At 43.9% G+C, this 144,179-nt stretch overlaps 1 protein-coding gene across 6 annotated transcripts; it reads left to right on the top strand.

The window, feature by feature from the left end:
• Positions 1-57,424: 57,424 nt before the first annotated feature.
• Positions 57,425-142,457, top strand: ZMYND11 (zinc finger MYND-type containing 11). Of its 6 annotated transcripts, none has more exons than XM_083188986.1 (17): positions 57,426-57,575; positions 65,373-65,440; positions 73,193-73,330; positions 78,560-78,719; positions 85,199-85,252; positions 86,365-86,526; positions 93,031-93,108; positions 104,422-104,514; positions 105,162-105,249; positions 106,298-106,353; positions 109,189-109,266; positions 111,618-111,736; positions 115,594-115,801; positions 125,173-125,238; positions 131,916-132,194; positions 134,392-134,577; positions 139,125-142,457. In XM_083188986.1, exons 3-17 carry the CDS (start codon positions 73,197-73,199, stop codon positions 139,245-139,247), a joined length of 1,884 nt encoding a protein of 627 aa, XP_083045112.1. In that variant the 5' UTR covers positions 57,426-57,575; positions 65,373-65,440; positions 73,193-73,196; the 3' UTR covers positions 139,248-142,457. The 6 variants fall into 6 exon arrangements, with proteins under 6 accessions (XP_083045115.1, XP_083045112.1, XP_083045116.1 ...); XM_083188987.1 differs by lacking the exon at positions 57,426-57,575 and adding an exon at positions 57,608-57,737; XM_083188988.1 differs by lacking the exon at positions 57,426-57,575 and adding an exon at positions 57,844-57,862.
• Positions 142,458-144,179: the final 1,722 nt, after the last annotated feature.

The raw sequence follows: 144,179 nt of genomic DNA, 5'->3' as shown, positions 1-144,179 counted from the left end.
TGCACTACTACAGTGTTGCCTGTGTAACCATGACAACAACATAAACAATGCACAACTACAGAGGTGACTGTGTAACCTGGCAACAACATAAACAATACACTGTGCACTACTACAGAGGTGACTGTGTAACCATGGCAACAACATAAACAATGCACTTCTACAGAGTTGACTGTGTAACCATGGCAACAATGTAAACAATGCACTACTACAGTGGTGACTGTGTAACCATGTCAACAACATAAACAATGCACTAGCACAGAGGTGACTGTTTAACCATGGCAACAACATAAACAATGCACTATGCACTAGTACAGAGGTGACTGTGTAACCATGGTAACAACATAAACAATGCACTACTACAGAGGTGACTGTGTAACCATGGCAACAACATAAACAATGCACTGAACACTACTACAGTGGTGACTGTGTAACCATGGCAACAACATAAACAATGCAATGAACACTACTACAGTGGTGACTGTGTAACCATGGCAACAACATATACAATGCACTGTGCACTACTACAGTGGGGACTGTGTAACCATGGCAACAACAATACCCAAAGCAGTGTGCACTACTACAAAGGTGACTGTGTAACCATGGCAACAGCATAAACAATACACTACTAAAGAAGTGACTGTGTAACCGTGGCAACAACATAAACAATACACTAGCACAGAGGTGACTGTGTAACCATGGCAACAACATAAACAATACACTGGGCACTACTACAGTGGTGACTGTGTAACCATGGCAACAACATAAACAATGCACTACTACAGAGGTGACTGTGTAACCATGGCAACAACATAAACAATGCACTTCTACAGAGTTGACTGTGTAACCATGGCAACAACATAAACAATGCACTACTACAGTGGTGACTGTGTAACCATGGCGACAACATAAACAATGCAGTACTACAGAGGTGAGCGTGTAACCATGGCAACAACATAAACAATGCACTGAACACTACTACAGTGGTGACTGTGTAACCATGGCAACAACATAAAAATGCACTACTACAGTGGAGTCTGAGTAACCATGGCAACAACATAAACAATGCACTACTAAAGAAGTGACTGTGTAACCGTGGCAACAACATAAACAATACACTAGCACAGAGGTAACTATGTAACCATGGCAACAACATAAACAATACACTGGGCACTTCTACAGTGGTGACTGTGTAACCATGGCAACAACATCATCAATGCACTACTACAGAGGTGACTGTGTAACCATGGCAACAACATAAACAATGCACTTCTACAGAGTTGACTGTGTAACCATGGCAATAAAGTAAACAATGCACTACTACAAAGGTGACTGTGTAACCATGGCAACAACATAAACAATGCACTACTACAGAGTTGACTGTGTAACCATGGCAACAACATAAACAATGCACTTCTACAAAGTTGACTGTGTAACCATGGCAACAACATAAACAATGCACTACTACAGTGGTGACTGTGTAACCATGGCAACAACATAAACAATGCAGTACTACAGAGGTGAGCGTGTAACCATGGCAACAACATAAACAATGCACTGAACACTACTACAGTGGTGACTGTGTAACCATGGCAACAACATAATAAATTCACTACTACAGAGGGGAATCTGTAACCATGGCAACAACATAAACAATAACTGTGCACTACTACAGTGGTGACTGTGAAACCATGGCAACAATATAAACAATGCACTGTGCCATACTACAGTGATGACTGTGTAACCATGGAAAAAACATAAACAATGCACTACTAAAGTGGTGACTGTGTAACTATGGCAACAACATAAACAATGCGCTACTACAGAGGTGACTGTGTAACCCTGGCAACAACATAAACAATGCACTTTTACAGAGTTGACTGTGTAACCATGCCAACAACATAAACAATGCACTACTACAGTGGTGACTGTGTAACCATGGCAACAACATAAACAATGCACTACTACAGAGGTGAGCGTGTAACCATGGCAACAACATAAACAATGCACTGAACACTACTACAGTGGTGACTGTGTAACCATGGCAACAACATAAACAATGCACTGTGCACTACTACAGAAGTTACTGCGTAACCATGGCAACAACATAAACAATGCACTACTACAGTGGAGTCTGTGTAACCATGACAACAACATAAATAATGCGATATTACAGAGATGACTGTGTAACCATGGCAACACCACAAACAATGCATTACTATGGTGGTGACTGTGTAACCATGGCAACAACATAAACAATGCATTGAACACTTTAACAGTGGTGACTGTGTAACCATGGCAACAACATAAACAATGCACTGTGCACTACTACAGAGGTGAATGTGTAACCATAGCAACAACATAAACAATGCACTACTACAGAGGTGACTGTGTAACCATAGCAACAACATAAACAATAAACTGTGCACTACTACAATGGTGACTGTGCAACCATGGCAACAACATAAACAATGCACTGTGCACTACTACAGTGTTGCCTGTGTAACCATGGCAACAACATAATCAATGCACTACTACAGAGGTGACTGTGTAACCATGGCAACAACATAAACAATGCACTTCTACAGAGTTGACTGTGGAACCTTGGCAACAACGTAAACAATGCACTACTACAGTGGTGACTGTGTAACCAAGTCAACAACATAAACAATGCTCTAGCACAGAGGTGACTGTTTAACCATGGTAACAACATAAACAATGCACTACTACAGAGATGACTGTGTAACCATGGCAACAACATAAACAATGCACTGAACACTACTACAGTGGTGACTGTGTAACCATGGCAACAACATAAACAATGCACTTCTACAAAGTTGACTGTGTAACCATGGCAACAACATAAACAATGCACTACTACAGTGGTGACTGTGTAACCATGGCAACAACATAAACAATGCAGTACTACAGAGGTGAGCGTGTAACCATGGCAACAACATAAACAATGCACTGAACACTACTACAGTGGTGACTGTGTAACCATGGCAACAACATAAACAATGCACTGTGCACTACTACAGAAGTTACTGCGTAACCATGGCAACAACATAAACAATGCACTACTACAGTGGAGTCTGTGTAACCATGGCAACAACATAAATAATGCACTACTACAGTGGTGACTGTGTAACCATGGCAACAACATAATAAATTCACTACTACAGAGGGGAATCTGTAACCATGGCAACAACATAAACAATAACTGTGCACTATTACAGTGGTGACTGTGCAACCATGGCAACAATATAAACAATGCATTTGCACTACTACAGTGATGACTGTGTAACCATGGCAACAACATAAACAATGCACTACTAAAGTGGTGACTGTGTAACCATGGCAACAACATAAACAATGCAGTACTACAGAGGTGAGCGTGTAACCATGGCAACAACATAAACAATGCAATGAACACTACTACAGTGGTGACTGTGTAACCATGGCAACAACATAAACAATGCACTGTGCACTACTACAGAAGTTACTGCGTAACCATGGCAACAACATAAACAATGCACTACTACAGTGGAGTCTGTGTAACCATGGAAACAACATAAATAATGCAACACTACAGAGGTGACTGTGTAACCATGGCAACACCATAAACAATGCATTACTATGGTGGTGACTGTGTAACCATGGCAACAACATAAACAATGCATTGAACACTACTACAGTGGTGACTGTGTAACCATGGCAACAACATAAACAATGCACTGTGCACTACTACAGAGGTGAATGTGTAACCATAGCAACAACATAAACAATGCACTACTACAGAGGTGACTGTGTAACCATAGCAACAACATAAACAATAAAGGTACTTCTTTACTTTTACGGCGCCAGCATGGCGCCGCGCGTCAGAGTCCTCTTGCGGGGCTCGCTTCGCTCGACCATGCTGCGGGCTCGGTGGCTCGCTACGCTCGCCACGCTAATTAAAATCAACTCCATGCCAACATGGATAGTGGAGGTATGAACTATCCATGTTGGCATGGCGTTAACTTCGTTTATTTTACTTAGTTTGTGGCGAGCGTAACCCGGAAGTAGCGCGGCGCCATGCTGGCGCCGTGAAAGTAAAGACGTACCCAATAAACTGTGCACTACTACAATGGTGACTGTGCAACCATGGCAACAACATAAACAATGCACTGTGCACTACTACAGTGTTGCCTGTGTAACCATGACAACAACATAAACAATGCACAACTACAGAGGTGACTGTGTAACCTGGCAACAACATAAGCAATACACTGTGCACTACTACAGTGGTGACTGTGTAACCATGGCAACAACATAATCAATGCACTACTACAGAGGTGACTATGTAACTATGGCAACAACATAAACAATGCACTTCTACAGAGTTGACTGTGTAACCATGGCAACAACGTAAACAATGCACTACTACAGTGGTGACTGTGTAACCATGTCAACAACATAAACAATGCTCTAGCACAGAGGTGACTGTTTAACCATGGCAACAACATAAACAATGCACTATGCACTAGTACAGAGGTGACTGTGTAACCATGGTAACAACATAAACAATGCACTACTACAGAGGTGACTGTGTAACCATGGCAACAACATAAACAATGCACTGAACACTACTACAGTGGTGACTGTGTAACCATGGCAACAACATAAACAATGCACTGAACACTACTACAGTGGTGACTGTGTAACCATGGCAACAACATAAACAATGCAATGAACACTACTACAGTGGTGAATGAGTAACCATAGCAACAACATAAACAATAAACTGTGCACTACTACAATGGTGACTGTGCAACCATGGCAACAACATAAACAATGCACTGTGCACTACTACAGTGTTGCCTGTGTAACCATGACAACAACATAAACAATGCACAACTACAGAGGTGACTGTGTAACCTGGCAACAACATAAGCAAAACACTGTGCACTACTACAGTGGTGACTGTGTAACCATGACAACAACATTATCAATGCACTACTACAGAGGTGACTGTGTAACCATGGCAACAACATAAACAATGCACTTTTACAGAGTTGACTGTGTAACCATGTCAACAACGTAAACAATGCACTACTACAGTGGTGACTGTGTAACCATGTCAACAACATAAACAATGCTCTAGCACAGAGGTGACTTTTTAACCATGGCAACAACATAAACAATGCACTATGCACTAGTACAGAGGTGACTGTGTAACCATGGTAACAACATAAACAATGCATTACTACAGAGGTGACTGTGTAACCATGGCAACAACATAAACAATGCACTGAACACTACTACAGTGGTGACTGTGTAACCATGGCAACAACATAAACAATGCACTGAACACTACTACAGTGGTGACTGTGTAACCATGGCAACAACATAAACAATGCAATGAACAATAATACAGTGGTGACTGTGTAACCATGGCAACAACATATACAATAAAGTGTGCACTACTACAGTGGTGACTGTGCAACCATGGCAACAACATAAACAATGCACTGTGTTCTACGACAGTGGGGACTGTATAACCATGGCAACAACAATACCCAAAGCACTGTGAACTACTACAAAGGTGACTGTGTAACCATGGCAACAACATAAACAATGCACTACTAAAGAAGTGACTGTGTAACCGTGGCAACAACATAAACAATACACTAACACAGAGGTGACTGTTTAACCATGGCAACAACATAAACAATGCACTTCTACAGAGTTGACTGTGTAACCATGGCAACAACATAAACAATGCACTACTACAGTGGTGACTGTGTAACCATGGCAACAACATAAACAATGCAGTACTACAGAGGTGAGCGTGTAACCATGGCAACAACATAAACAATGCACTGAACACGACTACAGTGGTGACAGTGTAACCATGGCAACAACATAAACAATGCACTGTGCACTACTTCAGAAGTTACTGCGTAACCATGGCAACAACATAAACAATGCACTACTACAGTGGAGTCTGTGTAACCATGGCAACAACATTAACAATGCACTACTAAAGAAGTGACTGTGTAACAATGGCAACAACATAAACAATGCAATGAACACTACTACAGCGGTGACTGTGTAACCATGTCAACAACATATACAATAAATTGTGCACTACTACAGTGGTGACTGTGCAACCATGGCAACAACATAAACAATGCACTGTGTTCTACTACAGTGGGGACTGTATAACCATGGCAACAACAATACCCAAAGCACTGTGAACTACTACAAAGGTGGCTGTGTAACCATGGCAACATAAACAATGCACTACTAAAGAAGTGACTGTGTAACCGTGGCAACAACATAAACAATACACTAGCACAGAGGTGACTGTGTAACCATGGCAACAACATAAACAATGCACTTCTACAGAGTTGACTGTGTAACCATGGCAACAACATAAACAATGCACTACTACAGTGGTGACTGTGTAACCATGGCAACAACATAAACAATGCAGTACTACAGAGGTGAGCGTGTAACCATGGCAATGCACTGAACACTACTACAGTGGTGACTGTGTAACCATGGCAACAACATAAACAATGCACTGTGCACTACTTCAGAAGTTACTGCGTCACCATGGCAACAACATAAACAATGCACCACTACAGTGGAGTCTGTGTAACCATGGCAACAACATTAACAATGCACTACTAAAGAAGTGACTGTGTAACCGTGGCAACAACATAAACAATACACTAGCACAGAGGTGACTATGAAACCATGGCAACAACATAAACAATACACTGGGCACTTCTACAGTGGTGACTGTGTAACCATGGCAACAACATAAACAATGCACTTCTACAGAGTTGACTGTGTAACCATGGCAACAAAGTAAACAATGCACTACTACAAAGGTGACTGTGTAACCATGGCAACAACATAAACAATGCACTCTTACAGAATTGACTGTGTAACCATGGCAACAACATAAACAATGCACTTCTACAGAATTGACTGTGTAACCATGGCAAGAACATAAACAATGCACTACTACAGTGGTGACTGTGTAACCATGGCAACAACATAAACAATGCAGTACTACAGAGGCGAGCGTGTAACCATGGCAACAACATAAACAATGCACTACTACAGTGTAGTCTGTGTAACCATGGCAACAACATTAACAATGCACTACTAAAGAAGTGACTGTGTAACCGTGGCAACAACATAAACAATACACTAGCACAGAGGTGACTATGTAACCATGGCAACAACATAAACAATACACTGGGAACTTCTACAGTGGTGACTGTGTAACCATGGCAACAACATAAACAATGCACTATTACAGAGGTGACTGTGTCACCATGGCAACAACATAAACAATGCACTTCTACAGAGTTGACTGTGTAACCATGGCAACAACATAAACAATGCACTACTAAAGAGGTGAGCGTGTAACCATGGCAACAACGTAAACAATGCACTGAACACTACTACAGTGGTGACTGTGTAACCATGGCAACAACATAAACAATGCACTGTGCACTACTACAGAAGTGACTGTGTAACCATGGCAACAACTTAAACAATGCACTACTACAGAGGTGACTGTGACTATGTAACCATAGCAACAACATAAACAATAAACTGTGCACTACTACAGTGGTGACTGTGCAACCATGGCAACAACATAAACAATGCATTGTGCACTACTACAGTGGTGACTCTGTAACCATGGCAACAACAATAAACAATGCACTTCACACTACTACAGTGGTGACTGTGTAACCATGGCAACAACATAAACAATGCACTACTACAGTGGTGACTGTGTAACCATGGCAACAACATAAATAGTGCACTACTACAGAGGTGACTTTGTAACCATGGCAACAACATAAATAATACACTGTGCACTACTACAGAGGTGACTGTGTAATCCTGGCAACAACATAATCAATTCACTACTACAAAGGGGACTGTGTAACCATGGCAACAACATAAACAATAACTGTGCACTACTACAGTGGTGACTGTGCAACCATGGCAACAATATAAACAATGCACTGTGCACTACTACAGTGGTGACTGTGTAACCATGGAAGCAACATAAACAATGCACTACTACAGTGGTGACTGTGTAACCATGGCAATAACATAAACAATGCGCTACTACAGAGGTGACTGTGTAACCCTGGCAACAACAATAAACAATACACTGTGCACTACTACAGTGGTGGCTGTGTAACCACGACAACAACATAATCAATGCACTACTACAGAGGTGACTGTGTAACCCTGGCAACAACATAAACAATGCACTACTACTGATGGGACTGTGTAACTATGGCAACAACATAAACAATGCACTAGAACAGAGGTGACTGTGTAACCATGGCAACAACATAAACAATACACTGTGCACTACTACAGTTGTGACTGTGTAACCATGGCAACAACATAATCAATGCACTACGAAAGAGGTGACTGTGTAACCATGGCAAACAAATAAACAATGCACTACTACAAAGGCGACTGTGTAACCTTGGCAACAACATGAACAATGCACTACTACAAAGGTGACTGTGTAACCATGGCAACAACATAATAAATGCACTACTACAGAGGTGACTGTGTAACCATGGCAACAACATAAACAATGCACTTCTACAGAGTTGACTGTGTAACCATGGTAACAAAATATACAATGCCTTACAACAGAGGTGATTGTGTAACAATGGCAACAACATAAACAATGCACTACTACAAAGGTGACTGTGTAACCATGGCAACAACATAAACAATGCACTATTACAGAGGTGACTGTGTCACCATGGCAACAACATAAACAATGCACTTCTACAGAGTTGACTGTGTAACCATGGCAACAACATAAACAATGCACTACTACAGAGGTGAGCGTGTAACCATGGCAGCAACATAAACAATGCACTGAACACTACTACAGTGGTGACTGTGTAACCATGGCAACAACATAAACAATGCACTGTGCACTACTACAGAGGTGACTGTGTAACCATGGCAACAACTTAAACAATGCACTACTACAGAGGTGACTATGACTATGTAACCATAGCAACAACATAAACAATAAACTGTGCACTACTACAGTGGTGTCTGTGCAACCATGGCAACAACATAAACAATGCACTGTGCACTACTACAGTGGTGACTGTGTAACCATGGCAACAACATAAACAATGCACTACTACAGTGGTGACTGTGTAACCATGGCAACAACATAAACAGTGCACTACTACAAAGGTGACTTTGTAACCATGGCAACAACATAAATAATACACTGTGCACTACTACAGTGGTGACTGTGTAACCATGGCAACAACATAATCAATGCACGGTACTTGTGTAGTTTCACGGCGCCAGCATGGCACGTGCGTCTGAGTCCCCTTGCGGGGCTCGCTTCGCTCGCCCATGCTGTGGGCTCGGTAGCTCGCTACGCTTGCCACGCTATCTAAAATCAACTCCATGCCAACATGGATAGTATGAACTATCCATGTTGGCATGGAGTTAAGTTAGTTTATTTTAGATAGTTGTGGCGAGCGTAAAACCCGGAAGTACCTGGCGCCGTGAAACTACACAAGTGCCCAATGCACTACTAAAGAGGTGACTGTGTAACCATGGCAACAACATAAACAGTGCACTACTAAAGAGTTGACTGTGTTACCATGGCAACAAAATAAACAATGCACTACAACAGAGGTGACTGTGTAACCATGGTAACAACATAAACAATGCACTACTACATAGGTGACTGTGTATCCATGGCAACGACATAAACAATGCAGTAGCACAGAGGTGACTGTTTAACCATGGCAACAACATAAACAATGCACTGTGCACTAGTACAGAGGTGACTGTGTAACCATGGTAACAACATAAACAATGCACTACTACAGAGGTGACTGTGTAACCATGGCAACAACAATGCACTACTACAGAGGTGACTGTGTAACCATGGCAACAACATAAACCATGCACTGAACACTACTACAGTGGTGACTGTGTAACCATGGCAACAACATAAACAAGGAAAAGGAGGGGGCTCAGGGGCAGCATCTAGCAGGGGTGCACTGCACAGCAGTGCTGTTATACAGCAGGCAAGGGGACTCGGAGTGTATTTATGGAGAGGAGGCAGGGCCAAACTGTCTCGACACACAGGGACTTTGGATAACATACCAGAGGAGGAGGAGGTGAGGCGGCCGAGGTCAGGGGCACAGAGACTCTCTATGTCATAGCCACAATACTGTATGCTTCGCCTCCTCTGTATATATTATCCAAAGGCCCTGTGTGGTTCCGCCTCCTCCTCCTCTCCATAAATACACACCCCGAGACCAAGGCCGGTGCAAGGTTTTTAGACGCCCTAGGCAAAGCTATGCAATACCGCCCCTGCATCCTCAAATACCCTCCGCCCAGCTACTCACATGCATAAGTCACTTCTTTAAATATTTCTATATACATATTTAGATTTCTGAGCATAAATGTAAAAATAATAAAAACAGTTATACTTTCTGCAGGACCACTATGTAATACTAAGAGCATTTTATTGCTCACCAAACAATACGTAGAGCGTTTTACAAAACAGAGAGAATTACTGGGACCACCATACAATATTGACAGCATATTAGCCATTACTCCACGCTAAGAGCATTTTTTTGGCCACCGGACGATGCAAAAAAAATTTGACCACTAGGAAATACAGAATGTTTTGACCACCAGACAATATGGATAGAATTTAAGTGAACCCCAAACAATACATAGAGCAATACCGTGTCCACCAAACAAGCTTGACAGCATTTACAATGATTTTTGTGACCCTCAAGCATATCATCTCATCATTCAATCACCTTCTTAAAAAACATTCTTCAGCAACAACCTCATTTAGTTTGTTGCAGTTACCATCCTGGTGGATGGGATGTCAGCAATCAGAATGCCAATGTCATCCTGACTTGAGGCCACAAGACTGGTGCGGAATACCATAATTGACGAGGATGCAGACACCGGAATCCTGAACATAAGTAAGCGGGGCCAGTTGGCTTTAGGCTAAAGGGGGCTGGTAAAGTATTGGCAGTAGCTGGGGGTGAGGTTAAAGGGGGAGTGTTAGGGTTAGGCTGTGGGGAAGGAGGGTTAGGTTTAGGGTGTGGGTAGATAGGTTAGGCACTAGTGGGAAGCTTAGACTGCAGTGGATAGGGGTTAAGGTCAAAATGTGGGTAAGGAGGGTTGGGGAGCAGGAGTAAGGTAAGTACACTTACTAGACTACTGTCAGGATTCCCTCTATTGGAATGATGACGTCTGCAGTCTACCCACAGGCCGGCATCCTACCCGATAGTTATCAATGTGTATTGCCATTCAACATAATTAGCCAATAATGATAAATAAGTAGGGAGAGGGGTATGGGGAATAGTTGTAATATGTGAGATGCGATTTCATTGAGGGATGTAACATGTGGGGTGAGTTCACAAGTGTGAATATGCAGGGTAGCAATATGTTGGGTGCTATTGGGGAATGAGGTTAGGATTGCAGAGAGAAGAGCAGCAATATGAATACATATGAATAGAGCCAAAATAAAGATAGTTAAGATTCGGTAACTACTTCCTCCTTTTGGTGTGCCCATAATATCATGGAAGCTGTTAGAATGAGCTACAATATGTGACTGGCAGATAAGCAGCAAACACTGGTTAGGTACTGGTCACTTTCATCTGTAGCAATATTATCCAGCCATTTATGGCCCATAATCTGACACTGTACACAGGGGTTACTGGGGCGGCCCAATGAGCCAGTCTGAGTCTGACACTGGCTGGAAGAATGCTCCGTTTCCAGGGGCTGGCTGTCAAAATCTAACTTGGGGCATGCACACAAAGCACCGGTTCATGAGTGGCAGGAGAAGGCAAATAAGAACCACCTGTCCCATCTAGACTGCCCTAAACACATACACACTCACTAGCAGTGGCGGTTTTTACCTATGGGCTGCAGCCCCCATCCCCCCCCCCCAGGTAAAATCTGCCACTGTCTCTGCCTAAAGTGAAGCCAGACGCAGTCTGTGAGACTGTTCTGGCTTCAATATGACTAAGAGTGACTTCCTATTGGAAGTCCGACCTGCCAGTCACTCAAGGCATCCCATTGGGGGGTGTTCCCTACCTCTGGGATGCCTCTCTGTGCGCAAATGGGTTCTGTGCATGCTCAGTACCGCGGACGATACTGCGTACCGTGCAGGGGACCGGCAGGTGCGGGCAGTGTAGCAGGGGCAGTGGAGGGGGGCTTGCATTGTGGCAGCCCCCCTCCTCCAAAAGGGTAAGAGCCGCCACTGCACACTAGGGTTCATTTTAGATTGTGGGTGGAAACCCATTGAAATAACCATTTCAACAACTACTGTATACTGCCATTCATGTAGGTCTTTTTCCCACGGCTTTGCCTTCACAGCCATTGGCAAGATCTGGGGCTGTTTGATGCCAAATAGAAAAATGCAATGCAAAAAAGCTGACTTAAAAGAATTATAATTAACATAAAAAAAGGTAACATTAAATAAAAAATTTCAGGTGACAGCTGCAATAGCATCTCCATCAATATGTTTTGATCTCACCAGGGATTTTGAATTAAGACACACAATATAACAAACATAATGTATAATTAATAGAGAATATCATTTAGTAATGTATTATATTAGCTGTATAACAAACATAGATATACAGTACTGTGAGCCACCTACCATCTCTGAAGATGAAAGGATGCCCAGAACAGTGAATAGACATACTGTGTGTGCAGGTGCTGCTGTCACAGCAGGGCAGTATTTGGGGAAGTAGTATAGGTGTGCCGACATAGGGGGCAGCGAAAGTAGTTTTGCACACTGGAGACAGCTGGCGAAAGCTAGGCCCGAGAGGCCAGGGGAGCAATAGTACAGCAGGCAGACATATGGTTTATGTCATTGTCACCTCCAAAGGGAGCAATTCAGGGGTGCTGTAACCCCCGGTGCTCTTGGTTCCCTGGCAGGCAGTGGCAGCTGGATTTTCACTCCACAACAAGTCAGTCAGGTAGCCGGACCCGGAGAGAGTGCGGTGCTGAAAGGGGAGGAGCCACACAAGCACTGCACTGTGACTGGCACGGTGACGGGGGCATCTGACACCCTGCTCTCCCCCCCCCCCCCCCCTGCCCTGGAAATGAGACAGTAGGGTCACATAACAAGATGTGAAAGCAGCACAGGAAAAGGGCGCTCTTCACAGCAATTGAACAGTCGCCTGCTGCTGTAAGATGCCAGGAGCATGCCCGTGTTTCGCTGCGTCCTCGCACCCAGTGCATAGAGAGAGCCCATATGGCTCTGCCTCCTCCCCCATAGTTACACTCACCGAGTCCCCTTCACCCGCGCCTTGGATCAGCGCCGCTGCGCAGAGTAGTGACCTACTGCTGGAGGCTGCCAAGAACAGGTCCGTGTGGCCCCGCCTCCTCTGACTGCACATAGAGTCTATGTGCAGTCAGAGGAGGTGAGGCCACACGGATCTGTTCTATGCAGCGAGCGGGAGGAGGTGGGGCCATACGGGAGGAGGAGAGGCGGCTGAGGCCAATGAATATGAGAATTTGGAGGGGCTGGGCCAGGGCAGGCAACAGGGGGGGTCAAGGGGGACACCTGTACCGGGCCCCAAGCTTGTGAGGGGCCCCAAAGTTCTGACGGGCTGTAAGCATAGCTGCGGCAGTGCAGTGCCTAGAAATGGTTTATAAAGGCACCCACCTGGATTCCTGTAAGGGTACTTACCCAGACCCCCCTCCAGTATTAGTGATTTTTTAATTGTGTCTTTTGTAATAATAAAAAACACATTCAATAAGCGGTATACAAAAAAATTTCTGCTCAAGGGGGTGTTGTTAGAAGGCCCCAGACATATCAGTGTACCGGGCCCCAAGATTTCGGTTGCCAGCCCTGGGCTGGGCCGCCACTCAGGGGCATGGGCTGCGGCTGAGCCATATATTGGGCGGCGCCGGCTTAAAGTTACTACACATGCCCCACATCTTTTGGCCTCACTGATGTCGGCCTCCCAGGAAATCTCCTGGTTAATATAATGGCCAATCCGCCAACTCCTTGAAGTGTCTTGTGTACCCTGCTTTGCATTATGGACTCTGTTTATAACCAAATGACTGAGGTATCCCCAAAGTTGCTACTGTTATTGAGAGTGCATTAGAGCTATATTTGAAGTTAAAGTGAGTAAAACCCCACCCAAGTAAAAGTGAGTAAAACCCCACCCAAATCTAACTCTCTCTGCACAAGTAACATCTACCCTACCTGCAGTGCACATGGTTTTGTCCATTTGAGAAGAAAATTGGCCAGAAGGAGTGAACCAGAAGAACCCCCAGAGACACAGAGAAAGAACAAGATACAGGTAGCATAATCTGATCAGTAGCATTAACAACTTGCCATACTTACCCAGCATAGTTATAGCAACAGAAGGGAGGTGATTGGCTGGGTAATTAGCGCTACAGAGAGGATCACAGGATAGGCTGAGCACTCACATGTGATTAGGAAGAACATGGCAGCTCCTATGCTCAGGGAAAGTGGGAAATGTTGTTTGTACAGCAAATGGAGTTTGGCCTATAACAATTTCAGCCACGTGGAGGCCACAGGAGACAGGAACTGACAGACAGCAATGGACTGGTGTTCATCTGCGGCAACTGCCGCGCTGGGAGACTGCTGGATCGCTGTGGACACAGGCACACTAGGAGAGTGCTGGATCCCTGCGATGCGGGCTGAACGCACACACAGCACTGATGGAAGCATGTTCTGGAGTTCAGTGACAGTCTTGCTAAACATCTAGATGGTAAATATACCTGTGCTAATACTTTCGCCATGACATGTAGGGCGATACTTTCGCCATGACTTGTATTTATCATTATATGTTATCTTAACTTTTTAAAATATTTAAATTATTATTATTAGCAGCAGCTGTGGTATTTTTTGTGGACACTTTATTAGTATTGTTTTTATTTTCTCCAGATATCAAGAGCATCTAGCAAGAGTGTTTGGCAAAGAGTTGTATAACATACACATGGGTGAGTGGTTGTCATGGATCAGTGGGGCAGCTGTATTAAGCTTTAACAAGAGATAAATTCAAGGGTGAAATAGGAGAGATAAATGTCCAGCCAATCACCTGCTAACTGCCATGTTACAGCCTGTGTTTGAAAAAAGTCAATAAGGAGCTGATTGGCTGGACGTTTATCTCTCCTTATCACCCTTGCATTTATCTCTTGTTAAGGCTTAATACATCTGCCCCAAAGTGTATTGATGACCCACACAAATGCAAAACCAGGAGATGGTACATTTCGGTACTTTTTTACTTTCTTCATGTGACTTGAGTGATTGCATGGCTGTCCAATGGAATTCCTTTATTCAATGACAAAAAAGTGTTGAATTTTAAACCATCTATTGCTCAAACATTGATCAATGCTGCCTCTATGAAGCTACACTGAAGAAGACCAAGTGAAAAATCACCCCCACTAAAGCACTGGGTTGTGTCAAAAGTACCAATTGAAATAAAGTTCAGTGTGGGAAATCACTGGACAAAGCTTATGGGCTGTTTCACACGCTCCGGCTGACACCGGGCGGTGAAACCCCGCAAGGCCAAGAAGCCGTGCCGTGCACAGAAGTTTACAATGGTCGGGATGGCCACAGCCCGGCGGCTGTGCTTTCCAGTGTTGACATCCGGCTGCAACCGAGCGGCCGGGCCGTGACCGTCCCGTGTGAATGGACACAATCCTGTCTATTATTAACTACTGTGTACGACACGGCTTTTGGCCGTGCGTGGTTTCGCGCTCAGTGTCAGGCGTCACAAGTACAACTAAGTATATCTGCATGCAGATCCAGAATTCTGCTCCAACTTCCCTGTCAATCATTAAAAATCAGTCAAATTCACTTTACAAAAAAAAATAACTTTCTAATTATGAAGCAAACTCAGAATAAAATGACAATATTTGTGTTATAAATATTGAGGACATTTTTGTTTTTGGTTGACTATATCCAAAAATACATATATAAAATGTATTGTTTTCAACTTAGAGAATTTTTTTATTTATGGAGAAAAATAATAGAGTAAGCAACATGATAAGTGCAAATTGGAACTATTCAAATATGATTTATTTTCATTTGCATCTTACATTTTTTGCAAATATAAATTCTAAAATTTTTACACTAAGCATACTGTACGATTACAGTAGGGCAGGGGTCCTCAAAGTATTTTGCTCTGGGACCCCATCGGACAATAAAAATTAATTACAGGACTCCAGCGACGTCATGCAGAAGGTCATCACATCACATGTGTAGTCAGCAGACAGCACATACATGGCAGCATTGTGGAGGCACAGAGTGATGGGAGGAGTCTAAAATAACAGACAATTCTGTAGAAAAGTCATCAGCCTGATGGTCAGCTATATAATACTTATACTTCTATAATAAATAAAGACACGGAGACTTGAATTTGGCAGAACAGTTGTTAGCTGAATTTTATTTCAAAGAATTTTTTATGCTAATTTTTGTTTATTATTTTTTGTTTGCTTATTTATATTTAAATTTTTTAAATTTTTTATTTAATTTTTATTTTATTTTATATTTTAATTTTAAAGGTGGCCCAGAAAAGAGCGGCTTTTAACTAAGCTCCACCCAACACCCATGTATAATCGGTCTAACATATAAAAGCGGTATCCACTCAACCTACAGCACTGGCTGCCCACCCTCTGAGTGGGTTCGCCATCCCCGGTCGGGTAATCTAGCGAAGGCCTAAGCCAAATGAGAGGCGAGCGCACCGCAACATGACCGAATACGCAATAACATAACTTGATAAACCTCTTGAATCAATAACTTGCCGCTCTTTCCCGCCAACGCGGGGTCTCTAGCAAGAGGCACCCGGCGTGTAAGGGGCTGTGTGTACTGATCAAAGGTTAGTAAATGTAAACGGCTGCGATCAAGTGAGCTAAGATGGAGTGCATATGACATGCCAGGCTTGCTGGTGATGTTCTAAAGACACTTTCAAAAAATGATAGAGAGAATTATATGGTGTAATCTATGGCATGGGTGAGCTGTGCTCCTTTTGTTATTCTTGGACACCACAGCACTACTAGTCCCTTTTAGAGTAAAGTCTGGGGTTCCGTTTGTTAGGTAAACAGTCAATAGGTCAACCGCTATTGGTTAACATGATCAAAAGGTCGACATGCACTAGGTCAACTTCGGCAATAGGTTGACATGGTTATGGTCAACACATAAAGAGGTCACCATGGCCCTTATTCTGATCGGTGCGGCTGGATCCGATTATGCGGCCAGGACCGTGCGTGCGAAACCCCGCCTTCCATACGGATCGCCAACTCTGTCCGTACGCGGTAAGAAGCTGGCCGAACAGACCGCACGTGTATTTTTCACGGAATACACCTCCTCCATCTCAGGGAACCTCCCCCATCATTCGATGGTCGCAGACCATCGAATGCAGGACCGAGTGCTTTACCAGCTCCCGCAACCTCAGACCACACGGACATTTTTCCGTGCAAAAGCAGGGATCTGGGTGGGCAGCTGACATCCGGCGATGTCATATGTCAGCCCCCTACACGTGCGTCACGGCCGCATTACCATACGTACGCCCAGCGTTTGCATGGGAACGCCCATGAAACGCGGGGCGTATGCATATGGTAATGAGCCCAAATAGCCCTTCACGCCCCTCTCCACCTCCTGTTCAGAGTGTTCACATTTCATGCGGAATTTGGCCGTACGCCCCGCTCGCACATGCGCAGAGACGCCTCTGCACATGCGCAGACACAAAACATCGGCGGCACGAACGCACGCGGATATTACCGCACCGATCAGAATAAGGGCCCATGAGTTTTTCCCGATTTTTGTTATTCAGAAAACTTGTTCATACTTTACGATCCATGTGGACTACAACTGGGAACGGTAAACCGCCCAAAGCATGGAAGAGCGAAGCCATCCATGTGAGAGTATGCGTTACACTAATTGGAGGTCCATGTCATCAGAAGTCAACATAGACATAACAATATCTGAATAACTCAAGTAGAGACAGGATTATATGCAACATAAAAAGCTTGAAATATGCATGCAAATATGCATAAAAAATACTTAAAATATGCATGGAAAGAGTTAAAATATGCTACATTAAATAATTTTAAAAAGTCATTTTTAACTTATTTATTTAAGCATACAATTAGTAAGCAGTAGAATAACATATTGATAATTAACAATTATTTAACATTTTGTTACTCTTGAAAATGCAAACAATCAGATACTGTTCCAAATGTTCGGAAGTAAGATTGTGTGAACTACACAGACCCTCATCTCCAGCGCCTATAGATCAAAAGTCAGCATAGCATGTGAGGGCGGCACAGTGGAAGGCTTCCTCTCTGCGCTGCATACTCACTGTGACCCGGTGTTTCCTCCGCGCCACATGATGTTATAACCCTTCTGCACACCTCCTCTGCTGCAGAAGTCTCTCTCTTGGCGCAAAGTCCCAGTCCAGGGGCAGGTAAAGGTTCAGGAGCTTCGTGACGTCATCCGGCATTACTGACTTTTATTAAAATGGATTGGCAGCCTAGAGCAGTGTCAGACGAAGCATACATCCAAGGTCCCCCACACTGCGCACATATTGGCCCGGCCTGCACACTCTACCACTATCTGGCCAGCAGTAGCAGGACAAAGCAGTGCCGTGATTTGCGGGTGGAAAGGAAGCTGGGCCTAATACGTGAAGTGCCCCCTTTGGAAAAATATGCACCACCACTAGGTTTTAGGTAAAATATGCAATAACCAGTGAGAATGGGCAAAATATGCAAAGACATATGCAAATATGCAAATGCATACAACCCTGTCTCTATTTATCAGGGTAGATCAGCTTTGGCTTTTTTAAAATGTAAAACAATTGTAAAATGTATTATAGAGTATTAAACTAATTGTGTTTATTTGATAATGCAAGAATTTTGTTGTGGTGCTCTACTTTGTATATCAATTATAGAGAGCCATGGTGGTTCCTGCTATTGCGTGCTACCTCCAGAGCTCTGGTGCTGGAGGTCTGTCTCTCTCCTCTCACCAGGCTGCATATGTCTCCTGTCTATCTTCTCACCAGGCTCCATGTTTAACCTCCTCTCCTGTGGGGAGGAGTTCAATATGTAGTAGCTTCCTATTGGAAGCTGCTACTGCTCATCATACATATGACTGAAAACTCCTCCCTATCTTGGACTGCCAGTACATGAAGCAATGACAGCAATTAGCTTCCAACAGGAAGCCATTCTGTGCAAATTGCCAGAGCTAGGGGGAGATTCTCTAAGAATCTCCGCCCCCCTTCGCCGCCCATCGCATTTATAATTATCGCATATGTTCTAACATATGCGATAATTATAGCAAAGGACAGCTCTTGCGTTAAGAGCTGTCCTTTGCGGTGAGAGTCGCCGGGTCCCAGCAGGTCCCGGCGGCTCCCCCCTCCCTCACACACCCGGCGCTGCTGCTGCTGCGCCGGGCTCTCCTCCTCCCTGCACCCGGAAGAGGATCAGTGCAGGGAGGAGGTCACAGGTCCGGGCAGCACAGAGCTGTGCTGCCCGGACACAGGTGAGGGGGGAGGGGGCGATGCAGGGCAGCGGGGGTCCCTGCGGAGTGGCGGGGGGTCGGAGCGGGGCGGCGGTGGGATGCGGTAGAAGCCCATTGGCTTCTATGGGGCATCGCCAGATTTTTCTGGCGATGCCCCTCACCGCGTTAACCCGGCGGGGGATGCTTACAGCATCCCAAAATGCGGTAAAAACCCCGATAACGGGGTTTTTACCGCATTTCTTGCTTAGAAAATCTCCCCCCTAGAGTGCTTCTATAGGCTGCTGCTTGTGCAGACCAGAAGCAATTCCTCTGCGGTGAACATGCTCAGACTTCATTGAGTCACTCAGTGTGATGCAGCTGAAGGAAGGTATGAATTGCAGAGGTGAATAGGTAATACCGTCAGGCGCTCAGGTGTACACAAAGAAACAAATAGTAAAATAACACTTTATTATAGCAGTTCGTATATATCTAGCTACATTAAATACATAAATTTAGGTACTTGTGTATTTTGGCGGCGCCCCCGATGTCCGTCGTACGACGAACAGATCGCATCGCATCGCATGCCATGCATCCGATGGCATACGATGCGACGCGATTTTGACCCCTATATGACCAAAAATCGTATAAGCACCCTAAAGGGTGCTTTTGAGCACCCAAATGGGTGCTTACAATGTTAAATGCACCCCCCACGCCACCCCCCCACTATAAACGTGAACCCGAAGCGTGGCGAGCGCAGCGAGCCCGCGAGGGGCGGCGGTACGCGTCCTACGACCTTTTCATACCCCCACTATCCACGTCGGCGTGGAGTTGAGAATAGAATAGTGTGGCGAGCGCAGCGAGCCACCGAGCCCGAAGCGTGGCGAGCGCAGCGAGCGCAGCGAGCCCCGCGAGGGGACGCGGATACCTTCAAAGGTAAACGCGTCCCTTCGCGGGCTTCACAGGTATCCGCGTGCGCTCGCCACGCTTCGGGCTCAGTGGCTCGCTGCGCTCGCCACACTATTCTATTCTCAACTCCACGCCGACGTGGATAGTGGGGGTATGAAAAGGTCGTAGGACGCGTACCGCCGCCCCTCGCGGGCTCGCTGCGCTCGCCACGCTTCGGGTTCACGTTTATAGTGGGGGGTGGCGTGGGGGTGCATTTAACATTGTAAGCACCCATTTGGGTGCTTAGCATTGTATAAGCACCCATTAGGGTGCTTATACAATGTTTAATTGCATCGCATCGTATGGCATTGTATGCCATGTACAATGGCATACAATTTCAAAATTGTATGCCATCGTGCACTATCGTACGATATCGCGTCGCATCGCATACCATCGTATGTGTTATGGTATGCGATGCGATGGGCGCCGCCAAAATACACAAGTACCTAAATTTATATTAAAAGTAGACAATATAGCCTGGAATAAATGGTGTGGTTTAATGCACCCGGGGTTGGATATTCAAGTCTGATAGAGAGTATATAACACAGATATCAATACCTAAAATACTGGACAGATCTATTCTAAAACTTCAGTCATTTCAAGTGCATAGTAGTTGTAATGTACATACACAAACCACTGTAAAAGCAGTACCTGACTAGATCCAGTTACTGCATTTAATCTGATTGTACAGTAATTACAAATTACAGTAAGTACAGTAAATAAAAGTAATTACTGAAGCCAACATAATATGTTAAATGGCTGTAAATGCACAAAATTGTGGCAAATTTGGTAAAATAGTATTGATAAAACCAATTAGTCTAAATAAATGCATGAATATTGATGAAAATTTATGAAAATGCTGGAAATTACTTATTTTGAAAAAAAATTGTAACATCTGTTTCTGCAGGTAATAAACAAATAAAAGAGTTCTAGCAGGGAGACATTATGCCGTAAAGTTAAAAGAGGATTTTACCATAGGCGTGCGCACATTGGGCCTTATTCTGATTGCATCACTCACCCGCGCATTCGCACGAGGGAACAATGTTTTGCATCTGCGCATGTGCATTTATGCGCATTTATGCGCATGTGCAGACGCTGGGTGTGAGCGGGCACAATAAACTGCTGGTTCCCTGTTCCGTTGGCACCTAGCAGTGCAGACAGGGGGTGGGGTGGTGATGACAGGTGCATGGAGTCTGGGGGGATGCAAGAGACCTACCCGCCTTTCTGGATGCCTCCTGGCTATTCTGGGAGAGTAGGCAAGTCATTTTTATAGTTACATAGTTACATAGTAGGTAAGGCTGAAAAAAGACTTGCGTCCATCTAGTTCAACCTGGTATAGATATCCATTGCTGATTTGGTAGGTTCTGATATTTTACAGACAGATTATATTTCTTATTTGTACCCATGGATGTTTTTATCCAGTAAATGCTTGTCCAACTTTGCCTTGAACGCATTAATGAGCCAGCAGTTACCACCTCTCTGGGAAGAGAGTTCCAGAGTTTGACTGTTCTGACCGTATAGTGCACAATTACAATTGTGATTATGCAGACTACAGAGCTGCTAATGTTATCAAGTAAAGCAACTGAACATTAAAGCTATGGGTTGACCTGTGGCTATGCAGACTCACCACAGCAGAATGTACTCAGACAGCTACAGTATCAGAAGATACACACACAAAAACAGCCATGGCATGCCTGCGTTTTCCCAAACATTTCCTTTAACCTCCCCGATACCACCTCCAAACAGCCACTTCCTGTTAATCACAATCAGTGCTCGTTGGAGCGACACCCATTGCATGTGTTTGATAATCAGCCATTGAATCAAAAATGAATTAGGCACATAGGGCACAAGGGGCGGCGGTACGCGTCCTCCGACCTTTTCATACCCCCACTATCCACGTCGGCGTGGAGTCGAGAATAGAAAGTGTGGCGAGCGCAGCGAGCCACCGAGCCCGAAGCGTGGCGAGGGGACGCGGATACCTGTGAAGCCCGCGAGGGGACGCGGATACCTGTGAAGGTATCCGCGTCCCCTCACGGGGCTCGCTGCGCTCGCCACGCTTCGGGCTCGGTTGCTCGCTGCGCTCGCCACACTATTCTATTCTCAACTCCACGCCGACGTGGATAGTGGGGGTATGAAAAGGTCGGAGGACGCGTACAGCTGCGCTTGCCACGCTTCGGGTTGACATTGATCGTGGGGTGGCGTTAACAATTGGGGGGGCCATTTCACACTTCAGGGTGGCTATTTGGGGTCTGTGGGCCATTTAACATTGTTCCCTATGTAAAATCGGGTCAATTGGACCATTTAACATTGTTCCCTATGTAAAATCGCAGTAATCGCGTTGGTCGCATCGCATGCATTTTTTTGGCCGCATGCGATGCGACGGACGCAATTTTTTTCCTTGAGATGCCTAGGATCAAAATCGACGGCGCCAATCTAGGTAACAAGTACCAATCTTTGTTATGTGGTAATAGTTGTTATGCAGAATTGATAATTGGGTATTCCCATTTGGTACCTAAATCGATTCATACCCTTCACATTTACAGCACAAAAATAGCAGTAATTCAAGTGATCTTTTGGCTCACACCAGATCATAGGTATGCTGAAATCATCTTTAGTCCAATTGCGGAGTGATTCCATGCAGGATTTACAAACTTTGTGAGGACCCCAATTTTTGTCTTGCTGGTTTATGTTCAAAATAAGCCTGATATGCTTATTTTACAAATATTGTAATAATAACAAAAAACATCAGGGTTGTTAGTACACCATGACCAAGAATAACTAATTTTTACAGCAAAAAATGTTTTGTTTCACACATTCAGTGCTAAAAGAATATACTGAATAAAACAAACCCAACTGGCGGGATATTGGTTGTGGTGACAGAGAGGGTGCTGAACAAATGAACAGGAGGTGTGCTAACTGCGTCACTGGGTCCTCTTTGTTGCTCCTCTCCTCTGTATGCTGGGATGAGGCATGGCTGTGGTCTGAGGATGTCCCAGCAGACTCAGCAGTGCACTGCTAAGCCTCCTACCAGCGTTAGTGAGTAGTTATGAATGTTATGTGTCTTAAATGTCTCTACCAGCTACGTTATCACAAATAAAACATTCTTGTTATTGTTGAAAGAAGGCAATTGTTAATTTAAAAAAATCAATTCTGTTAAGTAAAGCAGCCTAGACTACTAAGGTACTTTAAATAGAGAAAATAATTGAATTTTAAAAATTTTCATAAATTTGAAAACTGGAGCCAATTCAGCTAATTTGAAGATCTAATAGATCCCAAGTGTAATTTTTAACAATATGCATGTTAATGATATTATTGTGCATATCGTTAAGTGTGTAAACACTATATTGTTAACAATGCATGCTCCCGTGGGCCATTAACGACACCCCCCATGTCTAAACATACAGTGTGTACACAGTGTGTATACAGTGTGAACGACAACGACGAATGAATAACATTTAATTTTCATAAAACAAGATGGTCACTTGCAAAGCAAATGATTTGTCGTGATCTTCTTGTTTGTAAAAATCATTCAGTGTGTATGCACTACTGTATATCCTTGACTGCGAATAGCGCATAGTGTGTACCCATTAGACACATCTGAAAGGATAGCAATGGACGTGTTGTTACTTTATTCTGTATGATCATCAGAAGAGAGCAAGAGACTATCCAATAACAGCTCCTATCAGCTAGGTTACTCTACAAACCTTGTCTCCAGAGTATAAAAGCTTGTTTCTTCGTGCTGTGGTCTATCCTCAGTGGTAGTTAAATATGGGATGTTTTCAGGTTACTGGCAGAGTTTTACTAGTCTGTCTTTACTAGAAGGGGCTGAACTTATAGCTCATGTATTAATAGAAAGAAATACACTGAGTCCAGATGGAAATATGGAGTGACTATATTAACAGGACATTAAAGTCTGTAAACTATAAACCTCTAACACTTTTCCTGGTTATATAAAACTATTCCTGTGTACACTGTGAAACTGCAGTGTAATTAAAGTGCACAGTACTGAAGGTAATTATATACACTAAGCAAATGCAGAATTTATGTATTGTTGTAGTGAGCAGTGGTACCTGCCCATTGATCTAAATGGAGTTTTCCACTAACTGTTCTCATAAGCTGGGGATGTCTGTGTGTCTCTCTCTCACAGTTGTTCAGCACGCAAGTGGTTACTTTCTCCAGTAATAGCCTCCATCTTCCTAATGAGGCACTTCCTCTTTATGTCCCATAGCAGGATGAGGCTGCCTCCTGGCCAGGGGTGTAGGGAGGACAGCTCCACCACCACCACCACCCCACTCTCCTACCTCCTCTGCTGCCCTGAATGAGGACAGGAGCTGGGAATCACTGGTGGGGAGGAGTGGCCAGGGCAGCCCAGGGGGGGGGGGGTGTGGGTACTAATTACCCAGGTCCGGGCTTGCTGGAGGGGCCCAGCGGGGGCCCTGGTCCGACCTCTCCCTTCCCCCTCCGTCCCTCCCGAGCATCAACAGCAGCACACACTTCTACAGCATGTGCTGTGCTGACAGCAGGATCAGCGGGTGCCGGACAGTTTCCCGACAGTCGGGATCCCAACAGTCGGGATCCCGACAGTCAAAACCCGACACTCGGGGTCCTAACGGCCACCGCCTATTCTCCCTCATGGGGGTCCACGACCCCCATATAGGGAGAACAGAATAGGTGGCGAGCGTAGCAAGCCCCGTGCCCGCAAGGGGCTTTGTGGCGCTCGCCCCGCTGTCTGAGTCCAGGCAGTTGGGATCCCGATGTCGGGCTAATGACTGTCGGGATCCCGACTGTCGGGACCATATACCACACCCATTCCAGCATGAGCATCTCACTCACAGCAAGAGAGCTCATGCTGAGCCTGCTGTCAGCATAGCACATGCTGTAGGTGTGTACTGCTGCTGCTGCTGAGTTTAGAGTTTTCTTTCTTCGCCCTCTAAACACACCTCCCAAACTTTTCCAGGGGCCCAGCATTTCTCTCGGCTGCCCTGGGAGTGGCAACACAGGGGCGCAGAGTCTCTGACCACATACAAACAGAGACCCTGCTCCCCTCCAAAATGTCCACCACCTTAGAGGAGAGACAGATGCTAGAAATCCGGCTGCACCTCTAGCATCCTTAAGGAGAGTGCAGTTCACCCAGAGCTACCTGGAAGTGCAGATTTTTGGAGCGCTGATGCATTGTGCACCTACCCATGGGCAATGAGCATGTAATTCTCCCTGGCAATGAGCATGTAACCCCCCCTGGCAATGAGTATGTAAACCCCCATGGCAACAAGCATGAAACCCCTGGCAATGAGCATGAAACCACTGGCAACAAGCATGTAACCAACTGGCAACAAACATGTAGCCTACTGGCAATGAACATGTAACCCCTGGCAACGAGCATGTAACCCCTGGCAACAAGCATGTAGGTGACCAGCACATCTCTTATATATTTGTCTACATCTGTCACTCAAAGTGTGTGAGTCTGTCTGTAACGCTGGGTGGAGCCTCTGACTCACATGACTGACTCACATGACAGAGAACCAGCCCAGTGAGCCCACAGACAGTGCCAGACACCCTATGCCTCTCCATGTTGCCCAGCAAAGACTGCTACTCCACAGCCACCAGGTGAGCGCCCCCCGCCGCACCCCCCAACCCCCCATGATTCCCCCCCCTCCCGCGACCTCCCACGATTCGCGGCAACCCCCCCCAGCGCCCCCCCGCGATTCGCAGCAAACCCCCCCTCCCACGATTCGCGCCCCCCACCCCTGCGCGACCCCCCCTCCCGCAATTCAACACACCACCACCACCCCCCCCCCCGCGCGATTCGCGGCACCACCCCCCGCGACCCCCCCTCCCGCAATTCGCTGCAACCCCCTGCGTCACCTCTCGTGATTCGCGGCACCCCCCCCAGCCCCTGAGTCCCAGCCTCCCGCAATTTGCGGCACCCCCCACGACCCCCCATCCCACGATTCGCGGACACTGAACACCTCCCCCCGCGATCCGCGGACACCGCCCACCTCCCCCCTTGCGATTCACGGCAACCCCAGGATTAAATGGCACATGCAAAACACTGACATGGCTATGGTCGACAATGGAAAAGGTTGACATGAGTTTTTGAAGATTTATTTTTAATTTTTTGAATGTTTTCATATTCATTCTCATGTGTCAACATGGACACCAATGAAGTGCCACACTTATGTCAACACCTACATGTGTTGACCTTTCTGTGTTGATTTTTTCATGTGGCGATTCGCGGCACCCCCCCCCCCCCCCAGCGCCCCCCCTCCCCCTCCCGCGATTCGCGCCCCCCCCCTCCCGTGATTCGCAGCAAAACCCCGCCCCCGTGTCCCCCCTCCCGCGATTCGCTGCTGTGCCCCCCCCTCCCGTGATTCGTGGCACCCACCCCCCACGACCCCCCCTCCCGCAAATTCACGCCCCCCCCCCCCCCTCCCGCGATTCGCCAATAACTCAAGTTTCAATAAAGGCCATCTGTTATACAATTCTAACCATAAATTAAGGGGGCGCAGCCCCTTACGACGGTGTGAAGAGCGCCCGCGTAGGGCGCGATGAATCACCTAGTCAGTATATAAATATACCCTATGAATTTAAAGTAAAAAGAAAGAGCAACCTATGCTAACAATAAAGCATTCTGGGGTATGGTATAACTTACTGACACTCGGGATCCCAACCGTGGGTGACTTATCCGGCACCCAGTATTTTGTACCGGTGTTACTGCAAATAATGTTCAGGCTATTTGAATTTGTTAAAAGAAAAAATATATAATTGTATTGTGCTATATTATACAATTAACTGTAAAATGTTACTTTCAGATAATTTAATAACTAAGGGGGTTATATACAGATGGAGCCGGGCTTGTCTTTGCAGGGGATGGCGATGGCGACGCCAGCCGCCATTCCCCACCACCCGCCATCTGTATCTGCGAAAGGGGACGGGTGCGCACGAGATGCGCGCGCGTCCCCTTCCGACGGCTTCCCCCGGGTCCCCGCCAGCTTGTCGGCGGTCACCCGGGGTCCCCACCGCCTCCCCGCACCCCCCCAACCCTGTCCGTCTCCATGAAGCGGAGACGGATAGGTTCCCATCGCCCCGCCACACGGAAACTGAGACAGATGGAGAGCCGGGCTGCTGGCGGATCGCCAGCGGTGACAGTCTGGCGATTCGCCAGCAAGAGGGAGCCCGGCTCCATCTGTAGACCTGATCCTTGCCCTGCGATATCACAAGGCAGACAATTATTGATCAACTGTGCATGCGCATGGGTCGTTAGACGCATGCGCGAGGCCATTCCGCAAATAAAATTAGCCTCTTTTCTGATCCTACGCCATTCACAAGTTGATTGACAGGAAGCTGACATTTGGGGGTGAACACTTGCCATTTTCAAGGAGCGTCAGGGAAAATGAGGGTGTGTGACATCAGCTCCAGCCATCGATCGGCCGGTCTCTATCACACAGGCAGAGTAGGTCCTGGGTTACGCACAGACTGCACACACTACAAATATCATTAGCTGGGGAGGGAATTGCGAATGGATTGGCAGCTTTTCACCGATTGCTGTAATTTTCGCAAGCCATTTGCAGCCTTGGACCTGGCGAGTTTTCACCCTGGCGTGACATTGGCTACCTGAACGCAGGCTCTGCAATTTCACAGAGCAGCAATCAGGTCTGAATAACCCCATTAGTTTTAAGCTTAAGGAAGAAAGGGTATGGGTCAGTGGGTTGACCAATATGAGGTCTAAATATTAGGTAGAAATATGCCTAAGGTCGTCATGGTTAAGATGTCGACACAAGCATTAGGCCGACAATGGCTAGGTCGACAGTCAAAAGGTACCAACGCAAAGTAAACAACCCATGTCGACCTTTTGACTGTCGAACTAGCCATTGTCAACCTATTGCTTGTGTCAACATTTTTCATGTGTCGTCTTAAGCCATGTCGACCTTTAGTGGTTGACCCAATGCATGATGACCTTATATGTGTCAACCCAACAACTGTATACTGGAAGAAATGCCTCTCAATTATCCCCTTAGTTGATATAGGTTTATTTAATAAAGAATCCGTCGTACAGGAAACTTGCTACATAATTGCCACCTTATAGGGCCCATCCAATTTAGCTGGATTGCCCCTATTCCCCATACTGCCAACACAATGGTATTGATTGAAATTAATGAGATTGGTAATTCAGGGATTTTTTATATACAGAATTTGCCAATCTGCATTTTGATTGGAAGATAAGTCAGATCAGGGAATTGCAGCGCTGATGTATGACCCGCATAAGGTGTTTTGTCCTTTTATCTATTGTCTATCACATACTGTACTTTCGAGTTTTCCCCTCAATTCCTTACTTTATAATTATGACGCTGCACATATCTATTCTCAGCATCATTTTTCAATAATGAATACTGTCACATGTGCATACCTCCCAACATGTGAGGGACAGTAATTGGGACCTTGAGTGCGCATTTTGGGGGTGTGGTATAGCGAAAAGGGGACATGGTATATACTTGCGGTGCTCCCGCAAGGCCACACCCTGTTTTCACCCCTGTGGCCTCTGTCTCTTGGTAATAGAGGCTGTGTGGAACCGGGGTGGCACCGTGAACATTGGGACAGTTGGGAGGTATGCATGTGTACTGTGTCATTTATTCTTTTTATGCTATTTTTTTTATCTTACCAATTGCCTTTCCCAATGTAATAAGAGGCTACAAATACACAAAAGCGATGCATGGAATAAATGTTCCTTCATTCTCATTATAAGCTGATCAGTGCAGCATTTCAAGAGTAAACTGCAAAAAAAATTCTAAAGTGGTAGTAGCATAGTCTTTGATGATTTTTCTTTTTTTACATCTGAACGATATTTTTTTTATTTATGAACAGTTTATAATATAGCCCAGCAAATTCCATATGCTGTTAGGTGAATGCTAATTTGCAGAAGTAGAAGTAAATTACATTTACAGTATTATTTCCATGGACCACATTCGCCTTAATAATGCTAGACAGACAGGCAAGTGTGGTACACTTTATTTTTACTTTTCAAAGCAGATGGTAGTGTAATGATGGGCTAATAGTGCCATCTAGTGGCACATAAATACAAATACAAGAATGAAAAATTTTGATCAAGTATTATTATTATTATTATTATTATTATTATTATTATTATCAACAACAGTGTATTATTATTATTTATTATTTATACATACTATACTATTTGAACCATACTATATTATTTGAAATTTCACACCAATCCCTGTCCCAGTGGAGCTTACAATTTAAATTCTGTATCACATGTACACGCACACATTAATTCTAGGATTACTTTTGTTGGGAGGAAATTAGCCTACCAGTATATAGTAGGAAACCCACGCAAGCACAGGGAGAATATACAAACTCCACACAGTTAGGGCAAGAGTCGGAATTGAACCCATGACCTCAGTGCTCTGAGGAACTGTGAGGCATAAATTGTTCCAAACTGTACAAGACTATGAGGGAAGGGGAGGTGGTGGGGTGTATTCAATTGTCCCTGATACATTTTTTGCACAAAAATTATACCCTGTTTTCATTTGAAAACACATAAAACCTGAGATTATTTCCTGGACCTGTGTGTTTTTTTGGCCATCCTCGGCACGTGAAACTGATAACTGCCGTCATTGGGGAGAATTTAATAGCCCTTAGCAGGGCCACCACCAGGGGGGTGCTATGGGGACACGTTCCAGGCCCTGCCGCTCTGAAGAGAGGTTGCTGCCCATTGCCCCCACCGCTTGCAGGACACAGACGTCCGCGGGTCCCCTGCTGCCACCAACCCCTGCTCAAAGCTGCAGGTATCCTGCTGCTGCAACCAGCGATGGGTTCCCTGCCCCCTGCTGCCGCCAATCCACGCTCCCAGAACACAGCTGCGGCCCGCAGCTCCACTGACACAAAGACAGAAGGAAGCGCAAAGAGAGCACTGGTGTGCAGTGCACCACCCCACCCCCCGGCAGGCACTGAGCATGTTTTCCCCCATGGCAACACGCATGTAACTCCCCCACGCAATGAGCATTTAAACCCCCTCTCTCCCAGTGGCAAAGAGCATGAAATCCCTGGCAAGGACCATGTAACCCCCAGGCAATGATATGTAACCCCTGGGAACAAGCAAGGAACTCCTGGCAATAAGCATGTAACTCCAGGTAACAAGCATGTTGGTAAGCGACAGCGATTATGCCACATATTATGTAATCATTATGGAGTGCAGCATATGTAATAGGCATAATGGTGTGTGGCTTAATGAGCAATAGTAATTACGTATTACGGTGTGTGGCATAATACAGTATGTAATAGTAATTACGGTGTGTGGCATAATATGTAATGGGCATTATGTTGGTTGGCTTAATATGTAATAGTAATTACGGTGCGTGGCATAATATGTAATAGTCATTACGTGTGTGGCATATGTTGGTGCTAGGGTGTTCCCCCCTGCAAACTATAAATGTGCGCCCTCCCATACTTTACAAAGGAACAGCATGTATAGAAAGAAAGAGGTGTGGTTTCACAAAGAAGGTGTGCGGCCACACATTTCAAATAATACCACAATCCTATCCCCATTACACCGCAAGTAGTGCCCTTGATTAATAAAGTAGTGACAATATTTCATGTAATACTACACAGTAGTGCTCCTTACGTATAATGCCCACAATAGTAGTGTCTTATCTTATACCAGTGACGTAACTAGACATTTTGGTGCCCTGTGCCAGAATGTGAATTGCTGCCCACTAAACAAACAAAACCACAATAGTGTGCATCCAAAATGTAGGGGTGTGGCTTTATGATGAAGGGGTGTGGCCACATAATAGTATCAATAACACCATTATGCCCATTACACATTATGCCACACACCGTAATGCCCCTTACACAATATGCTTCACAACTTAATGCCCACTACACATTATGCTGCACACCATAATGCCCACTACACATTATGCCACACACTGTAATGCCCCTTACATAATATGGCATCGACTGTCAATCCCATTACACATTATGCCACACGCGGTAACACCCCTTACACAATATGCTGCACACTGTAATGCCCATTACACATTATGCTGTACACCGTAATAACCCTTACACAATATGCCGCAGACTGTCATGACCATTACACATTATGCCGCACGCTGTAATGCCCCATGCAAAATAAGCCGCAGACCATAATGTCTATTACATATTATGCCATGAACCTTAATGCCCCTTACATACCACACACTGTAATGCCCATTACATATTATCAGGCTGCCACACTAGGTAATGCCCTTTACAAAATATGCCACACACCGTAATTTACCATATAAAATTATGCCACACATTATGCTACACCTAATGCCACACATAATGCCCCCAGTACTTCTGCTTATACATATCATGTCCACAGTTGTAGCAACTCTTACACACATTATGCCCGCAGAAGTAGCGCTGCTTACACACAATGACAGACAGAGGGTGTTCCTGGGTGGACATCCAGCTTTTCATGGGCATGCCCACAAAAATGGTGGGTGCACCCATAGAAATGCTAGGCGGGTCCCAGGGAATGCAGGCGTTCCTCTGCCTGCTGGGGGTGAGCGGATGACATCACATGATGTCAGTGCCTGCCCGCAATCCGGAGAAGACCGTGCAGCCAAAAAGTAAGTCCTGGGTTATCCTCCAGCTGCATGCAGAGGAAAAGTAATTCGATGGCAAGTAACCATCAAATGATTTTTCCTCTGTCCAGGCACTTGCAAGTGGATGTGTAAGTGTAATGGGCATTACGGTGTGGCGTAATATGTCATGGGCATTACGTTGTGCAGTTTAATATGTAATGGGCATTATGGTGTGTGGCTTAATATATAATAGACATTACGGTGTGCTGTATAATATGTAATGGGCAGAACGGTGTGCAGCATAATATGTGATGGCCATTACGGTGTGGCGTAATATGTAATGGGAATTACGGTGTGCTGTATAATATGTAATGGGCATTACAGTGTGCTGTATAATAAATAATGGGCATTATGGTGTGCTGTATAATATGTAATGGGCATTATGGTGTGCAGGATAATATATAATGGGCATTACGGTGTGGCGTAATATGTAATGGGCATTACGGTGTGACGTAATGGGGGGGGACGGAGACATAGACAAAGCCCTGGGACATAACAAGGGTATAATCGGGGGTAACTCTCAGGGTGCATCAGGAATGTCATGTAATAAAATGTTATGTTGTAACAGTCACGTTACCCCATTACAGTTCTTAGGTACGGATGATCTTAGTATACGGGAAGGAGGGAATGACAGAGTAAGAATTCCCGGAACTATGGAGAGGGCAGGCAGTGTGCATGGTGGGGAGGCCTGTAGAGAGTCTATTGAAGGGGAGAGGGGAAAGAGGAAGCTAGTAAAGAATTCAAATGGGTCCTGGGGTGAAACTAATCACAATATTAGAGCCATATCTAAAAGGAAACATAAATTAAAATGCTTACTGGCTAATGCAAGAAGCTTAGTGAGTAAAATCGGGGAACTTGAAACAGTGATCAGTAGGGATGACTACGACATCATTGGTATTACAGAAACATGGTGTAATGAGTCCCATGACTGGGCATTAAACATGGAGGGATATACACTCTACAGGAAAGACAGGGAAAATAGAAGGGGCGGGGGTGTGTGCCTATATGTAAATAATAACTTAACATCATGTGAGAAAAATATGAGCACAGACCTGGAAGACGACAACTCGGAGACAGTGTGGGCAGAGATAACCGACAATAATAAGAAACCAAAAAACAAATTTATAATAGGGGTATGCTATAGACCACCAAATACAAATGAAATGGAAGAGTCTCTTCTTTTAAACCAAATCAAACAAGCATCAAATCAGGGTCAGGTAATAATTATGGGGGATTTTAATTTACCCGACATTGATTGGGAAAACGAATCAGGTAAATCAGCAAGAAGCAATGGGTTCTTAAGCTTACTTAAAGACCAGTTTATTACACAAACGGTAGAAACTCCAACTCGTGATGAGGCGCTCTTGGACTTAGTATTAACAAATAACACAGACTTAGTTTCAAACACAAAAGTAATTGAACAATTAGGGAATAGTGATCACAATATGGTTTCACTGGAAATCAACTTCAGTAAATTACATCAAAAAGGATCTGCAAAAATACTAAACTTCAGAAAAGCGAACTTTGAATTATTCAGGGAAGCCCTAACAGGAATTGGGTGGTAAACGGTTATGGAGGGAAAAAATGCAGAGGAAATGTGGGATACTCTAAAAAAGGTGCTTGATTCACTAACTATTGAATACATTCCTAAAGAAACTAAAGGTAAATTCAACAAAAAAAAGCCACAATGGTTGGACAAAGAAGTAAGGTCAGCTATCAACAATAAAACCGGAGCCTTTAAATTCTATAAAAATAACTCGAATGAGGAGGCGTTCGCAAAATACAAAGAATCAAACAAAACTTGTAAAGGGGTAATCAAAGCAGCTAAAATATTATATGAAGAGTGCATAGCCACTGAAAGCAAAACCAACCCAAAGAAGTTTTTTAAATACATAAATAGTAAACGTTTAATTAAGGAAAACATAGGCCCACTAACTGATACTAGTGGAAAAAGTGTTACTGAGGACAAGGGAAAAGCAAAACTGTTAAATGAGTTCTTCTCATCAGTATTTACTAAGGGAGAGCAGACTGTGGAACGAACATTTACCACAAACGGGACAAATAAGCCAGATCTCATTGTGGATTTCACGCCGAAGGAAATAATACTGAGGCTAAGCAAACTCAAAACAAACAAGTCACCAGGGCTGTGAGGTTATCAAACTGACCGTAAGACTGTAATTATGATATTTTATTAGGTGTAGTAATTAATGTACTATTTTAGTCCGTCTGTACCCTCTTATTCTCCATAGATGTTTCTATCCCCCAAATCTGTGTGTATTTCCAGATCAGATCACTCTTGCCCAAATATGGTCTGACAGGAAATACCCAGGAAAGAATTCACCAAAAGGTTATGTCCAATTACCATACTTTTGTTCCTGCTATCACAGGAGGGTGGTAGCTGAGGGACAGTCTTCACAGGGGGTGATCCAATTCCCCTGCTATCAACAGGAAATGTTCACAGGGGGTAATCAGGACATAATGTAATCAGACTGTGTTTTGTATCTTGTGTTGACACTGCTCTGCATATCTCTGGCCCCTTCCAGACTTTCTGGGGCCTGACCCAGCAGGGGGGGGCAGCAGCAGTACCTGGGAGGGGGGATAAACCTGACTTGAATCCACCAATAGAGATTGAGTGCAAGCCCACTGATGGTATGGAGACGCGTGGGAATTTAGAAGTTTTTAAAATGACTGGCACACAAGCCAGGGGAGAATTGATGGACTGTCCTGGACTAAGAGGTTATGCTCTGTCTAGGTATCGTGTGGACTTATCTGCTATCACTGCTGTGTGGAATAAGTGATAGTTTTGTGCTTTGGACTGTGATGCTACAAGGACTTTGCTACCCGGATGTTTTTATGCTACATTTGCCTCTTTTTCCTGTCTTCATCTACATGTGTGTGCTGTGATAAAAATAAACCATATTTTGGTTTCATCCGCTCGGTGTCTGAGTGATTGAAGAACCCCGTATCTTCACAAGGGCCAGATGGGATTCATCCGAGGGTATTAATGGAATTAAGGGATGAACTAGCTACCCCCCTACATTATATCTTTAGCAAGTCACTATCGTCAGGTATAGTACCAAAAGATTGGAGAATAGCAGAGGTAGTGCCAATATTCAAAAAAGGAAGATCCCGCTAATTACAGACCCGTTAGTTTAACATCAATTGTGGGTAAACTATTTGAAGGATTTTTAAGGGATGGTATCCAGGAATATTTAGATCATCACCGTCTACTCAGTACTAACCAACATGGGTTCGTGAAAAATCGTTCATGCCAAACTAATGTACTAGGGTTCTATGAAGAGGTTAGCAAAAACCTCGATAATGGAAATGCTGTAGATGTGATTTTCCTAGATTTCGCTAAAGCATTTGATACTGTCCCACACAAGAGATTGATTAATAAAATGGAGAACCTAGGATTGGGTGAAAATATCTGCAGATGGGTAGGGAATTGGCTATGTAATAGAGAACAAAGAGTGGTTGTGAATGGTGCCGTATCAGATATGATACCGGTACTAAGTGGAGTGCCCCAGGGTTCGGTTTTGGGGCCCATTTTGTTTAACATTTTTATTAACGATATTGGGATAGGGTTACTCAGCAATGTATCCATCTTTGCGGACGATACAAAACTTAGCAAAGTCATCAAATCACCAGAAGATGTCACTATGCTTCAAAATGATCTTGCAATTCTAGATGAGTGGGCAAAAAAATGGAAGATGAGGTTCAATGTAGATAAATGTAAGGTTATGCACCTTGGGAGACACAACCAGTGTGCAAGTTACAACCTTAGCGGAGAGGAACTGGGTAATTCCATACTTGAAAAGGATCTAGGAGTCCAAATAGACAGCAATCTAGGATGTAGTGCCCATTGTAATGTAGCTACAAAAAAGGCCAACAAAATTCTGGCATGTATTAAGAGGGGAATGGAAACTAGGGACTCAAGGGTAATTATGCCACTATATAAAGCATTGGTGAGACCTCACCTAGAGTACGGAGTACAGTTCTGGGCCCCACACTATAAAAAGGACATCATAGAATTAGAAAAAGTCCAAAGGCGAGCAACAAAGCTTATTAGGGGAATGGAGAATTTAAGCTACGCGGAGAGATTAAGCAATTTGGGACTATTTACATTAGAAAAGAGACGTTTAAGGGGGGACATGCTCAACATGTACAAGTATATCAAGGGCCAATATAAGGAACTGTCACACACCCTATTTTCTACTAGAAAGGAATCTAGGACGCAAGGGCATGAGTATAGATTAGAAGAAAAAAGATTTCATTCAGCTAGTAGAAAGAATTTCTTTACGGTCAGAACAGTCAAACTCTGGAACTCTCTTCCCAGAGAGGTGGTAACGGCTGGCTCATTAAATGCGTTCAAGGCAAAGTTGGACAAACATTTACTGGAGAAAAACATCCATGGGTACAAATAAGAAATATAATTTGTCTGTAAAATACCAGAACCTACCAAATCAGCAATGGATATCTATACCAGGTTGAACTAGATGGACGCAAGTCTTTTTTCAGCCTTACCTACTATGTAACTATGTAACTATGTAATAGGTAATGGGCATTACGATGTTCAGTGTAATATGTAATGGGCATTATGGTGTGTGGCTTAATATATAATGTGCATTACGGTGTGTTGTATAATATTTAATGGGCATTACGTTGTGTAACAATGTATAATGGCCATTACAGTGTGCGTAATTCTGGCACCGTGTATCTAAGGGGCTGTACTTGGCATTTTGTGGTGTAATGTGAATTGGTACTGATATGTGGCAATGCTTTTAGCACACTGTCACCAAAATATTCAGTTACCTAACTGCTATTACTGGGCACATTATGTGTATGTATGTATTTATGTATGAAGAGTAGCCATGGACAGCCTGTACAATAAAGTAAATTGTACGGGATGACGTGACGTAATAACGTCACACTGTGCAAGAACCAATAGCGGAGGAATCTGAGGTGGGAGAAAAGAGAGACAGAAGGGGTGAGGTGATGGACTACGGGCGCCACTGGCTGAGCTGACAGGCGACCTAGGCAGCAGTGAGCACTGAACTGGTCCCGCTCACTTAAGGGTCTCGGTCATTACATATGCATGGAGCAGGGACCCGCTCATTCAATATGCACTGCACTGGGTCCCCGCTCATTAGATATGTTCAGGGTGGGACCAGCTCAGCGCTCACTGCTGCCTGGGACGCCTACCAGTTCAGCCAGCGGCGTCCACCACAGACCCCACTGGAGCCGCTCCCCCAAGCCTTCGCAGTGTCTGCCACATATGTAGCTGCGCCACTGCTAATGACACCTTGTGGTAATTCCAGGCAAAAATGTACGATTATATAATGAATTTGATTTAACATACAGAACTGCAGACATTTGGCCATAGCTGTATACAGATGACCCTTATTTATTTATTAACAGTTTCTTATATAGCGCATACATATTACACAGCGCTTTACAGAGAATATTTGAACATTCACATCCCTTAAACATGCTCAGCAATCATGCCTTCTGCATAGTGATGCCACTGGATTCATGGGTAGCCAGTGAAGCATTTTGCAGCATGTGGGAAACGCAGGGAAAAAAAGCAGCTTTAGAAGTAAAAAAGACAGGCGCAGTGTTAAGAATAGACTGAAGTTTTGAGAAGAAATCCAGGTACAGACACTCAGGATCACTAGAACAATGTGAGTCATGATCTCTATGCATGTTACATGTGATAAAATAATCAATTGAAAACTTCAATTTCTAGAAAGCACCACATGTACTTAAAAAAATGGCTGCAATTAACACCTACTTGCCTACCCTCCCGGAATGGCCAGGAGGGTCCTGCAAATCAGGTCCCCCTCTCGGCCCCCCGGGAAGGGGGGCAAGTCTCCCGCATTTTTCCCACATCCCTGGTTCCCCCCTTCCCCGTGGTGTAAACCACCAAATTTCACGGGTCCGCAGGGAGGGGAAGGGGCTAAAATTACGCAATTTGCATCATTTCGCCTCATTTTAGCCCCTCCCACCATCCACGGACCTGCAAATTGTTGAAGCTGTCAGTCATGGGGGCGGGGCTTCGTGACATCAGCCTCGCCCCGCCCCCAAAACGTAGCCTCTTCCCGCCCCCCTCTCACTCCTCTCTGGGCTTCTCCCAGAGAGGAGTTTGAAGAAGTCGGCAAGTATGAATTAACATCTGCATTTATTCTCTGTAGCATAAAATTTAAAACCCTTGAGCCATGAAAGAGGAAGTGCCTGAAATCCTTCCTACTTATTGCATCACAGGCAATATGATGAAATGTTTCTGTTCACAGTGCAGTAGACAATATACCTGAGGGAGTTTACGCATAGTGTATAATTTAAGACTCTCCCTGTGGAAGTGATTCATCTATCAAGGGATTATCCTATTTTAAAACAAATCAACTAATCTCATGGAAAGTGGAATGGTGAGACATGAGCTGTCAGTGTCAAGGCTTCAACTGACAGAACCTTCATATGTACCCTGTGCGCAAAGAAATCAAAGGAGCTGCTAAAAACACAGCATTTGTAACATTTTAAAATACCTGGTCACCGCCAGTTTTGCGGTCTGAAAGCAGCATAATGTGCACATCCGCGAAATGCCATTTCTCTGTTGTTGCAGAAAGGTTGTACCACTTTTCTAGAAAATGCCACATGGTAGAAGTGAATGAAAAAGTGGGAAAACCATTCAGTGCCAATTTAATTTACGGTGAGCAGTAGAAATTGGAAAACGATCTTCTACTATAGTATATTACTACTACTGTACTCTTCTTATTTATTTAGCTTCTTATATAGCACAGCATATTCATTTGCGCTTTACAATCGGAGGCAGTGATATAACAAACTGGGTATTTACAGATAGTCCAAAAGGTAGGAGGGCCCTGCTCGCAAGCTTACAATCTATAGGGAGATAATTCTTTAATCAACACTGAGTTTGTGTACCTTCCAACTTTTGGTGTTTCTCCAAATAATTATCTACTGCAGCTATAACGTTAAGGAATTTACACTTCAATCAAATCTGGTTCATTGCCATCTATAGTACACGAGGACCAAACTGGCTTTATTTGGGGAAGTAATGCAGTGTCTAACATACGTAGGGTCTTTTGCAGCATCTAGATAATATCCACGAAGACACTTTGCAAGTCCTTATTTCACTGGATGCTGAAAAGGCCTTCGACCTTGTGATCTGGGATCATTTATATGAAACACTCACCAGATTTGGATTCCGCCCGAATTTGTAAATCTCATTCGTACCCTTAATACCACTTCCGTGTCTATGATAGCTACCAACAATTACCTTTCCTCCCCTATATCAATACAAAGAGGAACCCGACAGGGATGTCCTCTCTCACCTTTACTTTTGGCCTTAGTATTGGAACCCTTAGCCATAGCTCTGCGTAATCACAAGCAATTTGTCAGTAGACACGTAGGCCCTATAGAGTTAAAACTCTCTTTACTTGCGGATGATTTATTATTGTTCATTTCACACCCTGGCACTTCAATTCCACACATTTTACAACTGATTTCCGCTTTCAGCACATTTGCTGGGTACAAAATTAATACTTCTAAATCTGAAGTTCTACCTTTAACCAAACCGGATCTTGCCCCTTTTTGCTCACCTTTAGTGAATACATTCCCTACTACAGTATCTCTATTTAGGTATCTATATTACCCCACAAATCTCTAAAATCTATGAAGCAAATTTTCCACCTTTAATAACCAAAACTGAGCAGAACATCCTTCAGTGGATAAATCTTTCACTGTCTTTGCTTGGAAGAGTTATTGTGATTAAAAGCATCCTTTTTCCAAATTTAGCATACCCATTACAAATGATTCCTTTTTTTCATACCCAAATCGGCCTCAGAGAAATGTATGTCACTTTTTGTCGATTTATTTGGAGGACTAAGAAATCCAGTATTCAAAAACTCTGCCAACCAAAATCAAAAGGAGGTCTAGGTTTACCTGACATTTTTACTTCTTTCTGTGTGGCAGTATTTCGGTATATATCAGATTGGTGCTTGGGCCTCTCTCAATTTACTAATAAAACTCTTGAAGAAGCCCTATTTGCCCCATATGCACTGGCAGCTCTCCTACCAACTGCCGAGGGATTCACCAAAAATGTATTTTTTAAAGGGGTATATACTGTATGGCATGGTCTGTCATTCCCAAACGATTTAGTTTAAATCCAGGTGTGACCAAATTCATCCCATTATGGGGTAACCCTGATTTTCCCTCATCCTTATCCATTTCATTTAACCTCTGCTGGAAACAAAAAAGGGCTATCCTCCATACGACAAGTTGGAGACCCTGAGGGCAATCTGTACTCATTCCAACAATTGAAAGATAAAGTCAGTATACCCAATTCTCACTTTTTTGTCCAACATTATCTACATAGCAAAGTCTAGGATGGACTTTTACACCATATTACCCCTTCAGCCTTAAATTCTTTGTTCCAGTTAGCAGACACGACTAAAGGGCCCCACACACAGGGCAATAGGAAGCCATTTTCTGAGCGATTTTACATATTTTAAATTAATCGCTCAGAAAATGGCAGAGAATTGCTGTGTGTGTAGCACACACAGCAATTCAAAAGCGCATCCCCGCAGCCCCGCGATTAATAACAGCCCCGCTGGTTAATTCAGAGCACTCAGAACATCGCCTGCATGAGAAGCTGCAGGCTCCATCCACGGCCGGTCTCTGCTACAACCTCGCCCGGTGCCCAGTTGCCTCCTGTCTCTAGGAAGCCCCGGCACTGCCCTTGCTAGTGGCAAAACTACCGGCTCCATCAGCTTACCATCCAGTGCCGGCAGAGTCTGTGGATGGAGGCGTCAGGATAATGCTGCACTGACATTTGATTGGGTGCTTCCTGGCTGTATCATCATGGGGGCGTAGCTGTGCTCCCTCTGGTCGCTGGTCCCGTCTGCCAACATGTGCTTACTACAACAGACAAAAGACATGTGTGCCTCTAAATAACAAATTAGATTTGTGTGAAATTCTGACACAAAACAACAACACTGCCATGTGCAATCTTCCCCAGCTGCACTACCCATGTCTGTACTAATCTTTAAGGTAATGTGGCTTCTCACTGCTTTAGCTGGGCCTGGGTGGGATTTTAATTTATAACACACTGTATAATGATTTCTGTTGCAACACCGTGACACCGCTGTATACGCATATGGGAGAACCGGCGGGTTCCCCCGGGGCAGCTTGGCACCCTCTGGGAGCCTGCAGGAGGGCACACAGTGGCTAGGGAGCTGGGGACAGCGCAGCATGAAGGATCCACCCGGAGGGAGGGGGAGAGCTTCACCTTTCTCCCCAGCAGCCAGTTCTCCACCTCGGCTCCAGCAGATGCACCCTCCTCCTGGCAGCAGTGTGTGTGGATCTACTAGATGAGGTCAATGCATACCTTCCTTCAGCTGCATCACACTGACTCACTGAAATCTGAGCATGCTCACTGCAGAGGATTTGCTTCTGCTGGGCTGCACAGACAGCAGCCCATAGAAGCACTGTAGCTCTGGAGATTTGCACAGAATGGCTTCCTGCTGGAAAACTATTGCTGTCATCGCTCCATGTACTGACATCTAAAGAAGGGGAGTAGTTTACAGCTCTGAGGCTCTGTGTATGTAATAGTAGGAATCTACTACATACTGAACTCCTCCCCACAGGGTTGGGCTGTTGCTGTGTCTGCACTGCTGCTTCATGGAGCCTGGTGAGAGGAGGTTACCAGCATGTCAGAGACACAGCCAGCTCTGGTGCTGTCTGTGTCTCTGTGTCTCTATTGTTGGGATTTTGACTGGAGGGGCTGCAGCCCTATAGCAGGAGCCTCCTCTGAATCTCTGGCACAAATCTCTGCGTATGTAGGGCCCTTAAGTTTAAAATCCGCTACATTTATTCTGACCTCTTACCTTCAAACACAGATAAACTCTGGAGTAGGTTGTGGTCATCATGGCAATATGACTTCTCAGATTCAGATCCGACAACATTTTTAAACAACTTCCTAATGTGCTGAAATGGCTGAAGTTGGTTAAATTACAAGAAATTTACATTCAATTTCTTAACAGAGCTTATATTTATCAAGCTCAGTGGAGTCACCTTCATAGTTCTGCTTCTTCTGCCTGCCCTAAATGCCCTGTATCCTCGGCTACCTTTATGCATAATATATGGCATTGATCCAAGATTAACGCTTCTGGAACAAGGTCCATAATTTGATACAAACCATTACAAAGACCAAACTTCGTTTTTCATGGAAACCATTGTTATTGGCCGACTTCACGACATGGCTTCCGGACATGATTCATGTCAAGTCACTGTCCTTCTTAACTACACCCACTACCTTGGCCAGATCATTGGTACTGAGACAATGGCTAGAGAAAGTGACTCCATCTATTGAAATGCTTAAAAATGAATTAATGATATATCTACACTACGATGGACGTACTGCATGCTATGATATTGAAAAGGGGGTGAACATTTTTTGACCATAAGTGGGAACAATACTTAGCATATTTACAAGAGGAAACCTCTAGATCTGTTATGAAAATATTTGAAAACAGCAACTGGTTACTTATAAAAAGTCTATCTAAAAAACTGTTGGATATAATGCATATGCTATAATGGTAAACTACCCCTATTGTCTTTATTATTATCATTAATGTTTTACGTATGGGTCCCCCTCCCCCCTCCACCCCCTCCCCTTTATAACTCCCTGTTTATTTTAATTCATCTTTACCCTTCCCAAAAGTTTGTAAAAATTACAATAATTACAAACACTCGCTATATTGTCAAGATGGTGTATTTTATTGTTATTTTTACTGTAACAAATGTATGACATGTACATCATTTTTACTTTTTCATTCTCAATAAAACTGCTATACAGAAAAAAAAATTTGGTTCATTTTATATATGAGTTTGTGACTGTAGTCCCTGGTATTTAATGGTTTGTATTGTCGCCAAACAAGAGCATCACATTTGGATTGTTTATTTTATCCATTCACATTTAAGAACTCTATGGGGGTATTCAATTGTCACTTTTTTGTCATTTTTAGATCGAGTTTACATTTGACCTATTCAGTTACTGTAAAGTATATATTTCCATGCGTTTTTGTTGCATCCGTTTGACAGTTGTTTTGATATTTAAAAACAAAAAGTAAAAAAAAACTGTAATTGAAAAGTAAAGTCCATTTTGTTCAGCTAGTCAAAAAAGTTGACTTAATTGAATACCCCCTTATATTTTTTTTAGTCTTTTATTTGTTAAACTCTGGAGTAGGTTGGGAGCATGGTGACATGCACATGTCAATAAAAGTTGTTTTAGAATTGTTATTCATTTTCAACAAGTAGAGTCCTCTATTTATTTTTTTACTTGATGTGAGATAATTGAGATATTCTTTGCAGGAATATAATTTTTTTAGAATGTTGTTCAAATCAATTTCTTGTCCTCCAGAAGTTTTAAAATTAATATTATTGCAAGGTTAAAGAAATGTATTGACTATATTTAAAAATGGTCATCATTCACATGTAAGAGAAATTAATCCAATGTAACGGTATTCTGGAAACAAGTGATAATTACACATTTTATAAACATTCTCAAAGAAACTTTTACTAATTAGGAATGCTCATATTTTTCACTATAGGGATCTTGTAACTGAAAAAGACAAAGCTGGAACATCAAAATATTATATTCATCTTTTGTTAATTAAAAAATAAACATTACAATTTTTTATTTTTGTTTTATTTAGTGCAGGTCACCTTATGGATATGTGCAGTCCATCAGATTACACGTGTAATAAGACAAGTTTACTATTCCTTGTTTCTGGACTAACAAATTCTTAAATGTAAGAAAAAATGACTTTAGATATGATGGGGTTATTTCTGAAGTAGATTGTTGATAGTGGCTATCCACTGCATATTACAAGAATATGATTTTTTTATGCAGAAGATCATTGAATAATTGCTAGTGGATATACACTACCATTCAAAAGTTTGGGGTCACGTAGAAATGTCCTTATTTTTTAAAGAAAAGCACTGTTTTTTTCAAAGAAGATAACATTAAATTAATCAGAAATACACATGAATGACTATACTAGCGGCAAACATCTGGCTTTTAAAGGAATATCTACATAGATGCACAGATGGGGCCCTCATCTGAGCAGCTCCCATCGCGACTACCGCCGTTCGCCACCCTGCGTTATCCATCTGTCGAGACGCCCATGCGCCCCATTCTCGGCAATGAAAAGTCAGAATTAAAGTCTCTAGTTTGAGAAATAGATGCCTCACAGGTCCTCAACTGGCAACTTCATTAAATGGTCCCTGCAAAATGCCAGTGTCAACATCTACAATGAAGTGGCGACTCTGGGAGTGGCAAAGAAAAAGCTATATCTGAGACTGGTCAATAAAAGGAAAATATGTATATGGGAAAAGAACACAGACATTGGACAGACTCTCTGGGTTTTATTTATTAAGATGGGAGTTCTATTTAAGATAGGATGTTGCTATGGGCAACCAGATTCTGTTTTTTATCTACTAGAAGGTGCTAAATAAAGTAGATTCTGATTAGTTGCTATGGGCAACATCCCATCTTAAATAGAACTCCCATCTTAGTAAAAAAAAACATCTGTTGGGGTTCTCTGTTGGACAACTCCTCACAAAACATTTTAGCAATGTTATCCTTGTTCATGGCTTTCTGGGTCTGCAAGAGACAAAGGGGCTGATTCAGACATGTTTGCTAGGTCAGCAATTCATTTTAATCCAGTTTCACCTGTTGGCCACTCTTTTGCACTAGGCATCAACCATATATTGGTATCTGAACCTTTCCGCATTTAGGATTTGATTACAGTATATGCACTCGTTATCAGTTAATGTTACGAATATCATTCCACTTACAGATGGAATCGCCCTCATAATCATCTAGGCAAACACAAAAAAACCTGTTTTCATAAAACCCTTTTTGTGCGTCTCCATGCTCAGGAACCACAGAGCATGCTGTGTAATGTTTAGTACTACAGTACGCATTACCCATGGTGTCTGTATAGCGCCTTCCGCCATCCAGATAGATTGAATGCTGCAGCAGCCTCTTCCATTGCATTCATGCCAACCTCCTTCTCTATGAAAAGTCTCCCAGGGAAGGGGGAAGGAAGGCAGGTGGGTGGGGTGGACTGAATACTTTGAACACTAATCCACATTGGGAGGCTCTTGTGTCTGAGACACTGGAGCGTTTCATGTTTGGCGAAAGGTGCTACGGATGCATCTGAATAGGAGCACTCTTTACATAGACTCATGAGCACTGGCTGCTATCACCAGGTGGCGTAGTTGCGCATGTGACATTTCTGACCGACGGAATGCCAATTTCATTACACTGAACATTTGCAAATTTAAAGGAGTTTCACAAAGTGCTCATCCATGTGTGATGTGAAGGGAATATGAGTCTGTATGGGGCAGTTATATTATGCAATCAATTAGTCCTAACCTTTTACCATTACCATTTATTATGACATGTAAAATGCTTTATTGAAGTAATAGGGCATCCTTGAAAAAGACTGCAGTGTCTTCCAAAATGTGTAGGACAAACCACGGTCATATATAGCCATATACCTCATTCCTATGGAGAAATACTCCGCAACATAGCTTCTGCGTACGAGAGTCTGCTAAGGGGTAAACCGGTGGCTATCTCATTTGACCACTGAATGTACTCTGTGGCAAACAGTGGCATACCCACGGCTTCCATAGCTTCAACAAAACGTGGCCAGTCATGTCCTGCTGATAACCACTGAACCCTCACTGCCACTACGGCAGCAAGATCAGCTAGGCCAGGGGAGCATCAGACGTATGTCTGGGGCTGGTTATGGTTTGGACAAGGAGGGTCCACACATTTTTTTTCCATTATTGCATTTTTATGGCAAATTTTTTGGCTAGCACTTCACTCACTTCCAAGTCTATTTTTCTTTACTATTTCACTGTGATATATCTGCATGTGACATCAGCCACCCGCCCCCAGCAGGCATCACCACACCTGCTTCTGCGGGGGGGACACCCAGCATTTTTATGGAAATGGCCATAAAATGCTGGGCATCTATTTCCATGCACTCGCAGCCCTTCCTGGAGCGAACGGCTTGGCAAGCGTGAAACTCGCCAAAGCCAGTACAGGGTCAGTACGGATGGTGTAATGGTTAGAATTACTGCCTCACACCGCTGAGGTCATGGTTTCGATCCCCACCATGGCCTTAACTGTGCGGAGTTTGTATATTCTCCCCATACTTGCGTGGGTTTCCTCCGGGTACTTCAGTTTCCTCCCACAATCCAAAAATATACTTGTAGGTTAATTGGCTCACAACAAATTAACCCTAGAATGTCTGTGTGCGTGTACATGTGGTAGGGAATGTAGATTGTAAGCTCCACTGGGGCAGGGACAGATGTGAATGCTCAAATATTCTCTGTAAAGTGCTGCAGAATATGTGTGCGCTATATCAGAAACTGTTAATAATTAAAAAAAGCCGTTTGCTCCCGGGGTTTGCACGTGCACATAATCGCGCATGCGCAAACCCAAACAATGGGCATATGGACTAATTCAGACCTGATCGATCAGGTCTAAATCGACCCCATAGATTGTAATCTCCACTGAGGTAGGGACTGATGTGAATGGCCAAATATTCTCTATAAAGTGCTCTAGTGTTCTATATAAATAACTGGTATTAAATAAATATTAGTGGCCCATTTAATGAGCATGCATTTTTGACTAAATGTGCTAAAAACCTTATTTATATATACTCTGTGTTAAATTGTAGAGTTTATTATAATGTTTTATAATTATTAGGGCAGCATTAAATGCTACTGACGAGCTATGACAGCAAGAAGGCTCAGTATTCAACTGACCCCCTGCATACGCCGATTCCCCCTCTCTCCATTTTTGGTGTATACGGGCCGCTAAAACAGCAAGACTCATGGCTAAATGCAGCGGGCTCCCTGCATTAGCCGCAAGCCTCGCTTTTTGGGGGACTCCTCGCTGTCAGAGGAACACTGATTATGGTCAGCAGTCGGCGCGGGGGTTAAACAGCGAGGATCTCTTGTTTTCGTTGATCCCCGCCTTTTAACCCCCTCGCCAGCCGCATTGAATACACCCCATAGTATTCTTAGTGTTTAGAGTGTGTACCAGCATGGCACTGCAAGCATTGGCATGATAGCACTTGTTATTATGAGGGTGTATTGTCCACCACTCCCCCAATTTCTTCTGTAGTGGTGTTATATTTGGCTAAGCTTTTTTTAAATCTCTTTTCTGTTCTTCAGCTGAATTACATTTTTCTGCATCTGATGCTGCACTTGGGGTGGGATTGTAACGCTGAGCTTAAATGCCAGTTAGCAAGAGCATAGCTAATATACTGTAGGTGAATGCAGCTGCTATGAGGCCCAGAGCCAGTGCAATATACATTTTTGCATAGGGGCCCTTACATTATTTTGCCTTGAGGCCGACAGTATATCTAGATGTGCCCCTGAACCTGCACACTGTAATATGGAATAAAATGAACTGTAGTATATATTTTTAGGGGGTTACTGTGACATGCAGCGGTGTAGCTAGGTGCCATGGTGCCCGGAGCAAGGGCATATTTCGCCCCCCCCGGTAATGAATTGGGGGCGTGGCTAACGGAATCTGCTGCGCTATATAAGCACCTGTAACGGAATCTGCTACGCTATATAAGACGCTGTTACGGAATCTGCTGCGCTATATAAGACGCTGTAACTGAATCTGCCGCGCTATACAAGACGCTGTAACGGAATCTGCTGCGCTATATAAGACGCTGTAACGGAATCTGCTGCGCTATATAAGACACTGTAACGGAACCTGCTGGGCTATATAAGATGCTGACAGCTGTACGTAAATAAATATATATAGAGATAAAGATATATACTGTACAGCACAGCAGGGCGGCAGCAGAAGCCAAAGAGATTCACTTCCCCCCTCCCCCCCTCCCTCCTCCCCTGGGCCCCACGAATCCTTCAAACCCCAAGCTTATTAACATCATTAATTAGCTTAAAATGCTCTGTCTGCAGGAGCCTATAATGAGTTGCAACTCACCATTAGGATCAGAATTAGGATGCTGCCACTGCTCTCCGTGAAAGGGGGGACTTCTACATCAAGGGTACATGTCATCAAGCGCAGGGCGGGCAGCAGTAACGGGACCCGGGCACAGCAGTGAGCCTCACTCATGGGGCAGCAGTGTCTGGAGTTTTTGGTGCTCCCTGCAGACCCTGCTGGTGGTGGCTCCTCCACGGGGTCTCTGCCATACAACCACTGCTCCAGAGTTCCGGCCCCAGAGACGTGATGACGTCCACCCGCAGGCGCTGCGTATTTCCTGTGCCCCCTGCACAGTGAGTGACAGGTGCGTGCGGGGCAGCAAGCCGGGCTTTCATTGGTGGCAGCGGTGATTGCTGGAGCCTGGCCAGCAGGGGGTGGGGGGCGAGTCCACGCAGCAGCCGGAGGTGGGGTGCGGTGTGAGTGTGGCTAATTGCCGCACCCAACGCACCCACATTGTGATGCCATTGAGTCCCTGTATAGTACGATATATGGTACTCTTTACTTAGAAGGGCGCCCATCTCGGGCATCTCGGGGATTGAATGCACTAAAAAATCGGGTGCGATCAACCGACGAGATGCCCGAGATTTCCCATAGGGAACAATGTTAAATGTCTCAATTGACCCGATTTTCCTGTTCAATGCCTCAATTGACCCAATTTTTCCATAGGAAACAATGTTAAATGGGCCACAGAGGCCAAATAGGCACCCTGAAGTGAATAATGGCCACCCGAATTGTTAACGCCACCCCACGATCAACGTCAACCCGAAGCGTGGCGAGCGCAGCGAGCCCGCGAGGGGCGGCGGTACGCGTCCTACGACCTTTTCATACCCCCACTATCCACGTCGGCGTGGAGTTGAGAATAGAAAGTGTGGCGAGCGCAGCGAGCCACCGAGCCCGAAGCGTGGCGAGCGCAGCGAGCCCCGCGAGGGGACGCGGATACCTTCACAGGTATCCGCGTCCCCTCGCGGGCTTCACAGCTGTCCGCGTACCCTCGCGGGGCTCGCTGCGCTCGCCACGCTTCGGGCTCGGTGGCTCGCTGCGCTCGCCACACTTTCTATTCTCAACTCCACGCCGACGTGGATAGTGGGGGTATGAAAAGGTCGTAGGACGCGTACCGCCGCCCCTCGCGGGCTCGCTGCGCTCGCCACGCATCGGGTTGACGTTGATCGTGGGGTGGCGTTAACAATTTGGGTGGCCATTATACACTTCAGGGTGCCTATTTGGCCTCTGTGGCCCATTTAACATTGTTTCCTATGGAAAAATCGGGTCAATTGAGGCATTGAACAGGAAAATTGGGTCAATTGAGACATTTAACATTGTTCCCTATGGGAAATCTCGGGCATCTCGTCGGTTGATCGCACCCGATTTTTTAGTGCATTCAAAATCGTGGGCGCCCTTCTAAGTAAAGAGTACCCGATATATATATACTCCGCCCTCCCTACACCTCTGGTGACATGGCATAATGTGAACTGGAGGGCACTCTAATGTGGCATAGTATGACCAGCAGGCAGTGTAGTGTGGCATAATATGAACTGAGGACACTGTATGATATTATGCGAATTTGGGAAACTGTGTGGCATAATGTGTACTGGCAGCTCTATAATGTGACATCAAGTAAATTAGGGAACTAAGATGGGGGAAATATATTGAACAGGGCACTACTATGGTTCAGAAAATGGACTAGGGCAATATTATGGGCCATAAAATAAAAAACTTCTGCAGGGAGGTGTCTCTTAATATGTTACACATTGGGGTGGGGGGTGTTAAAAAAGATGAACTTGCGCTATAAGGTGCCACTCTCTCATGTGGGCAATGCTCAGTGCAAGAAATGCAGAGGTGGCTGGAAGTATAAAAACTCCAATTTGCAAATACATCTTTTGAACCTTTGTACCATACCAAGGGTTAGTCTGGTGCATGTGGGTACTAATCATGATGATGGGTATAAAACCAAATGTGCAGCTAGAGGCATTATAGGTACTAGTCCACATTCAGGTGAAATATACATCTATATCTTTATGAAATGCATGTATCCATATACTATAAATACATATTTTTGCCAGTGTGTCAGAACTCCTAATACATGTACTTAGTTTAATGACCACCATATGAGCCACATTGGCGATGATGATGTCCCACCCTATATTGGGTGCAGTAAGCATGCCTGGAAAGATTCTTATGCATATTTGCTTCCATACACTCAGCACAGTTGCATTGACACTTGTGCATGGAACATTGAATGAGGCTCCTTGTTGTTGTTATAGCCCAGATGCAGCAACTCAGTTGTAAGTGGAAATGCTGCTGCAATGCATCTTTGGTACCTGTGTTGTACAGTATTTGCAGTGTGAGAATATGCAATATTCGCACCACAGTCGTACATCCTGCTCTACCTCAGCCCTCTGTGCGTCATCAATCTAAAGGACATATCTGCTAAAAGGAAGAGGCAGCTTGTCTCATTAGTCAGATGCTCAGTGATGGAGCTAATCTCACTGGGAGTTATTAACAGTTACTGCTGGATGGCTCTCTTCCATATCAGCGAGGAGAATCACAAGGCAAATAAAACCACTGAATGACATACGAGTTTGTTTGTGTCATTAATTCAGTGTTTTAGGTGCCCCCTAAGCCATGGCACTGTGGATGGCCCACTCAGCTTGACACCTGGGTGCAGTCCATAGCCTATTTTGAAAACCTTTTTGATACCGATGTCCCTGTTTTATCCATATAACTGTGTCTGTTTCATTCTCCATATTCTGTCACTGAATGAGTCAGATCACTGTGTCAAAATATCTGTTGGCTTCTGCATCTCTCATTGGGCCTTATTTTGGTTCACTCTTTCTGACAAAATACTTCTTAGATGGACAAAACCATATGCACTGCAGGGGGGCAGATGTAACATGTGCAGAGAGAATTAGATTTGGGTGAGTAATTTTGTTTCTGTGCAGGGAAAATACTGGCTGCTTTATTTTTACACTTCAATATAGATCTCACTTTGAAGTAAAACCCCACCCAAATCTAACTCTCTCTGCACATTTTGCATATGCTCCCCTGCAGTGCACATGGTTTTGTCCATCTAAGAAGGATTTTGTCAGAAAGAGTGAACCAAAATAAGGCCCATTATTTTGCATGACCTGCTCGCAAATCCCATTTCCCATTACACGTAAACCTATATTAATATTATTGTCCCATTTACAGCTGTAAGCTCCCTATTTAGCACAGTCTTCATAAAAAATGCTGATATTTTTCCTAAATTTGTGATGTGAAAATTAATGTTATGCCATGTTAGCATTATAATCTTGCCTGGACTACAAGCAGCCGCCGAGTGACCCCTGGGTCACACGTCAGCTGCGAGCACCAGACAGAGAAGGAGAAATCCTTTGATGATAGGTAACCATCAAAGGATTTCTCCTCTCTTCGGGTGCTAGCGAATGGATGTGTACCCGTACACATCCGGTCGCAGCCCTGCACAGGGATTTGTACGGCGGGGGGTGTACATTCGGCAGGGTGGCGATAACCTGCTTGTTAGGCTCCGAACACAAGCAGCCTAGCAAGCCTGTTAAAATCTGCCCAATGTCCAGTTAAAGAAAAGCACAGTGATTGAGTAACACTAACAAACTGCTTTGTAATGCAGTGCATGTATCATTAAGGGCAGCCACAGATGGAGCCGCTCTCATCAGAGCAGCTGCGGGCGCGCTATGCACCATGCCCTGTCTGCCAGAATGGGGCGCGCGCCTCATTCTCAGCAATGGGATGCGCAAGTGTGTGAGATGTTCCATAAAGAAATCCAGAGAATAATACAGAAAGAATATGGGTAGCCACAAAGGAATCTGGAAGATCACAATCAGATAGAATATACATGACGCTATGACACTGCTTTTTAGTCATGCAGTGTGCATTTAACATCGGGGGCAGCCAGAGAAAAATCCGGAGGATCACACTCCGATACTATATACATCCACATGAATTACTCACTCCCATTCCCGATTGCAGGACTTTCGTCGGGATGCACCCACTCTGTGGAAAGCTCTCCCACGCACAATACTCTCCTCCAGTCTCCAAACCTGAAAGCGTTCCCTGAAAACTCCCCTCTTCAGGTACGCTTATCACATTCCAGAACCAGACACTTCATATACCTTTCCTGTTCAATCGCATCCCCACTGTACACACATATCCTCTATCTTTCTTTTTCACACTTTCCATCACCCTGACCCCTGTCCAAACTGCCATGTCACACAGCCCACCAGGAACCTTTGTAAACCAGTTGTAAAGCGCTGTACTATATAAGAAACTGTTAATAAATATTAAAATACTCAAAACACTATTACAGTTCTTCCTGGTCTTGTACTGTTCTTGTATCAATGGGGACAGCCAGAGGGGAATCCAGAGGATCACACCCCCAAAGAATATATATAACACTATCATAGTGCTTCTTGGTCATGTACTGTGCATGTATCATTGGGGGCAGCCAGAGAAAAATCTGATGGATCACACTCAAAAAGAATATGCATGAGGCTATCACACTGTTTCCTGGTCATGTACTGTACATGTATCATTGGCAGCAAGCAAAGAGGAACCAAAGAAAAGAATATGCGTTACAATAGCTCAAGGGCTACTGTAGGCAGGCCTGGAGACAGGGGGGTTCAAGGGGGACAGCAGTCCCGCCGATATGAGGGTGATAAAGCTCAGGCCGCATGGTGAGGGTTTTAGTCAATGTTATAGAGTGTAGGCCAAGGGGTGAGGTAGAGCGTCAGTGTGATAGAGTGCAAGGTGAGGGAGCATGGAAGTTTGATAGAGCACAGGCTGCAGAAATAGGGCTGCTTCCCGAAATTTCCCAGGCTAGTTTTCCATCACAATCTAACCCTCCCTCCCTACTCCGCAGCAATCCAGTAATGGGCACAGGGGGCTTCCAGTTTATGTTCCAGCATAGGGGGTGGGGGCTCGCAGAGATATCAGTGTAAGAATTATTTTGCCAGCCCTGACTGTAGGCCAACCACATCTTCAGAAAACTGTGGAAGCTGCTTGGCATTTGGAAATAGTGGGACCATAGCAGATATTGGAGATACTTAAGCCTCATACACACTGGGCATTTTTGCTTCAATCTTAAATTCAGGAACTGGACCGTTGGCGATCCTTCCAGCATATGCAGAGGGCATGCTGCAAATGGTGGAAGGAGCCACCTCTTTCCGTACAGTGATGGGAAGGTCAGGCATCGCAAACACCAACTCACTTGAACTCTCCTTGGAGATTTGTGATGCCATGTTTTTAGAAGGAAGAGGGAAAGAAAAGTACGCTCTTTTTCTGGGGCACTCTTTAATGTATAAAAACTTTTATTCGATATACGTTAAAAAAGCTGGAAAGGTGTTCCAGACAGTAGGATACACGTATAAATTAATAAACATAACATAAACCGTATGGGAGAAAGGTCGGTTTTTATATATATATATATATATATATATGACACTTTCCCCTCAATTAGTAATGGCAATTAAATTACATGCCAACATCATTGAAAGCCTGCGAAAATATGAGTATGCAGTAAGCACGTCAATAAATCAAATACAGGATTTACTAAGGATATGAATCCAACATTGTATCTCGTGATGTTTGACGTGCAGTTGTTCACCCTCTATTAAATTCCTACAATCAATTTCTAGAAGAAAATTGGGGATGGGGATGCCGGCTAATAGAGAGCCGGCGAGGGGTAGCAGGGGGAGTTCTCAGCCAATCAATGGCTTCCTAGTCATCTGTATGGGCATTTTTTTATTTTTTTCAAGTTATCTGCTTCTCCCGGCTCCCGCCGTTGCCAGGCAGCCAGCGTCTTCTCCCTGCCCTGCTCCCGCGCTGTCACCGGAACACCTTCAAGTTCCTCCTGCCCGGCTCCCTATGCAGAAAAGGGAGATTTAGGTGGGGTGCCTGTTGCGCAATTTAGCAGCAGGTAATGGTGAGGGCTTGGAGGAGACACCACACCTCCACTGGGAAACAATAGAAAAGGGTAAAGATGCCCTACACCAAAGAATAGCGCTAAATAAAGAAAGATGTAACTTCCCTGTTTATGGGCTTATGTCTGAGTCGACATCTGTTGTAGATACTATTGAGAAGTTAATGCAGCATATCACAGTGAGATCAAACGACCCTCTTAATCTGTATAGATATTAAATAGAATCGGGGATTCCCCCTTTCAGATTACTCACTCTCTTTTAACTTGAAAGAAGCGTATCAGATGGTCTTTTCTCTGGAAAATGAAGCCAAGACTCCGTCAAAAAATAAAATATATTGATCCTTTATTGAATAATTGTAAACCTAAAAACATGAGCTCAATAACTAATCTCAGGCTGGCTGACGCTCCAGGGGTCCAGATGGTAAATTCAATGGGGCCCCGTGAATGGTCCCTCTGGTAGCTGTCAGTTCACCCAGAAAAGAAATGCTGCTCCTAAAAAAGTCACTACCAATGAGTTTCAACCTCCAGTGTGAGGTCTTTTTCAAGCTCCCTATGCAGCCTGCCCCTGCTACCCCTGCCTGGCTCTCTATTAGCCGGCATCCCCCACCCGCTGACGTCCCCCGCACGGCTCCCTCCTCCTGCAGCTCCCCGGTGACTGCATATGATAAATCCATGCGATTTATCATTTGCAAACCTTGGCACATCAAGTGCCTAATCGTGTGTCCCCCTCCCGGGGAGCTGCAGGGGGAAATCAGGTCCATGTATGGGGGCCTTAAGTCTGGATCTTGCAAGATCCGATGCGGGATGACATTTTGCCGCATTTTGAGCTTCGAGTCTGGGTGGGAATCACAGAACAGTGTTTGGGTTCGGATTGGGGGTGTCCGGGTGTATTCGGATTCCCGCAATCCGAACCCGTTCACCGCTAGTGATTAGGCTGGTGCAACAATGCACAGGGAGGTAATGAGAATAATCAATAGTAGATATGCCAGGAATACAACTGTCAGGTCTTGGGTGATACCCGGCTTTAGCAGCAGCAGCGGGCCAGTGAAGGATTTGGGGAATGTGAAATTGGATGGTTTGATGTAATGACGGTGCATATATCAACACTGGAGACTGAGGACATAGCTAGGGAGAGATTTGGCGTAGACAAAAGTGCGGAGTCTAACACCACTGGTGGACCAGGAATCCCAGTAAGGAAATATTGATTTCGCTGCAGCCATTGGGCAGGTCACGCCCCTCTTTCAGAGTCCTCTGCACCTACACTGTTTAGTGGATCAGGTACTGGTAGGTATTAATAATGTCCATATGAGAGTTGATGGTTCAAGGATAGTTCTGGAATCCGATGCTGCAGGATTGTCTGGGAACCAATGGCACAAGGTGGGCCTGAGAACCGATGGTGCAGGGTCAGTCTGGGAACCGGTGGTGCAGGGTCAGTCTGGGAACTGGTAGTACAGGGTCAGTCTAGGAACTATTGGTACAGGTTCCTTCTGGGAGCCAATGGTACAGGGGCAGTCTGGGAATCTCAGCTCACTACAGCGCTTCAGGTATTCTATTATTTAGGTAGCAGAAAAGCATTTAAAAATAAATCCTTACAGACTTAACTTACATAAAGCTGAAATTGGCATTATATGAGGAAAATCCATATATTAGGCTAAAAGTACAAGGACAGATGAATCTCATAATCAGTGGTGGTTTTTACCTATGGGCTACAGCCCCCCCAAGGTAAAATCCGCCTATGTAGTAAAGCCAGATGCAGCATGTGAGACTGTTTTGGCTTCACTATGACAGGCTGTGAATTCCTATTGGTAGTTCGACCTGCCAATCACCAAGGAAGTCCTTTTGGGAGGTGTTCCTTTCCTCCTGGATGCCTCTCTATGGGCTGCTGTTGAAGGTTTATGGTCGATGTAGAATACTTTTGCCATCGATGGGAGAGAACCAGATGGTTTCCCTCCATTGATGGCACAGCAAAAAAAAATTTTTCTTCAAAGTGCCGGCTTTAAGGGGAAGGGGCGTGGCCACAAAATAATACCAATACGCAGCACAGTTGTCTCCAATATTCATATTATTTTTACACGTAACTTGTGGACCTGCAGCTGTTTCTCTATGATAAACGTACGTACCCCCATGCACAGGAATGCCGAGAAGATGCTTCTGTCAGCTCTGTTAATGGTGCTGGGCAGCATCTTTTATGCAGCAGCCGCCGGGTCACTAAAGAGCGGACTGAATACACTCTTCCCGGCATACTGTTTGGCAGGCGGCAGGTCTGGCGATGCGGGTGCTGCAGCTCCAAATTAGCAAGTTGATATGGCGGCCCAGCAGCGCGACTCGGGCCCATGGGTGCTTATAAATTCCGTGGGTGCTCGGGTCCTTGAGCACACACAGAATCGGCACCTATGAAGCTAGCGGTGGCTGCAGCTGTGCACCACTGGCGCAGTCACCTGTCCAGGCACCCCCCAGTGGCCACTCTCCTCTTCCCTCCCTTCGCTTCCCCTCACCTCTCCGGTGATTGCACGCCGGAGCTCCCCCGCCCCGATTAGTTCTAGTAAGCAGGCGGCAGGCTCGGGGATGTTTAGCGTGGCTCGGGGGACTCGGAATTTCGGGCGCCTGAGACCTCCCGAGCCATACGATCGCCGGAGCAGAGATGAGGGGGGAGGAAGAGTAACAGGAGGGTGGCCCACAGCTCTGTGGTGGGTTTTGCTGGGGCAGGAGTAACCTGCCCTGTTAGGTTTCTCCTGCCCCAGCAAAACCCACCACTCAAGGGGTTAATAGAGCTGTATGTGATGTAATTTGTCAGGTCCTGCTTCTAGTAATGGCCATCGGTGCAGTCGATATTATATTGCAAACTGCCATTGATGGCAGCATACTATGCAATGGATGACCATCGATGGTTTCACAAATCAATGAAAGGTCCTTGACTCCTTTCTTCAACTTCGATTTAGCAACTATTCTGCGTTTTCCGACAACTAAGAAGCCTTTCTCCTCGGCATTACAGTGACAGCCTTACCGACGAAGGCAAACTAAGGCACAATTAGTAAACCCCCTTATTTCATGTCAACTTAATTAAGTGTCTTGCTGCTTCTTGCACTGTCCCCTCCTCCAATCAGTCCCCTTCCCTATGTTTACATGCATGTGCCGGCTATTGCTATGTGTAACCCCCAGGTCGCAGTGGGGGCTGTGAGTGTGAGCTGCAGTGGTGCACGGTCCCCGTGACCCAGCACGCCGCCTGCAGTGCCCCGCACCAGCTGTCTGCCTCTCACACGGAAATGGCGGCAGCAGGGAGCAGCGCAGACACTACGGCCTTGCACCAAGCCGGTTCTGCGCATGCGTGTGACGTCACGGCTACGTCCGCGATCTACCAGCGAGTGATCGGCCTATCGGTGGGCGCCGATAGAGCAGGCCGGAGCGGCCCCATTGGTGGGATCCGGGAACCAGTCATCGTCCGATCCAGCCTAGGTAAGTGAGCGGACCGGCGCTGCGTTGTTGCGGCCCCGTTTCCGTTTCCCCGTCCGCTTCCCCCCACTCCAACCCCAATGTGTCTGGGTGGGCCTTTGCGCGGTCTGGGCCGGCCGAGGCCCCCCCGCGGCTACGCCCCGTAGACCTGACATAGAGTCCATGGTATCTCTGTTGTTATGTTCTTGTGACCCAGTTCTATCAGGCTGGTGCACTGCTGGGCTATGGGGGAGCTCAGCTGTAGTGTTCCCTAGGGTGCTTTTGGGTATGGGTGATGCCACCGCTCTTGGGTAATGTCCATTGGGTGTTGATTCATGTGTCTTCCTAGTTGGTATTATCCCAGTTGGATCTGTCATTGTGTATTGGAGACATAAGCAGGGTCACGGGGAGAAGTAAATGGGATAAGGGGACAATTTAAACTCACAAAAATGATATGCAATTATTTTCCAATGGTGGTATAGACACTGTGTGTGTGTGTGTGTGTGTGTGTGTGTGTGTGTGTGTTGTAGATAGATAGTACTTTTGTGCTGCAGTAAAGACAATCCATACATCCTGCACAGGGACTTGTATTCCAATATAATGGGATAGAGGAACCTGCAGCCATTGACATAAAGATCATGTATAGACATTATTATTATATACTCATTTTGGATACTTTTGAAAGTGACAGCATTTATTATTCTCACCAATGGCCAGTTACTGTGATATGACTCTTGCAGTATTATTGCTGTAGCTGTCATGTTTCATGCCATGTTACGTTCCTGTACATCTTACTGTAAGTGCGATTTCAGTATAGTAGAGATGACAGAAGCGTTACCAGTACTAAGCATTACAGTAGGGACTTGTCTTTCCATCGTAACATATTCTCTGCTTGTATTGTGTGGTTAGTACTTATGTATGTACATGTATCACACAGCTTTGCAGGCAGAACTGCAGCTCCCATCAGTCACTGGCTTGTTAGTCCCAGATCTCCCCTCTCACATAACAAGGACTTCCCTGTGTCTCACATTACATCAGCTGTCAACAGAGGTCCCTGTTTTATTCAGGATGCACTCCCTGTGCTACTATTCAGTATTAAATGTAAGGTCTGGCCACACATCTGTACACACAAAACAGGTGGTGCCATATAACCCTGCAAAGCTTGTGGTCATTACCTTTTTCCCTTTCACAAGGTTGTTCGTATAAAATTATTGAGTCACTACAGTAGGTGGTAAAAATAAACGTTTACATTGCGAATCTCATCAACTAGTTACTTGTGTAATGTAAACTGGATGATTTTAGTAAAATGTCTTTGTCGCTAGAAGTTTCAATTATTCCATACTGGGCATACCGCACTTTTTAAAAATGTAAGCTACAGTGCAGGATAAATAATAGCACTGTTAGTAACGTTATGGACATAGTGTACATAATATGTGTATGGAAAGGAAGTTGGGAACACAGCCCCAAGGAGTTTTCAGTTTAATACACAATCATTTTAAATTTTTTAGAACAAATTGTGATATAAACTATTGTATATTGGAAAAATAGTTTAAATGTTCAGCAGACATCTAAAAGGGCATACACAGGGGGAGGTCTTCACCCCCTTTCTAAGCGATCTGACAAGTTTGCTTAGAAATGGAGCACTGATTTTGTATAGTGGTCCCGCGAGTCACCTTTGCCTGCAGGGAATGACTGCTTGCACTATCTCTCCTGCTAGATTGCGGGGTTTGCCTATGAACAATAAATAGGCAAAGTCCCACTCCACAGATCGCTCAGCACACATCGCGGTGTGCATCGCGGTTGTACCACAATGTGTGCTGAGTGATCGTGCTTAGGCCCGTTGCTCAGCGCGGAGGCAGCAGTTCCCCCCTGTGGACAGGGCTTTAGATTTCTGAGACTTATAGGGCAGTGATGGCTAACCTTGACACTCCAGCTGTTGTTGAACTACACATCCCAGCATGCCCTGCATCAGTTTTAGCATGGATGACTAGTAAAGCTGATGCTGGGATGTGTTGTCCAACAACAGCTGGAGTGTCAAGGTTAGCCATCACTGTTATAGTGTAACAAAAATGGATACTTGTTTCCTAGCACGGCGCCCAAGATTTCCATCTTATGCCATCGCATTCCATATAGATGCATGCTATGCGATGCGATTTTTTATTGTCTAAGCACCCTAGTGGTGCTTACAACGTTAATTGCACCCCCAATACGATTTTTAATTGTATAAGCACCCTAATGGGTGCTTACAATGTTAAATGCACCCCCACGCCACCCCCACGCCACCCCCACTATCAATGTGAACCTGAAGCGTGGCGAGCGCAGCGTATTTCTTTACATGTATTGCGGGTGCCTTCGCGGGGCTTGCAACACTATCTAAAATCAACTCCACGCTGACGTAGATAGTGGGGTATGAAAAGGTTGGAGGACGCGTACTGCTATACTCGCCACGCTTCGGGTTGGCGTTAATAGTGTGGGGGGGGGGGGGGCATTTAACATTGTAAGGACCCATCAGGGTGCTTGTACAATAAAAAAATCGTATACCATCGCATTGTATGGCATACGATGCCATACAATTTTTTATTGTACAACCACGTCGCATACCATCGTCTGCCTTATTTAGTCTTATGGTATACGATGCGATGGGCGCCGTGCTAGGAAACAATTACCCAAAAATGGTGTGGATGGATATAGTGGGCGATACTGGTTGGTATGCAAAAGCAAACTCCTTTAATGGAGAAAACCATGGGGCAGATGTAACACGTGCAGTGAGCGTTACATTTGGGTGGGGTGTATTCAAACTGATATCTAAATTGCAGTGTAAGAATAAAGCAGCCATTATTTACCCTGCACAAAAATAAAGTAACTCACCCAAATGTGACTCTCTGCTCATGTTATATCTGGCCCACCTGCAGAGCAGCATGGTTTTGTCCATTAAAGAAGTAGTTTGCTTTTTTAAACCAACCAGAATCACTCCCATAGTTTGCACTCCAGTTCAGTGTATTTCTACCACCCAGCAAACCTGAGTGCATTTCCAGGCTACGGAGTCATCTCCATAGAGAGAAGAGATGATGTGCTAATCATGCAGGCCAGCTAGAGGCACACATACAAAACTAGTGTGCCACCTAATGCTTTTAGGACCTAGTTCAGATCAGTACATGTGTGTTCTCCTACATCTAGCCTCAATATGCTATGTACCAAGAAATGCCTGTTGTGAGTGAGCCAACAGTTCCCATGAAACTACTAGCATCGGGTGTGTGTGTTTTTTTTTAAATGTTGCCAAAAATGCATTTTATTCGCATCGCCATGCAAATACGGTAAGATGCAAAAGCAGACTCTGCAGTTTATAATGATATGCGGCATGATTCTGTGTGTGATTGGCTGTATCTGCATACAAAATGCTACATTACTGTACACTGTTTTCCAGAGGGACACTGTAATGTACCATTTCATATGCAGCTATGGTTGCAGTCGCACACAGAATAAAGTCCTGCTGCAATTGATTTTGATTATCTTTTGTGATATTCACATATTAAGGGCACTTCCCTTTTTTAGGCTGACAATACTCAAAAAGATGTCCGACATTAGTAAATGTGCTCAGTAGTAAATAGGCGCAAATAGGCGTAAATAGGCGCAGCATGGATGGCTGTTTAATGTGTCTGCTGCATGGATGAAGGAGGACATACGGTATCTGTACATATACCACATTGTATATCCCAGATGTTTCCAAACGTGGTCCTCAAAGCACCCCAACTGTCCAGGTGTTAAAGATATGCATTACTCAGCAACGGCAATATCCGGTCCCTGGGCCGACAATGTTTAGTTCGACACCTAAAAATGGTCAACGTTCTGTCGACAATGACCGAAGGTCGACACGTTTTTCATTTTTTTTTGTGTAGAACAACTTGGTTCATACTTTACTATCCAAGTGGACACAGAGCGAGCATATAATAGTGTGTCTAGTGCAGTGAGGCACCATGACCGAGCCATGGCGAGTGAACGCGGCACACTTATACGTGTCCATGTCGACATAGACACCAAAAAAAGCAAAAACCTCATGTCGACCTTTTGAGTGTCATCCATGTTGACCTTAAGCTTGTGTCAACCTTCTGTCAATGTCAACCTCTGGTATGTCGACCATTTTTAGGTGTCGACCTAGTCACTGTCGCACATTAGTGTGTCGACCGCCTATAGCATAACCCAGCACAGATGCTTAAGTCAAATTGACAGATGTGCTAAGTAATTTACCTGTGGCCAAGCATGGATATACTTACACAAAGTGGTTGCCTTGACAACCGTATTTGGTATATCAGATGTTAGGCGATCTGCGCACACGCACATGGCCCGTTTTGCACATGCGCAGAACGGGTCCTGTGATCAAGCTCGCAGTGCCGCCCTTATGTCGAGGAGGGCTGAGGCCAGGGTCTGTGTCTGCCAATGCAGATCTGATCTCCTAACCTCATTTACAGAGCTTCAGCGGCCACTCTGCGTAACCTGTAGGTTACTCATTTGCTGAAGATCCTGCAGAGTAATACCCCTTTTACACCAAAACGCCGGGTCGCACCCGGCTTTTTTAGACCCAGGTTCAAGCCGGGTGCGACCCGGCGTTTAGTGCCATTTACACCGGGCGGACAGCCCCCCCCCCCCGGAGCTTGGAGATGACAGCGCGAGGTCATCTCCAAGCGCCAATCACCGCCGCGTGCCGCCACCGGAACGCTGCTGGGGGCAGCCCAGCACTAAGGTAAGCTGCTAGGCTGCCCCCAGTCCCCGCGCACACTCCCCCCGCCGTCGCACAGGAGGTGAACGGATGCCGCACACAGGCATCCGTTCACCTCCCTCCCCCGCCGCCGCTGCTGCTGTCTGCAGGGTATAGCAGACAGCAGCGCCGGCTGTCAGTGACTGTCAGGCTGACAACCCGTCCAACCTGCGGACGCTGCGGTCCGCAGGTTGGACGTTCCCCATTCATGTAAATGGGAGCCGGGTCATCCGACCCGGTGTTTCCATTTACACCGCCCTCTACCCAGGTCCTAGCCGTGTTCTACCCAGGTCAGGACCTGGGTAGAAGTCCCGTTTAAAGGGACACGGCGTTAGGGATTTACACCGCCGAAGATCCGGGTCTGACCCGCCGCTGACCCGGATTTTTCGGTGGTGTAAAAGGGGTATAATTTGATGCTGTGATCTTGGATGTAGCATTAGATCACACATGCACACAGAAGGTGTTCATTTATACCAGACGCCTCCTGCAGGTATGCAATAGCAAACTTGAAATATGCTTTGCTTGATCTCTTGTAAATTAAGTATTTAATTAATACAGGTGTTTTGCACATCTGCACTGTTAAGGTGCATACACACTGGGTGATTTTGCCCAGCATGTATGGACAGCGACGATGGTGAAAATCGCTCAGTGCATAGACACTGAGTGATTTTTGCGCCCGTAGCAGATGAGCAGCTTTCCTAGTGTTGATGCGGGAGCGCGCAGCAGCGCACATCGCCGGGGCATACACACTGGGCGGCTTTGAGCTGAAAGCTGCTCAAACCTGCTGTTTTGAGCGACTTTCAGCTGATAGTTGCCCAGTGTGTATGGGTCTTTACACTGTCGCCTATTCTATCATCTTCCTTACATCCGCTGCTCTGCTCAGCTCTGAAGCAGAGCAATTAACACATAGGGCATGCTGCATTACAGGACATCTCCCCAGTGAATGTAAGGGCTTGTCTTCTCTAATTTTTGGAGCACAAGGTGCTGGATAATAAATAGATGAAAACTGACCTCCCCCACCTCCTTCCATTCCTGAGTTTTTATATTGTGCTGTCAATCCTGTCCATCAGAGATTGGGTCTAATTCTGATTTGGATAAAGGAAATAAAGGCAGGTGCATTGTGGGGCATGTGTAATAGGGTGTGAGATGCCGGCTGATCCCAGAAGAGCAGAACAAGCCATGTTGCAATGCAAGGGGAGTGAATACATTTATATTGTTTTGTGCAGTGTAAATACTGCCTGCATTTGCATGTATCCCACAAGTGTTAGCCCACTTTTTATTTACACTGCAATTTAGTTTGGACACACCCCACTCAAATCTGTGAGATAAATTTACTAAAGCTTCTAAAAGTGAAAAGATTTGATTTTGTCCATAGCAACCAGATGCATTTCTCTATTGCATCCTAGGAAATGGTACACAGGATCTTATTGGTTGCTGCACACATTACTTTTGCACCACCTGCACTGCAATGTGGTTTTACACAGGTGCCCAGTTACTGGCTTTTCTATTTTATTTTTTGCTTTACTTCCAAATCAGAATCAGGCCTATGGTTCAGAAGGCAGAGCCTTTATAATTGTTTGAGGGTTTCCTAGAAAAGATAATACTTAGGGTTCAGCTGTACCTGCTCTCATGCCGGTGATTGTGTCACATGCAGACAGAACACAGCTGTAAAGTGCCAGCTCTGTTGTAACAGCTGGTTTTCCACAAGAGCAGTAACTTTCTTCTGACTGTCAGACTATCCTGCAGCATTCGGAGACACCTGTAATCAGTCTTCTACAGGCACCATCCCAATTTGTACACGTGATGGTGCCCAGCCAAGCATTCATTACAACCTCGGGACTTTATTGCAAGCACAGCCTTTGTTTATAGAACACAGATTGTTGGAGTTGTGTACCGGCACTTTTTTGTAATGTAACATTACATCATAACATCAATATATTATAATTTGAGCTTCATCCTATATCTGCTGTGTTATTCTATTAGGCTTGAGCCACAGAAAATATTTACTAACTGATCATTTGGGAACCACTGGTCTAGATTGTAAGCTCCTTGGAGCAGGGCCCTCTTCCCTCCTGGGTCGCACCCGGCTTTTTGGACCCTGGTTGAAGCCGGGTGCGACCCAGCGTTTAGGGGCATTTACACCGGACGGGCTTAAACGCCCGCACCCCCCTCCCGCCCCTTCCCGGCGCTTGAAGATGACAGCGCAATGTCATCTTCAAGCGCCGATCGCCGCCGCCGTACCCGGAACGCAGGCATCCGTTCACCCCCCGCCGCCGCCGCTGTCTGCAGAGTATAGCAGACAGCAGCGCCGGCTGTCAGTGTCAGACTGACAATCCGTCCAACCTGCGGACGCTGCGGTCTGCAGGTTGGACGTTCCCCATTCATGTAAATGGGAGCCGGGTCATCCGACCCGGCGTTCCCATTTACACCGCCCTCTACCCAGGTCCTAGCCGTGTTCTACCCAGGTCAGGACCTGGGTAGAAGTCCCGTGTAATGGGACACGACGTTAGGGATTTACACCGCCGAAGATCCGGGTCTGACCCGCCGCTGACCCGGATTTTTCGGCGGTGTAAAAGGGGTATAACTACCATCTGTACCCACATCTCTTCTCACTTGTATTCATTCATCTCTACTACTAACAACTTACCCCTGGTTACAGGCAGACATCACCTCTGCTTCCTTACATCTCAGATGTATTGTGTACTAAGAATGGTGCTGCTAATTGTTACCTGTGCTCTGGTTCTGTTCTTCAGTTACTCTAATTTTTAGTCTGGTGTACCCTGTATTGTTCTAATTATGTGTCCTGTGTATGGCGCTGCATAACGATTGTGGTGCCTTATATATAAAATTTAATATTTAATAATAGATTGTACATTTTTAACCTATATTGTACAATGGGTTAAATGGTCCCCAGTGACAATTTTTTTTTTTTTTTTCCTTCATATACTGTAGCTGTCATGGGAGTAAATCCCAGTTGTTCTTACACAGATGTAATAGTAAAGAGTATTAATTTTTTTTATTCAACGTTGTCATGCTACCATTTACACCAGCTTCTTCTTCATGCACAGCACCATCTGCTCCCAGTCGGTTCCTCGGTCTTGTCCCCAGATTGTCCTTTATGAGCCATTAAGAAACGGTAATTATTCATTTTACTATGTTGTTGGTAAAAGTTCACCAGTAACTGTGATATTGTTTCCTAGTACCTTACATTTTTTAATCTTTAATTTATAATTCAAAGTAACGTAACCCAATTTTTTATTTTTACCATTTATTTAGTAAAAGTTATTTTATTACTTATTTAATATCTATGTGAATCCTTGGATTGCATGTTTAAGGTAATGTTTGGTCTCATACAATAAATGCAAAATAAACAATATGGCTGTAACACAATATGGGTAGGTCTAAAGCGCCATACACACTTGAAGACCCGATTGATATGGGCGGCCGATAATGTGCACAGTGAACGATATCGGCCACCGATATTGTTCAGTGATGTCATCTGGACCCGCTAAACATGTTATATCACCTGGACCCGCTGTTTGGCTATATAGTCAAATTGATCTGCATGTTCTGCAGACATCAATCATATTTAACGACGCGTGGAAGCGTGCATCATTAACGATATTGAGTGTACCCACTAGATGATACTGTGAAAACCCCTTTCTGAGTGATATATTTCACAATATCCTCTAGTGTGTGTGTGTGGCTTTATAGCTTAGCTCCCCCTTATTTTTGCTGCATACACTAGCAATGTCTATTATGGTTGTGTGTATGATTGCAATATACAGTATTTATAATAGCATGGTATATATGATCCATAAAGTTTGTTCTGTGTACATATTCTACACCTGTGTCATCAGTTGGGATGTGCACACTTGTGAGTTGAAGCATATCATATAACTAGGTGATTTATCGCGCTCTTCACACCGTTGGAAGGGGCTTCTCCCTTTGAATCTGTGAACACCTTTATTGTGTGAGATGTGGTTATTATTACATGGAGGATTTTTAGTTGTGGGGTGGTGTGGGTGGGGAAGGGATGGGTGCTTATATCGTGTGGGTGGGTGTGGTGTTGTCGTGGCTTGGTGCATGAGTACTGCGGATTGAGGAGGGTTGTTGGGGTGGGTGGGTGCATTAGTACCATGGGTGGGGGAGTGGCAGGTGCGTGATTGCCACTTGTGGGAGAGGGTGTTTGCTGGGGGTTAGTTATTTTAGATCTACAGTATATAGGTCTACAATCAAAAGGTCAACAACTAATGTTTGACAGGGTCAATAGGTCGTTGGTCAAGAGGTCGACATTGAAAAGTTTGACATGGTCAAAAGGTCGATGTTGAATATGTCGACATGAATTTTTCATGAGGTTTTTTTTTTTCACCAAAGGTCAATGTGAGTTTTTCATAGGTCGGCATGGAAACCGTATAAGTGTACCACATCCCCTCATATGGCTCGCTGTGCTCAGCATACTACTGTACTAACTATTCGTCTGTTTTTTTTTGTACCTTTGTTTACCTTAAAAAAAAAAACCTCATGTCCATCTTTTTACCATGTCAACCAATAGTTGCTGACTTTTTGATTGTCTACCTAGACAATCCTAAATATCCTAAAGCCTGGATACCTACCTGGGGGCAGTCCTGATATTCTCAGCTGGAAGGATGGTGGGCCTGGTCCTGGTGTTCTCATGGTAGATTAGAGGCCACATAATGATCCTAAGTTTTGTGGTTGTAATGCTTTCATTCTTCAGTAATGTTAGAATACCCCTTCTACATTGTAAATGCCGGGTCACACATGGGATTTGGACTCTGCTCTGTCCTGGGAGTGACCCGGCATTTGCAGTGTTTGCTGCTTCCATCGACCTGGCCTATTGCCGGGTCGCTGATGTCACCTGGGGGAGGTGGAGCAGCGGCGCATTAGGTGAACTGCTGCCTCCTACATAGAAGTGAACGGGACCCCGGTTGCTCGACCCATGTTACCCGGTCGCAATGCCCAGCAAATCGGGTCCGACCCAGGAATAACACTTCTTTTATACCGTTTGCTGAACCCGGGATATCCTGAATGGCCCTTTAAGGCAGCACGGTGACCCGGTAACAACCCGGGATCGACCCGGGTTATTTGTGCGGTGCGGGTTAAAAGTTGTTTTCCTTCAGTTTGATGCTGCTATTCATTTTAAACTGGCCCTTTATAACTAGATCCCCTTTTGTCCTTTTCTGTACTAAAGAAATTAGGCTACAGAAACAGGTGTTTATGCTGATTACTACCCCACCCAGCATACCACCCCCTCTAGCAAACGTTGCTAGTCAAATTTAACAAATGTAAGGTCAGTAAATCTCACTATAATTTTAGTTCTTGACATAGCACATATAAAAGAAAAAGCTGATCATCCAGCATGTACAGTCCTTTACACATAGAAAGCAATCAAGCAGTGCTGCTAAAGGCCCATACACGCTGGGCGATTTTGAGCTGATAGGGGCTCAAAACACCAAGTTTGAGCGGCTTTCAGCTCAAAGCCGCCCAGTGTGTATGGCCCGGAGATTAGTGGTGATGCGCTCATCTCCGGGCTCATCAAATTTGTACTGCGATCAGATCTGAATAAGCGCCTAAGTGTATGTTTAACTATTGTAAAAAAAAAACAAGAAAATCATACGAAAACATTGTTTGTAATATGTTTATGTACCACATTGTGTTAAATTGGGAATAAGTTTAAAAAAATTGGTATATCAATACTTGTTGAGACTAAAAATTGTTAACGTACAGTATATGTTCAATTTAAAGATAGCCAACCCTTTGTACAGTATCTATTAATGCATCCTTTTGTTAGACACAAGGGCATTGGTTTGTAGATTATATACATATCAAACTCCTATTTCATTCTTTGTCTATTTTGGTATGTTGCATGCTAAATGCCTAGTTTTGTGTACTTGATAGGTTGCTTTATTGATACAGTAATGCCGCCCATACACGTCCCGATGCGGGCATGCGTTCTGTGCTTAACTAGCACGCATCGCATTGCATTGCATGCGTTGTGCATGCGATGCGATGAAAACTAAGTACAAAAAGTATGTGCAGCACATACTTTTTGTACTGTGCGATGAGGTGCCGCGGGAGCGCGTACCTCAAAGCACACATCGCACAGCCCGCATCGGGACGTGTATGGTCACCTTTAGTCTTATTTACAAAGCTCAAACTTGTAGTGGTGCTGTGTAGAATCCTGTACTTAGTGATGTCACTTCCTTATTTGCCCTTGTTCACCTAGATTTCTTCCATGGTGGATTGGTTTGCATAGTATCATGATGGTGCTTGCCCAAGCTAATGGCAAAATGGAGGTGCTCCTTGCCAAGGTGCATAAGCAAGATTTCATTTTGTGGTCCTGGATTATTATTATAATTCTGAGGTGGCAGTGATCAAATTTTGCAAAGGGGACGTGGCTGGGAAAAACGGCTGTGGATTGGTGATCTGCGGCCAGGGTTGCAACAATCCACGGCCGTTATTGGCAGAACGGGCCCGACAGCTTCTAAAGTCGGGCCTGTTCTGCCGTGATCCCACTTCAATGCTGTCACTAAAGACAGCATTGAATAGGGAGCCGACGTTGGGAAATAGCGGCGGCAGATTGCATACCCCCCCAAATTTCTCTTGTTTGTGCAGTAATCGACCTGTCTAGGTTTTCCCTGTACAAACAAGGAAGTTTTCAAACTCTCCTTCACTAAAGCATAAGCGGCTAAACTGGACACTTTTATCAACACGAAAACAACGCAAAGCAAACGGAGCCTTTTCGCTCATTTAGCTCTACTCCCCCGGGGGCACTTTATGGACAATGTAGTGGTTTATTCTGATGAGAGAATTGTGCAGATTACATTGTGGCAGTTGCTTGCATGTGGTGTACACACCTACCATGTTTCTGGTCTAGGCCAGTGGCTGTGCATTCTTTATTATGTCATGAAATAATTATGCAAATAAACACACATCACACCTAGACTGCATTCTGCTGCTTGGGCAGTAAGGATCAGTATTTACATTGCTGCGCTATTCACATATTTCACAGAAAGCATTTTGATTGTTTTTTAACAGGTGACTGATCCGGTTTCATATAAAATGCTGAACAAATTTTCTTTTTTCACATGCACAAACAATCTATGTGCATGTGACGTTGTTATCAAGCGTTATCTCAAGAGAATAGAAAAAACAGACAAAAAACAGACAAACCTAAAATATGAGAGGTTTTCAATAAAGGATTTCTTAAAGGAGTTTGTGATTGTGTGAAAATGTGCCGTGGCCCAGAATGTTTTAGCTGTTTACTGTCTCTGAATGCAAATATACCGTCCTGTTCTTGTCTAGTTTTGAAGTAAACGAAGACTGATAGGAAGGTTCATTGTGCCTATAGAAACTCCATGCATATGGTTGGACAGAGTGGACAAACCACTCGGGGGTCAGTTAGTGTGGTCCGTATGTGACGGTACATTTAGTATATGCTAGCAGTGGTTATCAGCAACCCACTCAGGGGTCAGTTAGTGTGGTCGGTATGTGACTGTACATTCAGTACATGCTAGCAGTGGTTATCAGCAACCCACTCGGGGGTCAGTTAGTGTGGTTGGTATGTGACTGTACATACAGTACATGTTAGCAATGGTTATCAGCAACCCACTTGGGGGTCAGTTAGTGTGGTCGGTATGTGACTGTACATTCAGTACATGTTAGCAATGGTTATCAGCAACCCACCCACTCGGGGGTCAGTTAGTGTGGTCGGTATGTGACTGTACATACAGTATATGCTAGCAGTGGTTATCAGCAACCCACTCGGGGGTCGGTATGTGACTGTACATTCATTACATGCTAGCAGTGGTTATCAGCAACCATTCAGGGGTCAGTTAGTGTGGTCTTTATGTGACTGTACATACAGTACATGCTAGCATTGGTTATCCGCAACCACTCAGGGGTCAGTTAGTGTGGTCGGTATGTGACTGTACATACATGTTAGCAGTGGTTATCAGCAAACCACAACTTTGGGTCAGTTGAGTTACTGTCAAAAGGCAGCTACATAGGATATGCTTTCAAAGGCTGTTTTCTGTAGCCCATGTGTACAGCCAAATACGCTGGGCCGTATTCAATGCGGCCAGTAAGGGGCTTAAACGGCCTCGTCATGTAACCCCCGCGCCGGCCGCTCACCCTATTCTACGTTCTGGGGCAATCCTCGATGTCGGAGGGCGACGAGGATTCACTCAAACAGCGAGGCTCGCGGCTAATGCAGGGAGCCCACTGCATTTAGCCACGAGCCTCGCTGTTTAGCGGCCGCATACGGCATTTCCCCCTCCCTACAAAAACCTAGCGAGGGGGAACGGCATGTGCAGGGGGTCAGTTGAATACTGACCCTGCGATCTGTGACAGCGAGCACGCAGCTCTGCTCACTGTCACAGCTCGCAAAAATCATTGAATACATCCCACTGTGTGCGGTGACTAGTCAAAATTTGACTTGCCTGCACAGTCTATTTGGCCTGGTGATAGCAGGGCAGCGCATCACTTTCTCCCCGCAGTGTACACACGGGGTGATTCTGGCTAACCTTCTAGGCGATATTGACTGTCTAGTAGCCAAATCTCCCCATGTGTACACCGCTTTACTTCTTGTAATAATCAGTGTAATAAACAATAAGTAGTGTTTGAGGGTGTGATACTGACTACTACCTTTCTATATATTTAAATTTGTGCACCCTGATCCATAACTTGCCAGACTGGTACATAGGTTTGACTCTGTACTGTAGCTCCTGAACTACATTTGTCTTGAATTTTATTCCAGTCTTCCTGCAGTGTTTTGAGTAGAGCTTTGCCTCACTACTGGTGCTTCTGTATGTGTATAGATGCTCTGATTGGGTAGTAATTAGGGAAGCCAATCCCGGGGCATTTTTTCAATCCCGGGATTCGGGATTGAAAAATGCTCAATCCCGGGATTCCCGGGATCCCGGGATTGGTTTTCCTAATAAAAAAACTGCCCCACAATTACTGCCCCATTATAATTACAATGTAATTACTTACATTTGATGGTTGCCTGGTGGGGGGACGGGTCGTCCATGCCGCTGGCATGCTGGCTTCGCGCTGGCTGGGTGAGCGGGTGGGCGCGCTGGCTGGCTGGGCGCTTGGGCTGGGCAATTGGGCTGGGCACACTGGCTGGGCGAGCGGGCGGCTGGGCACGCTGGCTGGGCGGGCAGGCGGCTGGGCACGCTGGCAGGGCGGGCACGCTGGCTGAACGGGAGGGCGCGCTGGCTGGGCGGGTGGCGCGGCATTACAATGCCGGGCGCGACCTCTGCCTGCGCAGCATGACCTCATCTCACGCTGAGAGGTCACGCTGCACATAGTGCTGCCGGGAGAAGTCGGGCAGCGTTTGAGAGATGCTCAGACGCTGCCCGGCATTAGACTGCGCGCCAGCGCAGTCTAATCCCGAAATCCCCGGGATTGGAAACTCCAATCCCGGGATTGAAATCCCGGCGTTTTGGGGGCCAAATCCCGGGATCCCGCCGATCCCGATCCCGGGATTGGCCACCCTAGTAGTAATGTATTACTGGGCCTTCCCCATTACAAGCTTACCTACTTATGGGGCAGTATTCAATGAGAAAAATTTGCCCTGTTTTATGGCGAATTTGTGCTTTTTTCGCCTTGGACTGAGCATTTTGCTCTCCAAAAGCGAGCAACCCTATTCAATGTGAAATATTCGCTGTCTTTCTAAGTGATTTTTGCCGTGTCTCTCCGTGTAGCAATTCTCCATCTTTTCATGGAGAGCTGGAATGTCAACTTTTAAACTAAAAGGTTTTTTTTTTTAATTTTGGTGTCAAAAAATCAGGATTTTTTTTCTGTGAAGGGGCATGTTATTTTTATTCATGTGCTTATAGCACATGAATATATATTGAATTTAAAAAAAAAAAAAAATTATTATTTTTTTTTTTTACACAGAGCAGCCAGCAGGGGGCCGGAGCACTTGAGCCGCTCATTAGATATTCATATATTCACTGCATCTGATCATTACATATGCACGATCGGGTGCAGTGAATACTGGGTCCCCCGCTGGCTATAGGGGGGGACAGCTTGTGCTGCCAGGGTCCCGGGGAGCCCACCTCCCCTCCACATATGTTCTGGGGCATCCAGGGAGACTTTAATCTCCCTGGCTGCCACCGTCCCACGGCTCCCTGCTGCGGACGCTCGTCTGCTGCAGGGGTTAAGACTCGCCGCGAGTGGCGGCGAGTCTTAACCACATTGAATAGAGGGAGCAGGAGAGGCAGTGAGCCCTCCGGAACAGGGCGAGTGCATGGCGAGAGAAAAAATCTCTCGCCATGCACGGCAAATTTTTTTCATTGAATACTGCCCATGGACTTGCAGGAGTTGCCTGGAGCTATAGCACAGAGAACTTATGATGTCTGTCACACCCTGACAAGCCTGAGGACTCCTCTCCTAGGGAATTCAGCAGTACATAACACTGGCTAGTGCCGGCTTAGCACAACCCAATATAGATTACTCTACATGCCTGTTAACACTATAATCCTCTGATTGACTGCAAGGTGTTCTGTTCCTCACATCCACCGCCAATCCATTGCAAAACTGATTAAGCAGTATTTGTAGAAATTAAATTAGTCATTTATATCATTACTGTTATATTATCCTTAACAATAAGAATGATATAACAGTAATTATATAAATGGCTAATTTAATGTGTATACAGGTATTGACTTTTTATCCAGAAAGGTCAACAGATCAAATATGAAAATGCCGGAAACATGCTGTATACGTGGTAAGGGAGAAAGGTGATAACTGCTTCTGTGTGCATTTATATAGGTGTACATGATGACAATGCTTCTGCAATGCTACTGTCACATACTTGGACATCTAACAACTTGCTCTTGGTTGCAATGTTTTACAGTTAAATGAAACCTGATAAGACCATGGCACGTCTAACAAAGAGACGACTGGCAGATACGAAAGTCATTCAGTACTTATGGACAGCCATAGAAGTGATCCGAAACCAGAAACAGATCGCAAATATTGATCGTATTACTAAGTAAGTCCTTGGATCAAGTTCTAAGAATTCCTTATTACGGTCTGGCAGATATGGTTATCTTAGGGCGCCGACAGGAGCTATTTAATTGTTTTGCCAATGGGAGAAAGTGCAGCAGTCACCCATTATTCCTGCTTGCACCCTCTGGAGGTAAATCTGCCCATAGTTAGGACTTTAGGCAGGTGCCCAGACTGTGGTTTTGGCAGTGAGCCCAATACTTGGGATGGCTTTCACTGCTTTTTGCGGCCAAACCCGATGCATTTGCTCACAGTAATACTGTACTTGACAAGTATTTGGCATTTGCTACACTTGTGCCCATGGCAAAACAATTGACTCACCTGATGGGCACCCAAAAGTAAATGAATTCCCTCTATGGTGTATTACTGCTGCTTTGTTTGAAAACTATTGTATACAAGAGAAGTTCAATTCTGAGTACTTCTGTATGCTAAACCATTCTGGGTACTAGAGAAATAGGCTTCTGGGCAATGCCCTTTACATGCCAGCCATTTCATTCCGTGCTTTAGAGCCCACTCTGACCACCATACATTTAGCATACATACAATTAGCAACAAAAACACCTGTGACATTATTATTATTATTATCATTTATTTATATGGCGTCACAAAGGTTCCGCAGCGCCTAAAAATACACAAATGAGGGAAAAACAGGAACCAATGGTTATATAGTTATACAGTGCACCCAGCTCTGGCCCACTTCAGTACATTGGTAGAGAAGGCAGCTGCCAGTCCCTGAGAGTTAAGATAGTGATTGGTTACCACCATTACCGACACCCCATCCCCTGCAAACTCCCTTACCTGAAGTTGATCACTGGTCTTGCGTTCCGGGATGGCTGTATGTTGCTCCCAGCCTTCCACAGCCAGAGCAGAGGAAGCAGGTCCTGCTGCCATGTGTATGAGGGGGAGGAACCAACAGGAAACGCTTCAGGCACTCCACCTTGTTTCACCCCCTACTACCTGGGGTTCATTGAATTTATACCAGTATGTTAATATTTGCTTATAGTAAAACAGCACATCTTCACAATTAAATGTTAAATTGTTCTTATTTTTTTGGAGTAAGCTTATCCATTTCTGCATATAATATGAACAGTGTTTTAGATATATTTCCCCTTTGAACACATGAGCTTTTCTGTATTCAGTACCTCATGGTACCAGTGAACTAATTAATACAATTTAATGTATATTTAGTCCACTAAATGGCTATCTGCTCTATGTTCAGGTGACTGATGCAGTACACTTTAACCCTAAGTTAGGACTGAAGTGAAAAACAAATTGTAGTGCAAAATGTTCTTTACTAGGCCCATTCCATTTAGTTCCTGGTGATTTTAGCATTGCCATAAGCAATTGGTAATAATTTTAGCCTACCCAGGGTCGCATCTGGAGATTATTGTAGTAGATACATATGGTCTAGCTGCAGTATTGGTGGACAGTGGAGTAGTGACACGGGCTGGTATGTAATCATGTTGGGGTGGTTATGGGCTTTTATAATCTTCTTGTGTACAAGACACTGGGTTATGCATTATTCTATTCATCCCAAATAGGCATTCACCTGCTTGGAGTTGTCAGCGGTTTGTCCCATCTGACATCATGTGGTTGGACACCACTGATGACACCAGATTAAGTCTATAGACACTGCAATACGGACAATACATCGTAACATATTGCATCGGAACTATATATTGTCCAATACATCACCTAAAATGTGTACAATGCGTAACACTGTCTCTGGGTGTCACTAAACAGATTAATAGATGGCGAAAGAGATAAAATTAAGAAGTTTCCCATAGCAGCCAATCAGATACGATGTATAATTTATCTAGTGTCTTCTATAAATTGACAAAATATGATTGGCTCCTATGGGCAACTTGGCAAACCTTTAAAAGGTTTGATACATGTTCCCCTACCGGAGAACTGACATTTGTTGTCATAATCTGGCATCAGACCAGCATACTTACAAATTACAGTCATCCAGTGCCATTATCCCCAAATACTTTACTCTGGAAATTAGCTAAAGAATATGTAAATTAGCCAGTTTGTTTACTGATGATGATTCAGTGATTACATTTTGAAACCAACTTATAATAGAAATATTAATTAGGGAAGTTCATTATAGTGAACTTCTATTTAGTGGAAGCTGCTTAGAAGCCAGTTTTGTCCGCATGTTCTAAAACTCTCTTGAGTCCTATAACACACCTCTCCAATACTAAAAGTATATAGCATCATCGATTTCATACTCATGTCCAGAGGCCAGATGCACTAAGCTTCAAAGGTGATAAAATCGAGAGTGATAATCAACCAACCAATCAGCTCCTAACTGACATTTTTCAAACACAGTCTGTGGCATGGCAGGTAGGAGCTGATTGGCTGGCTGTTTTATCACTCACCATTTTATTACTTTTGAAGCTTAGTGCATCTAGCCCCAGGTCTTTCACCAAAAGGATCTTTTTAAGTGCTTTGTACTATTTTTGAGTCATTCCTGCAGCCTCTTTGCACCTTACTAGATGATTTGTTATATTGGTTACAATTTGTAATTCATTTGTATCAAAGTTAAACATTGATAATAATGCGGGGTACACACCAGGATGACCCGCTCACAATGCACAATGTGAGCGGGTCGTCAGTGTTTCTTCCGACCCGCTCACGATGATGCGGGGGGGCATGACCCACTCACGATGTGCACCGGGTCCGATCCGATGGCGACCCGCACCCGGGAGTATGGTCGTTTCCAGATGCTACCTGCTGCAGGTAGGATCTGAATAACGACCGAAGGACCCGGGGGACCGGTATCAGTCCACACCAGGACAGAAAAGGGCCCAATCACCACACAATCTACATCCAATCGGTCGGAATTGGATCTAGATTGATGGGATCGGACCCTTGTCGTAAAAAAAAAAAAAAATTGACTGAAAAAAATGTTTTTAACAGTATAGCTTATAGTCAGGTGAGGGGAAAAAGGAATGTGGGATATTATGCCTGAAGAGATGGTTCTTTTATAATAACATTGGCCCTTATTCTGGTTGGTGCGGTAATATCCGCGTGCGTTCGTGCCGCCGATGTTTTGTGTCTTCGCATGTGCAGAGGCATCTCTGCGCATGTGCGAGCGGGGCGTACGGCCAAATCCCGCATGAAATTTGAACACTCCGAACAGGGGGTGGAGAGGGGCGTGAAGGGCTATTTGGGCTCATTACCATATGCATACGCCCCGTGTTTCATGGGCGTTCCCATGCAAACGCTGGGCGTACGTATGGTAATGCGGCCGTGACGCACGTGTAGGGGGGCAGACATATGACATCGCCGGATGTCAGCTGCCTGCCCAGATCCCTGTTTTTGCGCGGAAAAATGTCCGTGTGGTCTGAGGTTGCGGGAGCTGGTGGACCACTCGGTCCTGCATTCAATGGTCTGCGACCATCGAATGATGGGGGAGGTTCCCTGAGATGGAGGAGGCGTATTCCATGAGAAATACACGTGCAGTCCGTTCGGCCAGCTTGTTACCGCGTACGGACGGAGTTGGCGATCTGTATGGAAGGCGGGGTTTCGCACGCACGGTCCTGGCCGCATATTCGGATCCGGCCGCAACGATCAGAATAAGGGCCATTGTTATTACCATAATATATTATTTACTTATTAGATAGCTGCGCACTAATTAGATAGCTAACGCACTTATTAGATAGCTAACTTCCGACAACCTTTGGCAAACATCTGGCCAACAGGCATAATCCCGAATATAGCCCATTCTGCATTAAAAGGCAAATAATTGTACTAAATGTTCCATGGAGTAAAGAATAAATAAATTTTAATTTTTTAGAGTGAAATGCGTGAATTAGGTTCAGCACAATGTGGACAGGTGGCCATTAGCTTTAACCTCAAGTTTTGTCTTAGTATGGCAACTGGGCCATTTTTGGACTTACTGCTGTTATTGTCTAGAAGTTCCCTCATAAATTTTAAGTTTAATGATCTTTTAATAATTTTTCAAATTGGAGCCTGGTTTCTGAGTCCTATCAGGCTCTCTGGCAGCTCTGGAATATGCCTGTGCTATACACTGCAAAGGGATGCATAGAGGGTAATTTGGTTATTTTGCTGGTGGCACTACGTAATGGGTGCCCAACAGAGCAATTCAATTGACTCAGACATTTCTGCCTGCTGCCTTCTAATGTGGCAAGCAAAAAGGTATGAAATTGTCCCGTTTGGGCAACTTAACTGCACTTTTCTCTTTGCTGCAAATACATAAGGCAATTGAATTGCTCTGTCACATCTTTAATTATTGCGGCTATTAAAACTTTTGAATTGCCCCCTTAGACTTTTTGTTCACAACTGCTGTCAATCTCTGGGTTACTTAAAACATGAGTTAGACCAACATGTCACATCCAAATTCCAAATAGCATTCTTGGTACTTATGTAGTATCTGGGCGTCCGATTTAGAAATCGGATCGCATCGCATGCGACCAAATCGTATGCGATGGTCAAGATTTTTCCATAGGATTCAATGTTAAAATGGTCTGAGTCCATTTTAACATAGAATTCAATGGGAAAAAGGGGTCCTTTTCCTTTCCCCACTATCCAAGTGGGCATGGAGTTGGATATAAACCTGTGGCGAGCGTAGCGAGCCACCGCGCCCGAAGCGTGGCGAGCGGACACAGAATACTTTTTAATATATATGCGTCGCTTCGCTCGCCACGCTTCGGGCTCGGTGGCTCGCTGCGCTCGCCACGCTATATAAAATCAACTCTATGCCCACTTGGATAGTGGGGAAATGAACAGGACCTTCTTAACATTGAATCCTATGCAAAATCGCATTGCATCGCATCTGATTGTATGCCTTAAGGTAAGGCATACAATCACAAAATCGGCAGCCCAGATACTACATAAGTACCGCATTCTTTAATAAACAGCTCAGTGGTTAGCATTGCTGTCTCGCCGTGGTGGTAATCTAATCCTCACCTCAATGCGAGGCAGTAATGCAGATCAATACACCATCCATACTATTCCACATTTGGATTCGTTAATTAGTTGCATATCCTAGCATTCTACTGTGTTTTTGCATGTTAAGGAATTTATACTGATAGATCCAGTGGGGCATTGGCCGATGTGAATGATAAATAAATGTTCAGTTTTCTTAATATAGTGATAGTATGACTGTATTAATACTAATTGCTATTTCCCTTTTTGCCTGTTTCCCAGAGACTGTGTATAACTATTGTTTTCTTATTTTTAATAGGTATATGACTCGTGTTCATGGCATGCATCCAAAAGAAATCACACGCCAACTTAGTCTTGCTGTAAAGGATGGCCTGATCGTTGAGACGCTAACTGTAGGATGCAAGGGTTCTAAAGCGGGTATTGAGCAGGAAGGATACTGGCTGCCTGGGGATGAAATTGTAAGTAATAATCGTATACAAGCCAATGTTTTTTTTTAATACTAATTTGCCTTTGTAAAAACCGCCGGATACAGTGATCCACCAAGGTATGGTATCCTCTCAAGTTATGAAACTCTGGTAAGAAAAAAAAAATATATATATATATATAAATATATATATATATATATATATATTTTTTTTTTTTACCACATACATTTAATTATAGATTTGAGGCATATGTTTACGGTTGCAGTGACAGACGTATAAAAATTTGCTTATATATTTATCTGATTTTATGTATTTCCAGTTTAAGGTGCGTGTGTGTGTGTGTATTTGTGTAGGTCCATTTTTCCTTGTTTGTGCCCCTTTCCTGCACATGTTTAGTATTAAGTATTAATGCATTTGAGAGCCGTTTGTCATTTTATCTAAATTAATGTAAACCGAGCATATCCACGATAGAGTGTGTGTGTGTATATTTATGAAATTATATTGTTAATGTTAACAAAGATGTATCTTGCTGTCTTATTTCAAAAAGTCTCAAGATATGAGCAAAAATATTCTCAGAACTTCTTACTGATCAGTGACGTGGCAGCTTCCAAACTATTTTTTAATTACATTGAAAAGTACATTAGACTAAAGATGTATTTACCCCCATTACCCACATTGTTCTCAAATTTGGTCCACAGGACCCATCAAGGTCATGTTTTCCAGGTCACCTGGCTGGTGCACTGTGTATGACCAAATGGAAAACATGATCTGTGTGGGGTCTGAGGCCTGAGTTTGAGAACCTATGTCCTACAGTTATCTGTACAAAATCAGTTGGATTATTGTCAGCTGCTACACTTTGCCATTTTAGTGTGAGGTAATTTTTTCCTAAAACTGTGTATTTCAGGGTTGCCTACCCTCCTGGAATGGCCGGGAGTCTCCCAAAAATCGGGTCTCCCTACCAGCCCCCCAGGAAGGTGGGCAACAGGGGGGTTCAGTGTGTGCAGTGGCTGCCAGGAAGGATGAAGGGGTAGACCCAGTGCTCCAGTCTACGCGTCCACACTGTGCGGAAGGAGCCAGATAGAGTATCCGCTCACTACCATGCGGGAGACTGAGCCGCAGCTGGAGTCCCTTGGTACCTTAAGCCCCCACTGAAGTGCAGATAGATGGGCTAGCATGTGGCAGACAAGACAGAGAGCAAGCATACAGAAAACTTGGGGATTCTGCGTGGCGGTGTAGCTTTTCCCTGTCAATTACATGATCTTACATGAGTCCACCAATTCCTGGGCGGCAGGGCGTCTCTTGCCGGGTGGAAACCCGAAAATATATGCCTGGGGAGAACACTGTATATTAATATATACACCATACATGAAGCCAGTATTAAAATCCATATATAATTCAGTTACCTATTAATAATGTAAGGAATACACCTGTTACTATTTCTGGAACATTGGTTATATGCTATAACTTTGTTCTGATCACATACAGGCATCACAGACCCAAACAGACTACAAAGCACCAATTCATCATTCTTATATAAACTCCATTAACAACACAAATAATTAGTCCTAAACCTGTAGCACTGATAATGTAATCCAGTGTTAATGTACTCCATTGTGTATTGCCAACACAAGCCAGACAAATTATCACAATCTATAAACAACATCTATGAATTAGTACTAATACAAACTTCCTCCAATTTCCCATAATCCATGACATTGTGTTCATTCTAGCACCCAGCATCGATTAAAGCCTGTGCACTTCCTCTGTTTTGCCTGGGGTGCTGCTGTCTGCTTTGGTGCTACTAGTACACTCTGGTCTGTATTTTGAAATAAGAGACACCCCCCCCAGGCAGGAAAGAGGAAATGCACAGGGTTTGAAAGGTGCTATAGGTGCTAGAATGAAACCTTTGACAATAATTATTCTACTTATGCAGTCTTTGTGTTTGGATCTATTCACCATTTGGTCTGTTGGTGGGAGTGAAGGAATTGAGATATTGTCTGACAGATGGGGTTTGTTCAGTTACGTGCGATGTAAGATTGTGCATTTTCAAGTGTACCCCTATGAATCTGCAAGCTAAAATGCATGATGTAGGGTTCCATTACCAGGATTCACACACTGGCCCAAAGACATGGTATTGCATTACATATGATATGTGATTGAATTGCCCCAGTGATGGCAAAACTGTAGCAGGGCATGCTGGGATGTGTAGTTCGACAACAGCTGGAGTGTCAAGGTTAGCCATCACTAGAGTAGGCAGTCAGTGAAGTGACTCGGGTCGATATGTGTGTTAACCATTTTGGTATGTGACTAAATTAAAAAAGACAATGTGGGAAATTTACTAAGATTTTATAATACACTTCACAGGTCATGTTGTTATGGGCAACCAATCACATCCTGTCTACTATCTTCTAGAGGGTGGTAAATAAATAAGAAGTAGCTTCTGATTGATTGCCCGTAGCAACAGGACCTGTGAAGTGTATTTCCCATCTTAGTAAATTTCACCCAATATGTTTATACATTTTTTAAATTTTAGATTTTATTTAAATAATAAACCCTACAGTGGAACAAAGCTATGTTGCTCCCTAGTGCAGTAATATTGATTAATTTGGCTTAAGTGTTGTCATGTTTATAGTTTCAAAGGAGTTCTGGTTTTGAAAGGATTTTCTAACTTGCAGATCTCATTAACCCTTTGAGTGTGAGAGATGTTCCAAATCTCTGCTAAAAATGCTCACAGTTGTTTATAATAAATCAGATAAAAAATGTTTTGTAAAAGATTATATTTCCTATATAAGTTAATTATTACATTATGGTGAATGAAAATGTTTGCTTGGCCCATTTTTATACACCTGTTTTGCCAAATTCATTTGGCACTCAAAGGGTTAAACAAAAGGGTGTGACTTGTGTTGGTTATATGTGTCTGTTATATGTTCCATTCTGATCTTGCAAATTACATTTTCCTTACAGTTCATCCTCAGGTCCTTGAACGATGTTTCTAATAACTCCATTGGGTGCAACAATTGGCTACAGTACAGCTGTTACTTCTGTTTGTGCCTGGGATTACTAATGTTAACTTGAAATCAAATCCTTAACTGGCTAAATTATAATGGTACAAATTATAATTTACATGTATATAGTGTAATTAGTGTAGTTGTGGCATTAAGGAAACAAGTGTCCTGCATATTTACATGTGTACATATTGTATGCGTAGTGATAGTGGAAGACATTACATGATATTAAGTGATAGCTTAGAACGCTTGAGGTGAGTACTCAAAGATGCAAAATAAAGTTCAATGAGCCATCAATCGATATTGTTTATTCTAGCTCCCTGCATCTTACAAAACCTGTGCATTTCCTCTATCCTGCTTGAGGTGTCATTCTCCGGTTGTGGTTCTTCTAGCACAGTCTGAAATAGATGTATTTGGGGAAATTTACTAAAGGAAATGTGTAAAAAATAGGTGTAAAAATAGGTGTATTTGTATCCAGAAATACACCTATTTTTGACATTTTCTATCCCGAAAATACGGCAATTCGTATTGATGTGCTATCAATACAAATTGCCGTATTTTCGGGATAGAAAATTTCAAAAATAGGTGTATTTCTAGATACAAATACACCTATTTTTACACCTATTTTTTACACATTTCCTTTAGAAAATTTCCCCCATTATGCCTTGTACAGGAGAAGTGGTATCTGTGCGCTAATATCGCTTCTCCCCCCCATGTATGAGTGTGCTGGGCCACCTGTTGTTATCCTAATGCTATCTTCAGTGTGCCACCAGTGGCACTGACCATTTCATTATCAACAGCTATAGATTTTCATTTGCCCTCTAACAGGAGTCACCAGAGGGAGGACTTTTCACTCCCCTGCTTCAGCGTTGCTTCCTGATTCACCTCTGTAATGAGACGATATGAATAAGACACATATTTTAGTAAAAAAAAGATGGCCAGTATTATCAGAGTTGCATAGGAACAGCCAGCTCACTCAATGCCTTGCATCCTGCGGTAGATGGCGTAATGATTTTATGAGAACACAGCTGTATGTGCACAATAGACTTTTTCAGTAATTTACACCCATTTTACTCTGTGAGACAAAACTGTAAGCCAGTGGCGTAACGACAAATGTTGGCGCCCCCTCCAGTAAAGTTATGACCTCTCCGGCACCCCGCCGGTCTGCCTTACCCCGCCGTGTCTGTGGCCGGGTCCCGCAGGTCTGCATCCCGGCTCCTTCTGAGAAGTATCCCTCACAAAATGGCTGCCCCTAACAGCAGATCGTTTTTAAGGATGCTAGAGCACGCAGCCATCGCCTCCTCTAGTATTCTCAAAAACTGTCTGCTGTAAAGGGGTGGCCATTTTGTGAGGGACATTTCTTATAAGGAGTCAGGAGGAGCGCCTGGATGCAGATTAGTAGCGCTGCCGGTCTTGATACCCGGCCACAGGTGCAGAGGCAAGCAGCGGAATAAGTCAGATCCCGGCAGCGTAACAATAGCCCCCGCAGACCCCCGCGCCCACACTTACTTTCTCAGTGCCTCCCTGCGACCACGGGGTCTGCGGCGCTATTGTTACTCCACTGCTGTGAGCTATAGTTTTTTGCCAGATTTACTATTGTGTATTGCAGAACTTTAGGCTACATAAATTGTTCAGCCAAGTAGGAACCAATCACATTATTACTAATGATGCAGTACAGTTACAAGCTTTGGTTATAGTGGGTAAACAGTGTAATAAAAATGTAAATAAATTATTTGAATTAATATTATTAACTTATTTTTAGTTCTTTAAATTCCCAGCCACTGTGATAGATAGATTTCATATATCTATTATACCGTGTTCTCACTTCGAGTGAGAACTACACGGCTTTTACTGCAGCGACGGACCCCCGTTCTCACTGCTAGGCAGATTCCCGGGTGAAGAAGTTCTACCCGGTAATTTGCCTTTTAATACGGGTTTTTATGCAGTGAAAACGGGTCAACCCAGGTCTGCATAATCGGATCTCAAACAGGGGTAAAAAGAAGATGAATATGAAGATGAAGATCAATATGAATATGAGATACGGGTATGCGACCCGTTCACACCGCAAAAAAACCTGTATTAAAAGGCAAATTTCCAGGTCGACATGCTAGACCCGGGAATTTGCCTGCAGTGATAACGGGGTATTAGTTATGTATTTTATTAGTTTTTATATTTGTCTTATATAAAATATAATTAAGGGATGAAGGTATATAATATTTTTGTCAATTGTTAGCCAGTTCCTGTGTTAGCCATCTTGTAGAGATCACCAGAGTTTATGTAAAGCTTCTGCGCATTATGTTGCTTTGTACATTTTCACTTGATATAGGGCCCCTGGAACATTTGTTACACAGTGAGCAATATAAAAGTGAGAAAAAAAAAAAATATATATATATATGAGATGTTCTGCGTGAAATGTTGGATTTTATTCTCATGTAGTAGTGGCAAATGGCTTCCATCAGTCACCTAATTATTGTCTCCTATTTGTTACTAGCAACAGGTCCTGTCCCGAATCTTCCATTTCTCTTGTCTCATATCGATAATAATCAGTCCTGATGTTCTCATTCGAGAGTTCACTCTGCTGCTAATTTATCTGTAATCCTCCTTCGCTCCCTCCCTTACTCATTGCATTACATTTAATTAGCTACTGTTCCTTTTCTTGCTCCTTATGTCTGAGCTCTGTGTAATGTCAGACGTCATATACTGTGTATGTATCATGGCTGAATGAAGAGTGTGCATGTTATTTTAATTCCCAGCCTCATAAGGGTTCATATTAATATGCATAAATTGAGGCCGCCATAGGTAACAGGTTTGTGTAAACTGCACACCGCCTGGAAGCTAGCAATGTACAGTTCAATTGATCTTTGTTGGAAGTTGCCTTGTCAACGTCATTGGATGTATGGAATGTTTTTGTATCCTATACTTCAGGTACCTGCCAGGAACATATACCTATGAATTGGAGCATGTTGGTTTGGCCAAAACTTAAAATGTAGTTTTAGGTGGAGTTTAAGAAAATACATATGCAAATACACATGCTTCAGACTTTAATAAATTGTAGTATCCCTAACCTATGTTTGGGGATAGAACTTACATAGTGCCTTCTCCAGTTTACAGATATGTGTAAATTCTTTATTTTGAGATGTCTTATGATTCCATATTGACCTGTTAAAATTGTCCCATCATGACATTGTCATTGTCTGCAGATGGAATTGGAGATTGTCTGCCACTCATGTAATTGGCTAGAGAGCAAAGTATTGTTAGCTTATAGGTCTGTACAAATGGAACTTTCATCCATAAGCTAAAGAAGGAAATGTGTAACCAGTGGTACAACTATTTCTGTGCATTGTTGGGGACCACTGACCGTAGGCACTGTGGAGACCTCTCTGTCTGTAAGGAGGCCCTTTTAATTTTATAGCATTTTCAGAATGTAATATTTTTGCCTCTATATTTTGCGAACCCTGTAGAATATACCAGTCATGTTTAGCCCAACACTTTTGTAAATTATTGCAGATGAAACATCACCAAATTCCCGGAAGAGAGGGAAAATCAGTGAATTCACCTGAGGTTTGTTAAAGTGCTTTGATATCAAGCTTTGCAAGTATGTAAACAACAATTTCTTTGTCATTTTCCATAGTCGGCACAGTGGGGCTAAAATCACTACTTTCCATAATTCTGTAGCCTAACAGTGGGAGGCAAGTTCACAGCGGGTCTATTACTAGAGGAACGAAACTTAGTCCACCATTAGTATCCCTCACTAATATTAAAACATGGTGTGAGCTTATAGACTGCGACAGTTTGTAACCCTTCAGGATTGGAAGAGTCTGTGACATGTTGCACATATAGTATGTTTATCTGCAGCTTTCGTCCTCAGGATCCTTGGCCTGTTACATCTTATTTTATCTGTTATATGCATTACATATGTTAATTATTTAAGAACATTTTAATATGTGTAGAAGTGTCTTACATCTGCCCAGTACCACGTATCTCCTGGGCAGCCACGGAAACCTGCCACACACCATTTGGTAACTATGGCACAGTTCGGCAAATGGTAGAAGGGTCGCTTTCATATATTCAGATTCCTGTACCTCAAAAAATTAGTAAATTGGGTTCTGTTTTTTGTACAACTAAAAAATAAAAAAGCAGAATTTGCTACAAATTCGTTATTTACATGACAAAATGAAATAAGACTTTATACAGTCATTTTGTTGACATTCAGAATGTCAACACCAGAGTGTTGACATGGACAAAATGTAAGCAGCCGAATGTCCACAGTCCGTTTTTGTGTTAGAGTCAGGATGCGTGAGTAGGGTCAGGCTGCGGATAGGTTATGACTACAATCATCTATGTCGACACAGCATCCATGTCAACATTTTGAATGTTGACATTTTGTACAACATCCAATTAAAGTTTGAAATTACCATTCAATTTTTACTATTCTCCTTTTAAGCTACACCCCTCTCCTCACACAATTGTCAATGAGGGTAAAAACAAAGATGTAAATGAAGGCAACACATTGCAGGCTCTTGCAGCACTGATACGGGTTACCCTCTAATAAGGAATGCAAATGCACCTGGTTTTATTGCTGTTGTCTCTTGTAAACTTCAGGGTCTGCTACTACTTCTCTTTCGAAGCAACTTATTTCTTTGTCTTGCCAAGTAACGCTGTGTTTCTCCTAGGACTGGGAGGCAGAGACGCATGACTGGTACTGTTTTGAATGTCATTTACCTGGAGAGGTTATGATATGTGACCAGTGTTTTCGTGTATATCACCCTAAATGTTTACCTGATGATTTAAGACTCAGAGATAGCAGTAATCACTGGCAGTGCCCAGTCTGTAAGGTAAGGCACTGTTAGGAACATATTTGTTTACTCTGCATGTATCCATAGTTTTGGGTATGTAATACAGTAAGTAACATTTCTTGTGTGATTTCTCCTATAGAATAGGCTATAAGAAACGCATGAAATCACTATTTCAAATGAATGTACATAAAACACGGAATAATTTTGACTAAGGGCCATGTTATTTGGCTATTTGTATAGCCTGTGGTTCCTTTCTTCATGGATGTCTATTATACAATTGTATATACTTATGCCATATATGACAATTTCACCCGATTTCCGATGGCTCAGGCCGAGAGTTCAGGTGACATTGACTCAAATCGCATGTGTTTGACATTGCATCCAATGTTCGGTCCCATGCACATCAGATTGGAGTTGGAGGTCAGACCTGCCTGCATCTCCTACCTCCAACACGGAGCACTCCAGGCAACGGGGAACAGAGTTGCATGCAATACACCATGTGCAAAAGGACTGCATGTGATGTACCGCACGCAATCCTGCCACCCGGGAATGTCCCGGGCAGCTCCAGTGGGATTGGATGACCCATACACTGCGGCGAAAATACCGTGAAGTCATTCAGCTACTTGCACACTAAGGGTTAAATTTACTTAGATGGGATATTGCCCATAGCAACCAGTCAGATTCTACCTTTTTATTTAGCACCTTCTAGAAAATAATAGTTAGAATCTGATTGGTTGCTATGGACAAAATCCCATTTTCAATAGAACTCCCATCTTAGTAAATAAAAGTAATTTATGAAGTGGCAACTATACCAACCCCATAGCAGAGTGCAGCTTGGTGATGTAATGGGGGAAATTTACCAATATGAAAAACCTAGTTTTTCGTATTGGTATTTTCCCTACGGTTGCATACGACTGTTTAAGTCGTATGCAAACTCGTGTTCCGGAGGGTCAGTTACAAAGCAGTCAGATACGACTGCTTTGTAACCCTCCGATGGTGTAACAATTCGTATTAGCGGCCGTATATACGGCTGCTAATACGAATTATTTCTAGCAGTCTGCACGGATCAGTCAGATCCGTGCAGGCTGCAAGGTGTAAAAAAAAATAGAAAAATAAATAAATAAATAAAAAAAACGGCGTGGGGTCCCCCCCACAGCCGTAACCAGCACCAGGCTGAAGGAGCCGGGGCCGGTAATTAAAAATCAGGGAACCCGACAAATAGGGGCTCCCCGATTTTTAACAACCAGCCCCAGGCTCCAGGTCCGGGGCTGGTTCCCAAAATACGGGGGACAAAATGACTAGGGGTCCCCCGTATTTCAAGAACCAGTCCCAGGCACAACCAGCCAGCAGGGTAATGCCACAGCCGGGGGGAGACTTTTTATGCAAGTCCCCCGGCCAAAGCATTCATCCCTGTGACCGGTCAGCCTGGCCAGGGGCCCTGGGGGAGTGGGGACCCCCCCCAATGAAGGGGTCCCCCCCCCCTCCAGGACTCACCTGACCAGGCTGAAGCCTGGTACTGTCCCCGATGCCCCTGGGCGGTGGGCATCGGGCTGATTATCGTGTAAAAAAAAAGATGAAACTATTGTTTTTTACTGTGCCACTACAAGTGCCAGCAAGCTGGGACTTGGAGAACCACAAGTCCCAGCCTGCTGGGCATTAAAGGGGCCGCTGGCACTTGTAGTTCCACAGTTAAAAAAATAGTGCACAAAACACACTGACACACTTTTAAAATAAAACTTTATTACATACAAAGCCCACACATACTAATACTTACCTATCTTCTTTCCGTAGGTAACCCTGGTCCTGTGTCGTCGTCTTCTGGTCCTGTGTCGTCTTCTTCCTCCATGTCGACCGTCGCTGTCGCCGTCCGGATCCGACGAAATCCATTTGGGAAGCTGTGGAAGGAAACCATACTCACCTGTCCCAGCGCGACGTAGTCCAGGTAAGGGTCTTGGCAAAAAAACAAACCGAACACCCCGAAACCAGCCGGACACGGATACGCACGGTGTTTGTTTACATCGTGCGGCTCCGCCTCCCGAATGCCGCTATTGGGCGCCTTGCGGCCTAGCGGCCAATCAGGAGCCGCAAGGCGGCCAATAGCGGCATTCGGGAGGCAGAGGCGCACGATGTACACACAGTACTGTGCGTCTCCGTGTCCGGCTGGTTTCGGGGTGTTCGGTTTGTTTTTTTGCCAAGACACTTACCTGGACTACGTCGCGCTGGGACAGGTGAGTATGGTTTCCTTCCACAGCTTCCCAAATGGATTTCGTCGGATCCGGACGGCGACAGCGACGGTCGACATGGAGGAAGAAGACGACACAGGACCAGAAGACGATGACACAGGACCAGGGATACCTACGGAAAGAAGATAGGTAAGTATTAGTATGTGTGGGCTTTGTATGTAATAAAGTTTTATTTTAAAAGTGTGTCAGTGTGTTTTGTGCACAATTTTTTTAACTGTGGAACTACAAGTGCCAGCGGGCCCTTTAATGCCCAGCAGGCTGGGACTTGTGGTTCTCCAAGTCCCAGCTTGCTGGCACTTGTAGTGCCACAGTAAAAAACAATAGTTTCATCTTTTTTTTTACACGATAATCAGCCCGATGCCCACCGCCCAGGGGCATCGGGGACAGTACCAGGCTTCAGCCTGGTCAGGTAAGTCCTGGAGGGGGGGGACCCCTTCATTGGGGGGGTCCCCACTCCCCCAGGGCCCCTGGCCAGGCTGACCGGTCACAGGGATGAATGCTTTGGCCGGGGGGACATGCATAAAAAGTCTCCCCCCGGCTGTGGCATTACCCTGCTGGCTGGTTGTGCCTGGGACTGGTTTTTGAAATACGGGGGACCCCTAGTCATTTTGTCCCCCGTATTTTGGGAACCAGCCCCGGACCTGGAGCCTGGGGCTGGTTGTTAAAAATCGGGGAGCCCCTATTTGTCGGGTTCCCTGATTTTTAATTACCGGCCCCGGCTCCTACAGCCTGGTGCTGGTTACACGACCCCACGCATAGAGCTCTATGGCTGAACATAGTGATTTTCAGCACTTCCTATTACATCCTGCCTCAGGCAGGATGTAATAGGAATGCTGACATGGCCAGCACAGGGGTCTACATTAGACCCCTGGCTACCATGGCAACCGATCGGCACCCTCCGATCTCGCCGCGGGGGGCCCCGATCGGCGCCGGAGGGGGCGCCCCCCCTCCGATCAGCTATTTAAGCACTGCGGGCGCTTTGCCCGCGGTGCTTAAAGGGTTAAACGGCCACGATCGGCGAACTCGCCGCTCGTGGCGTGAGAGCAGGTACCTGGCTGTAATATACAGCCATTACCTGCTCTCTTTCAAGCCAGCTCACTCCGTGAGCTGGCTTGATTCCCCCGCAACCGGCATATGACGTACATTTACGCCATATGTCGGGAAGGGGTTAAATGTTCTGTTTTTGAGTGCCCGTGATGAGTTACCGGACCTATGTGTTTTTACTGCTGTGTTCCTGAAAACAGACTAATTATTGGGGGATTTATTTTAGAGCCTGCTGAGATCTTGAAGAAATAAATCCCTGATAAGATCTGCCAGCGGGCTGCATTTGGGGCTAATTAGATAGCCCCAGGGGGTAATTAATTCCCCCCAAGTATGTTCGTTTTTATTACTTATTCATGCTTACAGCTCATGGGGTTTTATAGTATTGTAGTAGCATTTATTTCACAGAGATAAAATCCTATATAGGGGGATATGCATTTGATTGCGTGACATGTGATATTCAATTATCCACGATAAGCCTCTTGCCCTAGACATGCGAAAACAATCCCTAAATACAGCCACTAGTAGGATAACCTGAACAAAAATATCAGCGAAACATAGGGGTCATTTGTGAAAAACAGATGAATCTTTCTACTCCTATAATTGCAGATATCTGCCTGATAGATATACAGGGGGAAATTTACTAAGAATACGAAAAATCGTATTTGTATTCTTAATACGAATGGTGTAGTCGTATTTTCTTTCGTATTCCGGAGGATAATTTACTAATCAGTCGTATTTGACTGATTCGTATTATTCGATGGCATACTGATTCGTATTGTTCACAATACAAATTCGTATTTTTAATTACAAATTCGTATTGGCAGCCTGCACGGATCAGTCAGATCCGTGCAGCTTAAGTGTAAAAAAAGAAAAGAAAAATAAATAAATAAAACGGCGTGGGGTCCCATCCACAGCTATAACCAGCACCAGGCTCAAAGAGCCGGGGCTGGTTTTAAAACATCAGGCAAAATTTTAAGTAGGGTTCCGCTGATTTTTTTTTTTTTTTTAAACCAGCCCCCGGGTCTGGTTCCCAAAATTCCGGAGGACAAAATGAATAGGGGTCCCCATATTTTAAGAACCAGGCCCAACCAGCCAGCAGGGTAGTTTCACAGCGGGACACTGACCAGTCAGCCTGGGCTGGGGGAGTGGGGACCCCCCCAACGAAGGGGTCCCCCCCTTCCAGAACTTACCTGCCCAGGCTGAAGCCTGGGGCTGTCCCGGTACCCCTGGGCTGTGGGTACCAGGCTGATTCAAGTGTAAAAAATAGACAAAACCATTGGGTTTTGCTGTGGAAACACAAGTCCCAGCATGCGGCCCATTAATGGTCTTGCTCGGACTCTTAGTTCCATAGCAAAACCAATAGTTAAATAAAAGCACACTGACACATAAGACGCATTTAAAACTTTAATACACGCAGAGGCTACGGCAGGAAAGTAGAGGACCAGATCTACGCCGGAGGAGGCCCGTGAGTATAATTTCCTTCCACAGGTCCACTATGGATTTTGTCGGACACCGGACCCAGTGACCGATGGGTGACCTACGGGCTCAAGATAGGTAAGTATCAGTATGTATGGGATCTGTGTGTATTAAAGTTTTATTTTGCTTATGTGTCAGTGTGCTTTTATTTAACTATTGGTTTTACTGTGGAACTAAGAGTCCCAGCAAGCCCATTAATGGGCCGCATGCTGGGACTTGTGGTTCTCCAAGTCCCAGTATGCGTTCCATTCTTTATATATATATATATATATATATATATATATATATATATATATATATATATATATATATATATATATATACATACATACATACACTGAAGCCTGCACGGATCTGACTGATCCATGCAGGCTAAAGCCAAAGACACCAGGAAAATGAAGTGTATTTTCCTGGCGTATTTGGCCGGCAATTATGGACGTTTTACACTAATTAGCGTCCGCTTAGTAAATTAGGAATCACCATTTTTTTGAATGATGGTTCCTATTTGTATTTTGCGATGGCGTATACATTCGCATTTGTAAATTCAAATGTGTCTTTTTGGCAGAGTAAACACCAAAAATACTAATAGGATTAAAAAAATCGTATTTTACTATACAAATGTTTTAGGGCGTATTTGCCTTAGCAAATTTCCCCCACAGTGTCTAGATAAACAGTCAATAAGTCATCATGGTCAAAAGGTGGATAATTCATTTTCATTTTTTTTTTTACTTTTTCATACGTCACCTTCCATGGCGGCACAGGGAGAATTTAAAAGTGTGCCGAGAAAGACACTGGGCCAAAACATGGTGAGCGTACGCTAATTGAGGGTCCATGTCTACATGGACACCCAAAAAAATTTGAAAATGTGTCGACCTTTTGACTATGTTGACCTTTTGACCCTGTTCACCTATTGCATGTCAACCTACTGACTATGTATTTATTTATTTATTTATTAACAGTTTCTTATATAGCGCAGCATATTCCGTTGCGCTTTACAATAGCAGACAGTGAAACAAAACAGGGTATTTACATACAGTCAAAATGTAGGAGGGCCCTGCTCGCAAGCTTACAATCTATAGGGAAATAGGCATTGATACATAAGGATAGATACTGTATTCTTTATTGCATCGATTCCACCAGAACGCAAGGTTCTATGACTGGTTCTGGAATTTGATAAGCTTGCCTGAAGAGATGAGTCTTCAGGGAACGCTTATAGGTTTGGAGACTGGAGGAGAGTCTTATTGTGCTTGGGAGGGCATTCCACAGAGTGGGTGCAGCCCGAAGAAAGTCCTGCAGTCGGGAATGGGAGCGGGTAATGAGTGTGGATGAGAGACGCAGATCTTGGGAGGAGCGTAGAGGTCGTGTTGGATGATATTTTGAGATAAGACACTGTAGATCTATCAATGCACAACCATAATTACATACCCCCTACATAGAAATACTATAACTAGGCTGAGTGCAACTAATTCCTTTCATAAATTGACAACTTTCCCCCAGCAGTTCATATGCTGCGCTTAGCGCCTTAAATTACCTAAACACCTGGCCTGGCAAGTAATTTAATTTGGGTCCCTTTTACGTTTCTTCTGATTTTAAACTTGTATGCCTAATGTTTGTACAGTGTATGTAGCATCCTTTCGCAGTCTCTAAAATCACCTAGTTATCTAATGTACTCGTTTTATATTTTTGATATATTTTTTTTGTTACTAGACACTCTAATATACTTACTATAATGTAATGAGGATCAGTAATCTGTTTTTTTTTAATCTTCTTTTCCCCATAGACTATGAAAAAGAAAAACACAAACAAGCAGGAGATGGGTAAATACCTGCGATTCATTGTGTCCCGTATGAAGGAGAGGGTAGGTTTTACTTCTTGAGTATGCTGATTTCAACAGTGTCGTCTCAAGCTCATGGTAATCACCTCTTGCTGGCACTGCCCCTTCTCTCACGCATGTAATATTTACCTTTACCCAATGCTTTTTAGTAACTAATTCATCACTTGCTTGTTGTTTTCTAACCGTTGGCTGGCAATAGCTTTTGGTAGTTATCAGTTTGATTATTGTATGCAAAGTGAGGCAATAAACAGCAGTGGGTGTAGGTGAGCTGCTTCGCTGTATAAGCTAATTAGTGATAAGTGAAGCTAAAAGATTACAGTAAACACCTTTAAAAAAGATAATGGGCCAGATGTACTAAGCTTCAAAAGTGATAAAATAGAGAGTGACAAACAGTCAGCCAATCAGCTCCTACCTGCCATGTCACAGGCTGGGTTTTAAAAATAACAGGTAGGAGCAGATTGGCTGCTTGTATATCACTCTCCACTTTATCACTTTTTGAAGCTTGATACATCTGGCCCAATGTCTCCTATTACAGCAAGTATTATTTAGACAAAACAATGTTGACCGATTCAGAAAAAACTAATTGGAACATAAGGTAAGTCTAAAAATTGTTTTTTATTGTGGTGTTGGTGAACTGTTGTGATATGTGGAATTGTAATCTTGTGTTGGGAAACGTCTACTTGTATTCAGTTTGACAACGTTTATGAGTTTATGGAGGTGGTATGTTGGCATTGCCTGCAAAAAGGCTGTTTTGTGAAATCTAAGGACATGCTGCTAAATGCTTGGGCAATCATGTATGTAGCCGACATGTAATAGTAATTAACTCTTACACAAAATTGTGATGGACAGTAAATGAAATATTGTGTGCATGGTTTACTCCTTGGAAGAGCGCACAGAACGTTTCTGAAGACACTTGTACAGATGTGTCCTCCTATATCTTTTGCAGCAATCTCACCAAACGCGCCAAGTCCCGTGAGAATCTTCTATCGTCAGATGTAAATTTTTTGCATAAATGCGGTTTTGATGCAAACGCATGTGGCTAGACCTGTGTGCGACCGAGTCTCTGTATTCTAAATACAAACTGCTATGATGCAGCAGCTGTGACTTTCTTCTGTGCCATGTTCTGTTGTGCTTCACCTACAGAATAAGTCGCACGCAGATACACAAGTGTCGCATCAAATTAATCAGCAGTCCTAGCAGAATTGCACTGCATCTAAAGGTCCATACACACTGGGTGATTATGCCCAGCATGTATCATCGCTATCATCGTGGGGGGAAAGCCGCTCAGTGCATATAGTGCAAACCTTTAGGATTAGGCACTGGACACCATTCAACAAAAAATACAAAATTATTAATCCTGAAATCAGTATGAAAAAGCTAAAACATTATTTGGTACTTGTTTCCTAGCACGGCGCCACTGATTTTCATCTTATGGCATCAGGTCTATTAGATCTGGTCGCATCGCATCACATGCGACGAGATCGCATGCGATGCGATTAGACCCGATTTTTAATTGTACAGCCACCCTGATGGGTAATTAGTATGTCAAATGCCCCCCCATTATTAACGCCACCCCACTATCAACGCCAACCCGAAGCGTGGCGAGCGCGGCGGTACGCTTCCTCCAACCTTTTCATCCCCCCACTTTCCACATCGGCGTGGAGTTGATTTCATATAGTGTGGCGAGCGCAGCGAGCCACCGAGCCCAAAGTGTGGCGAGCGCACGCGGATTACTTAACATGTATTCCGTGTCCCCTCGCGGGGCTCGCTGCGCTCGCCACACTATCTAAAATCAACTCCACGCCAACGTGGATAGTGGGGGTATGAAAAGGTCGGAGAACGCGTACCGCCACCACTCGCGGGTTCGCTGCGCTCGCCACTCTTCGGGTTATCGTTGATACTGGGGTAGCGTTAACAATAGGGGGGCATTTCACATAGTAATTACCCATCAGGTGGGTGTACAATTAAAATCAGGTCTGGGGGTGCATTTAACATAGGAATAAATGGGAAATTGGGTGTAATCGCATCGCATGGCATGCCATTGTAATGGCATGCGATGCGACGCAATCTTAAAATTGTACAATGAACTCTAAAAACCCTTATATCGGGTCAGATCTGGTCCCATCGCATACCTTAAGTAATGGTATGCGATGGGACCCGACGGGCGCCGTGCTAGGAAACAAGTACCCATTATATTATGTAGAAAATTGTTATTTGACATGGTGTTACATACATTTTAAGGCCTGTCTGAAAAAGAGAAATAAAATAAAACCTACATGAAATGTTCCATTGGCCTAAGACTGGACACACGCACACTTTCTGACATGTTAGTTTTGTGTACACTTAGACATTACCTGCAGTGTTCGGGTGTGACTGCCCGACAATCGGGATCCCGACTGCTGGTGCCTCTAGATGGGGGCGAGCACAAAGAAGCCCCTTGCGAGCTCGGTGGCTCGCATCGCTCGCCACAGGTACTGTTCCCTCTCTATGGGGGTCAAGGACCCCCACAAGGGAGAGCAGCCTCTGTCAGTGGGGATCCCCCCTGTCGGAGCATGAGCACAGAGATCTGCAGGTAAAAGATTCATATATGGTAGAGCAGTGGTTCTCAACCTCAGTCCTCAAGTACCCCAACAGTGCACGTTTTCCAAGTCACCTGGCAGGTGCACTCATTATTCACTGACACCTTTTTTGGTTTCAAAGTTTTATTGGGTTTTACATGATATAGAAGAGTAAACAAATGTACAACCATTAGCAATGGATTAAAATGGATTGTATGTAAATGACAGGGCGTATGACGTCCACCTTGTATTGTATGAGGTGGAAGTGGAGCAAGTGTGTCTTATTTTAACATATCTATAACACAAATCTGGCTCTCTGATCACCCACCTTGGTGATCCCCGGAGCCCGTGTGATAAATTTAAACACACGGTCCCAAAAAAACAACCAAAGGGGGTGGGGAGGACCAAATAATCGGGCGCACAGCTTTAGAATTTATCAATTAACTAATAAAGCTTTCAAGAAAGTGTGACTTGCTGCTCTCAATTAAGGCTCTCTGTGGTACTTAAAAAAGTTAAATAAAAGAAACAAGCAGAATATTTATCTAGAGAGCGCAAGAAACACTACAAGATTAAACCGTATAAAATTACAGATTTATTTAGACATGAATATCATAAAAATAACATTTAATAAAATATATATACATATAATTGTACATTGATCCCTTGAATGAAATAAAAAATGTAAAAAGAACCGTGTCCTTTTGCCAATAACTGTCAATGGTTATTTACCAAGGGTACTGACAGTGTAAGTTCCAATAGCCAATTTATTGTTTAGGATAATTGTATCCACACGATTTGTATGTTACCAATTATTGGATATTTGATTAACTGGAGATGGAAAGAGTCCAGAAATCGCCAACAATAGAAAAAGAGGGCACTTGATCCGTGGCTAGGATTTAATCATATGTAGTACCAACAGTCAGTATTGGAAGTGCAATTTGCATAGACACCCGTATACCTCTCACTTAGAGCCTTTCAGTGTAATAACTTGATCACCGTCAGCATGAGGTGTATGGAGGCAGATACTACGTAGTATCTGAAGCAGACAGCGGCACTCTGGGAATTTTCAAAAACGTATATTAGTGCAAAAATAGCATACCAACGTTTCAGGGCATAAGGTACCCCTTTGTCAAGGTTACTGCACTGTTCACCTTGACAAAGGGGTACCTTATGCCCCGAAACGTTGGTATGCTATTTTTGCACTAATAAACGTTTTGTCTGCTGCTTTGCCTACTCCTATCTATCTATCTATATGTGTGTGTGTGTGTGTGTGTGTGTGTGTGTGTGTGTGTTTTTATTTCCTCTAAAATTTCACAACTTTAATAAAAAATATTGCTGGTTTAAAAGGAATTTGTATTACATAATTATTGTAGGATGTGCAATACAGGTATTCATGTTGGTGCTAGGCTTCATAAGATTTGCTCATATAATCTCCTGAAGTGGAAATAGTCATCCGGGAAAAACATTACACCCCTTACTCACCCCAAGTTTTTGGATTGTAGTTTCACAATTCCATGATGATGTACCCTGTAATGCTGCTTTCAGACCGCATAACTGGCTTTGACCCTGTATTTCAAAACGTTTCCAAAAACGGGTCTGCCAGATAAAACCCCTTTCACACCGCAGCTCTTAAACGGTATATTACCGTTTAAGTGCCGATTTTTTTGACACTGGCAGACCCGTTTTTGGAAACTTTCCAAATACAGGGTCAAAGCCAGTGCAGCCTTCAGCCCTCCCCTCCGTGCAGCTCCCCCCTCCTCCCCCCCCCCCGCGCGCATGTCGACATCCACCCCCCCCCCCGCGCGCGTGTCGACGCCCCCGCGCATGTCGACGCCCCCCCCCCCCCCCCTGTCGACCTAACACACACACACACACACACACACACACACCCGTGCAGCCGGTACCTCCGTTGTGGATCCCGGCACTGCAGTTCTGTATGGTCGGAACTCGGAAGCACTTATGAAAAAAAGTGTCTTTCAGAAAATGGCTGCCCCATAGAAAAATCTGTTTTAAAAAACTGTCTTTCGTATGGGGGCAGCCATTTTCCAAAAGTCACTTTTCTTATAAGAAAAGTGACTTTTGGAAAATGGCTGCCCCCATACGAAAGACAGTTTTTTTAAACAGGGTTTCCTATGGGGCAGCCATTTTCTGAAAGACACTTTTTTTCATAAGTGCTTCCGACCATACAGAACTGTAGTGCCGCGATCCACAACGGAGGTACCGGCTGCAGAGGGGTAAGTCGACACGGGGGTGTCGACACGCGCGCGGGGGCGGCTCAAGTGGTGTGAATATTTAATGAGTGCTCATTAAATATTCACTGCGCTGCATTTAGGACCCAGCTCATTGGCTGGGTCCTAAATACCGTTTCAGAACCGATTTTGAGCCTAAAATACCGGTTCTGAAACGGGTAGGACCCTGCATTTTAACCGGTTAGAAAAAACGGTATTTTCTAACCGGTTAAGTGGTCCTGCACCTTTCAGACCGCACAGATTACCGTTTTAAAACGGTAAAAAAACGGCAATATACCGTTTACAATGTGCAGTCTGAAAGGGGCATAAGAGACACTGGTGGGCTAACCTGGTATTGTCTTTAATATTCTTGATTCCAGTCACTTGTAGCATAAGCATCATACATGGAGCTGAATGGTCACAATACAACGATACCTCTACACCGATTTTTCTACAGTTCCAATGCTATGTCTTGAGGAGGTAGAACTATCACATGATATATGTTGTTCTGAGATATTTCTATGCACCAGGAAAGTTTTGAGATTCAATGAGCATGAACGTTAGAAGGGTTGTCTAGTGGCTTTTCATACTACCTTTATAATGTGCCTAATATCACAGATCGGATTCAGTATTGGATCCCGGCGTTCAGAATCCCGACAGCCAAAATGCCGACAAGGGGGGGACGTGGAACGCCCCCCCCCCCCCCCCCCTTGCGGGCTCGCCACGCAGCGGGCCCGGTGCCTCGCTACGCTCGGCACACTAATTTATTCTCCCTCCAGGGGTGTCGTGGACACCCACGGAGGGAGAATGCGTCGGCATTTCGGCGGTCGGGATTCTGAACGCCGGGATCCCGAACGCCGGGATTGTAACTGCATCCCCACAGATCAATCTAATTACCACCGAGGGAAGGGAAAAGGAAGAGTGGTGATTTAGAACTTTGTGTGCGTAATGTACGGTGTCAATGTGCTTATGCATGTTTGACAAATGTACATGGTTTATAATCTGGCATGAAGTCAGTGGGAGGCATTACTTTTATAGAGATGCATTATATCAAATTATGAGGTTAGAGTAAAAACCCGTAAGACACTGTCCACATATTCATACAGTCATTATCTAACCATCTCCATAGATTGCACAATGCTCCCTTATTAGGAAGAAGACCAGAGAGGGCTAGCTGTAACTCTTAAGGCCCCCATACACTATGCGATTTTCGGCCGATTTCCCCCGATTTCGGCCCTTTGGGCCGATAAATCGGGGGAAATCGGCCGAAAATCGCATGTGTTTGACATCTGATCTGATCTGATGCGCGGTCCCGTGCGCATCAGATCGGATCAGGGCGTCGGACCTGCAGAACATAAGATGTATCGGAATCTGACCCATCATGGGCACATCGTGGGTGCTTTTGCACCCATGATGTATCAGATCCGATACATCTATATGTTTGCACCCTCCTCCCGCCCCCCCGCAGCACGTGTAGTCGTGTACATTACCGGAAGAAACGGCCGCCGGAGAGAAGCCGCCGCAGTTTCCTCTCAGGCTGTCACAAATGTAGTGACAGCACTGATCGGTAAAAGAAGAAGTGCTCCGTCGGCTCTGGTCTGAGCTCCGGCAGTGTACGGCAGCTGATTGCCTGCGCGGCTCTCTGTAGACTCCAGTGTTAGCAGAATTTAACACACGGGAGTCCACAGAGAGCCGCGCAGACACCGCACGCTGCTGGAGTTCAGCCCGGAGGTGACAGAGCACTTCTTTTTCTTCAAATGCAGTAAGATATCCCAGGATGTTTGCTGTACAGTTATTTGCTTTGCACTTTCACCTCCCTTCCTCTGCATTGTGCATGGAACTTGGTGTACATATGCGCACTGAACATGACATATTTACAGAAACAGGTGCTATCACTGCTATGGATGGCTTGCATTGTTGAGTTAGTAAGGGAAGCGTCTTTCATAGCCAGCACTTTGAAAGGACAATGTCATTGTATATAATACTGTAATCTGGCTCAGCATACAGTATGTGGTGGCACTACAGAGAAGTGAATGATGGTGGAGGAGGTGGTGAGCAACAGTGTGGCATTGGGAGCATAAAGCATAGAAATGAAAATTGGGAAGAGGTTCCCAGGCAAGTGACTGTCTACACTGCCTGCATGGCATGGTTCCTCTCATGGCATATAGTATGCTATGAAATTCTGCAACTGGGATGCCCCACCATACCATGCTGTGTCTGGGAGTCTTGAATCACACGCTATAAGCAAAGGGTACTTATATGTTAGTCGGGCGCCTGGCTACGCTACCCTGAGAACATAGCTTGGCTATGTTATTAGCGTAGCCATTGCCGGGAGCCCGGCTAATATATGTGGGATCCAGCGGGCGGGCAGGGGGGGGGGGTAAAAACAGGGGATGTGGGCTCATAGGGACAGCCTAGGAACAGGGACTCCGCTGATGGCTCAGGGCCTGCTAGGCCGTGTGGCATTGTAAATCACATGACACTGCGTCAGATAAATCACATGTGATTTATCTGTCGCAAATTGGATGTGTAAAATGGCACATCAAGTGTCAAATTGTATGTAGGCCTCCTGGGAAGCTGCTGGGGAAGTTCAAGGGAAATCAGATGCAATTTACAGGTCAGATAAATCTTACTAGTGTATGGGGGCCTTTAGAACAGCTGTAGGATTAAAGGGTCACATGCCAACAAATGATTTCCCTTTTAAATCTCCATCATATTGATTCTGATGAGACACAGGGGTAGATTTATTAAGCTCGGTGAAGTGATAAATTGTCTGGTTTTTATCACAGGCCAATCAGCTCCTACCTGTTATTTTTCAAACCAAGCCTGTAACTTCACAGTTAGGAGCTGATTGGCCGGTGATAAAAACCAGACACTTTATCACTTCACCTCACTTCATAAATCTGCCCCAAAGTGAGATCAGTGCATTCACATCCTCAATAAAATAGTCTTATCTGCTACGTTAGTCCGCTGTAAGTGGCAGTTTGATAGCAGTGGCCTCATTTAGATGTGCTTGCTACTGCGATTGCTGTTGATATTTTTTGCCGTCCCTAATTGTGAGTATATGCTAATGTGCCTAGAAGATAATCTGAGCAAAGGGATTCCCACTGTTGCTTCCTCATTTCCATCTAACATTGTACAAGTGCCATCATGTTGTACAAGAGTGAATTTGTTGACACACAGGCTGTATAGCTTTTTGGGACACAGAGAGCCCACCAGTAGCAAGTGAGCTTGCAACTGCTAATTTATGCATGGCCAGAAAATACAGTCTAAATGGCCATTACCTGCCTACATTTGGCCGACACTGTAAGTGTCACTCACCTTGTAACTAAACCCCAGCCACTTGTTAGTGCTAAGGGTCTTTGCAAGCATCTTTTTTTCCTCTATATCTTATTCGTAAAATGGTGGATGTAGATGCACAAGCAGCATCTGCTGATTAAAATGATATGCAATGTCCCTATATTTTGTATGATGGTGCATTATATTTGCACCATTTTGAAAATAAGATGCACTATAATGTAAAAACTCACACGCAAAGACGCTCGGCACTACCAAGTCACACCATATCATGACGTGACTAGAAGGGCTATTTAATGTGCAAGGATACTAGATGTATGTGGGCTCGTCATTACCTGCTATGGTTGACTTCATGCTACTTTCATTGACTAATTTCATCCTTCTGGTCTTGCTGCTGGATCCTAACCTATTCTAAGCACCCTTCCTTACAGCTAGGCCTGGGGTAACCAACTCCAGTCCTCGAGAGCTACCAACAGTTAATGTTAATTTTCCAGATCTCCTCACAAAGGGCCTTCTTTTGGTTCATTCTTTCTGACAAAATCCTTCTTAGATGGACAAAACCATGTGCACTGCAGGGGGGGCAGATGTAACATGTGCAGAGAGAATTAGATTTGGGTGAGTAATTTTGTTTCTGTGCAGAGAAAATACTGACTGCTTTATTTTTACACTGCAATATAGATCTCACTTTGAAGTAAAACCCCACCCAAATCTAATGCTGCTTTCAGACCGCATAACTGGCTTTGACCCTGTATTTGGAAACGTTTCCAAAAACGGGTCTGCCAGATAAAACCCCTTTCACACCGCAGCACTTAAACGGTATATTACCGTTTAAGTGCCGATTTTTTGACACTGGCAGACCCGTTTTTGGAAACTTTCCAAATACAGGGTCAAAGCCAGTGCAGCCTTCAGCCCTCCCCTCCGTACAGCTCCCCCCCCCCCTCGCGTGTCGACCGAGAGCATGTCGACGCCCCCCGCGCATGTCGACGCCCCCCGCGCATGTCGACGCCCCCCGCACGTGTCGACGCCCCCCCCACCCCACCCCGCGTGTCGGCGTCCCCCCCGTGTAGACTTACCCCGTGCCGGTACCTCCGTTGTGGACTGCAGCTCAGTATGCTCGGAAAGCACTTATGAAAAAAGTGTCTTCCAGAAAATGGCTGCCCCATAGGAAACCCTGTTTAAAAAAACTGTCTTCCGTATGGGGGGCAGCCATTTTCTGAAAGACACTTTTTTCATAAGTGCTTTCCGAGCATACTGAGCTGCAGTGCCGGGAACCACAACGGAGATACCGGCACGGGGTAAGTCGACACGGGGGGGGCGCCGACACGCGCGGGGGGGGGTCGACACGCGGGGGGCCCGTCGACACGCGCGGGGGGCGTCGACACGCGCGCGGGGGGTGTCGACACGCGCGGGGGGGGGGGGGCTCCAGTGCTGTGAATACTTAATGAGCGCTCATTAAGTATTCACTGTGCTGAATTTAGGACCCAGCTCATTGGCTGGGTCCTAAATACCGTTTCTGAGCCGATTTTTGCGCTAAAATACCGGTTCAGAAACGGGTAGGACCCTGCATTTTAACCGGTTAGAAAAAACGGCATTTTCTAACCGGTTAAGTGGGACTGGACCTTTCAGACCGCACACATTACCGTTTTAAAACGGTAAAAAAACGGCAATTTACCGTTTTAAAAGTGCGGTCTGAAAGGGGCATTATTCTCTCTGCACATGTTACATCTGCCCCACCTGCAGTGCACATGGTTTTGCCCATCTAAGAAGGAATTTGTCAGAAAGAGTGAACCAAAATAAGGCCCAAAATCACAAGTGAAGTAATTAGCTCCACCTGTGGATCTTTTAAAATGTGTCATTCAGTAATGAGTGCACCTGTGCTGCAGCTAGATTGTCTGGAAAATGTGAACTGTTGGTAGCTCTCGAGGACTAGAGTTGGCGACCACTGGCTTAGGCTATCTTAATAGTAGTCTAACTAATGCTTTAATTTTACATCCCACATACTTGTTTTGTCCTGGTATCCTTTTTAAGAGTGTGATGTTGCCCTTAAATTGAATTACTATATTAAATGTCAGCAGATCGGAGAATTAAAACTATTTAATTGTTCTTCGAAATCTGCATTAGAAGTGAAACACAACTTTATATTGAAGTATACAAGCAATTTGTGGTACTTGTTTCCTAGCACGGCCACAATCTTGTGGATCGTGTACCTTTAAGTTAAGGTACACGATCCACACGATGGACCCGATTTCCTTTGAAATCAGGTCCATTTTGCCGGCAAAGGTACAAAATCGGGGGCATCGCGTCGGTCGGGACCATTAACATTGGTCCCGACGCGACCGACGCGATGCCCCCGATTTCCCTATAGGCTTCAATGTTAAAATATTTTTTTACATTGAAATCGTGAGGATCGCGTCGGTCTTGTGCCATTATAATGGCACAAGATGAGATGGACTTGATTAAGTCCATCTCACCTTTAAAAAAAAATGTGAAAAATGTGAAATGGGCCAATATGACCCATTTCACATTATAGATGTCCCCGTCGTCACCCCACGATAGACGCCAACCCGAAGCGTGGCGAGCGGCGGCGGTGCGCGTCCTCCGACCTTTTCATTCCCCTACTATCCACGTCGGCGTGGAGTTGAGAATAGAATAGTGTGGCGAGCGCAGCGAGCCACCGAGTCCGAAGCGTGGCGAGCGGACGCGTATAACTTCACAGGTATACGCGTCCCCTCGCGGGGCTCGCTGCGCTCGCCACACTTCGGGCTCGGTGGCTCGCTGCGCTCGCCACACTATTCTATTCTCAACTCCACGCCGACGTGGATAGTAGGGGAATGAAAAGGTCGGAGGACGCGCACCGCCGTCCCTCGCGGGCTCGCTGCGCTCGCCACGCTTCGGGTTGGCGTCTATCGTGGGGTGGGGTTTACGTCGTTAAATTTGGGGGTCTAGGGAATATTTTACATTGAATCCAATGTAAAATCGGGTCCCAGGGACCCGATTTACATTTCATTCAATCAAAAAATCGGGTCGAAAATCGGGTCAGTCGCGTCGATCGCATCACATGCGACCAAATCGCATGCAATGCGATCGACCCGATTTTTCCGACACGACCACCCCGATGTAAATCGGTGTGGCCGTGCTAGGAAACAAGTACCCAATTTGTATTACAGAACATTAGTTTATTTGTGATCTCATTGCTTTGTTTTCTATGTTCAAAGTAAATATAAATCTCCAACTTATGGTTGCATCTCCCTCAGGCAATTGAACTGAACAAGAAAGGAAAGGACAGCAAGCATCCAATGTACAGGCGGTTGGTGCACACGGCTGTCGATGTTTCCACTATTAATGAGGTAAATGTGTGTGTTTGCTCTTAGTTTACACGTTTGCACTACACTTCAACCCCGGTCCTTCCTGGGCCAACCGTGCAAGCTAGCCGGGTTGGATTCCCCGGTCACTGGACCCGGTTTGAGCAGTTCCTACTGACAGAAATCCTGGATTCATGTGCAGTAACCTGGGATTTTATTGTCAGTGGAAAACAAGTTTCATGTATTCCACAAATGTTACCTGTTCCTGGTATTAATTACTAACGATGGGTGTGTTTCATATGTGTACGCCATGTTGCCGATGCATGACAATATACAAAGCCACAGGAGGCCAGTTGTGCAGAAAATGTGTCTTCTTCCGAGGACATAATCACTGTGCATCCAGCAAACTGTGCCACCACCCTAAATTGCCTGCATTCTGCCAATTAGACTTCACCTAATAGCACTGGAACTGGAGTCACAGCAATATCGCAACACATGCAGCTGCGGCACATGTGTGGTCTGGAAAACATTAGTCAATTCCAACCGATTCAACACTGTGTCTTGGGCTGAATCAAGCACTATGCAATGCTACGGTTTATTTCTTCCTACTGCTCTAGTGATCTAATACTTTATAAAGAAAATTACTATTGTATTCCCTTTCCATTTATATATAATGACCTTTTTTTCTGCAGAAAGTAACTGAAGGAAAGTACAAGAGCTACGAAGAGTTCAAGGCAGACGCACAGCTGCTTCTACACAACACCATTATTTTTTATGGAGGTGAAGCTTCTTTTTTAACCACTTGGTGTGCTATCACCCATAAAAATAGGAGGGAGTACAATGGCAGAAGAGGAGGATGCTTTCCATTAAGGGAATATGTCAGCACCATAAATAGTCTTCTGCACGTGTCTCATAATTTATGGATACAAGTCCATTATAAAGTGTAGGGCAGTCTCAGTTCTTTTTACTCTCTGTGCTATGGTACATACAAAGTGAAAGCTCGGCGGGTGTGTGTGTGTCAGGTCATTTGAAGGTTTTTAAGACTTAAGTAGGTGGTTATTCAAATAAAATGAGCTGCCGAGACTAATGATGACATAAGGACTAATTTGTGATGTGAAGTCAATTCTGCTACATTCCGAGGAAGAATAAGAGGAATGATAAATGTAAATGACTGAAATGAACATTTTGTGTAAGGGAATAAGTTTGAAGTGCCTTGCTTTCTGGATGCTGGTACAGATACATCTTTGCTGCAGTTGAGCCAAGCGGCCACTCTCGGCATACCATCCCCTGGGAGGAGCCTCTGCTTGCAATTGGAAGTGTATTTGTTTTAAATTGCATCTTATTATTATAAGCTTAGTGTGTGATATATGACAATTGTATATCTGTGTGAGTGAATCGACATATGAAGTGACACATTTGTAATTTTCTGCTTTTTTCCTATACACAATGTACAAGGGTTATATCAAATTACACAGCCGTTTTTCCCCGTCCTAGTCACATTATGTTGCATTTTCGGGGGAAAAAAAGACACCTGACACTAGCAGAGTTGTGCGGGACCTGGCTGTATCTCATATTGGGGCAGCACGGATGGTGTAATTACTGCCTCACCGCTCTGAGGTCATGGGTTCTATTCCCAATATGACCCTAACTGAGTGTATATTCTCCCCGTACTTGCGTGGGTTTCCTCCGGGTACTCCGGTTTCCTCCCACAATCCAAATATATACTGTAGGTTAACCCTAGGTCTGCGCGATATAAATAAATGGTAATAAATATTACAGACATGTTCTTAGACTTCTGCCATGGTCATTTGCTGTGTTTTCATTCCAGATGACAGTGAGCAAGCTGATGTAGCAAAACTTCTGTACAAGGACACATGTCATGAGGTAAGTTGTGCAGCACCCACAATGCTGTATTTTAACTAATGAAATCAGTTCAAAAGCTAAATAAGTCAGAAGATTTATGCATTTGATTTTCATTTGAATAACTGTATAACCATCTTCTACTCCTTACCTCCATTATTGTTAAATTGTTTCATAAATTACTAACACCATAGCAAGACCTGCTAACTCCTGCAGCCCAAATACATGGGCTATCCTTGGAAGCTCCTTTGCTGGGCTGGCAGTTTCATAGAGTAGGTCTCTGTAAATGCAGTAATGGCAGCTTTGGGCTGTTTATGTTGATGACATGGAACAGTTATGGTTGCGTGAAGGTATGCTGGGTACAGAACTGTACAGGTGGCGCAGGGTTTGTTTTTATGTTGGGGTCATCTGGCATCAAAGCACAGTGACCACACACTGCATTACCCTAGTGGCCTCCAATCTGTCTTAGTGGAAGGGACATCCTTTATCTATATGGCACTACAAGGGGTCCACAGCACCTTACACAGTACATAAACAGAATAAGGAAAGAAGTGACTTACAGTACTAAATATTGAAGAATGTGGACAAGGCATATAGACCTTACTGTATCAGTAATCATTATACCTAAATAAGTGGCAGGCCAGCGGCATTTATAAAAGGAGGAGGACCGTGTATTCTGTCCAACTGGGCCCTCTCCTCTCTAGCTGGCAGCACAGTGGGACCCTGAGTATTAGGGTCACTAGAGCATCCTATCGCTGTCCCAGAGCATATGCACAAAACACTGGTAAAATGGCCACCCCTCCATGTTCCCACTGATTTGTGCAGGGCTGCTGCCTCCAATGCGGATTTCCAGAGGGCTAAGTTCTCAATTATTGGGTGCAGTTTGTTCGATGTGGGCCTCCTTCACCTAGTGGCTCTTGTGTATGGCACACATAGCACTCATTTTATATATATATATATATATATATATATATATATATATATATATATATATATATATATATATAGAAACAAACAGTCTGTGAGTCAAATAGCGCTAGGTGGGTTACTTGCAGAAACCAGTGGAAAATCCAATAAGACAGCGCTTAATGGGACACATACACCAAAGTCCAAATTTCGGAACTGCAGCTCCTTCCTAATGAATCCCCGGACTCATGGGGGATAGAAGAGATCTGTTCAAAAAAGAATAAAGGAGGAGCGCTCCATAGTGTAAAACAGTACAATTTATTGAGCAATAATAGCAGGATACCGAGACATATGATAGGACTCGTACCCAGAGTAAAACGGCAGTGGACTGGTTACCACATGATATATATCAAATAGCCTGGCAAACTCCTACCGCCGTCCGGGGCTCTGAGGTGGACACACGATCTCCCGCTGCCGGCGCAGCGTGTCGGACCCACAAGCAGGAACAGACGCAGGAGGGAGTAGCACAGGTGAGCAGCGGCAACAACGTCACCAAGGCACGCCCTAACGCGTTTCGTCTGGAGACTTCGTTAGAGGGCACCCTCTGTCGAAGTCTCCTGACGAAACGCGTTAGGGCGTGCCTTGGTGACGTTGTTGCCGCTGCTCACCTGTGCTACTCCCTCCTGCGTCTGTTCCTGCTTGTGGGTCCGACACGCTGCGCCGGCAGCGGGAGATCGTGTGTCCACCTCAGAGCCCCGGACGGCGGTAGGAGTTTGCCAGGCTATTTGATATATATCATGTGGTAACCAGTCCACTGCCGTTTTACTCTGGGTACGAGTCCTATCATATGTCTCGGTATCCTGCTATTATTGCTCAATAAATTGTACTGTTTTACACTATGGAGCGCTCCTCCTTTATTCTTTTTTGAACATATATATATATATATATATATATATATATATATATATATATATATATATATGCCACAGGGTAGCACGGCAGTACCCACTGGTTTGATGCTTTATTTGGCTGTGGGGAGCAGAATGATGGTATAAGTGAGGGATGGAAAATCACGTGATGAAGGGCCCTACTTGACTAAAGAATAGTGTTTCATCAGTATGTGCAAAGCATTTGTGACAAAAGGAGATTGGGGGGATCTGCATGAGGTTGTATTACTTGGCATGGAACCATGTGTGATGGCAAAGGGACCGGTCATTATTTTATTACTCATTATATAGTTGGCTAGTTTTTTCTCAAGTCACTGTTCTCAGTTATCAAAACCAAATCATTACTAGAACATATTACAAGAGCAGCACCTCATGTATTGTAAGAAGACGTTCATCACCTTTGGGCAGTACGGATTGTGTAATGGTTAGCATTACTCCCTCGGTCGTGGGTTCGATCCCCACCATGGCCCTAACTGTGCAGAGTTTGTATATTCTCCCCATACTTGCGTGGGTTTCCTCCGGGTACTCCGGTTTCCTTCCACAATCCAAAAATATACAAGTAGGTTAATTGGCTTCCAACAAAAATTAACCCTAGAATGTCTGTGTGTGCGTGTACATGTGGTAGGGAATATAGATTGTAAGGTCCACTGGGCCAGAGACTGATATTGTTCAAATATTCACTGTAAAGCGTTGCCGAATATGTATGCGCTATGTAAGAAACTGTTAATAAATAATAAAATAAATAAATAAATAATACATCACCTTTATTCATGTCACTGTTCTAAAAAACAACTTCTTCCTGTGTGTTATAGCAGTCACCATTAGAGGGCAGACCTGCAGAAACAGCATGATCATATTTAATTCACTATTCTTTAATACTCTGTACATTTCTCTAAATATTGTTAGAAGCAGTAGGTGATAATAATGCATTTGGAGCAAAAGAATGGAAAGCAATTCTAATATGACAATAGAACTGCTATGTATTCATTTTTTTTTTTTTTTTCAGTTGGATGAGTTGCAGCTCTGCAAAAATTGCTTCTATTTGTCAAACGCACGTCCCGACAATTGGTTCTGCTATCCCTGTGTATGTATTTGCACGATTCTTTATAAAGTAATCTAGTTTTGAATTGATCAAAGGTCTTGCATTAGCATTTATAAATAACAATGTAGCAAGATGTGTGTTTAAAGAAGCTTCGTGTATCGGTGCACATATGATTTGTTAAGCGATTTTGTTAATTAAAAGAATGTATCTGCTGTGGATATTAAAATCCCCTTCAGAGTTAGCATTGCTGTCACAGCGTTGTACAGTTCTGCTGATAGAACTATTGCCGTGGAGTTTATACGTTCTCACTGTGTTTGAATGAATTTCCTACAAGTACCCATTTGTGTGTGGCAGAGAATTTTGGCTCTACCACTGATCACACATTCTCTGTAAAGGGATCACACATCCTCTGTAAAGGGATCACACATTCTCTGTAAAGGGATCACACATTCTCTGTAAAGGGATCACACATTCTCTGTAAAGGGATCACACATTCTCTGTAAAGGGATCACACATCCTCTGTAAAGAGGTTGATGTGCTATACACAGTAGGCACTATGTAAATACAGAGTAATAAATAGTAGTTCACTGATCTTCTTGTATTGCAATTGTCCTTCTTATTTCAAAGTAAGGCTCTGATTCTGGTTGACTCTGTAAGCTGCAAACATCGCAGCTTAGTAAATCTTAGGTCTTTTACAGTACATCTGTTAATTTAGAATCCAGAACTAGCCAAGTCTCCCTGATGACGTAGGTCATGTTTACCTGCAGCAGTGACTTTACTATTCTCCAGATACAGTATATTGTTCTATAAGTGTCCAGTCATTTCTCATTGCTATATGACCGGCATATTTTTTTACCATTATCATGCATAATAGTGTGGTATGCTCCACCGACCGTCTGGATGCAGACAGTCATTTTTCCAACATCGCAATCCCGACTGTAAGTAGGCATTGGAGCCCCTTATGGGCTCATTGTCTCACTGCGCTTGCCACAGTTTCTATTATCCCTCTTATGTGGGTCGTGGGCCCCCCATATTTTTATGTGTCGGCAACAGTGCCATGTATGTAGCTAATGGGTGAGAGATCATCCCCAGTCCAGGTGCCGATACACGGTGCGATGTTCAGCTGCGATGCAATGCACTCTCCCGCTCACATCACAGCGCAGAAAGTCTGTGCAGCCCGTACTTTTTCTACTAGATCGCGTCGCATTGTATCCAGTACAAAAAGCATGCTGATGTAGCTCATCGCATGCTTTTTGTACTAGATACAATGTAGTCTAGTAGAAAAAGTACGGAGTTCATCGCTGCGTGTATGGGCACCTTAAGAAAATGCTCACTGCGCTCATATGAAACTTTCTTTGATCTTGTTAAAGGGGTGTTACTTTTAAGACATGCTTTTGGCTAGTGCTAAATGATCACATGACAGACACGTGTCATAGAATCTTTATTTCCATTCAAACTACTAATTTGTATTGATAATCACCCAAAAATTTACACTATGTTAAGTATTGGAGCTGTTTCTTCATGCACAGGTTCTGACTTACACTATATGAACAAAAGTATTTGGCCACAACTGTTAATTATTAAATTCCATTGCCAGAGGTGTATAAAATTAAGCACCTAGCCATGCAGTCTCCATTTGCAAACATTTGTAATACAAGATGACTCGTCCTGAAGAACTCAGTGACTTTAAGCATTGTACTGTGATAGGATGCTACCTTTACAATAGGATGGTTTGTGAAATGTCATCCCTGCTAGATATTCCATGGAAAACTGTAAGAGATATAGGGGCAGATGTATTAAGCCTTAACAAGAGATAAATTCAAGTGTGATAAGGAGAGATAAATGTCCAGCCAATCAGCTGAATGGCAGTCTTTAATGCTTCTGAACAATGCTATGCTTCCAACTTTGGTGAATGCCCTTATCTATTCCAAAATGACTGTGACCCAGTGCATAAAGCAAGGATTATAACATGGTTATATGGTTTGATAAGTTTTTTTGTGGGAACAACTTGACTGGCCCACACGGAGCCCTACCCCATCTAGCTCCTTTGGGATGAACTGGAACGGAGATTGCGAGCTAGGCCTTCTTGTCCAACATCAGTAACTGACCTCCTAAATGCTCTACAGAATGATTGGGCACACTCCCAAGCCTCCCAAGAAGAGTGCAAGCTGTTAATGCTGCAATAGGGGAACTAGCTCCATATTAAAGTATTTGTATTTAAATGCAATGTCATTACAGCCGCTGTTGGTGTAACGGCCAGGTGAATACTTTTGCCTATATTGTGTGTGTCCTCAGCAAGAAATGACATGTATGTCCTGATCCTTGCATTGATTGAAATAAAAATGTTGTTACTTCCTCTTGTAAGTATAATTGTAAATTGTCACTTGTTGCAGATCCCTAACCATGAGCTTGTTTGGGCCAAGATGAAAGGTTTTGGCTTCTGGCCTGCAAAAATCATGCAAAAAGATGACAATCAAGTTGATGTTCGTTTCTTTGGCCATCATCACCAGAGGTACTGAGGGGGAGCAAAAGTTTACTATTGGTTTAAAATGAAAATAAACTGATACACTGAACAAATACAATGTATAACATAGACTATAATTAAAGTAGTAAATTACAAAGTTAAATATAAACTTTCTGCTTTATTACAGACACATAAAGCCTCACCCTTGTTGTTAGGACAGCCATAATGATATCATTCAGGTCAAAAAGCAGACTGTAGTAAATTAAGTTGCTCTAACATTACCAGTCCTGCCGCTATGTATTGCCTAGTGCAGGCATGTCCTAACTGCGGCACTCCAGCTGTTGTGAAACTACACATCACATCATGCCTTGCAATAGTTTTAGCATTCCCTAATAGCAAAACTGTGGCAAGGCATGATGGGACTTGTAGTTTCACAACAGCTGGGGGGCCATAGTTTGGACATGCCTGGCCTAGTGTATTGCCACAATGGGTTCAGTATGATTTCCTGATAGTGAAAATACCGACCACCATTGGCCGACAGTCAAAATACTGACACATTCAAAATGACGAAATGCATTATACAGTACTGGCATGGCCAAAAGGCTGACATGGTCAAAATGCCAACATTTAAAATGTCATCGTGAAACAGTCTACATGTTTTTTGATGTCTAACACCCTATAAGTGTACCGTGTCCCCTCGCATGGCTTGCTGAGCTCACCATGCTTCGGGGACGGTACCTCACGTTCTAATCAAACTCTATGCCCACTTGGACCGTAAAGTACGAATGAGTCCATTTTAAAGAAAACAAATCCTGAAAAACTATGTTGACTTTTTGACACTGTGACATTTTTAATGGCTGCATTTTAACCATGTCGACATTTCAGTATAATGCATGTCAACATTTTAAACGTGACGATATTTTAACTGTCGGCCAATGGTGGTCAGGGTTTTTACTGTCGGTAATATGACTGCATACCCATACAAGGCTGAGACACATGGACAGTCATTCAGTGTTTGCTCTGTTAGACAAGCATCCAACTAACAATCTAACGTGGCAGTCCTACTACAAAGACCACCAGCGAGCATGATGGATTTAGGAAAGACACTATAGCTATTTAATTTATGTTATTCCACTCAGCAATACACATACAGGTTGAGTATCCCTTATCCAAAATGCTCGGGACCAGTAGAATTTTGGATAATGGATTATTCCGTATTTCGGAATATTTTAATATTTCAATGATGTATTTTGAAGTATCTTGCATTTATGCTGTATAAACACATAAAATACACACAAATATATTTTATTACCACATAAAATACACACAAATATATTTTATTTGTTCAAAAAACAAGGTTTCAAAACATGAAACAAAATTTGTGTACTATCTCAGATATTGAATTTGAATGCCAAGCAATCATTTTCTTGCACATATATAGTGCCAATTACATATCACGTCCTCAGTAGTGCTGTTACAAATGTCCCCAGTGAGTTTTTAGCACTTTCTGGAATGTATGGTTTTCGGGATACTCAACCTGTACTTTAATAAAGGCTGTCCTTACGTTTTAAATAAGTACAGTAACCTGCATGATTCATTATTGATCATTCTTAATTTACTAACCTTTTCCCAACATTACAATGCATGGAATTTATCAGCATTAGATGAATGATTAGTAAGGAAGAATTGGGTAGGAGATAAGAGTAGAGCATATATATATACTATCCATACAGTAGATTAAGGGCAGACGCCGGCCTGTAAAATGTTATCATGTGTTGAGAGAATTCACTTCATCCCTCATTGTTCATATTAAACTGGCTCTTGTCTAGGGAAATGTTTTAGACCTGGTCTTGCCGCTCCTCTCTGTTGTCTTTAACTTCAAGGAAGTTGAACAATGGTTAGTTTAAATTTTTTTGTCGGTTACCAACCTTTTCTGTGTGGGTATTTCAGCCATCCTGGCAGAGTGAACCATTATAAAGTGCAGTCAAGTTTATAGCACATACCAAAGTTGCAAACAGAGAAACCATTCCTTCAGTCCCTCTTCTGCTCCTAGGTGGGACTTTTAGTCAGAAGCTTTTTTCTCCTCTTACTCCATATGAGAAGACATGTAGTCTAGCAAGAGCTGGTTAGGGTCACATGAGTTATTTTCTATCTTTAAACATGAGATTGACTTTGGAAGTGCCAGAGACCTGCAGGGGTCAAATCATGTGACAGAGGAATGGAATTCAGCTGAAACTCAAATCTGGAAATTCCTCTTACATGGACGAGGGCTCTTTTATAATGGAAGGGTGTTGTTAGGATGGTCCACAGGCATTCATGATAATGAAGCGGAAAAAAGTATTTTACTTCTCTTCAGCTTGGATGTTTGCTTTGGAAAAAGTATACCAAGCTTGACAAGAAGTTTCTGGTCTTACACGGCTTCAGTCCTCGTATTTAACATCAATATTCAGTTTGGCCCTATACCTGATAACATCATCAATATTAATGCTTCTATACTAATGCTGAGAGGTTCTAGATTTTGTTTCATTTGCTTCTTAGGAAGAATTAGAGGTCCCCAAAAAACCCTCAGATGAATGGTTCTCTTTCCACCTAGGCATAGTTATGGTGGGAGCCTACATACTTTTCTTCCAGGATCTATAGTACAGTTCCACTTCAGATGCCTGGGTGACAGGGATTATAAACTACAATAATCTCTTTATATTTAGCAAAAATTGATTTTTATCAGGGCTTTAAATCGACATGCATCAGGTCGCCAGTCAGTAGATCGACCACTATTAGACTGACATGAGCAAAATGTCAACATGGTAATGTTCAACACATGAAAAGGTTGACATGAATTTTTTCACTTTTTTTTTTTTTCATTTTTGGAACTTTGTTCATGCACGTGGACTTCGAAAAGTTAAAAACCTTTGGTGGTGATTTCATGGGTCAGCCATGTCCATGTCAACCTTTTGCTTGTCTCAACATTTCCCCATGTCAACCTCTTGGAGTCAACCTAGACACTGTCGATCCTATAATCCGCACCACTTCACCAGAAGACAGGACCAGAAGAGTGTCCATCAAAGCGGACATTTTGTTTGAGTCTCCTAGTTCCAAAAGAGAAGCGGGGTTGTGCATTATTGCAGTATTTGGGTTTTTTTGGGGAGGGGGTTCAAACATAAGATTCCCAATCATCCTGCTCAAGATGGAGTTTGGTCATTGGCCTGGTATAAAACAAACTCATGGCTACCACGGAAGTCAGAGATATCATCATTATTATTCTCATTGTTATCACTTCCCTGCCCTGCTTCTTCTACATACCTTTTGTTGTATATATTCTGTGACTGGCAGCTTGCATAGTTGGTGACTGGCTGCTTGCATAGCTGCAATGGCATTGACAAGTCACTAGTGGACCCTGTCTGTAGAAATAAATAGGAACTCATTAAGAGCTAAGAGCATGGGAGCAAAGTTGTCAGCCAATTAGCACTTCCCCCTTCATTTTTATTTAGAGACTTGGGGAGTAACCTGTCACTCTGCAGCTGAAATGACACTTACTGTTCTAAAATGTAAATGCAAAAATATGAAACTACACTGTTTAAAACATAATAGATACAATTTTTTATAAAAAATCATTTTAGACATGAGTCTATGTGCATCAGTGTGCCATATTTTAGTGCTGTGTCCACTATGCTGCCAGAAAGGCAGACCGTATTTTGCTATGTTACTGTTAAAGATTTTGTGTCCTCACCAGAACCTCCGCTTTAAAATATGAATACTGTAAAGAGATAAAGAAGAACTTCTTTCCTTACTGTGATTAGCCTATTATTCAAAATGATGACGCCAAGTTTATAAATATTATTCATATGAAGTGCAGTCACTACCATGTACTCCCCCAGTGATGTATTGTAAAATCCCATTATGACCAGGGCCTGGATTCCATCAGAGAACATTCAGGAAATTACAGTCAATGTACATCAGCTCCATGTAAAGCGCAGTATGGGCTGGAAAAAGGCTTGTGATGAGTTAGATCTGCACCAACGCTTCCTACGTGAAGGGCGATTCTGGAAATCCAAAGGAGAAGACAAGGGGGAGGAAGAGGCAGAATCTAGCATCTCATCGACTAGTAATGAACAGGCAAGTGGCTTTTGAAATGTACATTGATCAATATTGCATAGGCTTGCTAGAGATATAGCACCAGATGCAGAGATCAGCTGTTGCCTAAAAGTTGTACTGCTCACACATCCAAAACAAGCCATTTGCACCTGCAGATTTGCTTCTGCCTGCTGGCCACAGGGGAGGGATGGGATAGACTAACTTAGCCAAATATGGGCTCTTACGTGAACAGAGATGCATACAGTCCTGTCTATAGCTGCTGTATATTGTGGGTGGCTGGGGCGTTGGGGCAAATGCATATATTACATCATTTTTTGGCTATTTTCATTCTTACACTAAAATGAATATTATATAGATGTATCTGCATAAACCTATGGTCAGTACACCTGGCACTAGTGAGCTGCACTGAGCGGTATTGCATCTTTTTCATGTGAATGTTTTTACTGGCTATTCACTGGACGATTCACATGCCATTTGCGTGCTTTTCATGTGATTGCGGTGATCAGTTGCATGAAAAGTGTCCAAATCACACCTGATTAACAGCAGGAGCCTGCGAGTCGCACTGGCTGCAGAATCGATCTGTTGGATCGCAGCCGGGCAAGCTTGGCTGGGATCGCATGCGATATATTGTATGCGAAAGGACCACGTGCGATTTATCGCATGCGATCTTGGAGTCCGTAAAAGTCCTGGGCAGCTCAAAGGGAGAAGTCGCACAAGTGTATGGGCACCTTTAGTCACACTCGGATGTGACTGTGCGACACTTCTATATCTGTGTGTGGCTGAGTCTGCATACCAAGAACAGTTGAAGTGGGGAAAAAAGCTGCAGAAGCTGCTGCGGAACATTTTGTATATAGATTACTTGTTTTATGGAATCAAATAGTGAATTTTTTTTTTTATTGAAGCAGGTTAAAAAGCTATTTCTTGCACTTATGAGCTGGTTATGTGTATTTGGATTCTTGTACTGTATGCCTGTAGTCATCCTGATGCTAACGTGTCGCATATACTACAATTGATGGTTGGATGCATCTTGGAAAACGTATGCCTCAACATCAGTGACGTGCGGTGGTGGCTGTTTACAGAGAGGCACTGTCATAGGCCGCTGCTGCCAAATTTTTCTTGCGTGTAAAGTAGGTTTATCTTACTGTACATCTTGACTTGCTGGTGGTCTGTACCTTATTTTTCCCTTCAGCCTTTGGTGTCACGCTGGGTCCATGGGTATTGCAGGTCCTCTGACCGGGCACCAAGGAGTAAAACTTCTGGAGTAAAGCTGGGAGAGGCTTCTCCTCCCCAATACCCATCCTGCCCCAGGCCAGTCAGTTTTTTCCTTGGAGAAAAAGGTTTTTAAGCAGCGCCATCAGTGAGAAACAGCCAATATTTTCATTAAATAAAACAATTTATTACACAATAAACAATGAATCCATAAAAAGCACATATAAAAATTATCATTGAATGAATGGACGATTAGGTGGGCAAAGTGTTAGAAGGACCAAAGTTGGTGAGGGAACCATTGTTATATGACCTGCACTGATCCAGTGAAGATAGTCCCGATGGAATGCAGTTCAAAGTGGAATAATTTCCCGGGTGTCGCTGGAGAAATCGGTCCTGAAGGATGTTTTTGATATAGGACCAATTTTAAACATCAACCAGTGATGAATTGTCCCGATAATGGTCTGTAGCATCCAAACAGGGTGTAAGTGGGAAAACCAATTGGTTAAGTGGTGATCAGGAGAGTGTCTAGATCCGCAACCAGAGGTCCAAGGGGGGTACCAACGCGTTTTGCTGGATCTAAATGCCAGCTTTATCAAGGGCCTTGAGTGCAGGTCATATGACTTTGGTCCCCTCACCATCTTGGTCCTTCTAACACTTTGCCCACCAAAGGGCCCCCAATATCAAAGACAAATTAATATTAAGTGCTTTTATGACTTCACTTATTGGTGGGTCCGTGAGAAACAAAGGATTTTATCGCTGTGGAGACCGTTCTATGTGCAAATCATGTTCTACCACAGACAAAAAGACTATTGAACTAAGTTTTAATAACCACACCTTTAAAATCAATCAATTTATGACATGCAGTTCCAAGTCAGCAATCTATGTAATCATGTGTTCATGTCATAAAGTATACGTAGGAAAAACTACTAGGACTCTGAAAATTAGGTGGTCCGAGCATGTCAGAAATATAAAAAAAGGGAATCCGGACCACCCTTTTTCCTTGCATTTTAAAGAGGTACACAATTGCTCCACGTCCCATATAAAGGGCTTTTGGGGGGTGGAATTAGTAAAAGACAACTGGAGGCATAAAAATAAAGATGTCATTTTAGCCAAAAAAGAGATGAGATGGATTTTTGATTTAAATGCACTATCTCCTCATGGCCTAAACTCAGATTTTGAATTAAAGTGTTTTTTATAGCTAATTCATCTACTTTTTGTCTGTCCTTTCAATACTATGATTATAATTATGTTTTTACTGATGTTTTAAAGTTTCCATGTTTTTACTATTTTTGTAAATGTGAGATATTTATTTATATTTATTGCCAATTATGCACTTTACTGTTTAAATATGCATCTAGCACTTTAGTGTTCAGATACATTAATTTGTACTCCCCGGGGACCCGTTTAAATTATGCGGTTCAGCATTGATGGCTGTGCGTTCCACAAGTATTAGGAACACACTTTGCAGGAAGCGATGCGGTCCATTTACAATGGCCGTGCGTTCCATGCACTCCCACACATTTTAGCCACATACCCGGAAACGGATATGACAATGAGACGCATCATGCGTCTCACTTTCAATGGCCGTGCGTTCCACTGCACTTAACGGCCGTTTTGACATTTCTCCTGTTAGGAGAAACGTTATGGGAATACCGGAGCCTCTATTACATCAAGCCCGGTTAAGGCAGCCTAAAATATGCATGCAGAAAACCCCGTGTTAGACACTTAGAATTAGTGATGATCAATTACCTCGGAACGGAACTTCCGGCGGAAGCGATTCACTGACAGGTATAAATATCTCACATGTATCCACTCCTCTCCAAGCTTTGAAAAAGATAGGACCTCCTATCGAAACGCGTTGGGAAGGAGAGGAGAATTTACTGTATGCTGTGGTGACTTGGAGTGTGTCTTATATCGGTAACCAGTCTGGGGTGAATGGCCATTGCCCCATACACAGGTACCGTATTTTTCCATCTTCTGCTCCAGTCGTTTTTCTGTTTGATATAATAAATGTATTGAAAAAACTACCACTGAAAGGAGTTATTTTCCTCTTTAATTACATGCTGAGATGAGAAATCGTTTTTAAGCCTGGGAAGTTTTAATGAGGACTAGGAAAAGATACCCTTATATACCCATATCCAATATTGTCCTTGTGAGTATGGTATGCTTACAATTTTAAAGCAACTTTATACACTTGTGGTGATCCTGGATGCCTGTTTAAAAGAAACCGCTACACATCTGGTATAGATTTTTTTACTGTGAGTACGGTACGCATCAGAGATCCCTTTTTGTTAGTGGAAAAACACAGTTCTTTCACAAATATATCTACATATGACCCATTCCTCTGTTTTTATATATCAACATCGGTGTTGAGGGAAAACCTGGTTTGGAGCGATTCTGAAATAGACACTCCAAAAAAGATACCTTTATGTGAGGTTAAACATCTGTTTCATCAGTGAGTACTGGTACGCAGTTATTCTGAGTGCGGCTTAATCACATGTGGTGGACCCTGAGTGTGTGGCAAAGAAACCTTTATACACCCACACCCCTACTTCTTGCGTGAGTGGGGTACGCATTTGGGAAATATACCCTTCTATGTGTCCCAAGTATAACTAAGAGAGAATTCATACAATGTGTTTTTTCTTTTTTATATAAACACACCGCACGGATTTCAAACGGAGTTGGGACTCAATTAGTGTGAAATCGACTCTACATCGCCCCTGGTCCATTTCTTCCGAAACACTTTGCCCACCTAATCGTCCATTCATTCAATTATAATTTTTATACGTACTTTTTATTGATTCATTGTTTTATTGTGTAATAAACTGTTATTTTATGAAATTAGTGGCTGTTTCTCACTGATAGTGCTGCTTAAAAACCTTTTTCTCCTGTATTCGTTTAGAGATTGACCACTCCCTTACTTAAGCAGCTGCTATAAGAAAACAACTCTGGTAAAAGCGCTCAATTTTTTCAACCTCTTTTCTTCTTTAGTTTTTTTCTTGGAGCCTTAGGAAAAGGGCACATTTTTAGGAGCAGGGCATTTTAGCCCTGATTTAAAGTTCTTTTTACTTTTACTTTCATTTTCTACTGCAGCCGCTGTGTATTTACAGTCCGCCAGAGCATTGTGACAGCTGTGCTGGGTCTCTGACCTCCACGGCCAGAAGCCCCAGCATCTCCAGAGGCATCGGAGGAAGGCTTATTACAGGTAAGCGGAGTCCCATTTTGGGGCTCCTGCATACCTTCAGCGGCAACCACCACCATTGGAGGAGGCAACGCCGGTGGTCCCGGCAGCTGGGTCCCGATCTCTCGGTCTCCCCTCTAGGTCACCAGGGTTGACATTTTAGGTGTTATCTATGGACATATGCCCTGGTAGATGGCTGTGGGTGGGGTTTTTTTTGTGAGCGGCCGATAGCTCCGCCCCCAAAGCGGGTCTCTGACTGCAGCTTCCAGCCCTGGGTGACGTCACTCCCGCCTTTCTCTCATGGTGGCCATTCCTCATGCTGCAGCGTGTTGGCCAGCCACAAAATTCAGGCATAAGACGGTTGTCCACCCAGCCTGCATGCCTGCAAGGAGTGGGTGAGCAAAAGGCGAGATTACTGGTGCTGAGTGCTATCCTGCCTCCCTGCCCTACAATGTCCTGGTGTCAGTTTGTATATTCCCCTTTCCTCACCTCATGGTGTTGGTTGTTGGGATTAGATGCCTATATAAGGGTTCATTTTCTTTATACGCCCTATTTTCTTACTAATTTGGGTTAGAGTTTTTGCTCTTATATTCAGTATACTCTGTTACCTTACAGTTTATCACTACTGTGGTAGGCTCACAGCTACCAGGTTCACTTATTCATATTTGTGGTCCTCCCAATAAGTGTAGTGCCTGTTATTACCAACTGTCCTATTTAGGTCTGTGTGTGATTGATTTGTATTTCTGTATATTTTTATTGGTGTCATGACTTCCAGGGGGCCTTCTCACAAGGATAAAGGAACCTCTGCACTGTGTGCTTACACTTACATTAGTTGCAATGAAAATTTCTCTTCCACTACCCGTGACCATGGTGGCGTTTGTGATCAGCGTGTGGATTCACCTCGCAAACCCCAACCCAGTCACTCTGCGTCAGCTGAGCCTGATTGCGCTTCTAAATTGGTACAGGTCATATGAGATTTGACTAGTCTAATAGTCTGCCCTATAACAGATGCGCTTTTGCCCCAGTCTGCCCCAGAGCCAGCTTGGGTTCAAGGGTTGACCCACCGGTACAGGGTTTGGTGCAGGTTTCTTCAAATCTGCAGCAATCTCTTGTAGACCAGTGCAAACCTTGGGCTAGACCTCTCAGGCTCTTTACGAGGCGATTTTCTCTCTCATCCTTGCAGCAGGGATCATAGAACCAGTCCCGCCTCTAGACAGAGGAGCCAGGTTTTATTCAAACCTTTTCCTTGTCCCCAAACCAGATGGTTCTTTTTGCCCTATACTGAACCTGCGGACTCTGAATTGTTTTCTCTGAGACTTCGGAATGGATTCCCTGTGGTCCATTCTTCAGGCACTTAGGAAGAACAACTTTCTAGCATCGCTGGATGTGCAGGATGCATGCTGCACATTCCAATTCAAAAGGACATCAGTGTTTTCTCAGATTTTCAATTCAACAACACGATTATCAGTTCCGGGCATTACCAATTGACCTCTCCACCGCTCCACATTTTCACAAAGGTGATGGCGGTGATGACTGCTCACCTGAGATTACAGGGAGTCCGGATTCTGCCCTATCTGGGCTACCTCCTCCTGATGGCAGACTGCCAAACCACCCTTCAAAGTCACATTCAACTGACTGTTGGTGCTCCTGGCACACGGGTGATTGGAGGATCCACCTTGGGAGCCTTGTTGGATACCCAGCTCCAAAAGGATTTTCCTCTCAGCCAACAAGTGCAAGTCTCTTCAGACATTGGTCTGGGAGTTCTTAGCTCACATAACAGTGATAGTCCATTTCTGTATGATGCTACTAGGCAAGATGGTGGCCTGTTTAGAAATGGTGCAGTATGCCCAATGGCATTCTCAAACGTTACGGTTGGAGCTCCTTCGTTGCTGGAATCGCTCTCCCCTACTCCTGAAGTCCCAATTCCTGGTGATCTTCAAAGACACCCGCCTGTCTCTTCTTTGGTGGCTGGAGTCCTCTTACTTGAAGCAAGGGAGATCCTTTTTTCTTTCTTAACTGGGTGATTCTCACAATGGACACCAGCCTCAGTGGCTGGGGAGCAGTGTTGGCATTTCACTCCTTTCAGCGCTGTTGTTTGGCCAACGAGACAAAGCTGCCACTCAACATCCTCAAATTGCAAGAGGTCTACCTGGCACTTCAACAGTTGGGACCCCTGCTACATCACCAGTACATCAACCATCAAGGGGGGACCGGCAGCGATGCAAGTGCTACGCTGGGCAGAGAAGTTCCTTCTTGCAATCTTGGCAGTGTACATTCTGGGCCTTCTTAACTGGGAAGCCAATTTCTTGAGCTGGCAGGATGTCCACTCGTCAGAGTGGTCCCTCCACCCAGAAATGTTTCACCAGTTGGTGGTACGATAGGGTTGGCCCCAAATTGACCTCACAGCACAACCACAAGCTCCCACGTTGCAGAGCACGCAGCTTTTCTAATCGCCGCCCTGGTGGTCCCACACTGTATCTGTTCCCTCCGATTGCCCTCCTTCAACGAGTATTTTGAAAGATTCAGATTGAAAGAGTAACAACCATTCTAAAAGCACCCAACTGGCCGAAAGGAGCATGGCTCGCAGATCTAAAGAATCTGTCCATCACACCCCTGTGGCGTCTACCTCTACAGCCAGACTTGTTAACACAAGGCCCCTGCCTTCATCCAGACCTTCCCTGTCTGAGTTTGAAGGCATGGCGGTTTTTAGGACCAGGTTATTCAAATCATTGTTTCAGCTCGAAAACAGTCTACCGTTCGCATCTACCACAGGGTGTGGCAAACTAATTTTTTGGGGGTTTAGCATGTCACTTTTCACCTCCACAGTATTCCTTATGAAGACTATTGGCCTTCTTCCAAGCTGGACTGGATGCAGGGTTGCGTTTAGCATCCTTGAGGGTTCAAGTATACGCCTTGTCTGTTTTATTCCAAAAAATAATTGCTCAATCTTCGGCGGTTAAAACTTTCCTGCAGGGTGTGTTACACACTTTTGCAGCCTCCTTATGTTTCCCCAGTTCACCCATTGATTGTTGTTCTCAAGACTTGGTCTTGTTCTCAAAGGGCTGTTTGAGCCTTGGTTGGAAGTCGCTTTGCATTGGTTGACCTGGAATACGGTTTTCCTACTGGTCATCGCTTCAGCTCAAAGGGTTTTCGACCTGGGTGCCTTGTCAGTTAAGGCACCTTTTCTGGTCTTCAGTACTGACCGTGCAGTACTCATTTGGATTATCTCCCTAAAGTTATCCCCAGTTTCCACATAAATCAGGAGGTTGTTGTCCCAGCCTTTTTGCTTTCAGGTTCTTCACTTGACGACTCGGCTTTAGTTACTTTAGGTGTTATGCATGCATTACGCCTCTATGTTCAACGAACCAAGTCTCTACAAAAATCAGATTCCTTGTTTGTCTTATATGACAATGGTAAGAAAGGCTTTTCAGCCTCAAAACAAACCATTGCACAGTGGATCAGAATGGCCATCTGTCAGGCCTATCTCCTCTCTGGTAGGCCAGGTCTGGTCCCCATTAGAGCCCATTCTACTTACTTGGTAGGATCGTCCTGGGCGGCGAGCTGTGGTGCTTTTGCAGAGCAGATTTGCAAAGCAGTTCCCTGGTCTTCTGTGCATACGTTTATCCGATTCTACAGTTTTGAATCCTTCGTCACCGCCGATGCGGCTTTCGGCAGAGGAGTCCTTAGTGCAGTTCGGGAGCATTCCCACCCTTGAGGGACTGCTTTGGAACATCCCATGGTCCCATTGTAACACCATAGGCTGAAGATAAAAACAGGATTTTTGGTCTTGCCTGTTAAATCTGTTTTTCTGAACCATGGTGGAATACTGGGCACCCACCCTTCGCTCTCCTCTGCTGAGTTTGTTATTTCTCTCTGTCTTGTCTTTGTCAAGATTTTTGTGTATGGGTGTGTCTATGGGTCTGCTTCTCCTTTTCCGATTCCTTTGGCTTTGTAAGTAAATAAACTGACTGGCCTGGGGCAGGATGGGAATTGGGGAGGAGGAGCCTTTCCCAAATGCTCTCCAGAAGTTTAACTCACTGGTGCTCGGTCAGAGGACCTGCAATACCAAGCCAATGTTTATGTTCCACAATGGCTTCAGAAAAACAGATTTAACAGGTAAGACCAAAAATCCTATTTTAGGATGTTTATGTTAAACCATTTGCATCTAATTCAGAAACAAACACAGATTGATGTGGATGAGATCTGTTGGAAGTCTCTCTCACTGTTCAGTGGGGTTGGATTGACAACTAGCATATTCAGAGTTTGACTGCTGTCAGCGTTAACATGCTTTAATTAATATTTAGAGGTCAATCATAATACTACCTACAATGTTCTTGTCAGCATTATGATGGCATAATATTCAGAGATCTTCTCTCCTGCCCCTCCCTGTCACTGGAGGGAGCTCGTTATCTGTTAGTACAGAACAGTAATTGTTTTGCTCTTTGACAGATAAAGAACAAAGAAACAAAGAAAACCGTCTGATACATTGTTATTCAGAGCTGTTAAAAATCAGACACATTTCCAATAAACGAACGTTATCAAGGTTCTGTGTTTTTTCTTTGCTGCATTGCTCAGTGAATACAGAGTGCACTGTACAAGTATAAACACATTTACCTTATTAGCACGGTCTTCCTGGCTGATTTCATTATTATAACTGAATGACTGTACTACGTGAGGCTATTATTTATGGAATAAATGTACCAGTCTCCAGAAGTGACAGATCACCTGGAGTACACCTGGAGTCCTCACACAACCTCCTCACAGCTTGTCCTAGTTTCCTGCAGACATAGAGATATATTGTCTGGGCAACGAGACAAGTCTATGAATTGTTTCCTCTAGCCTTTCTAATTGAGGCCCAGACTAGCTCTAAACAGAACGCGAACAAGGTCTGCATAATTTACAGATTATCTTGTCTCTGTATATTAAGGATGAAAAGCATGTTTAAAATCTGTTCAGTGTTAGCAGGATTGCATTTACTTTGTTTCCTTAATCTTTTGAGCAGAAGGCAACTCCGGAAACAAGAGCCAAGAAAGGAAGACGCAATCAAAATGTAGAACCCAAGAAGGAAGTAAGATTTTCTTATTGTTATTACTCTATGCTGTGAACTATTCCCATCCTCTGGAAACAGAAGAATGTGTAGAAAATGCATGTCATTTAGCAGACTGACAGTTGCTATATTCTCCATGGAATTTGACCTTGATGAGATTAGATTAACAGTGAATGTGATTATGTGTGTGTGTGTGTGTGTGTGTGTGTGTATATATGTATATATATATTTATATTATCCAGGAAAATGCCGGCACTTCACTGCTCTGCGCGATAGTACCTGCAGCCGGTGCCTTTCCAGGCTGGAACCCTTGCAAGGGGTAGCACAATACAAATGTCAGTAAGGGTGGCACTCAGGTGTCTTTTAGAAGAAATACAGACCACACTGAACTGAACCTGTGTGGTCTGTATTTCTTCTAAAAGACAACTGAGTGTCGCCCTTACCGATTTTTATATATACGAGGTCTCTGTTGGAGTAGGATCTCATTTATCTATGGCCTGATGTTCTGAAAAAGGTCTGACATACAGACCAAAACGTTGACAAGTTGATTGCTTTGATGTTTTAATAAATTTGTAATTTTTTTCTACAAAATGGTGAGTGCCCTCCTTCAATTTCTATCTTTTGGTCCAGGGTTCCTTGGTAACAAAGCTGAGCTTATTTGACGTATGCACCACTCAGATGTAAAACGCTATTACAGGTTGAGTATCCCTTATTCAAAATGCTTGGGACAAGAAGAATTTTGGATAACGGATTGTTGCATATTGTGGAATATTTGTTTTATTTGAATGAGTACATACAAGGGGATAGCCCATTACTCTCCTTAACTATTAAATTAATGTTAAATATCCCTAGATTACAACATCTGCGGACGCATAGTCTCTGCCAGTTCACCATTGTCCAACCCGCAGCAGTCAATGTGAAATAACTATTAACATTTGTCTGGATTTTACAATATGTCCGTCATGATTCGTGTGTGTACACCTGAAAGGGAAACTACTTACCAAGGCAAAACATATTAAGAAAGTTTCAGGCAGATGAAGTGTCTTAACTTTTGCTAATCTCTACACCAAACACCTTCAGCAGAATGCATCGAGTACTTCTCTCAAAGGAGAGATTTACCAAGCAGGAGAACAAATACTCAGGGCCAGAATATGAGAACCACTAGGTGCTATTACTGTTTCTAGCGGAAACTCTGAAGATTTTATAGTGGAAATGAGTCTATATTCTAATACGGTGTATAATGTTAGAGTGGAATACGTGAAGTGCTTTTTGACTTATCTAAAATTGTCTGCATAAGACCACAATGATGTTCAGGAGTCTGTTACCCTGTAGGAGCTTGTGACTTCTATTCCAGCATTCCTAACAGCCAGTAATATTAAAACCAGAACAAACAGCATGGAATTGTAGTCCTAGGAAAAAAATCTGTATAGGACAAATGATTGCATCTATAAAAATTCAGTAAAAGAATCCTAAATAGCACTGACATCAAAAGACACAAATCTAAATATAAGGAAAGCTCTCCATAAGGACAAGGTGGTAAGGTCAGAATAAGTGAGGGTCCTAACTGTGAAAGCTAACCTATCAGGTATAGTGTGAGAAGAAAGTAATAGGGAGATGGAATAACTTAGTAGTAGAGGTTGAACAAAGAATTAACGTCCATCAAGTTCAACCTTATACAGGATCCGTTAGGTGGTATAGACTAGATGTGATATCCCCATTTCGCCTTTGAATATTTTGCGTATACTAAAAGGCTTACGGGGCAGATTGTATGTCACATGTACATGTGTTTGAGTTGCACAAAAGATTTTGTGACTGTTGCAAGGATTTTGAAGCTGATGACATCATAGAAGGACTTGCACCTCAAAAACAAAAGTTTGATTTAACCATGAACTCAGCCTCCTAATGAAAGTTTTGAATTAAGAACTTAACATAACTTTCCACTGCCGAGCAGAAAGAAAATCAAAATCAAATTTGTAGACATTCTAGAACAAATTCAAGCTTGTTCATATTTTTTAGATAGTCATTACCTGTAAATGAAACCTAGATCTCTTTTGAGACAAAACACCAGTCCATGCAATGAAAAGCACCATCACCAACAAGAGTTGAAGGAAAGAAAATTGGAGAGCCAGACAGTAAAGATGGCAAGAAAGTAATACAGATCTTATCGTGGTCATAGTTGCTGAGCCACACCCGCTTGTGCTTGTTTGGCCAATGGTGTGACAACGATTAGCGTGTCTGCATCTGTAGGGGGGGACCACAGAGTTGTATATTATAGTAATACAGAGGTTGATCAGGTAAAAGAAATATTGAGTGAATTTCAAAAGATGAGGAAAATATTCTGAAGGTGCAGCTAGGAGATAGTAGGATTCTAGTACTACCACCTAGAAGAGGGAGGCCGTGTCAGAACATGGAATCAAGGAGTCAATAAGGCTCTACCTCCATATTTTCTTGTCACCTTTCTTATTGTGCTAAACTAGAGGCATGGTAGGCTTCTATTGAGTACAGCATCACTATGCTTTATTACTTATTTACTGAATCTACTTGGTTCCTTCCTTGATTTGTAGTGAGATCTCCATTTAGATTGCAGCCCTAGCATCCAGAGCTGTAATCATAGTAGTAGTATAGTATTCATACATCTAGCCACAATATGCCACAGCGGGAGATGACAGTAAGCTGACCGGTCCTGTGCAACTCTGTTAGTGTTGGGCATCTTTTTCTTGCTGAAAATCTTTTTTTTTTTTTTTTTACATTTTTATTGAATGCATTGCATAACAATCTGAATACATTGAACAATTCCCATAGTATTACCTTCATAAATCATGTACAGATATACGGAACAGTCAGTCACATAAGTCAGAACTACTCTTCGTGAAATAACTATCAACGAGTCTAACATCTATGCTTCTGAGCACTATTGTTGAAGATATGTGAGTGAGCAAAAGGCTCTCAAAAAGGGTGGACTGCTTGCTGAAACTCTTACTCCTAACAGTATGCAATTTACAAAGATGGTAGTTCTATTTCACATGGGATGCTACTATGGGCAACCAATCAGATACTATCCATTATCTTCTAGTAGGTGCTAAATAAATAAATAAGTAGTTGATTCTGATTGGTTGCCCAAGGCAACATCCCATGTGAAATAGAACTCCCATCTTAGTAAATTTCCCGCACAGTGCTTTCTAGGAAAGCACTGTAGCATAGCATTTGGTATGCAGACCTAGCCAGTCAAACATAGATTATAGGCAAGCGGCGTATTTTACCCAGCAAAAACTGCTTGTGCGTCCTATTCAAAGGCACATTTTAATGGAAAAAGTAACTTTGGAAAAAGTTCGGTGCTACCAAGTAACAGCATGGCGTGCCTAGAAGGGCTGAATAACATACGGGACGGCTAGATGTAAGTGGACACATCTATATCTGACAAGCCATCCTTTTAAATAGTTGATAATGTATCAGATTTCACAAAATTGTTTAGAACATGCTTAAAAATGAAAAATCGGTCTGGAATGTATGAAATGACACAAAAATCAGCTGCTACATTACAATCATCTTTATGTTTGTGCACTATTTTAGCACTATTGGAATGGGGTGCTTTAAATAAGTGTTTAATTCTTTATTCTGTATACTAGACAGCATGCACGATTGTCATATAGGCCCTTTTTCTAGTTGAATCGGATGGATGCGTATTTTCGGAGAGGAACCGAGTGTTCTTAGCCCCTCCTTCCGGATCGCTCACAGCGTCCGAATGCGGTAAGACGCCAACCGAACGGACCGCGAGTTCATTTTTCATGTGAACACCTCCTCCATCTGTAGGAACCTCCCCCATCATTCGATGGTCGCCGACCATCGAATGCTGGACCGAGTGGTCAGGCAGCACAGAGTGCTCCAGACCACTCGGGCATTTCTCCATGCAAAAGCAGGGATATGGGCGTGCAGCTGGCATCCGGCTATGTCATATGTCCGCCCCCCACACGTGCGTCACGGCCGGATTACCATACGTACGCCCAGCGTTTTCACGGGAAAGCCCATGAAACGCGGGGCGTACGCATATGGTAATGAGCAAAATCAGCCCTTCACGCCCCCTACTCGGATGGTTCCGTTCGATCATTTTCTGCACGGATCTCACGGCGTGTTCGTACATGTGAGGCATTCGCACATGCGCAGATACGTCTCTGCACATGCGCAAACACCAACCATCGCCCGTCCGTCCGCATTGGGAGCCATCCGACTCAATCAGAATAAGGGCCACTGTGATACACCTTGAAATTGCAATTAGGCTTTTTTCCCTTTGTTGTTATGAAACAGTTCCCCGAAGCAAGACGACTCCTGGTTTTCGATTCCTCAAACATAAGAAAACCTAGCCTTACAAAGCTAGATGCATTGCAAAAATGCATGGCTCTATGTGAGGGCTTTGGTGGGATGCCTTTAAATATCAAATCTTAATATCTCTAGCATTATTTAACTGTACTGGATGCAACTATTTCTGTATGTAAAGCATACCTAGCTGGGCTAATACAATATACAAAGTTGTATTGTTTATTGAATAGTATATTTTTCGTTATGTGTTGCATCATGAGGTATACAGCATACTGAGGATTGTTATTACTGCTGATGGGAGGTAATTGCTGGCTTGTTTTGTTTCATTGCTGATGTGTGCCATGTTGATTGTTTGAATTTCTTATGCAACTCTGAAAAAACATATACATACATTTTTTTTTTAAATGTTTTTGTATCCGGGTCATAATGGTAACCCTTTGAGAGCCAATGTTTCTGTGAGAGATCCTAAAAATATCCGATAAAAATGCCAGCGTCGCTCACAGCAACTGTTATTTTTTTTTTGGGTGCAATGTTTAACTAAACTCTAATGAATTGACTTGGCTGTTTTTGTGTTTATTTATTCTAAAAGAACAGTCGCTGTAAGCGGCGTTGGCATTTTAAGCGGATATTTTGAGGATCTCTCACAGCAACGTTGGCACTCAAAGGGTTAAGCTAAAATATATTATTGGTATTATTTAGTGCCGTTGAAAGAAATTGCTGTGCCCCACCACCCATTGATGATTTGTCAAGGTGGTTTTGAACGGATTTCAGTTGCAGTGTAAGCTATCTCTTCAGTATCCTTCTACTTAATCAAAATGTCCTTATTTCTTTTTTTACTTACAATTTCTTATATAGCGCAGCAGATTCCGTTGTGCTTTACAATAGTAGACAGTGATAAAACAAACCGGGTAACAACAGACAGACATGGAGGTTAGAGGGCCCTGCTGCAAGTTTACAATCTATAGGGACATAGGAGGGAAACACAAGGACTGGCAAGAGTAATAGTATAGCAGTCCCACCAAGTTACAAGTCCAGAAGGGAAGCTATATAATACATAAGTGCCTCAGAGGGTTATGCATGTAGAACTCAAATATGATAGGCTTGCCTGAAGAGGTGAGTTTTCAGGGAGCGCTTGAAAGGTTGGAGGCTAGCGGAGAGTCTTATTGTATGTGGAAGGGCATTCCATAGGATGGGAGCAGCCCGATGAAAGTCCTGTAATAGTGAAGGGGAGCTAGTGATCCGTTCAGAAGAGAGACGCAAATCTTGTGCAGAGCGGAGTGGTCGAGATAGGAGATATTTTGTGATAAGTAAAGAGATATAAGCTGGTGCAGTATGGTTAATAGCTTTATATTCGAGTAGAAGTGTTTTATATTGAATACGGTAAGATACAGGCAACCAATGAAGGGACTGGCAGAGCGGATCAGCAGACGATGAACGTCTTGCAAGGAAGAACAGCCTTAGCAGCAGCATTTAAAATGGATTGCAGTGGTGAGAGTCTGTTCTTGGGAAGACCAGTTAGGAGACTATTGCAATAATCAATGCAGGATCTAATGAGTACATGGATAAGAGATTTGGTAGTGTCTTGTGTGAGATAGGGTCGTATTTTGGATAGGTTTTTTAGATGCATGTAATGGGATTTTAGAGACAGATTGAATGTGGGGAAGAAAGGACAGTTTAGAGTCGAGGATGACCCCTAAGCAACGAGTTTGTGGGTAGGGTAGATTGTCTAGTTGTCAACAGCGATGGAGATGTCAGGATGGTAACTGTTCTTAGTTGGCGGGAATATAAGTAATTCCATTTTGGAAATATTGAGTTTGAGTTGGCAAGAAGACATCCAAGATGAGATGGCAGAGAGACATTCAGAGACTCTGCCTAAAACCACTGGTGACAACTCTGGGGTTGATAGATAGATTTGAGTATCATCCGCATATAAGTGATACTGCAATCCGAAAGAGCTGATTAGTTTGCCAAGAGAGAAAATATAGATTGAGAAAAGCAGAGGACTGAGGACTGAGCCTTGCGGAACTCTGACTGACAGAGGTAGTGAAGAGGAAGTAGAGTCAGAGAAGCGAACACTGAAAGAGCGATCAGATAGGTAAGATGTGAACCAGGAAAGGGCTAGGGAGTTTAGTGTTTGTAAGAGAAGAGTGTGATCAACAGTGTCAAACGCAGCAGAAAGATCTACAAGAATAAGTAGTGAATAATGGCCTTTAGATTTAGCAGTTACCAAATCATTTACCACTTTTAGTCAGTGCTGTCTCAGTGGAGTGTTGAGAGCGAAAGCCTGACTGAAGTGGGTCTAATAGGGTGTGAGAGTTAAGAAAGTTTGTGAGGCGAGAGTAGACCAGTCCTTAAATCTAACCCAACATTTTTCTTATTTATAGGAGGTAGAGCCAGAACCTGAAACAGAAGCTGTGAGCTCAAGCCAGGAAATCCCCACTCTACCACCACCAGTGGAAAAGGTGTCTGTCTGTACACAGACTAAGAAGCAGAGTGCCTCCTCTCCAAGAATGTTGCACCACAGTACACAGACCAATAATGATGATGTGTGTCAGAACATGTGTCATGACAAGTACAGTAAGATCTTCAACGAGTTCAAAGAAAGAATGAGTACGGACAACAAAAGAGAGACTGAAAGAGCCGTACGAGAAGCTCTAGATAAGGTTAGAATAAAATGTTCTCAGTTGAAAAGCTGTAAATATGTTTTACTATCCCTTGTGTCTGGTAATGGTGTGCAAGCTAACGAGAGCCTACTACATAGGACAGTATACTCTGCTTTTCTCTGGTATTGTCAATGGTACCTGTAATTAGAGCGTTTAGGTATGAGGACAATGCTATCTGTGGCCAGTCTCTTACCCTATTATTTAAGTGGAGTTTAGTAAGTTTAAGAGTAAAAGTGATATAGGCTGTGCCATGCCTCTCAATCCAGATGTATATCAAACCTGATGTATATAAAGTGACTCCCCCTTTGGTCCTCTGGTGTCAATTTTTAAGCAAACCGCATATTGTAAAGAGCGAGGAGAGTGTAGTCAGAATGTTATAGACATCTGGGGATTGCCAGGACAGGAGGAATACCAGATCCCAGGGAAGTAACAGTCTGTGCTATATTCAGTAATTATGCACGGAGGTTGCTCATGGTTCTCTGAGATTTGGTGTTATGCGCTTAATATAATGTTACTTGTCTAATATTTGACATTTTAATTTGTTCATATATTTAGTTAGTTTAATGTTCTAATTAAGTCATAGTCTGAAACCTTTTTGCATCCTTGGCTCAAACTGCAATTATTTGCTATCAAGAATGTTCATTTACTGTACAGTATGTCAGGATAGATTTCATGCCCATCACACACATCCACTGTTACATTCTATAACCGCATAGTCACAGTTCCAGCTGAAACTGTAGTACTCTAGGAAATGACAGGAGGGATATATAAACAGAACAAAATCAAATGTTAGAAAAGACTGTACATAACAGAGTTAAGGAAGGACAGAAACCTTCTCTGGAGCAGTAAGTGTGACTGGGGGGGAGGGGTGCAGGTGTCCTAAGGTGAGCTCAGGCAGGATCGAACCCTCCCATGGAGCAGTAAGGCACAGATTTACTCCTTGTGCTTCCCAGCGTCTAGATCACCCATACACACATAGTAATGTATGTATGGGCGATCTGTGCTAACTAGTGTTCTATTTAGCACAGGCTGGCGATTTGACTACATCTTGCCTACATGTAGTCAAAATCTAGTCAGATGCACAGGTCCAGTCATCGCTCGGAGGTATACACACAGAGCGTAACATGCTTAATATCCAAGCAATCTTGTCAGATTGTTTAAAAAATATATATATTAAAATCGCCCTGTGTGTATGCCCTTTAAGACTTGCAGTCGCATAGGCAATGCAGGTCTGGGGCCTGAGGTGCTTTTCTAAGTGGCGGGATGCAGAAAGCAGGAAACTACCTGTGTGGTTTATCACAGACCCATGTTTAGATACAATCTTTTTGCTTTTCCTGTGAGTTTCCACCCCTAAAGGTGCACATACACAGTTAGACCATTTCCATTTTAAATGACTGGTTCCTGTATATCATCATGTGCGTCAGTTCATCGCACAAAAAAGGGTTTTATTGGTGTTCCCATAAAACCGCTGGGCAAGCAGGCATGTCAAATCCTGCTCTGGGCGGGTGGCTGACATCGCAAGAAGTCAACACCCACCCCAAATTCAAAGATTAGCGGCCCCTGAAAAGTAAGTATTGACACTTTTCAGAACGAAGGCTGCAGAAATCCTATGATGGTTAGCGACCATCAAATGATTTCTCCTCCGTTCGGTTGCATGCGAGGGGTTGTGTAAGGGATGGATTTACAGGGAGGGTCGGGCGGGCAACGGTAAACCTGTTTGCAAGGCTGCAAACATACGCTGCCTTGCAAACAGGCCTGAATCAGAGGTTGATCCACCTTAATTACCTTTTATTGTATTGCAACCTGGTGCACAGCAACACTAATAATAACTAGACAGAAGTACTAAAGGCACAATGTTATTACATTCATGCTAGAGACATGGGGCCAGATGTACTAAGCTTCAAAAGTGATAAACAGCCAGCCAGTCAGCTACTACCTTGCCGTGTCACAGGCTGTGTTTAAAAAGGTCAGGCAGGAGCTGATTGGCTGGCTGTTTATCACTCTCCAATTTATCACTTTTGAAGCTTAGTGCATCTGGCCCATGAGCTTTATGAATATATGGAATGAATGTACAAAACATATCTAATCTCTTCTATACTAGCTGCCTGTATTATGTGATTGGCTTTTGTGAAGGCTAAGGCATGCCTGAAGTGTTTTGTCTTTCAAGGTAACTTACAATCTGTTCCTATTACTACAGCTGCGAGCAGAGATGGAAGAGGAGAAGAGGCAGGCAGTTAGTAAAGCTGTGGCCAACATTCAGGGAGAGATGGACAGAAAGAGCAAGCAGGTGAAAGACAAGTGCAAAGAAGAGTTTGTTGAGGAAATTAAGAAGCTGGCAGCACAACACAAGCAGCTGATCTCCCAGACCAAGAAGAAGCAGTGGGTAAGGGGCATACGGCTATAATCTGTCATAAGCACTAAATCTGTTACTATTCCTGGGAGTGTGCCCATACACTGTACAATTATTGTATGCAATTTAGACTAGATCGCATCTTATATGTTTTGCGATGCAATGCAATCTAGTCCAAATTGCATACAATAATTGTACCATGTATGGGCACCTTCAACAATATTCACTGGAACGCTGACAAGTGGAAAAGACACTGCTGAAGGAGGAGCAACTTCTGGTGGTCATTGTTTATGGCCCAGGTAAACCTAAAATACAGGATGGCTTGTGTAAAAGTGCCAATAATAGTAAATAATAAAATGTGCTAAGCCCCACAGCTAGCACACTGTAAGGGATACATTCCAGGTATAGTGCACATAGCTATTCAGTTATATCCTGTGGTAAGCCCCACAGCTAGCACACTGTAAGGGATACATTCCGGGTAAAGTGCACATAGCTATTCAGTTATATCCTGTGGTAAGCCCCACAGCTAGCACACTGTAAGGGATACATTCCGGGTAAAGTGCACATAGCTATTCAGTTATATCCTGTGGTAAGCCCCACAGCTAGCACACTGTAAGGGATACATTCCGGGTAAAGTGCACATAGCTATTCAGTTATATCCTGTGGTAAGCCCCACAGCTAGCACACTGTAAGGGATACATTCCGGGTAAAGTGCACATAGCTATTCAGTTATATTCTGTGGTAAGCCCCACAGCTAGCACACTGTAAGGGATACATTCCGGGTAAAGTGCCCAGAGCTATTCAGTTATATCCTGTGGTAAGCCCCACAGCTAGCACACTGTAAGGGATACATTCCGGGTAAAGTGCCCAGAGCTATTCAGTTATATCCTGTGGTAAGCCCCACAGCTAGCACACTGTAAGGGATACATTCCAGGTAAAGTGCCCAGAGGTATTCAGTTATATCCTGTGGTAAGCCCCACAGCTATCACACTGTAAGGGATACATTCCGGGTAAAGTGCCCAGAGCTATTCAGTTATATACTGTGGTAAGCCCCAAAGCTAGCACACTGTAAGGGATACATTCCGGGTAAAGTGCCCAGAGGTATTCAGTTATATCCTGTGGTAAGCCCCACAGCTATCACACTGTAAGGGATACATTCCGGGTAAAGTGCCCAGAGGTATTCAGTTATATCCTGTGGTAAGCCCCACAGCTAGCACACTGTAAGGGATACATTCCGGGTAAAGTGCCCAGAGCTATTCAGTTATATACTGTGGTAAGCCCCAAAGCTAGCACACTGTAAGGGATACATTCCGGGTAAAGTGCCCAGAGGTATTCAGTTATATCCTGGGTAAGCCCCACAGCTAGCACACTGTAAGGGATACATTCCAGGTATAGTGCCCAGAGGTATTCAGTTATATCCTGGGTAAGCCCCACAGCTAGCACACTGTAAGGGATACATTCCAGGTATAGTGCCTAGAGCTATTCAGTTATATCCTGGGTAAGCCCCACAGCTAGCACACTGTAAGGGATACATTCCGGGTAAAGTGCCCAGAGCTATTCAGTTATATCCTGGGTAAGCCCCACAGCTAGCACACTGTAAGGGATACATTCCGGGCAAAGTGCCCAGAGCTATTCAGTTATATACTGTGGTAAGCCCCACAGCTAGCACACTGTAAGGGATACATTCCAGGTATAGTGCCTAGAGCTATTCAGTTATATCCTGGGTAAGCCCCACAGCTAGCACACTGTAAGGGATACATTCCGGGTAAAGTGCCCAGAGCTATTCAGTTATATCCTGGGTAAGCCCCACAGCTAGCACACTGTAAGGGATACATTCCGGGCAAAGTGCCCAGAGCTATTCAGTTATATACTGTGGTAAGCCCCACAGCTAGCACACTGTAAGGGATACATTCCGGGTAAAGTGCCCAGAGGTATTCAGTTATATCCTGTGGTAAGCCCCACAGCTAGCACACTGTAAGGGATACATTCCAGGTAAAGTGCCCAGAGGTATTCAGTTATATCCTGGGTAAGCCCCACAGCTAGCACACTGTAAGGGATACATTCCAGGTAAAGTGCACATAGCTATTCAGTTATATTCTGTGGTAAGCCCCACAGCTAGCACACTGTAAGGGATACATTCCGGGTAAAGTGCCCAGAGCTATTCAGTTATATCCTGTGGTAAGCCCCACAGCTAGCACACTGTAAGGGATACATTCCGGGTAAAGTGCCCAGAGCTATTCAGTTATATCCTGTGGTAAGCCCCACAGCTAGCACACTGTAAGGGATACATTCCAGGTAAAGTGCCCAGAGGTATTCAGTTATATCCTGTGGTAAGCCCCACAGCTATCACACTGTAAGGGATACATTCCGGGTAAAGTGCCCAGAGCTATTCAGTTATATACTGTGGTAAGCCCCAAAGCTAGCACACTGTAAGGGATACATTCCGGGTAAAGTGCCCAGAGGTATTCAGTTATATCCTGTGGTAAGCCCCACAGCTATCACACTGTAAGGGATACATTCCGGGTAAAGTGCCCAGAGGTATTCAGTTATATCCTGTGGTAAGCCCCACAGCTAGCACACTGTAAGGGATACATTCCGGGTAAAGTGCCCAGAGCTATTCAGTTATATACTGTGGTAAGCCCCAAAGCTAGCACACTGTAAGGGATACATTCCGGGTAAAGTGCCCAGAGGTATTCAGTTATATCCTGGGTAAGCCCCACAGCTAGCACACTGTAAGGGATACATTCCAGGTATAGTGCCCAGAGGTATTCAGTTATATCCTGGGTAAGCCCCACAGCTAGCACACTGTAAGGGATACATTCCAGGTATAGTGCCTAGAGCTATTCAGTTATATCCTGGGTAAGCCCCACAGCTAGCACACTGTAAGGGATACATTCCGGGTAAAGTGCCCAGAGCTATTCAGTTATATCCTGGGTAAGCCCCACAGCTAGCACACTGTAAGGGATACATTCCGGGCAAAGTGCCCAGAGCTATTCAGTTATATACTGTGGTAAGCCCCACAGCTAGCACACTGTAAGGGATACATTCCAGGTATAGTGCCTAGAGCTATTCAGTTATATCCTGGGTAAGCCCCACAGCTAGCACACTGTAAGGGATACATTCCGGGTAAAGTGCCCAGAGCTATTCAGTTATATCCTGGGTAAGCCCCACAGCTAGCACACTGTAAGGGATACATTCCGGGCAAAGTGCCCAGAGCTATTCAGTTATATACTGTGGTAAGCCCCACAGCTAGCACACTGTAAGGGATACATTCCGGGTAAAGTGCCCAGAGGTATTCAGTTATATCCTGTGGTAAGCCCCACAGCTAGCACACTGTAAGGGATACATTCCAGGTAAAGTGCCCAGAGGTATTCAGTTATATCCTGGGTAAGCCCCACAGCTAGCACACTGTAAGGGATACATTCCGGGTAAAGTGCCCAGAGCTATTCAGTTATATTCTGTGGTAAGCCCCACAGCTAGCACACTGTAAGGGATACATTCCGGGTAAAGTGCCCAGAGCTATTCAGTTATATCCTGGGTAAGCCCCACAGCTAGCACACTGAATATCTCTGGTCACTTTACCTGGAATGTATCCCTTACAGTTATATTCTGTGGTAAGCCCCACAGCTAGCACACTGTAAGGGATACATTCCGGGTAAAGTGCCCAGAGCTATTCAGTTATATTCTGTGGTAAGCCCCACAGCTAGCACACTGTAAGGGATACATTCCAGGTAAAGTGCCCAGAGCTATTCAGTTATATCCTGTGGTAAGCCCCACAGCTAGCACACTGTAAGGGATACATTCCAGGTAAATTGCCCAGAGCTATTCAGTTATATCCTGTGGTAAGCCCCACAGCTAGCACACTGTAAGGGATACATTCCAGGTAAATTGCCCAGAGCTATTCAGTTATATCCTGTGGTAAGCCCCACAGCTAGCACACTGTAAGGGATACATTCCAGGTAAAGTGCCCATTCATCTCCGTTACGGGGGTGGGTTGTTAGGTCTACAACAACTATATTGACAAGCATTGGGTCGACAGGCAGCAAGGTCGACATGGGTCAAGGTCGACATGTCTAGGTCGACACAAACATTAGGTCGGCATGGGCAAGTTCCACAGTCAAAAGGGCGACATGGGTTTTTTTAACAGTTTTTTCTACCTGAATGTCGACATGGACACAGTTTGAAGTGCACCGCATCCCCTCGCAGTGCTTCGGGCGTGGTGCCCCGCTACGCTCGGAGCACTATTTTATTCTCCCACCGTGCCCTAGTGGATGGTAGGGTATGAAATACTGCCTGTCGGCACGTGTGCTCAAAAAACTGTGAAAAACCCCATGTCGATCTTTTGACTGTCGACCTAGACACATGTCAACCTTGCTGCCTGTTGACCTAGTGGTGTCTACCCAATGCTTGTCGACCTAGTTGGTGTAAACCTAATGACCGTATCCCCTCAGTTACATACATGTGTTATAGAGTTGTTTCTATTATGGTTATCTGTCTTCAATCTGTTGCAGTATTACTTAATTGTATGTTATTGAGGGAGTATAATGTGTTGGGTTTTTTTTTTTTTTTACCCCATTCAGTGCTACAACTGTGAAGAGGAGGCGATGTACCACTGCTGCTGGAACACCTCTTACTGCTCCATTAAATGTCAGCAAGAACACTGGCATGCGGAACACAAGAGAACCTGCCGCCGGAAAAGATGAATCCTTCCTTTTAATAGTTTCTGTGATCTAAATCCTCAAACTCTGCGTTCTTGTTTTTCATTTTCAGGATGCCGTACGTGCTTACTATCTGCATACCATTTTTGAACCAGCTCATAGTTTGCTCAGTGCCGGACGATATGCTTATTGCACAGCTCCAGTACTGAAGTGCTGATAACCTTCTTCACAAAGACATGTTTTGCACATTAAATATCGTGCTGGTCTTCTCCTTCTAACCTGTTTACTGCCAGAAGATCCGGCAATGCTTTGCCGATTAAGGCCTGGCGGCTCTTCTGGGAACAATCATGGTTAGACCGTTCTTTCCTGTCATAACTAAAGTTAAGAGGAGTTGAAACACTTTTACGTTCATTATGACAATATTGCTGATAAACTGTAGTTTTGCTAGACAATTTTGCATTTTCAGGTTCAAGACATTTTGTGTTTATAATATTTTGAACAATTTTAAATAATTTTAACAATTGTATGTCTGCCAAGCAGCAGGTCTTAGTCCACCCCTTTAAAAACAGGCAGCATTCATTGTTTAGGGGCGGTGCCTAAAAGAGTAATCTTGGACCATAAATCCAGGTGGCAGAAAACAGAGAACCGAAAAGTTAGGTGACATTCATTTCTGATGGATCAGTGAATGTAAAGAACCTATAGGGGGGAATCTACTACCTGAAGCGGGCCTCACTTCCAAGCCTGCCATGCTTGTTCTATTACATTTCTCCTACTAAGAATGGCATTATGATTTTAGTTATTCTGTACCAAGGGGTTTTAAGATTCAATTTTAGGGAACAGGGTTCACAAAGCAGGAATTATTCTTGCATATTTTATTTGTAAAATATATCCCATGTTTGTTCATTACTTATTTTCAATATATAACTTTTATAAAAAACATGAAAAATGAAATATATAAACTTTGATTGCATAGTTATAAATACAGGTAATCCTATCATAGAGCATAAAACAATTACTTTTAAATTTGCACAGTTCATTGTCCTATGAAGGCACACTTACAGCGACCACGCAAACCAAGACTCAACCTTGGAGGACTTCTTACAGGGTTTCTTGAGATCTCAGCTGTGCCGTCAATGTTCCAAGTAATGCACCTGATCACACTACTTATAGGCATCTGATTGTAATTGTGGGTGTTTGTCAGGGTAATCTTACTCTGAGCTTCTCTGATTGACATCCTGCAAATTATGTTGCTTCATAAGTAGGAAGCTTGTTTTTTTTTCATATTTTTATTGTGACTACCAAATTCCTGGTGTTGAAGGTTTACAAATAACCAGTAAAAGTGAGACAGTGTCTGTGCAGGGGATAACTGTGTATTGTTATAGACCAGCTTATTGCTCACCTAATTCACTCTTGTGTATCTGGAGCTTACACCATACCAACAATCAATACCGTATATTGGCGAACCAGGAAGTAAGTGCCTATTGGCTCGGTGGAGTCAGCAGTCCTCTTCTATGGTTCCATCTGCAGTGTAGTCCTCTCCATTGTTAGTGATAGGTGCACTTTTTCTCTTACTAAGCGAGTACTTTTGGAGGTACAAAGTCAACCCTGCATGGCTTCCTCGAAAGTACCCATGAGTATCTTGTAGCATTTACAACCTACTATAAAGTTAAATTCTTAAATTCTTTAGCATTAAAGAAAATGTAATTATTTGGCATTATACCCAACACACTAAAATACTGCATTTCCTGTCCACTGGTGTTTGCGATCTTATGTACAGCAAACAACACTGAAATTCTTGATGTTCGCAAAGAGTTTTGAGTAAAAGCCATGCTTCCTCCGCACACACTGAATGACGATAAATGCATGTCAGATTCCTTGTACAATGTCAGTTTTTGTAACATCTTATGGAGTATTTCCCATAGGAATGGATCGATCGTTAAAAAAACATTTATCTTTTCTTAATCTTTCGATTTGTTGGGGGTGGGGTTGTTTTAAAAGCAATTTTCTTTGTTAGCCACTATCCTCATTTTACTCTGTATTTGAATTAATCTTGATTATATTTTTATTTGATAAAGGAAGTCAGAGGTGTTGGTGTTTAATGTGAGAATCTGAAGAGGTGCTGTAGAAAACCCTTACAAACTAGCTATGTGGAAGAAAGATTACAGAGGAAGAGTTGTAAATATTTATTTAGATCTTTGATATTTATTGCAAGCAATGAGACAATGGCAGTGAAAAACTTGAGACCATAAATACACTGGGGGACAAGGTTATTAACTTGTGTATAAGTAATTGGTGCACCTGCAAAGAAAGGGTGCGGTAACTCACAGCAACCAGATTCTAACTGCACTTTTTTTGGTATGATTTAGGGAAGGCATGTCCAAACTGTGGTCCTCCAGCTGTTGTGAAACTACACATCCCAGCATGCCTTGCCATAGTTTTAGCATCCCTAATAGCAAAACTGTGGCAAGGCGTAATGGGACCTGTCGTTTTACAACAGCTGGAGGGCCATAGTTTGGACATGCCTGCTTTAGGGAAAGATATACATTAAGCATTTTTGGTTGCTTATGAATTACAGGGACTTCCTTTCCAATGATTACCCGTGCACCAGTTTTCATATTACCCATTGTTTTTCTTATTCAGTTTCATATATGAAACCAACATGATGTTACTGCATACTACCGATGTTTCATAAACCTCTTCTACATCCTATTATTACAGTGAAACCACTCCACTGCTATAGTGGCCTGCAGTAGTAATATCCTAGCAGCAGGCAGCTATGCTTTACAAGATCTGCAGTATCGATCCAGACCTATGAAAGAAAGTGTATTGTGATAATACATTTGATGTAAAAACCATTCCAAGAAACATACAGTATAGCGGTTATCTGCATGAGAGTAAGACTTGTGTTATTTTGCTTTATTTTCCTGTGTCCTTTGACATGGTTGCACATTGCAGAGTTAAATCGGTGTGAAAACAAAAATTTATCAATTAAGATTGTGGCCTGGTTTTGTATATGTTGTAAGTTAAAAAAAAAAACTCCAAAAATGACAAAAAAAATAAATAAAAACCTGTTTTGAAACCGTTATTACAAAACTGAATTCACTTCTATTTCTTAAGATGTTAAGCTTGGCCACTATGCACATTGTAATTATCCATCGTGGCTGGTCTAGTTCTATGATACATTCTGCCATTTTGTAAGCTGCTCTTACTAGCAATAGGTGTTAACATTTGTTAATAAATGTATTTAAAATGAAATGATGGTGTCGTTCGACGTACTTATCTCTACTGGAATTTATGTTATGTGGAAAGTGATGATTGCAGCTTGATTTTGTGAAAATTGTAGCTAGCCTAAATGGGGTTTCCATGGACACAAATCAGTTATGCGGGTGGAATTGATTATTCTTAATCTGTACTTACAGATGGGTCTTTTCCCATCTTGGCAGGGGATGGCGCTGGCGTCGCCAGCCGCCATCCCCCGCCAGCGCCATGGCGATCGTGAGAAGGGGACGCGAGCGCACGAGAGGCGCGCGCGTCCCCTTCTGACGGCGCTTCCATACGTTTCCCCGGGTCCCCGCCGGCTTGCCGGCGGTAACCCGGGGTCCCCGCCGACTGCCCGCACCCCCCCTAACCCCCCCCTAACCCTGTCCGTCTCCCTGAGGTGGAGACGGACAGGGTTTCCGTCGCGCTAGCGACGGAGACTGAGACGCGCGTGCGCGTGAGACGCACGTGCGTCTCAGTCTCCTCGCTGGCGTGGCTGCTGGCGGGTCGCCAGCGCGTACGTTCTGGCGACCCGCCAGCAAGGATGGGAATAGGAACATACTGTATCTAGCCTTCAAACCAAGAGTGAGGAATAAGTGTCCCTTCAGCTGCTGTTGAACTACAAATCCCAGCACTAAATTTTTAAACTAACAAGGCTTGCTGGAATGTGTAGTTATTTAGTGTGGACTCACCACTTTTTTCTTCTATGTGTGAGTGAAGCAAAAAGGCAAAAAAAAAAAATTATATATATATCTCATATATTTGGCTACATCTGTCACTCAAAGAGTGTGAGTGTGTGTATAACAGGAGGGACCCATTGCTCTGTTTCTGGACTTCTCCCTTAATTAGTGATTGCCAGCACCTGTGTTGAAGCACCTTTCTAATCAATTAATAACATGTGTGAAACAGGTGATGGCAATCATACATTATGAGGGAAGTCCAGAAACAGAGCAATGTGTCCCTCCTGGAGAGGGTCATGTTGGGAGGTATGTGACTGACTCACATGACAGAGAACCAGCCCAGTGAGCCCACAGTGCCAGACATCCTCTGCCTCCCCATGTTGCCCAGCAAAGAGACTGCACCAGGTGAGCGCCCCCCGCCGCCCCACCCACGATTCGCGCCCCCCCTGTGACCCGCGATTCGCGCCCCCCCCCCGTGACCCGCGATTCGCGGCACACACACCCCCGCGACCCCCTCCCGCGATGCGCGACAAAACACACACCACACACACACACACCCCCCGCGCGCCCAATTCGAGGCAAACACACACACACACCCCCGCAATTCATGGCACAGCCCGCGACCCCCTCCCCCCCTCCCGCGATTTGCGGCAAAAACACACACACCCCCCCCCTCCCCATGGCTATGGTCGACAATGAAAAAGGTTGACATGACATTTTGAGATTTATTTTTCATTTTTTTGAATGTTCTCATATTCATTCTCATGTGTCTACATGGACACCGATGAAATGCCACACTTAAGTCAACATTTACATGTGTTGACCTCTCTGTGTTTGATTTTTTCTTGCGGCGATTCGCGGTACACCCCCCCCTCCCCCCACGACCCCTCCCGCAATTCACGGCACCACCCGTGCGACCACCCCCTCCCATGATTCGCGGCACCACCCCACCCTGTGAGCCCCCCCTCCCGCGATTCGCCGCCAACCCCCCTTCCGCGATTCGCCACCAACCCCCGCAACCCACCCCTCCCGTGATTCG

Source organism: Crinia signifera, chromosome 5 (genome assembly GCF_055691185.1).
Source record: "Crinia signifera chromosome 5, ASM5569118v1, whole genome shotgun sequence".
Taxonomy (NCBI): domain Eukaryota; kingdom Metazoa; phylum Chordata; class Amphibia; order Anura; family Myobatrachidae; genus Crinia; species Crinia signifera.
Note: the sequence above shows the minus strand (reverse complement) of the source record. Positions and strands in the feature narration are given on the sequence as shown.

Bases quoted from the DNA above. Each gene is read 5' to 3' on its own strand.
- ZMYND11 (XM_083188989.1), top strand. From the start codon at position 73,197: ATGAAACCTGATAAGACCATGGCACGTCTAACAAAGAGACGACTGGCA. The intron at 111,737-115,593 runs GTACTGAGGGGG...CATTATGACCAG, and splicing joins TTTGGCCATCATCACCAGAG to GGCCTGGATTCCATCAGAGA. The intron at 134,578-139,124 runs GTAAGGGGCATA...TACCCCATTCAG, and splicing joins AGACCAAGAAGAAGCAGTGG to TGCTACAACTGTGAAGAGGA.